This window comes from Notamacropus eugenii, chromosome 4, assembly GCF_028372415.1.
Source record: "Notamacropus eugenii isolate mMacEug1 chromosome 4, mMacEug1.pri_v2, whole genome shotgun sequence".
Lineage (NCBI taxonomy): Eukaryota > Metazoa > Chordata > Mammalia > Diprotodontia > Macropodidae > Notamacropus > Notamacropus eugenii.
The window spans coordinates 108,950,670-109,069,198 of record NC_092875.1 but is presented as its reverse complement, the minus strand read 5'-3'; the positions used below and the strand labels follow the sequence as shown (position 1 = coordinate 109,069,198).

At 40.6% G+C, this 118,529-nt stretch overlaps 2 long non-coding RNA genes and 4 pseudogenes across 2 annotated transcripts; 4 read left to right on the top strand and 2 right to left on the bottom strand.

Annotated features, from left to right (window-relative positions):
• Window positions 1-7,509: 7,509 nt before the first annotated feature.
• Window positions 7,510-40,626, top strand: LOC140500463 (uncharacterized). Its single transcript, XR_011965746.1, has 5 exons — window positions 7,510-8,389; window positions 9,441-9,658; window positions 25,397-25,642; window positions 34,782-35,013; window positions 36,494-40,626. It is a non-coding gene; the product is annotated as an uncharacterized lncRNA (long non-coding RNA).
• On the bottom strand, window positions 15,336-47,484 carry LOC140500464 (uncharacterized). Its single transcript, XR_011965747.1, has 3 exons — window positions 47,397-47,484; window positions 46,898-46,999; window positions 15,336-15,810 (listed from the first exon to the last, which is right to left on the bottom strand). It is a non-coding gene; the product is annotated as an uncharacterized lncRNA (long non-coding RNA).
• Window positions 30,709-31,443, bottom strand: LOC140500457 (pleckstrin homology domain-containing family B member 2 pseudogene; annotated as a pseudogene).
• Window positions 47,485-47,749: 265 nt separating the features above from the next.
• Window positions 47,750-76,511, top strand: LOC140500459 (ferritin heavy chain-like; annotated as a pseudogene).
• Window positions 76,512-79,619: 3,108 nt separating this feature from the next.
• LOC140502304 (protein RCC2 pseudogene) lies at window positions 79,620-116,085 on the top strand (annotated as a pseudogene).
• On the top strand, window positions 86,571-106,471 carry LOC140500458 (ferritin heavy chain-like; annotated as a pseudogene).
• Window positions 116,086-118,529: the final 2,444 nt, after the last annotated feature.

The following is a 118,529-nucleotide window of genomic DNA, read 5'->3' as shown; positions in this document are numbered from 1 at the left end:
GATACTTTTGTGATAGTAAATGGTAAATTACACCATCTTCTGTCTAACATCTTACTAGCTCTTGCCTCAGATCAGTTCAGACCTGGAAAAGACCATAATCTCAAAAGACCAAGGTCATCCATTGCCTCCTTGGTCATCCCTGCTCATCTTGACTTTTGCCTTTGATGACTAAAGGAAGGAGTGAGGGTGACAATTCTGCACAGTTCTACATCATTTAAATACAGTCCCAAGGAGAGGACCAGGAAACTTAGGCTACCCACCTCAGAGGGTTGCTGCAGAAGGGTCTTTTCCAAGCACTACAACCTACAGAGATTGGAGTTACTTCCATCTACCTAGAGGGCTTGCGCATATGATGTTTGACTTAGTGTGCTTATTTCCTGCCAATACACACACTCACATACTCAGAGATAGAGAGGAACCTTCCTTCCATCTGTGCATAGTGGTTAGATTTGAAAGGAGGAGTTGGTTGCCTTCTTTTGGTTCAGGATACTGCAGAGTAAGAGGCCTACAGTTCCTTGGAGCCACATCCACATCGTCAAAGTGTAGTTATAACATGGAACTTAGCACAAGCAAATAAGAACTTAGCAAGTGTTTTATCCATCTCTCTTTTGAGATTCCCCATTCCCCATTAATTACACTCAACTCCCCCCCCCCACACCCCCATCCATCATATCCACACTCAAGACTAGCACATGGATAAAAAATGCTTATCTGAATAGTCTTATTCCAGTGCAGTAGGATGGATGATAATGACTATGAACCAAGTTAAGTCTAAGTGATATATACTGCCTACTTTCAGTATAAGTGATTACCCTTAGACTAACACCCTCTGCTCATTTGTAAACCTGTTCATGCAATGTCAAACATAGTTGGACAGAGGGGACACAGTAATCCAGACTGGAACACTCAGGGCTCTATATTAAGAAGATCACATGCACAGGACATTGGCCAACACCACCCCTGTTCAGATACACTGCGGCTAATTAGATAGCAGTTGATTCCTTCTTGTCTTCCTTTCTTCAAGGCTTTGAACCTTAGAGTTAAGACTCAGGTCAAGCAAGGGAGCAGCTCAGTGTTTAAAGCAGGAGGAAATCCACACAACATGATCCCATTCTTCCTTGACCTGCCTTGTCCACAACTGGCTGCATCTGATATCAATTGTTATTTACCATCTGTTAAAAGTGAAAGAAGATTGGCAGTCATGTATTCTGCCATAAGTCAGTTCTGATTTTGAAAGCTTTAAAAAATGCTAATATTCTTTGTATGATGAAATGTCTTACATGTCTTACATATGAAATGTCTTACTTATGTCTTACATAAAACTTACTACTTAAGAAAATAAATAAAAATCATTTTTTTAGGCTATTAGCACAAGAGCTAGCCCTGTAAAATGTCACTGCTGGAGTCAATAGGAAAGGAAAACTTGCATGAATAGGTGTTTTTAGTTGCAAAGAGCCTCTCTTCATTCTTTTCCCATTTGGGTAAAGGGGATGCTGTTGAAAGAGGGAGACTTTTTTAAAAATGTCATTCTTGGAAGTGTGAATATTTATAAGGATGCTCTTGGAAGGAGGGTTTTTTATATTTTTTTTTGTAGGAATGCTAATTCGTCAACTCAGAGGAAATATTTTAATTAAACATTTGTGGTAGGGGAAGGCAGAAAAGAGATAAAGCGTAGACAAACCCTTTGGCTATCCTTCAGTGAATAGGTAGTAGATGGTGAATTTGCTTATAAATCAGAACCTCAAGAATAGTAAGAAATAGGAGCTTCAGGCCACCTTTTCCTGAATCTGCCTTCTTTTTGTGCAAGTGAGCATTGGCAATGTTGTCTACCTGAAGGGGTCTGAAGACAGACCCACTGGAAGCCTTACTGCCTCTGGCATCAGGATAGGATGAGGGGATTATACTCAGTGAGTTTTGTTCAGTTTTCTCTTTCAGTCTCTCTGTGGTCCCTTGGGATCACCAAGGAGTGTAAGTAGTCTATGGCAACCTGCTATCATCTCCCTTACCCCACTTGTCTCCTTCTCCTCAACCCTTCTGTAGTGCCAGATATCCTTCCCTATCAAACTGAGTGAGCATGTCATTCCCTCAAGCCAAATGTGAAGAGACTAAGCATGCCTTTTCTCCTCTCACATCCTCCCTTTTCTACTCCACCAAAGAAGCTTTTTCTTGCCTCATTTATGGGTAATAATTTACCCCATTCCATTTCTCCCTTTCTCCTCCCAATATATTCTTCTGTCACATGTCAAACTTATTTTATTTTTTTAGGTATCATCCCCTCTTATTTAACTCACCCTTTGTTTTCTGTCTGTCCGTATGTGTGTGTGTGTGTGTGTGTGCGCGTGTGCTTTCCTATAATCTCCCCAACTACCTAAATACTGAGAAAAGTCACAAGACTTACAAATATTATCTTTTCATGTAGGAATGTAAACAGCTCAACTTTAGAAATTATTTTGTGTTTTCTCTTTCCTGTTTACCTTTTCATATGTCTCCTGATTCTTGTGTTTGAAAGTCATGGAGGATTAGAAATATGCACATACCCTACCTCTTCCCCCACAGCACATAAAATACCTATAAGGAAAGACTCTCAACAAATTCTAGAGGCCAGAAGCCACAGAACAAGGAAGTGGAGAGGATTTCCAGCCCAGGGTCTGAAAGGCCTACAGGAAAGGTCTGTCACAATGGACTTACTAAAGTTGAACTGTTTACATTCCTACATGGAAAGACAATATTTGTAACTCTTGAAACTTTTTCAGTATTTGGGTAGTTGGTGGTGTATACACACAAACACCCTAATACACACACACATACACAAACACACACACTCTCAGAGTCCTATATGTTTTCTCTTTCCTGTTTACCTTTTGATGCTTCTCCTGATTCTTGTGTTTCAAAGTCAAATGTTCTATTCAGTTCTGGTCTTTTCATCAAGAATGCTTGAAAGTCCTCTATATCACTGAATTACCATTTTTCTCCCTGAAGTATTGTACTCAGTTTTGCTGGGTAGGTGATTCTTAGTTTTAATCCCAGTTCCTTTGACTTCTAGAATATCATATTCCAAGCCCTTTACTCCCTTAATGTAGAAGCCATTAGATCCTGCGTTATCCTGGTTGTATTTGTACAATACTCAAATTGCTTGTAATATTTTCGCCTTGACATGGGAACTCTGGAATTTGGCTACAATATTCCTGGGAGTTTCTCTTTTCAGATGTCTTTGAGGAGGTGATCAGTGGATTCTTTCAAAATTCATTTTGCCCTCTGCTTCTAGAATCTCAGGGCAGTTTTCCTTGATAATTTCATGAAAGATGATGTCTAGGCTTTTTTTTGATCATGGCTCTCAGGTAGTCCTATAATTTTTTTTCACATTTTTGGAGTTCTTTGATATTATTCATAAGATGATATCGATGTCACTGCAAGTTAATTTTAAAATGCAAATACAAAATTATGAAAGTTATTTTAGCGTTTGAAGAAAGTCTTAAAAATTTTTTTTGAGCTTGTGCTACTGATAGAACCCTCAGTAGATAATAAGCTCTCTTCTCTGTGCTCTGTGGTCTACCATATAACTGTTTTTTTTAAATTTAATTTAATTTTATTATTTTTTTTTAATGTTCTACAATCACTACCATAAAATTAAGATTTTATCCCCCCCCACACCTACCCCCCACTACCCCCTTCCCTCCCTATGACAGCATACAATTCTGTATAGGTTCTACATATACTTTCCTACTGAGTATGTTTTCACTATAGTCATGCTATGAGTCCTATAATTTTTAAGTTGCCTCTCCTGGATTTCTTTTCCTTGTCAGTTATTTTTCCAATGAGATATTTCACATTATCTTCAATTTGTTCATTCTTTTGGTTTTGTTTTGTGAATTCTTTGTTTCTCATAAAGTCATTAGCTTCCATTTGTTTGATCCTAACTTTTAAACAACTGTTTTCTTCAGTGAGCTTTTGAACTTCTTTTTCTATTTGACTAATTTTGCTTTGTAAAGTATTCTTCTCCTCATTGGCTTTTTGGACCTCTTTCACCAACTGAGTTAGCCTCTTTTTAAAGGTGTTATTTTCTTCAGCATTTTTTGGGGTCTCCTTTATCAGGTTGCATTGCCTACTTACACTCCTTGGTGATTCTGAGGGACCACTGAAAAAGAAAATAGAAAAAAACTCACTGACTCTAATCCCAGCATCCTATCCTGATGCCAGAGGCAGCAAGCCTGCCAGCGGGTCTGCCTTTAGGCACTTCCAGGAAGCTGACATTGCCAATGCTCACTGGCACACAAAGAAGGCAGATTCAGGAAAAGGTGGCCCTAGTCCCCTATTTCTTAGTCTTCTTGAGGTTCCAATTTATCACCAAATTCAACATTTACTACCGATTTACTATAGGATCACCAAAGGGTTTGTTGCTCCCTTTCTCTCTTTTCTACCTTCTCCTACCACAAATGTTTAATTAAAATATTTTCTCTTAGTTGATGAGTTAAGACTCCTAAAAAACAAACATAAAAAACCCTGCTTCCAAGAGCATCCATATGAAAATTCCCATTTCCAAGAATGATATTTTTAACAAAATTTCCCTCTTTCAAAAGCATCCTCTTTACCCAAATGGGAAAAGATTCCAGAGAGGCTCTTTAGAACTAAATACACCTATTCATTCAAGTTTTCCTTTCCTATTGACTCCAGCAGTGACATTTTACAGGGCTAACTCTGGTGCTAATAGCCTAACAACTGAACTTCTATTTATTTTCCTTAGTAAGTTTTATCTAGAATTGACATTTCATCATAGAAAGAATATCAGCCTTTTTTAAAGCTTTCAAACCCAGAACCAACTTACGGCAGAATACATGACTGCCAATATCCTGTCACTTTTAAGGGATGCTGAAAGATGTCTCAGCTCGAAAGCCATACTTCTCAGCTAGTTAAAAGATTTCAAACGTTTATCTTTCCAGCGTCGCAGAGTCAATATTGGAAGGAAAACCCAAAATTCTTCCCATCTAAGTCATATAACTCATCAACAAAGAGACTCTTGAACAATACCCCAATCAATGGTTTTCTCAAACATCTGAAGATCACCAGTATGGTGAAAATCAGACATGATGATGTCAGGAATTCCATGGCATTTTGGACAGCGCTCATTAATAGAGAGTCTTTTCTTTGCATGAAGCTGAAAACTTTACAATTTATTCCATGTGAAAGGAGAATTTTGTTTCTGGAAGACTCGGGTTGTATCCAAGCATGTCTGGGGAAGGAGTGGGTACATTAACACTTGGAGCTTACTTGAGTTTCTCTAGTTTCTGGTTGTCCCCTAGGGATACATGGAAGGCTGTGAATGAGACATAGATCTGGTAAATTTTCATGTCATAAGGCTAGGTCAGAGGCAGGGGAAAGGGGAAGAAAAAGGAAGGAAAGAGGACAAATAACATCTACGGATATTGTGAAAATCCACTTACCTTTGGGAAATGACTGCATGGTAGCTAGTTGGCCCAGGCAGTAAGGTTGCTGAGCCTAAAGTCGGGGACACCAGCGTCCAGATCCTACTTCAAACATTTACTAGTTGGGTTACCCTGGACAAATCACATAACTTCAGTTTCCTTGTATGTAAAATAGGGAAAATAATAGCACCTCCATCACAGAACTCTTATGAACCTCTAATGAGATAACGTGTGCAATGTGCTTTGCAAACATTTAATCCCTATATAAATATTAAGGTTTTATTATAAAATGAATTTTCATAAATTAAATTCTCTTTTCTTACTTGCTTATTTGTCTTATTATCATCATACAGATATACATTTTGCTTGGTTCCAGTTTGTGAAAAATTCAAAATTAATATTTTTGTGAGCAAATGCAAGTGTACTAGGGAAGCCACCTGTTTAAAGAAACCCTGCATTGATTCCTCTAGAAAGAAGGAAATTCCCATAAAATGGCAGGTTTGATAAGTCCTAGTTTCCATTACAGTGTAAAAGGATGTTTAGGGATTCTTTGATAGAAAAATGGTGACTGTACATTGAGTCAACCTGCTCTCCTGGCCTTGGCTGCTGTCGACAGAGACTGGTACCAGAAGACCATCCTTACTAAATAACAATTGATATCAGATGCAACCAGTTGTGGACAAGGCAGGTCAAGGAAGAATGGAGTCATGTGTGTGGCTTTCATGCTGATTTAATCACTGAGCTTCTACCTTGCATGACCTGAGTCTACTCTCTAAGGTTCAAAGCCTTGAAGGAAGGCAGACAAGAAGGAATCAATTGCTTTCTAATTAGCCACAGTGTATCTGCACAGGAGTGGTGTTGGCCAATGTCCTATGCACGCCATCTTCCTAATATAGACGCCTGAGTGTTCCAGTCTGTATTACTGTGTCCCCTCCCTCCAATTATGTTTGACATTTCATGAATAGGTTCACAAATGAGCAGAGGGTGTTAGTCAAAGTGGAATCTCTTATACTGGAGGTAGGCAGTATATATCACTTAGACCTAACTTGGTTTATAGCCATTATCATCCATCCTACTGCACTGGAATAAGACTATTCAGATAAGCATGTTTCATCCACGTGCTACTCTTGAGTGTGGGTATGATGGATGGGGGTGTGTGTGGGGCAGAAGTTGAGTGTCATTGATGGGGAATGGGGAATCTCAGTAGAGAGATGGATGAAACACTTGCTAAGTTCTTATATGCTTGTGCTAGGCTCCATGTTATAACTACACTTTGACAATGTGGGTGTGGCTCTAAGGAACTGTAGGCCTCTTATTCTGCAGTACCCTGAACCAACACAAGGAAACCAACTCCTCCTTTCAAATCTAACCACTATGCACAGATGGAAGGAAGGTTCCTCTCTACCTTTTGAGGATGTGTGTGTGTGTGTTGTTTCAGGAAATAAGGACACTAATTCAAACATCATATGTGCAAGCCCTTTAGATAGATGGGAATAACTCAAATATCTGTGGGTTGTAGTGCTTGGGAAGGACCTTTCTGCAGCAACCCTCTGAGGTGGGTAGCCTAAGTTTCCTGGTCCTCTCCTTGGGTCTGCATTTAAATGACGTAGAGCTGTGCAGAATTGTCACCCTCACTCTTTCCTTTAATCATCAAAGGCAAAAGTCAAGATGAGCAGGGATGACTAAGAAGAAAATGGATGACCTTGGTCTTTTGAGATTATAGTCTTTTCCAAGCCTCTGTTGATCTGAGGCAAGAGCTAGGTAAGAAGTAAGACAGAAAATGGCATAATTTACCATTTACTATCACAAAAGTATCAATCTTGAGTTAACTAATTTGCTTGAGGGGAAAGGGAGAGGATATGGAGTAGGTCCTGCCATAGTTAGTGGAAGAAGTGAAAAAGGCTGCAGAAAAATAAAAAAACAACAGGCTGTTCCCTCAATTACAATTGGAGGCAGTTGGCCTGAGTCAGGAGTTTCCTTCCAGCTCTAAGATTCTGATTTGGATTCTTCAGGAATTGGTCAGTTTTCCCCTTATTATGTAAGCATTGTCACTGGATACCATGGGAAGACAAAGAAACCTGAGAGCTCAGAAATGGTCTGCCTGAATTGGAAGAGTACAGGCTTCCAAGGAGCTCTTGGGGTAGGGGGAACAAGAAGAGAAAATGTAGAAAACAAAAAATGTTGAGGAATTAGAGCTAAATAAATTAGAAAAAAAGGAGGAAGAAGAAAAAATAAATGTTGATGGTTCATAAAAGCAGATTTTGAGATTCCAGGAGGAAGAAATGGATTAGCAAAAAGAAAAAAAAAGGAGAAAAAAGAGGAAAAGAAAATGAATAAGAAAAAGCAAATTGAAGAAGAGAAAGACAAAATAAAGAAGGAAAAGAGGAAGTTGAGAAATAAAAAAGATAGACTGATGGGGAAGAGAAAGCAGAAAAGAAAAAATGAAGAGGCACAAAAAGGTCAAAAATGAAGAAAGATATAAGAAGGAAAACAAGACAAAAGGTAAATAAAAGGAAGGAGAAAGCAGGAACTGGAAAGAGAGAAGGAAAGGATGAAAAAGTGGAGGAGGAAAGGGAGAAGATTAAGAAGAGTAATATTTTGAGGAGAAAGGTGAGGGATGGGAAGACAAGGAGGAGGAAAAGCAGGAAGACAGGAGGAGCAGGAGGAGGAGGAAGACAACCACACCAACAACAGGGGAAGAAAAATGCATGGTCAGTCTCCTTCCATCAGAGGGAGGGGTCTTGTGGACTTTCAGAGTCCCTCTCTACTCCTGTTGAGACCAGGAGTTTAACAGTCAAGCAGCAAGACTTATTTTGTTCCTGGAGGTTTCCCCACCTGGCTTGGGACAGCCTTACTTTTGCTCAGGAAGACCTTGCTTGGGAGTGGTAGTGGCAGTCGCCTCTTGTCTCTCATTATATTTGTAGTGACATAGACATCAATGGGGGACACCCTTGATCGTCGTCAAATGGGTGAGTTATTGACCCACCATGAGATCCCCTATAGCTGGGGCTTAGGTCTCAGCTAGAATCACACACAGCTTTCAGTACCTGGGGAGCTAGAGGGAGAAGGTGGGTGATGAGTGTAGGAGGAAGGTTAGAAGGGACAGGGGAGATTGGGAGGGGGATATGAGGGAAATTATGGTGGCCAAGCTTGGCTGACTCATGGGCATTGATCCATTTTTCTCTTTTAAGTAAATGATCCATTTTCACCTCTACAGTGTAATGGTACACAATTGATTACAAAAAATTACTTACATGCTATCCCTCCCTTACCCCAGTTGGCTTGAATGAGGTTACATTTACATGGAACTTTAAGATTATCAAAATCCTTTCCACATATTATTTAATAATACACATGGCTTACTCTTTTGAGGATGAAACTCAAAGGGCTTGGGGGTTCATTAGAATAATTTTCAGTAGAATGTGAATTGATGCTGATTATCTCTGCTGCCAAAAGGCCCACCCTGAGAGAGTAAGCTGAGTTTAGCAACTAAAAATATATGTGAATGAGAGAAAAGAAAGCAGGACATGACATATGCTTTTTGCTAATGCTTTTAAAAGGGCTAGATAGGGCTACAGTGTGAGGGGAAGGGGACAATATGGTCAAGTATCTAATAGAAGAATATCCCATTAAGTAGGGAAAGTTTCTTCTTATTTCAGAATTTCTTATCTTGTGCTTGAACTGGGATCTAGAACTCAAATCCATGCCAATAAATACACCTATTCATGAAAGTTTTCCATTCATATTGACTCCAACAGTGACATTTTACAGGGCAAACTATTGTGCTAATAGCCTAACAACTGAATTTTTATCTCTTTTCCTAATTAGTAAATTTTATCTAGAACTGACATTTAATCATAGAAGGAATATTAGCCTTTTCTAAAACTTTAAACTAAGAACTGACTTAGGGCAGAGTGCTTGGCTGCCTATATCCTATGACTGGAGAGATGCTGAAAGGCCTCTCAAAAGAAAACCCATACTCCTGTCACTCTAAAAGATTTCAACCTTTTGTCTTTCCAGAGTCACAGAATCAATATTGGAAGGAAAAACCAAAGTTTCATCAGCAAAGAGACTATTCAACAATACCTCTCAATGCTTACGTCAAACATGTGAAGATACCTCTGTGGTCAAGATTACCCATGATGCCCTGAGGAACCCATTGCATTTTGGACAGCCCCCATTATTAGAAAGTTTTTCTTTTCATGGAGCTGAAAACTCTCTACAATTTATTCCCTAAGGTAAATTGATTTTGTTTCTCACAAACAAGCATGTCTGGGGAATGGGTGTATACTTTCACACTTGGAGCTTAGTTGAGTATCTCGGGTTTCTAGTTGTCCCTGAGGGGGACAGGGAAGGCTGTGAATGGGACATAGACCTGGTAAATTTGGATGTCATAAGGGAGGTGAGAGGCAGAGAAAAGGGTAAGAAAAAGGGAGGAAAGAGGATAAATAACATCTGAGGATATTGTGAATATCCAGAGCTGCCCTTTGGGAAACAAAGGCATGGTAGCTAGGTGGCTGAGAGGGTGAGGGTGCAGAGCCTAGAACAGGAAGACCTGAGTTCAAATCCTGCCTCAGATATTTACTAGCTGAGTTACCCTGGACAAATCACTTAACTTCTGTTTCCTTCTAAGTATAATAAGGACAATAATGGCACCTACCTCACAGGGCTCTTATGACCATCAAATGAGATAACCTATACAGTGTGCTTTGCAAACCTTTAAGCCCTGCATGCATGGTAACTCATTCTTTTCTTTTTTTTTTTTATTTAACTTTCAACATTTATTTTCACACAATTTTGGGTTACAAATTTTCTCCCCTTTTATCCCCTTCCCCCCTCCCCAGGCCCAAGCTTTCTAATTGCCCCTGTGACCTATCTGCTCTCTCCTCTATCCTCCCTCCCTGCCCTTGTCTCCGTCTTCTCTTTTGTCCTGTAGGGCCAGATAGCTTTCTTGACCCCTTAACCTGTATTTCTTGTTACCCAGTGGTAAGAACATTACATTTGGTCTAACACTTTGAGTTCCAACTTCTTTAGCTCCCTCCCTCTCCACCCCTTCCCCTTGGAAGACAGGCAATTCAATATAGTCCATATCTGTTTAGTTTTGCAAATGATTTCCATACTAGTTGTGTTGTATAGGACTAACTATATTTCCCTCCATCCTATCCTGTCCCCCATTACTTCTATTTTCTTATGGTCCTATCCCTCCCCGTGAGTGTCGACCTCGTATTACATTCTCCTCCCCTACCCTCCCCTCTATCCTCCCCCCACCCTGCTTGTGCCCCTGTCCCCCACTCTCCTGTATTATGAGATAGGTTTTCTTATCAAAATGAGTGTGCATTATATTCTTTCCTTTAGTGGAATGTGATGAGAGTAGACCTCATGTTTTTCTCTTGCCTCCCCTCTTTATCCAACCACTAATAAGTCTTTTGCTTGCCTCTTTTATGAGAAATAATTTGCCCCTTATAACTTCTCCCTTTCTCCTCCCAATATTTCTCTCTCACTGCTTGATTTCATTTTTTTTAAAGATATGATCCCATCCTCTTCAATTCACTCTGTGCACTCTGTCTCTATGTGTGTGTGCGTGTGTGCATGTGTGTGTGTGTTTATTCCCACCCAGTACCCAGATACTGAAATGTTTCAAGAGTTACAAATATTGTCTTTCCATGTAGGAATGTAAACAGTTCAACTTTAGTAAGTCCCTTATGACTTCTCTTTGCTGTTCACCTTTTCATGGTTCTCTTCATTCTTGTGTTAGAAAGTCAAATTTTCTTTCCAGCTCTGGTCTTTTCATCAGGAAAATTTGAAAGTCCTCTATTTCATTGAAAGACCATTTTTTCTCCTGAAGTATTATACTCAGTTTTGCTGGGTAGGTGATTCTTGGCTTCAGTCCTAGTTCCTTTGACTTCTGGAATATCCTATTCCATTCCCTTCTATCCCTCAATGTAGAGGGTGCTAGATCTTGTGCTATCCTGATTGTATTTCCACAATACTTGAATTGTTTCTTTCTAGCTGCTTGCAATATTTTCTCTTTCACCTGGGAATTCTGTAATTTGGCCACAATGCTCCTAGGAGTTTCTCTTTTTGGATTTCTTTCATGCGGTGTTCTGCGGATTCCTTGAATATTTATTTTGCCTTCTGGTTCTAGAATCTCAGGGCAGTTTTCCTTGATAATTTCATGGAAGATGATGTCTAGGCTCTTCTTTTGATCATGGTTTTCAGGTAGTCCCAGAATTTTTACATTGTCTCTCCTGATTCTATTTTCCAGGTCAGTTGTTTTTCCAATAAGATATTTCACATTATCTTCCATTTTTTGAATCTGTGTGGTATGTTCTGAGATATCTGTCTTTCTCATAAAGTCCTTAGCGTCCATCTGTACCATTCCAGTTTTGAAAGATCTATTTTCTTCAGTGAGCTTTTGAATCTCCTTTTCCATTTGGTTAATTCTGCTTTTGAAAGCATTCTTCTCCTCATTGGCCCCTTGCACCTCCCTTGCCAACTGAGTTAGGCTAGTTCTCAAGGTGCCAATTTCTTCAAGATTTTTTTGGTTCTCCTTTAGCAGGGAGCTGATCTGCTTTTCATGCTTCTCCCTCATCCCTCTCATTTCCCTTCCCAGTCTTTCCTCCACCTCTCTAACTTGATTTTCAAAATTCCTCTTGAGCTCTTCCATGGCCTGAGCCCATTGGGTGGGCTGGGACACAGAATCCTCGATTTCTGTGTCTTTGCCTGATGGCAAGCATTGTTCCTACCCATCAGAAAGGAAGGGAGGAAGTGTCTTTTCTCCGAGAAAATACCCTTCAATAGTTTTATTTCTTTTGTCTTTTCTGGGCATTCTCCCCAATCAGTGACCTGACCTCTGAATTTTCTCCTCACACCCACCTTGCCTCCTGGTCCTCCCAGCCAGCATTTCGGGACTGAGATTCAAATGCTGCTTCCCGCCCTAGGGTTTTTGGCGGGGGCAGGGCTGCTAATCAGTGTGAGAATTAAGTTCAGGTAGTCAGGGGCAGGGCCGCCTCTCTGGCTCAATTCCCCCAGGGGGTTTATGCACAGACGTTCCACAATGGATCCAGGCTCCCGCCCATTTGGGGAGCCCCTGTCTGTAGCCGCCTCTCAGCTTCTATCTCCTGGGGGGGCCCGAGCCATGGGGGCACCCCACTCCCCTCTCAACCCGCCAAAGAGACTCTCTCACCTACCCCCGTCAATCACCTGTTGGTGGGGGGGCTTGTGCCGCCGCTGGAGATCCCGTCTCTGGAGCCTTCTCAGATCTGTGCCTCTCAGAGCCGAGGCTGCCGCCACCGCCGCAGGTCTGGGCTGGGCTCCGCGTCTGCAGTGCGACGGACCTTTTGTGAGAGGTTTGCAGGTCCCTCTGTGGGTGGGGGGACCCGCGTGGCCGCTGGAGATCCCGTCCCCGTAGCCCAGTCCACGGCGGGAAGGACCACCCGCGAGAGGTTTGCAGGTCTCTCCGGAACAGAAATCTCCCTCGCTCCAATATTCCGTGGTCTCTGGGTGCAGAATTCGCCCTGGGTTGGTCCCCTCTAGCCATTCTGTGGTTTGTGGGTTCGGAGCTATGTGTATGTGCGTCTTTCTACTTCGCCATCTTGGCTCCCTCAACTCATTATTTTCTGTACATAAAATGAATTATCATAAAGTAAATCATGTTTTCTTATTTGCTTATTTGTCCTTTCAACTACATTCATAAATACTTTCTCCTTGCTTCCACTTTGTGAAGAATTATAAATTAATATCTGTGTGAGCAAATACGAGTGTACTATGGAAGTCCTTCAAGAAACCCTGCACTGGTTCCTTAGAAAGGAGGAAATTACCTCTAAATGACTCGTTTGTTATATCCTAGTTTCCTTTAAATTTTAAAGGGACCTTTAGGGAATCTTTGATAGAAAAATAGTGACTGAACACTAAATCATCCTGCTCTCCAGTCCTTTGCTGCTGTCAACAGAGAGTGGTACCCGACAGTCATTCCTACTAAAAGGCAATTGATATCAAATGCAGCCAGTTGTGTGACTTTCATCCTGCTTTCATCACTGAGCTGCTCCCTTGCTTAAAATGAGTCCTGTCTCTAGGGTTCAAAGCCTTGAGGGAAGGTAGAGAACAAAGAATCAATTGTTTTCTAATTAGCCTCAGGGCATCTGAACAGGGGCCCTGTTGGACAAGGTTCTGTGCTTGTGAACTTATTAATATAGAAACTTGAGTGTTCTAGTCTGGATTACTGTGTCCCATCCCTCCAGTTATGTTTTGACATTTTATGAACAGGTACCCAGATGAGCATAGGCTGTGGGGTAGAGACTTATACTTCAGAGAAGTGATATACATTACTTAGCCCTAATTTTGTTCATAGTCATTTTCTTCCATTCATCTCCACTGTAATAACACTATTCACCTAAGCATTTTTTATCCATGTGCTACTCTAGAATGTGGGTATGAAGGATGGGGGTGGGGCATGGGGAATTCAGGGTCATTGATGGGGAATAGGGACATCTCAATGGAGAGATTGATAAAACGCTAGCTAAGTTCTTGTCTGTTTATGTTAGGCTCCATGCTATAACGAAATTTTATTAATGTGGGTGTGGCTCCATGGAAATGTAGGCACCTAATTCGACAGTACTCTGAGCCAACAAAATCTGACCAAGTCACTCTTTCAAATCTATCCACTTTGCTCAGATTGATGTAAGGTTCTTGCAGTGTGTCCATCTACCTTTCCATCTGTGTCTGTGTATCTTGGCAGGAAAAAAGAACTCCAATTCATACATGCATGGTGCAAATCCTTTAGGTAGGAGGAAAATACTGTAATTTCTTTGGAAATGTCGATGGGGAACAGAAAAAAGATTTTGAGAGTTCCTGGAGGAAGAAAGAGATTAGGAAAAAGAAGGAAAGGAGAAAAAAATAGGAAGACAAAATAAAAAAGGAAACAGCAAATTGAAGAGAAGGAAAAAATGAAGATGAGAAAGAGGAAGCTGAGAAATAGAGAAAAACTGATGAGGAAGAGAAAACAGAAAAGATAAAAGACAGAGGCACAAAAAGGTCAAGAAAAAGAAAAAGGTAAGAAAGAAATGAAGGCAAAAGATAAAGAAATGAGAAAGCAGGAACTGGAAGGAGGAGGAAAGGATGAAAAAGTGGAGGAGCAAAGTGAGAAGAAGAGGAATATGGTGAGGAGGAAAAAGATGAGGGAGGGGAGGACAGTGAGGAGGAAAAGTAGTAAGAGAGGGAGAGGAGGAGGAGGAAGAGGAGGAAGACAACCACACCATCTACAGGGTCAGAAAAAGGCATGGCCCTTCACCACCCAGCAGGGAGAGGGGGTTTGTGGCCTTTGACAGTCCCCCTGCCCTCCTGTTTTGCCCAGAACTTTAGTACTCAAACAGCAAGACTGAGTTGGTTTCTGGAGGTTTCCCTATCTGGCTTGAAGCAGGCAGCCTTTTGTCCAGGAAGACCTTCATCATTCCAGTTGGGAGTGGTAGTGGCAGTTGTCTTTGGTCTCTCATTGTATCTGAGGTGACTCAGACATCAATGTGGGACACCCTTGATGGTCATCAGATGGGTGAGTTTTTGACCCCACCATGAGATCCCCTAGAACTGGGGCCTAGGTCTCAGCTAGAATCACAAACAACTTTCAGTACCTGAGGAGGTGGCGGGGGGGGCAGGGTGGGTGATGAGTGTAGAGGGAAGGTTAGAAGGGATAGGGGAGATTGGGACGGGGATGTGAGGGAAGTTCTGGTGGCCTAGCTTGGCTGACTCATGGGCATTATACTATTTTTCTCTTTTAAATAAATGATCCATTTTCACTTCTGCAGTGTAATGTTATACAATTGATTACAAAATTTACTTGCATACTGTCCCTACCTTACCCCAGTTGGGATGAATAAGCTTACATTTCTATGTAACTATAAGAATTTCAAAATCCTTTCAATATTTTATTAAACAATAAACATGGCTTAATCTTTGAGGAAGAAACTCAAAGGTCTTGGGGGTTCATTAGAATAAGTTTCAGTAGATGTGAACCCTCAACCAAGTTTAAAACCTCGTGAGTTGCTAAGGGGCCACTTCATGGTGAGATTTTTCTCTCTAATATTTTATTTTTCAATTGATAGGCCTGTGTGGAAAGCTCTAGTCAATGGTCAATGAGTTTTGAATAATTTTTTCCACACTGAAAATCTTCCTGATTATACCCGTTGTTCTCTTGTGTGTCAACATGCCAACGTGTATTGCTCATTTCATTTGAATATTGTGCTCCCCTTCCTTGGAGATCCTGTGGTCTTCAGAGAAGTCCAGTGTGGGGCTAGAGAGCTGGATTGTGTAGCAGGTATCCAGTGACTAGAAGGAAGATATGGTTGAGCTAGGCTTGCTGTATATTTTGGGGAGAATGTCAAATACAAGATGAGGCCTGTGAGTGAATAAGAACAGTAGTATTAGTTAAAATTTGTTGAACATTTGGGCTTGTATGCATTCCATCATCTATAATCACTGCTACTAATGAGAATGCTTGGGGACTATGCTAACCTATACTGCAACTAGAAGATAGCAGGAAAATACAACAACATCCTTCTCAGACAAGGACAAATCCCAGGTCACATAAGAGGCCTGCTAATTGAAACAATCTCGCCTTGAGCAGTTTTAGGGGCAGCAGCATGCTTTACAGAGCATAACTCAAGACCTGGTCACATGCAACAAGTGGTGATGGGACGCAACATTTCCACCAAAAAACGTGTAATATGGAACCATATCTATAGGACCATAGTTTTCAAAGGAATAGATCTAGAAATAATAGAAAATGAAACAGATAAAATGAAGAAAAAGAAGACAGACAAATCTTTAGATGGATGGGTGAAGAAGGCCGGAGACTGAATTTGGGGAGGAGAAATTTAGGAGAATTTGAGGAAAAATTGAAGATTGACTTGAGTTTATGGAAGATGAGGTGGACTCCATCTAATGATGCTTCCAGATGGAGAAGGATTAAGGAAAAAATCTCAAAGAAGAAAAACAGAACTCAAGGAAGTGCAGAAGGTATAGCAAAGTACAAAAAGGAAGGTGAAACACTTTGGTAAGGATAGAAGGAATAGAAAAATTGGATGAGTCTACCTATGTGCTGCTTGGAGAAATGAGAGAAAATAGTCAAGTTTTTAAGAGGTTAAAAACTAAAGTGAAACAACCCATAAAGGAAATCAAGAACATGGAAAGAAGAGGTGTTAAGAGAATAAATCTGTAAGGAAAGTCTACCTATAAATGATGGAATGAGGTGAAGCAGTGGATGGGGAGCTAGATTTGGAGTCAGTATGACCTGAGTTCAAATCCTGCCTCAGACAATTATTAGCTATGTGACCACGATCAAGTCACTTCTTTTTTCTCTGTTTAAGAATAACTTTTGAAGAAGAAAGTACAGAATGGAAATGACTAATTAGGAAATGCATACTACTTAGCAAATATATACTCTATACTTATAAATTTATGGAAATTTGTTTCATTAGCCAAATAAGTAAGGAGATCAAAGATGTCTTGATGAATTCAAATTATGGAGCTTAAGAAAATGACATCTCTGGGAAATGACAGAACTGCTAGATGAGATTGCTGAACCACGGTTGGTGATAGTAGTGAGAGTGTTTAGCATATCAAGGCCCTGAGAAGAAGAAATACTGGCCTGAATACTTTTAAAATGCAAAAATGGATGGAAAAGGTCTTTATTGGCTTTGAATATTGTGCTACATCTAATAAGATTAATTTCAGTGTGGTAAGTTCTTACTCCTGGGTTTGAGAAATAAAGTTCTGAGGTTCTATATAATCAGCAGTTTATGTGGAAAAAGATCTGAGAGGATTAGTGAACTTGTAACATCAGGAGAGATAAAGCTTCTGGAATAAGGAGGTGATCGTTCCCTGGTCAAATGCAAAGAATAGTCTAGTGTTCATTTCTGAAACTCACATTGTCAGAAGGATATTGATGGGCAGGACAGTATCCAGACATGGTCAATTTCCATAATAAAGAGTTTAAAGCACATGCCAGCTTGAGGCTGGTTGAACAAGTGGTTACATTGTTTCTCCTGTCAAGATAGGACCAAGGAGTAACAGAATAATTCACTTTAAGTACATGAAAGCCCCAACATATGGAAGAGAAATTAGATTTGTTCTGTTTGACCCCCAAGGACAAACCTGGGAGCAATACATACATTAAGCCTAAATTGAAGTTTGATCTAAAGAAAAATGCTCAAGCAATTAAAGCTATGCAGAAGTGGAATGGCTGCCATTGGGAGTAGTGGAAGGTCTTATTGGAGGTCTTCAAGCAGAGGCTGACAGTTAAGTTGCAATGGTCATGCTTTTTCAAGTAGGTAGTTTGAATTCAACTCTATGATTCTGCCTTGACAATAACTGCTCATGACAATGATCCTATCAACACAATATTTTGAGAAATATTGTTCATTAAGGGAAGTGATAGTACCTTTCCTATCCTACCCAAGGAACCTTTGAGTCTGTTCATATATGTCACTGAAGTAAAAGGAGAGTGAGGTGGGGAAACTTAGCAGGTTAATTTAAATGCTCAGGTGACTAACTTTTGATCTTGCATAATTCCTGAAAATGGAGCTTCACAAAACTGTGATGTTGGAATGCTTGCAGGAGGGAGATAGACAATCTGAGGCTTTTTTTGGAGAATACTCATCCATCTCTGCTTAGTTCATCAGGGCTTTTGTGCATGAGGGAGAAGGTGCTTCTGACTCTGTTGCATGTGAAAAGGTGCTTCAGGAGTTGATAGTCAAAGATGAGTGACTGTATAGGAGACAAATTATTGTTCAAAGGGTTCTCCATTGGTTATCAATGAATGCCATCACATGATTGTGGCAAAAACAGTAGTTTACTTAAAATAGAAAAGTAGTTGAATTGTCATTGAGGGCCTCTTCCCCACTGTTTAGCAGCAGATACTTAAATGGATGCCTCTTTTGGTAAGTCAGAAAAGAGAGCAAAAAATGACAAAACAAACCGTGTACAATTTGGACTCGTTTCTTTTTTATTATCATTATTTTATTTCTTTTCAGTGTTCTACAATCACTTCCATATATCTTATCCTGTCCCTGTTCCTCTTCCCCCCTACCTCCCAACTCCCTACCTGAGACAGATTATAGTTTTATATCAGTTCTGTACATATATTCATATTAAATACATTCTCACCATAGCCATATTACATAGAAGTGGTGAAATGAATAGGAGAACTCATAAAACATAGCAAGACATAATACAAAAGATAATGATCTGCTTCGTTCTGAGATGGAATTCCATAGATCTTTCTCTGTATATGGATGGCATTTTGCTTAACAGCCCACTGGGAATTATTTAATTTCTTGTATTGTAATGAAGCACTAAGTCTACCAGAAAAAAATTGGACACATTTCAAGCAAACATTAGTGGAAAGAAATTTGATGAAATTAGTGGGATCAAATTTGGTCTCCTACGGCTAGGAATGGGGCTCCCAAAGTGCTTTCACTTCAAGGTATGTTCCTCTATGTCTGAGGGCCTGCCTAGAATTAGACCCCCTGCTGACCCCTAGTGGGGTAAATGCTAATAGCAGATAGGAAACATCCTGAAGCCTGCAACTGTCTAATGGTGGGGCTTGGTTCTTTTCCTATATGTAGAAATGATAACAACAGGGACGATAATAATAGCTCACATTTATGTAACAATAAACTATGTGCCAGGCACAATGCTAAGCACTTCATAACAATTTATAATTACTTCATGTGATTCCCACAGCTGTGGGAGGTAGCTGTTGTTATCATCCCCATTTTACAGTTAAGGTAATTAAGGCAAAAATTACTTGTCCAGGGTCACAGAGCTCATAAGGGTCTCAGGCCAGATCTGAACTTGAGTCTCTCTGGGGCTCTATCCATTGCATCACCTAGCTTCCCCTACATAATTTTCCCTTTCTCATTTAAGCCATAGGCTTTCTAACGGCTTCTCTTACCTTCAGTAGAAACTCTAGACCATAAGTCCTTCCCAAGGTCATGGGGCCCAAATTAAAATTAAACTCTAGAGAAGTTCTTGGGTACAGAAATATTTTTGCCTTTCTGCAGACTCAGGATGGTAAAGGAGGATTTTTCAGATCAGCATTTATTCTTTGAGCTCATCTGAGACTAAATCAATCTTAGAAATTCAAGGCTAATAATTTATAAAATGCCAATTAATTTAACAGAACCAGTGTATAAAGAAATATAACTATGTAACTTTAACTTTCACTTTATAACTATACATATTATATATATACACACATATATATGTGTATAGTTCTATGCAGGAGGTCTTCACTGTCTGAACATGATTGGTACCTGGAAAAGTCCACTTCAAGAAACTCAGCTGACAATGGAGAAAAGTACATCTCATTGAAATAGTGAGAAAAGTTTGATTTGGACACTCTATTAAATATTTTGTTATATTAGGACACTGGCTCTGGAGTCAGATCATCTCAGTTCAAATCAGACCTCTGACATTTGCTACTTGGGTGACTTTTGGCATTAATTAACCTATTTCACCCTGCTTTTCCTCATCTTAAAATGAGAATTAAATAACTAAGTTTAGGAGGAGGCTAAATGATTCTTTAAGATCTCTTCCCATTCTACAGTTACAATCCTAAAAACTGAAATTAAAAACTATGACAGCCAGGAATTTGCCTCTGCCCTTACTCTGCTGAGGAGACCTCCTGTAGCCAGACCACCCCTCCTCCACACTTATAGCTCCAGGGCTAATCCAGGGAAACACAAAAGAAGGGAGAACTAAAAGTAGAAGATGTGGGAAAGAGGAAAGAGTGAAAGACACAGATAGTAATCATAACTGTGAATGTGAATGGGATGACATCTCTCAAAACACCGAGAGGGATAGCAGAATGGATTATGAACCAGAATCCAACAATATGTTGTTTCCAAGAAACATATTTGAATTAGGGGAATACACACAGGATGAAGGTAAAAGGTTGGAGTAGAATATATTGTGCTTCAACTGATGTAAAAAAATCAGGGGTAGCAGCCCTAATGTCAGAAAAAGCACAATCAGAAATAGATCCAATCAAAGAGATAAGGAAGGAAACAATATCCTGCTAAAACACACCATGGACAATGAAGCAATATCATTTCTAAACACATATGCTCCAAGTGGTATAGCATCTGAATTCTTAGAGGGAAGTAAAGGGAGTTACCAGAAGAATAGACAGCAAAACTATACTAGTGGAGGACCTCAACCTCTGCCTTTCTGAACTGGGAGAAGTCTACCCTCAGAACAAACAACAAAGCAGTTAAGGAGGTGAATAAAACTCTGGACAAGGTAGATAAGACAGACATCTGGAGAAAATTGAATGGGGATAGAAAGGAATATACTGTTTTCTCAGCAGTACATGGCACATATACAAACATGGACCATGTACTAGATAATAAAATCCTAACAATCCAGTTCCGAAGGCAGAGACACTCAATGCATCCTTCTCAGATCATAATGAAATAAAAATCACATGTAATAAAATCCAATGGAAAGATAGACCAAAAATTAGTGGAAAACTAAATTATCTAATCCTATAGAATGAGTGGGGTAACAACAAATCATACAAACAATCAACAACTTCATTCAAGAGAAAGACAATAATGAGACAACCCACCAATCTTATGGGATACTGCAAAAGCAGTTCTTAGGGGAAGCTTTATATCTTTAAATGCCTACATGAATAAAGTAGAGAAAGAGGATATCTATGAATTGGGCCGGAATAAGCGAGAAATGGAACAGATTGAAAATCCCCAAGTAAATGTGAGATTAGAAATACGGAACACCAAAGAAAGGATTAATAAAATTAAAATTAAGAAAACAATTGAACTAATAAACAAAACTAAGAGCTGGTTTTCTGAAACAAAAACAATAAAATTGATAAACTTTTGGTCAACTTGATTTTAAAAAAAGACAGAAGAAAACCAAAGTAACAATATCAAAAATGAAAAAGGTGAATTCACATCCAGTGACTAGGAAATTAAAAGAATAATTACAAATTACTTTGTCCTACTATATGCCAATAAATTAGACAATCTACAGGAGCTGCATGATTATTTTAAAAAAATATAAATTGCACAGATTAATAGAAGACGAAGTTGAATACTTAAATAACCCCATCGCAGAAAAAGAAATTGAACAAGCCATTAGAGAACTCCTTAGGAAAAATTCTCCAGGGCCAGATGGATTTGCAAGTGAATTATCAAACATTTAAAGAACAGTTAATTCCAGAAGTATGTAGACTATTAGGGAAAATCGGGGAAGGAGGAGTCCTCCCAAATTCTTTTTATGATACAAATATGGTTTTGATACCTAAACAAGGAAGAATCAAAACAGAAAAAGAAAATTATACACCACTTTCTCTAATGAATAGAGATGCAAAAATTTTTTAAACGATTTTAGCAAAAAGAATACAGCAACATCTCATGAGAATAACATGTTGTGATCTGGCAGGCTTTATACTAGGGATGTAGGGCTGCTTCAGTATTAAGAAAACTATTCCCATTATTTGTCATATCAACAACAAACCTAACAGAAACCACATGATTATCTTGACAGATGCAGAGAAAGCTTTTGACAAAATACAACATCCATTTCTACTAAAAACACTGGAAAGCATAGGAATAAAGGGAATTTTCCATAAAACTATAAGTAGTACTTACCTAAAACCTGTACCAAGTATTATGTGCAATCAAGGTACATAGATGCATTCCCAATAAGATCAGAGATGAAATGAGCATGGCCATTGTCACCAATATTAATCAACATGGCACTAGAAATGTTAGCTATAGCAATAAGAGAAGAAAAAGAAATTGAAGGAATTAGAACAGGCAAAGAAGAAACTAAATTAATACTCTTCACAGATGATACAATGATATACTCAGAGAATCCTAGAGATTCAAGTAAAAAATTATTGAAATAATACACAACTTTGGCAAAGATGCAGGTTACAAAATAAACCGACACAAATCTTCTCCATTTTAATCTATTAATAACAAAGCCCAACAGCAAAAGACAGAAAGAGAAATGCCATTTAAAGCTAGGGTAGGCACTATAAAATATTTAGCAGTCTACCTGCCAAAACAAATCCAAGGACTATATGAATACAATTACAAAACACTTTTTGCACAAATAAACTCAGATCTAAGTAAGGGGAAAAACAGCACTTACTCATGGGTAGGCCTAGCTAATATAACAAAAATGACTATTCTACCTAAATTAAATTACTTATTCAGGGACATACCAATCAAACTATCTGATAATCATTTTCTAGAGCTAGAAAAAATAATATCAAAACTCCTCTGGAAGAACAAAAGGTCCAGAATATCAAGGGAACTAATGAAACGAAATGCTAGGGAAGGTGGAATAGCTCTATCCGATCTCAAATTGTGTTATAAAGCAGCAATTACCAAAATATCCTGGTAGTGGATAAGAAATAGAAAGGCAGACTAGTGGAATAGGTTAGATACTCAAGACACAGGAGTCAATGAGTATATCAATCTACTGTTTCATAAACCCAAGGACCCCAACTTCTGGCATAAGAACTTACAGTTTGACAAAAGTTATTGGGAAAACTGGATAACAGTGTGGCAGAAACTAGGCATAGACCAATACCTGACACCATACACAAGAAAAAACTCCAAATGGGTATATGATTTAGGTATAAAGATTGATACTATAAACAAATTAGTGCAGCAAGGAATAGTGTATTTATCAGATTTATGGAGAAAGGAAGAATTTTTGACTAAAGAAGATATTGAAAGCATTATGAGGTACAAAATGGATAATTTTGATTACATTAACCTGAAAAGTTTTTACACAACCAAACCCAATGCAATCAATATTAGGATGGAAGCAGAAAACTGAGAATTTTTGCATAGTATCTGTGATAAAAGTCTCATTTCTAAAATATACAGAGAACTAAATCAAATGTACAAGAATACACATCATTCCCCAACTGAGAAATGGTCAAAGGATATGAATAGGCAGCTTTTACGGTAAGAAATTCAACCTATGTATAGTCATGAGAAAAAATGCTCTAAATCACTATTGATTACAGATATGCAAATCAAAACAACTCTGAAATACCACATCAAACCTATCAGATTGGCTAATGTGACAAAACAGGAAGATGATAAATATTGGAACACTAATTCATTGTTGGTGGAACTGTGAGCTGATCCAAGCATTCTGGAGAGCAATTTGGAACTATGGCCAAAGTGCTAAAAAAAATAAGCATACCTTTTGACTCAGTAATACGACTTCTAGGACTATATTCTCAAGAGATCATAAAAATGGTACAAAAATGTACAAAAGTATTTATAGCAGCACTCTTTGTGGTAATCAAAAACTGGAAATCAAGGGGATGCCCATCAACTGGGGAATGGCTGAATATATTGTGGAATATGAATGAAATGGAATACTATTGCGCTATAAGACATGATGAACAGGAAGACTTCAGAGAGGCCTGGAAAGACTTATATGAACTGATGCTGAGCAAAAGGAACAGAACCAGGAGAACTTTGTACACAACAAGAACCATACTGTGCGAGTAGTTTTTCTGCTAGACTTAGAACTTCATTGCAATGGAAGGACTTTACAAAGTCCCAATGGTCTTTTAAGGCAAAACGCCTTCCACATTTGGAGAAAGAACTACAGAATTCGATCACAGAATGTAGCAAAACGTTTTCTTTTGCATTACATTTTCATTTGTTTTATGATTTCTCCCATTCGTTTTAATTCTGCTTTGCAACATGACTAAGGTGAAAATGTATTTCATAGGAACGTATGAGTAGAACCTCTATAAAATTGTATACTGTGTCAAGAAGAGAGGGGAAAATTAGGGGGGAAGGAGAGGAAGGGAGGGGGAAAATACTCAAATTACGTAAGTGAAGGTAGAACACTGAAAACAAATAAAGTACTAAAAAATAAAGAAGCTTAGCTTGTGGGAAGATCGGTATTATCTTAGCAGCAGATGAGAACACCATCAGCTGGGGCCTCTCCCAACCTTCCATGAATTGGGCTATGGCAATCACAAGTCCAAGTCTTCCAACCATAGCCCAAGAAGTGAAAATCCTGGATGGCACTTACATGGCGTAGGTTGCCATAGGCTCTTCATATTATTTGGTGATCAAGAGACAACAGAACGAGACTGAAAAGAAAAAGTGAAAATAAATTGCCTGAGTATAATCCCTGCATCCTCCCCTGATGCCAGGGGGAAGTAAGGTTGCCAGGGAGCCTGTCTCCAGGCAGCTCCAGGCAGCCAACATTGCCACTGGAACACAAAGAAGGCCAATGAGAAGAGATTATTCAGTGAAAAGGTAGCCCAAAGCTAATATTTGTTCGTCTTTCAGAGGTGATATTTTATAAGCCATTAAAACATTTAATACCTATTTATTGTATCATCTCCAAAGAGTTTCTCCCTCCCTTTCTCCATTTTCTTCCCCATCATACCAAAAATATTTAAATAAAATATTTCCTCTTAGTTGATTAGTTAGCATTCCTAATAAAACTAACATCAAAACCCTCCTTCTTTCAAGAGAATCCTTACAAAAAAACCCTTTCCAAGAATGTCACTGTAAAAAAGACTCCCTCTTTCAAAAGCATCCTCTTCATGCAAATGGAACCATATTCCAGAGGGCCTCTTTGCAACTAAATACACTTATTCACGCAAGTTTTCCTCTCATATTCCCTCCAACAGTGACATTTCACAGGGCTAGCTATTGTGCTAATAGCCTAGCAACTGATTTTTTATATATTTTCCTAAGGAATTTGTTTTACCTAGAACTGACATATAATCATGGAAGGAATATCAACCTTTTCTAAAGCTTTAAGACTAAGAAATGACTTAGGGTAGAATACATGGCTGCCAATATCTTGTGACTTTTCAGAGATACTGAAAGACCTCTCAACTCAAAATCCATACTCCTGTCAGCCAGCTAAAAGGTTCCAAATTTTTATCTTTCCAGAGTCACAGAATCAATATTGGAAGGAAAACCCAAAGTTCCTGCCAACTAATTCACAAAAATTATCTACAAAACGAATCTTCAACAATACTCCCAATCAATGTTCATCTCAATCCTTTAAAGATCAACACTATGGTGAAGATCACCCATGATGCCTTGAGAAATCCCACTGCATTTTGGAAAGCCCTCATGATTAAAATGTCTTTTCTTTGCATGGAATTGGAAACTCTTGACAATATATTCCTTAAGGTAAGTGGATGTTGTTTCTGGAAGATCCTGTTTATATGCAAGCATGTCTGGGGAAGGGTGAAATACATTAAGTGAGCTTAGTTGAGTTTCTCTGGTTTCTGGTTGTCCCTGAAGGGGATAGGGAAGGCTGTCAATGGGACATAGACCTGGTAAATTTTGATGTGATAGGGGTAGATCAGAGGGAGAGTAAAGGGGAAGAAACAAGGAGGAAAGAGGATGAATAACATCTGAGGATATGGTGCACATCCAGCAGTGCTCTTTTGGAAATGAAGGCATTGGAGCTAGGTGACCCAGCAGGTAAGGATGCAGAGCCTAGAGTCGGGAAGACATGAGTTCACAACCTCCTTCAGACATTTCCTAGGTGGGCTGACCTGCAAAAATTGCTTAACTTCAGTTTCTTTGTGTGTAAAATGGGGACAATGATTGCACCTACCTCACAGGGCTCTTATCAAAATCAAATGATGTAGCATGTACAATTCACTTTGCAAACTTTAAGCCCTATGTAAGTGGTTATTATTTTCTGTAGATAAAATGAATTTTCATAAATTAAATTCCCTTTTCATGTTTCCTTATTTGTCTTCTTAATATCATTCAGATGTACCTTATCCTTGGTTTCAGTTTGTGAAAAATTCAAACTTAGTATCTTTGTGAGCAAACACAAGTGCACTAGGGAAGCCACCTGTTTAAAGAAACCCTCCATTGTTACCTTTAGAAAGGAGGAAATTCCAACTAAATGGCTACTTTGATAAGTCCTAGTTTCCTTTACAGTTTAAAGGGATCTTTGGGGGGCCTTTGATGGAAAAATTGTGACTGCACATTGAATCACCCTGCTCTCCAGTCCTTGGCTGCTGTCAACAGAGACTGGTACCCAAAGACCATCCCTACTAAATAACAATAGATATCAGATGCAGTCAGGTGTGGACAAGGCAGGTGAAGGAAGACTGGGGCCATGTTGTGTGGCTTTCATTCTGCTTTAATCACTGAGGTGCCACCTTGCTTAACCTGAGTCCTGTCTGAAGGGTTCAAAGCCTTGAAGGAAGGTAGTCAATAAGGAATCAAAGATTTTCTAATTCTCCTAAGGGTATTTGAACATGGGTCCTGCTGGCCAACGTCGTGTACATGTGCGCTTGTTAGTAGAGAGACCTGAGTGTTCCAGTCTGGATTACCCTGTCCCCTCCCTCCACTTATGTTTTCACATTTTATAAAGAGGTTCCCAAATGAGCACAGGCTGCTGGCTAGAGGCTAATCCCTTATACTGAGGGCAGGGAGTATCTATTAACTACTCCTCACTTTGTTCATAGCCATTATCATCCATCCTACTGTCCTGGAATAAAACTATTCAGACAAACATTTTTTATCCAGGTGCTACCCTTGAGTGTGAGTATGATGGATGGGGGTGAAGGGGTAGTTGAGTGTCATTGATCTGAAGTCTGCAGTACCCTGAACCAACAGAATCCAACCAAGTCCCCCTTTCAAATCTAACCACTGTGCCCAGATGGATGAAAAGTTCTTGCAGTGTGTGTGTCTATCTTTGAGTCTTTTTCTATATATCTTGGTGGGAAATAAGCACACTAATTCAGACATCCATAGTGCAAGCCATTTAGGTAGATGAAAGTGACTCTACTTGCCGTAGGCTTTAAGGTTGGAAAGCACCTTTCTGCCAGCAACCCTCTGAGGTGGGTAGCCTAAGTTTGCTGGTCCTCTTTTGGGTATTGTATTTAAGTGAGGTAAAGCTGTGCAAAATTGTCACCCTCACTCTTCTTTAGTCATCAAAGGCCTGTGGTAAGAACAAAGTCAACATGAGCAGGGATGACTAAGGAAGCAGTGGATGACCTTGGTGTTTCTAAATGAAGATCTTTCCCAGGCCTCAGTTGAACTGAGGCCAGACCTAGGTCAAAAGGCAGACAAAAGATGACCTAATTGACCATTGACTATAACAAAAATATCAATCTGGGAGGGCTTAACTAATTTGCATGGGTCAAAGGGGGAGGATAGGGAGCAGGCCTTCCCATAGTTAGAGCCAGAAGTGAAAAAGACCTCAGAAAAATATAAAATGCCAAACTGTTGTTGCCATGTGTTCAAAGGAAAATACCTTGTGCTCAATTATATTTGGAGGCAGTTGGCCTAAGTCAGGTGGCTACCTCCAGTTCAAAGATTCTGATTCCAAGTCTTCAGGGATTGGTCAGTTTTCCCTTTATTATGTAAGCGTTGTCACTGGATACCATGAGAACACATAGAGACCTGAGAGCTCAGAAAGGGTCTGCCTGAGTTTGAAGAGCACAGTCTTCAAAGGATCTAAGAAGGAGAAGAAGGCTTCCCTTGGGCTAGCCTTCCCCTTGTCCAGGAAGACCTTGGTCTTCCTAGTTGGGAGTGCTCCTGGCAGTTGTGTCTAGACTCTCATTGTGTCTGAGGGGACCCAAATAGCAACGTGGGACACCCTTGGTGGTCATCAGATGGGTGAGTTATCGACCCCACCATGAGTCCCTTAGAGCTGGGTCCTAAGTCTCAGCTAGACTCACAAACAACTTCTAGTACCTGGGGGTTCGGGGGAGGTGAGGGAGGTGAGGGAGAGGCTGTATGATGAGACTAGGGAGAAGGTTAGAAGGGATAGAGGAGACTGTGAGGGAGATGTGAGGGAATTTCTTGTGCCGCAACTTGGCTTACTCATGGGCATTGAAATCTGATTGGTTATTAATGTATTTATACCTTGTTAATTAATTAATTAATTTAATCAGTTAATTCATTAATTTGTTGATGTATTTGTACCCTGTTTTTCTATTTTAAACAAAGGATCCATTTTCATCTCTACAGTGTAATATTATACAATTGATTATAAAAAATAACTCACATGCTGTCCCTCCTTTACCCCACTTGTGTTGGATGAAGTTACATGTATATATAAATTTAAGATTTCCAAAGTCCTTTACACATATTATATAGTACTAAACATAGCTTAATCTGTTTTTGCAACATTCAAAGCTGTTTTATTGAAAATATATCCCTTCAATTCAGAGTGCTTTAGAAGAGTCCCATTAACTACATTGTTTAAATTGTTATTATTTTGATATTCTTATTAAATACAGCTCAAAGCCTTAATGGCAATGACTTTAAAGTATTAAGCGATTATACAATCAGACCTCTTGTGACGTTTCCCTCCTCTGTCAAATACCAAGTAAGATGGCACTCGTACATTTCTTGTCTGCTGAAGCAGACATCTGTAGTTAAAAAAGAAAGAAAGAAAAGGCCTATGGGAACTGCCAAGTATCCAGGAGTTCATTATATAGTTGGTTTGGATTTCAATTTGACATGGAGTGTTAAGTTTCATCAGATATAGAAGTAGTAAACTAGAAGGAATCAATGATAGGTTATCAGTCATCCAAAAAATAAAACAGAATGCATATAACGAAGAATGGACTTAATGGGAATTATCATCACTACATAGGGGACAGGGGAAAATCTCAAACTCTAAAACTGGTTTTAAAAAAAAAAAACCCACATCATAGAAAATAGGGAAAGACATATATAAATTGGGACACAAGGTAGGACTGTAGTTTTGTCTTATGCATGGCAGGCATTCAATAAATATTTCTTTAACAAATGAAGTAATGATCAAATCACTGTATGGTCTTAGTTTTCTGGTGTGTTTTGGGTTTATAGATTTTGATTGTTTTGTTCTTGTACATAATTTCACTGAGTTCCAAAGAAACATACCCACAAATTGTAAGCTTTGGATGGGAATTAATGAGAACAAATGTGCCAGTCTACTTGTTCAAATAGAGGAGCTATCTTTCCACCCATAACCATGTGTATGTTCAATTGCTTCCATTCCTTTAACATAACTCTGGTTAATCATGACAGTGCAGTCATCAGTGTTTTACATCTCTCAGAGAGAGATATCATCATTTTTAAAGTGTAACCTATTATTTCAATATTACAAACATTGCTCTCATCTTATGTCCTTGATACCTTAAGTATAGTTGTTTTAAGTATTAGGTTTTAAGTCAATCTCAATTAAAAGTTTAGGAAGAAACAAAAATGCCTGAACTATGGATAACAGCAAAAACAAAATATATGTGCAATCTACATATGAGGCAATCCCACCATTAAAAATTCTGGAATGACTGCTCACTAACAATGTACGTCTCATTCTTTCCCTGAGCCCCCGTTTCCCTCCTATTGCTTTCTCATCTTCAAATAAGTGTCGATTTGGAACATAAAACATTTTGGGTTTTCAAGTACAGGAAAGCAGATTTTATTAAATGATCCATGAGAAAAGATTATATCAAGGAGGGAAAAGTCATGTCTGTCATCTTTTAAATGCAAAGGTAGTATTGACTTCCAAAAAGAAAACCAAACACCAATCACTTCAGCCTCTAAACTGCTTTTACAACTCTCTGTGCTTCAGAATTATGTCAAAGAACAATAGGTTTCCAGTCCTGTTTACAAGTTTGTCCTGAATGGCAGCTCTTGACAAGAAACCTCTCAGTTCCAATCTCCAGGATTAAATAAATTCCTTCACAACAAAGAAAACAGGCCCACCAGGAGAGCACCACTGGATAATGATAGAGCCAACTGCAGAGGTACTTGGAGTGTTAGCACTGCCTTGGGTACTATTCTTTGGAGTGTGTGGTGCAAAAGGTCAATATTGTTTTATGGTGCATAGTTTACCACCCTGCCATGCCAACAGCAACACCTAGATTGTTCCACAGTTAATTCTTAAGTTGTGAACAAGCAGTTAGATTATTTGAGCTTTTTCCTGCCAGAAATAATCAGATATTCAAGGGTCATTATATGAGCAACATGCTTCTAAGATGGTTCACAAAGCTATCTCTTATGCTCTGTATTTAAAACTGCAGGGATAATGTTCTTCAGAATGAATGAGCTCATGTAAGTCTTTCTTATACAACTAAGTTCTATAAAAGAGTTTGAAATGATCAAGTATCCTTTTAATTCATATTTCAAATGAATAGCACACTTACAATACTACCTTTTGAAATTTATACTGACTAATTATAATTAAGATGTCTTTGAAAGTACTATTGTTAACTGTCATTAAAAATCTTTGTATTAAAAGAGGATATTATTATGGCACACAGGAAATAAAATACAGATTTTGGAAAATACAAATGCAAAGATGTATTAGAAGACCCAGAACAAAGATCCCAAGGCCATGCCAGTGGTGCCCCAGTCAGCATTCCCAGAGCCAGGTCTCCATCGTGATCCCAGTAATGCTTACAGACGATGACATGGTTGACAGGCTGCTGTACATAAGGTCCTGGATATGGATACTGGTATGGTATCGCATAAACCTGCCCATTAGTAGGCATAGATAACTTGAGTTCCTGGAGGCTATTCACCATTATAATGACCATAGCCAAATACCTCTGGAGACTGTGTGGCATAAGCTGTACAAGGAGGACGAGATGGAGCAACAGCAGTCTCATCATACATGACTGCTGAGCCAGCATAAGCTGTATTTATTCTGGCATCCTGGAGTGCAAATTTCCATGCCAAGCAATCATCTTCACTTTGTGCACAAAGATTGATAGTTGTCCCATCAGGGAAAACAATTTGCAGTATGCGGTCTTTTGGCTAACCCTCAGGAGCCTGAAAAATCATAGCACTCATTTTCCATTTGGATGTTGATGCAGTCCACCAGCATGTCAATCTTCTACATTCTACCTAGTCTGGTCGTCACAATAAATTAGCTGGTCATCTGACCACAGATCGAACCAGGTTTTTTTCCACCTCTTCAAGATCGTGCTTTGTCAAAGCAGCCAACCACTCTTCACAAATGCCATCCTTTCACCTTCTGGAGAATTCAGTTGGCCACGAAACTCAATGTGGGAGTCTGGTCAGAAGGACAGAATGACGGATGCACTTGCTCGGGCTCTTCCCTACTGGACACTGGTTTAATCTTTTGAGGAAGAAATTCAAAGGGCCAAGGTATTCATTCCAATAAGTTTCAGTAGATGTGAACACTCAACCAAGTTTAAAAGCTTGTGAGATGTTAAAGGGCCACTTCATGGTGACATTTTTTCTCTAGTATTTTATTTGTCAATTGATTGGCATGTGTGGAAAGATCTAGTCAATAGTCAATTAGTTTTGAATAATTATTTCCACACTGAAATTCATCTGGATTATACCAGTTCTTCTGTTGTGTGTCAACATGCCAATGATGTAGTATTGTGCATTTCATTTGAATATTGGATTCACTTCCTTTGAAGAATCAAGAGAAGCATGAAAAAGTAAACAGGAAAGAGATGTCATTAGGGACTTACCAAAATTGAACTGTTTACTTTCCTACATGGAAAAAAAATTATAACCCTTGAGAGTTTTCTCAGTGTTAAGATAGTTGGAGGGAATATTTTATATATACATACACACATGTGTGTATGTGTGTGTGTTGTGGTGGGTTTATATATATATATGTTTAGGTGAGTACACACATACTCATATATATATGTATATATGTACCAAGGTATATGTATGTAGTCATCAGATAAAGACCCAGCTGAGAGGATGTGACTAGCAACCACCGCAACACAAGGAGAACATGTGGAGCAATGTGTCTAGCAGACTCCATACTGAGCAGGAAACAGGCCAAATGAGAAGACATGAGTTATTCTGCAATATCACGAGTGTCAGCTGCCCCTCCACCTGGAACCCAGCACCACACATGCCCTACAAGGTTGCCCTTTAGTTAGGATCCTCATAGATCCATCCTCTTCCCACTCACACTGTGTCTATTTATGAGAGAATATGGGGGGGGGGGGAGCTACTGTCATTTTTCTTATCATGTGATTGAACTTCATGTCGTTCCCTTGAAATAGCTGTGTCCTCAGGGACAGCACATAACTTGAACATTACAGTCCTACACTACCAAACGTGCAAGGCTCCCTTTCCTTTTCTTCTTCCCTCACTCACCCTCCCTTCTGTGCCCTGTCTCTCTGTTCCCTTATCCCCACACATGCTTCGTTGAGTCTCCTCTGAGTTCCCTCAAAGCCAGTCACCCGTTTTCTCACCAGAGTCTGAAGATACTGCGGTGCCACTGCTGGCTCCTGAATGTGTTTTCAGACAGGAACCTTGTGCAGTAACAACACAGGATGAAATCTAAAGTGACCTGGGCTAGGTCACCTGCACTGGAGGCTTTACAGGCACTGGCTGGTGAGGAGAGTCACCTGAGGGACCTAAGCTCACTTCTGTTTTTAGATAGCACATTCACATTTAGTGTGCTGCCTGGGGTCTCATTAGGGAGTCAGTGTCCTAAACAAATAACTCTCTATTTATGGACCCCAGGGTCATCTCTGCAGAACTGTTCTGTCTAGAGTCTGGAGATCAGGACTCAAACCAGCTCTCATTTACTTGGTTCAAGATTCACTTTTGTGTTTCTTTTATGATTTTTCTTTCCTGTTTTCCTTTACATGCTTCTTTTGATTCTTGTCTTGGGAAGTCAGATTTTTCTATACAGATCTGGTCTTTTCCTCAAAATGAATGATTGAAAGTCATCTATATCATTGAAGGACCCTTTTTTCCCTTGAAGTATTATCCTCAGATTTGAGGGGTAGGTGATTCTTGGTTTCAATCCCAGTTCCTTTGACTTTTGAAATATCCCATTCCCTTCAGTCCCTTAATGCTGAAGCTACCAGATGCTGTGTTATGCTGATTATATTTCCACAGTACTCAAATTGTTTCTCTCTAGCTGCTTGCAGTATTTTCCCCTTGATCTGGAAACTCTGAAATTTGGAATATTCCTAAGAGTATTTTTGAAATATTGAAATTATTGAAATATTGAAATATTCCTACAAGTTTCTCTGTTTGGGTCTCCTTCAGGAGGTGATCACTGGATTCTTTCAATGTATATTTTGCCCTCTGATTATAGACCATCAGGGTAGTTTTCCTTGGTAATTTCATGGAAAATAATATCTAGACTCTTTTGGGATCATGGCTTTCAGGTAGTCCGATCATTTTAAAATTATTTCTCCTGGATCTATTTTCCAGATCAGTTGTTTTTCCAATGAGTTGTTTCACATTATCTTCTATATTTTCAAATTTTTGGTTTTGTCTACTAACTGCTTGGTTTAACTCAAAGTCATTCATTTCCCTGAACTCAATTCTTTCTTTCAACACATTCTTTTATTCAATAAACTTTTAAACCTTCTCTTCCATTTGGCTAATTCTTCTTTTTAAAACCTCCTTCTCCTCAATGGCTTTTTAGATGTCTTTTTCCAATTGGGTTAGCTTCTTTTTAAAACTGTTATTTTCCTCAACATTTTTTGGTTCTCCTTAAGTAAGCTGCTAAATTCTTTTTTAAGGTCTTCTATTGCCTGAGAGCAGTTTAAGTTCCCTTTGGAGGCAGAGGCCTTGACTTCCTCTGACAGTATGCCTTGTTCTTTCTCATCTGAAAGGATGGGGGCAGACACCTGTTCCTCAAGAAAGTAAGCTTTTATGGTCTTATTTTTGTTCCCTTTTTTGGGCATTTTCCCAGCCACTTACTTGACTTCAGAGTATCCTCTCCACTGACTCCTGGCCTCACTACCACCAAGCCAGCACTTGGGGACTGAGATTCAAATGAGCTGCTCCCAAGCCTCAGGGGCTTTGGGCAGGGGCAGGGCTGCTATTCAGTGTGAGATTAAGATCAGCTGCTCAGGTGGGGACAGGGCCACCACAGAGGGCTCATTTCCCTCAGGAGCTTTCTGATGAGACCTTCAACAATGGATGCAGGCTGCTGCTTGCTTTGGGAACGTTTTCTGCTGCTGCCTCTCCTGCTGCCACCTGAGCAGGCCTGAGGTATGGGGAAATCATGTTCCCCGTTCGGCCAATCCAAAGGATCTGCTCACTGATATTTGACACTTGTGGGTTGAGGGATCTGGGGTGCTGTGGGACATTCTGTCCCTGAAGCCTGCTTGGATCTGCTACTTTCAGTGCTGGGTGGCCAAGGCAGGGCTGGGATCTGCTCCATTTTATGTAAAACTGACAATCATAGCCTTTACTAATGCTTTAAAACCAAGAACTAACTGATGGCAGAATACATACATACCAATATCCTGTGACTTTTAAGAGATGCTGAAAGACCTCTCAACTCAAATTCCATACTCCTGTCAGCCAGTTAAAAGATTTCAAACTTTTGTTCTTCCAGAGTCACAGAATCAGTATTGGAAAGAAAACCAAAAGTTCCTCTCAAATAATTGATATAACTCATCAGCCAAGAGACTATTCAACACCATCCTAATCAATGGTTATCTCAAACCTTTGAAGATCATCAGTGTGGTGAAGATTCTGAGAAACCCATTGAATTTTGGTCAGCCCTCGTTGTTAGAAAGTGTTTCCTTTGCATGGAGCTGGAAACGCTCTGCAATTTATTCCCTAAGGTAAGTGGATTTGGTTTCTGGAAGACCATTTTTATATGCAAACATGTCTGGGGAAGGAGGGAATACATTAAGTGAGCTTAGTTGAGTTTCTCTGATTTCTGATTGTCCCTGAGTGGGACAGGGACGTCTGTGATTGGGGCACAGATCTGATAAAGTGTGATGTGAAAAGGTTGGGTCAAAGGAACGGAGAAGGGGAAGAAAAAGGAAGTTAAAAGGATAATTAATATGGGAGGATGCTGTGACAGTCCAGAGCTGCTCTTTTGAAAATGAAGGGATGGCAGCTTGGTGGCCCAGAGGGAAAGGGTGCTGAGCCTAAAGTCAGGAAGACCTGAGTTCAGAGGTTGCCTCAGACATTTCCTAGCTGAGTTACCCTGGACAAATCACTTGACTTCAGTTTCCTTGTATGTAAAATAGGGACAATAATTGCACCTAACTCACAGGGCTGTTACCAAATCATTATGAAATGAGATAACATCTACAATGCACTTTGCAAACCACTAAGCCATATATAATTGTCATTTATTATTTTCTCTACATAAAATGAATTTTCATACATTAACTCCTCTTTTCTTCTTTGTCTTATTAACATCATGCAGAAATACTTTGTCCTTGCTTCCCGTTAGTGAAGAATGATAAATTAACATCTTTGTGAGCAAACACGAGTGACCTCGGGAAGGCACCTGTTTAAAGAAACCCTGCATTGGTTCTTTTACAAAGGAGGAAATTCTCACTAAGTGGCTGGTTTGATAAGGCCTAGTTTCCTTTGAAGTTTATGGGAATCTTTAGGGGGCCTTTGATAGAAAAACCATGACTGAACATTGAGTCACCCTGCTGCTGTCTACAGAGACTGGTACCAGAAGGCACTCCCTACTAAATAACAATTGATACAGATGCAGCCAGTTGTGTACTAGGCAGGTGAAGGAAGAATGGGGCCATGTTGTGTGCCTTTCATCAGGCTTTAATCACTGAGCTGCTCCCTTGCTTACCCTGAGACCTATCTCTAGGGTTCAAAGCCTTGAAGGAAGGGAGAGAACAAAGAATCCATTGTTGTCTAATTAGGCTCAGAGTATCTGAACATTGGTCCTGGGGCCAATCTCCTGTGCAGGTGAGCTTCTTATTATACACCCTTGAGTGTTCCATTCTGGATTACTCTGACGCCTCCCTCCATTTATGTTTGGACATTTTCTGAACAGGTTCTCAAAGGAGGAGATGCTGTTGGCTAGTGGGGAATCACTTATACTGGTGGTAGGGAGTATATACCATTCAGTCCTAACTTTGTTCATAGCCATTATCATTCATCCAAATGCATAGGAATAAGATTATTCAGATAAACAATTTTTATCCATGTGCTGCTTTTGAGTGTGGGTGTGATGGATGGGGCCAAGGTCGTTGGGGAGTTGAGTGTCATTGATTGGGAATGGGGCCATCTCAATAGATATATGGATACAACAATTACTATGTTCTTGTTTATCTGTGATAGGCTCCATGCCATGCCGAAAGACTGGTGGGGAAGAGAAAGGAGAAAAGAAATAAGGAAGAACAAAAGAAAAAAGGAAGGGTCATAAAAAGATCCAGAAAGAAGAAGATAAGGAAAAGAAGGAAAAAGAAAAAGAAATTCAAGGAGAAAGCAGGGACTGGAAAGAGAAGAGGAGAGGATGAAAAAGTGGAGGAGAAAAGGGAAAAGAGGAAGAGGAATATAATGAGAGATAGATGAGGGAGAGGAGGATGGTGAGACGAAAAAGCACGAGGACAGGAGGAGAAGGAAGAGGAGGAGGAGGAGGACAATCACCCCATCTACAGGGGAAGAACAAGGCATGGCCAGTCACCTCCCAGCAGGGGGAGGGGTTTGTGGCCTCCTGTTTGGACCAGCAGTTTAGCACTCAAGCAGCAGGACTGATTTGGTTTCTGGAGGATTCCCCACCTGGCTTGGGACAGCCTTCCTTTTGTCCAGGAAGACCTTAGTCATTCCAGTTGGGAGTGGTTGTGGCAGTCGCCTCTACCCTCTCAGTGTATCTGAGGTGCGTCAGACTTCAACGTGGGACACCCTTGGTGGTCATCAGATGGGTGAGTTATTGATCCCTCCATGAGCTCCCCTAGAGTTGGGGCCTAGGTCTCAGCTAGACTCAGAAAGAAACTTCAATACCTGGGTGGGGGGCAGGTTTGAGGATGAGAGTAGGGGGCAAGGTAGAAGGGATAGAGGAGATTGTAAGGTGGATATGAGAGAAATTCTGGTGCCCTAACTTGGTTGACTTGTGGGTACTGAAACTTGTTTTGGTGTTAATGTATTTATACCCTGTTTTTCTATTTTAAATGAATGATCCATTTTCACCTCTACAATGTCATGTTAAGCAACTGATTATAAAAAATAACTCACATGCTCTTCCTACCTTAATCCTACTTGAGTTGATTGAAGTTACATTTATATATAACTTTGAAAGTTTCAAAATTCTTTACACATATTATTGAATAATAACATTGCTTAGTCTTTTGAGGATGAAATTCAAAGTGCTTGGTGGTTAATTAGAAGAAGTTTCAGTAGATGTGAACCCTCAACCTAGTTTACAAGCTTGTGAGCTGCTAAGGGGCCTCTTCATGGTGAGGTTTTGTCTCTGGGATGTTATTTTTCAATTGATTGGCATCTGTGGAAAGCTCAAGTCCATAGTGAAAACCTTCTCAATACTTTTTTCCACACTAATATTCTTCTTCATCATACCAGTTGTTCTGGGTGTGTCAACAGTCAAATTGCTCCTGTAGTACTGTTCATTTCATTTCAATATTGGGTTTCCTGTGCTTTGGAGATTCTATCATATCGAAAGAGGTCCAGTGTTGGGGCTGGACTGGTGGTGTGTGTAGCAGGTGTCTAGTGACTAGGAGGAAGATATTGTTCAGCAAATCATGCTGTGGGCATTTTGGGGAGAATTTCAAATGTAGAATGAGACATATGAGTAAATATACTATTAGTTAAACTTTATCAAACATTTGGGGATGTTTATCATCTACACGTACATCATCTGCAGTAATTGGTACTAATGAGAATGCTTGAAAACTATTCTACCATTTACTGCAATGAGAAGATGGCAAGGAAATACAATGACATCCATCTGAGAAAAGGAAATATCTGAGATCACATGAGAGGTTTCCTAAGAGAATCAACACTACCTTCACAGCTCCTGATTTAGGAACAGGGATATTATTTAGAGAGCATGACTCAAGAGTTATACCAGATGCAGGAAGTGGTGATGGCAAGCAAAATTTTCACCCAACAATCTGTAATATCATCTCCACCACATTCCCAGGAACCGAGCTTCCAAAGTAGCAGATGAGAAATGAAGAGGAAATGAAAAGAATATATTGAAAAAAAGAAGAGAGAAAAGACTTTAGATGGAGGGATGAAGAAGGCCAGAGATTGAATTTGGGGAGCTGAAATGTAGGAGAGTTTGTGGAAAAATGGAAGGATGATTTGAGATGATGGAAGAAAGCTGGAAACCATCTAATGAGGACTGCAGATTGAGAAGGATCAATGAAAAATTCTCCAGAGGGGAGGAAAAAACTCAAGGAAATGTAGAATGTATAGCAAATAAGAAAAGGAAAGTGAGACACATTGGTAAGGACAGAAGGAATAGAAAAGTTGGATAAATCTGCCTATCTGCTGCTTAGAGAACTCAGAGAAAATACTTAGGTGTGACTGTCAAGTTTTTAAGTGGTGAAAAAGGAATGTGAATCAACCCGTAAAGAAAATAGGGAACATGGAGGGAAGAGTTGTTCAAGGAGGAAATCTGTAAGGAAAGTTAACCTATAAATGTTGGGATTGGGTGATGAAGTGGATGGGGAGCTTGAGCTGGAGTCAGTACGACCTGAGTACAAATCCTACCCCAGAAAATGGTTAGCGATGTGCCCATGATCAAGTCACTTAAACTTTCTTAGTCTCAGTTCGCTCATCTGCAAAAGCTGAATAATAAGTCCCACCTTGCAGAAATGTTGCAAGGATCTAAAAATTTAATATCTTAATGCTTAATATAAATACTAGCTGTAGAGCAGTAGTACTACTAGTAGTACCAGAAGTAGTAGTAGTGGTAGTAACTGTAGGAGTAGTAGTAGCAGCAATAGTAGTAGTAGGAGGAGTAGCAGTAATAGCAGCAGCAGCAGCAGCAGTAGTAGCAGTAGCAGTAGTAGTAGTAATAGGAATAGTAGTAATTGTAGTAGTAGTAGTAACAGTAGTAGTAGAAGTAGTAGTAGTAGTAGGAGTAGTAATAGTAGTAGCATTAGCAGCAATAGTAGTAGTAGGAGTAGTTATAGGAGCAGCAATACTAGTAGTAGCAGTAGTAATAGTAATAAAAGGAATAAACATGTAGAAGGAATACACATAGAAAGCAAGCAAAAAAAGTGCATCTTATAAATAGAGTAAAGTAGTAATTAAATCCAAAAGCATGGAATATTACTTTGGTAACAAGGAAGATCAAAACATATAGCCAGAAGATAACAAAGTAAAAACTCCTACATCCAAAACCTCCAAGAGAAATATGATTGGTCATAGGCCCTGGAAGACCTAACAAAGGATTTGGAAAATCAAGTAAGACAAACAGAAGAAAAATTGGGGAGAGAAATGAGAATGATGGAAGAAAATCATGTAAAATGAGTCAATAGCTTGCTAAAGGAGACACCCCAAAAATGGAAGAAAATAACACCTTAAAACACCCAAATGGCAAAAGAGGTCCAAAAAGCAACTGAAGAGAAGACTGCATGGAAAACCAAAATTGGCCTAATGGAAAAAGAGGTCCAAAAGCTCACTGACGAAAATAATTCCTTAAACATTAGAATGGAAAAGATTAAAGCTAATGACATTATAAAAAATCAAGAAATTGTAAAACAAAACCAAAAGAATGAAAAAATAGAAAACATTGTGAAATATATCACTGAAAAACAAATAACCTGCAAAATAGATTCAGGAGAGACAATTTAAAAATTATTGGACTACCTGAAAGTCGTTGTTAAAAAAAAGAGCCTAGAAATTATCTTTCAGGAAATTATCAAGGGGAACTTCCCTGATATTCTAGAACCAGAGGGTAAAATGAATATTGTAAGAATCTATGCATGACCTCCTGAAAGAGATCCCAGAAAGAAAACTCCCAGGAATATTGTAGTCAAATTCCAGAGTTCCCAGGTAAAGAAAAGAATAATTCAAGCAGTCAGAAACGAAACAATTATAGTGTTGTGGAAATACTGTAAGGATAACACAAGAGTTAGGAGAGATGGTATAATGTACAAGCTACTAGATCTTGTGTTGACCTGATTGTATTTACACAATACTGGAATAGGATATTTCAGAGGTAAGAGAAACTCCAGAATTCAAACCAAGAATCACCTACCCAGCAAAACTGAGTATGCTATTTCAGGGGGAACAATGTATGTTCAATGAAATAGAAGCCTTTCAAACATTCTTGCTGAAAAGACCAAAGCTGAATGGAAAATTTGAGTTTCAAACACAAGAATCAAGAGAAGCATGAAAAGGTAAACAGGAAAGAGAAATCCTAAGGGGCTTTACAAAATTGAACTGTTTAGATTCCTACATGGAAAGATATTTGCAACCCTTGAGTTTTCTCACTATTAGGATAGTTGGAGGAAATATTATATATATATATATATATATATATATATATATATATATATATATATATATATATATATATATATACATAATCACATATATATGTAAATATATATATGTGTGTGGTGTGTGAATATGGATATGTATGTGTGTATACACACATACACAGTATATAGCCATCAGATCAAGACCCAACTCAGAGAAAATGACTAGCATCCATAGCAAGATCAATGGAGAACTTGTGCAACAATGTATCCAACAGACCCCATCCTGAGCAGAAACAGGGACATTGAGAAGACATCAATTTTGCTGGAACATCACAAGGGTGAGCTGCCCCTCCACATGGAATCCAGCCCCACACTTTCCCTACAAGTTTGCCCTTTAGGTGGAATCCTTACACATCCCTCCTCTTCCCACTCATGCTGTATCTATTTATGAGAGAACATGCCCTGGTTTTATTAGGGGGGGGGGGGACAAGTGTGACTTTTCTTACCATGTGATTTAATTTAATGCCTTTCCCTTGAAATATTTGTGTCTTCGGGGAAAGCACACATCCTGAACATTGCAGTCCTGTACTACCAAATATGCAGTACTTTCTTTTTCCTCTCCCCTCCTCCTCCCTCCTCCCCCTGCCTGTCTCTCCATCCCCATAGCCACACACCCCACTTTTGGCATCTCCTCTGAGTTCCGTTAAAGCCAGTCATCCATTTTTCCGTAGTTTCAATTAAGGGGTCACTGGGTTTCCTTTCACCTATGAAATTCTACGATGCTCCCTTGACAATACCTGTTCATGCCAATGAGCCTGTCAACACAATATTTTGAGAAGTAAATTAAGGAGAGAGATGGTCACGGTCTGGGGTCAACCTACCTTACCCAGGAACTTTGAGTCTCTTAGTATATGTCATTGAAGTAAAGCCACATTGACAGAGAACTGAAGTGGAGAAATGTAAGAGGTTAATCTAAATGCTCAGGGACTACTTTTTGATCTTGGATAATTTCTGAAAATGGAGCTTCACAAAATTTTGTTGTTGGAATGCTTGCAGGAGTGAGATGGACAATTAGAGAGCTTTTCTGGAGAATACACAGGAATCTCTGCTTAGTTCATCAGGGCTTTTCTGCATGAGGGAGAAGGTGCTTCTGACTATGTTACATGTGAAAAGGTGCTTCAGGAGGTGGGACTCAAAGATGAGTGACTGTGGAGGAGACAAATGTATTGCCCCAAAGAGGCGCCATTTCATTATCAATGTGTGCCATCACATGGTAGTGGTGAAAAGCACTAGTTTACTTAAAATAGAAAAGCAGTGGAATTGGCATTCAGGGACTCTTCCCCACTTATTAGCAGCAAATGCTACATGGATGGCTCTTTTAGTAAGTCAGAGGGGACTTCAAGCAATGACAAAACCAACCATACACCATACACAAACGGAGAAAGAATGACAATAGTGAGGATAATAATAACTCCCATTTATGTAGCAATTCACTCTGTGCCAGGCACAATGCTGGGCACTTCAGGAGCAGTTTACAATTACTTCATTTGATTCCCACACCTGGGGGAGTAGCTGCTATTATCAGCCCCATTTAACAGTTAAAGCAATAAAGGAAGAATTACTTGTCCAGGATCAAAGACAAGACAGGATGGTCTTGGAAATATGTTAGTGTTAAGTACGAAGGGAGGCAACTAATTTTTTAAGTAAATTTATGAATACATATTCATGGGAAAACTTTGGCTTCCCTCAGGAACTTGCAGGGGAGGCAGTATAGCACAATGGTCTCTGGAGCAAGAAAATCTGAGTTCAGATTCTGCCAGTAAAACACACTAGACAGCTAGCTTCACCTTCCAATTTTCTGGGCAATATTCTATGACCATAAATTGCTGGATAATTGCTGAGCTCCTGATTGGCTGAAATTTTCTCACTGTGTGGTCCCTAATCAGCTACCATGAAAGAAATCCATACTCAAACAAAATGCAGCCTCATAACTTTGAGAACTAATATAATGAATACTCAAATGATGAGAAACACTTATTCTTATGTATTCATATACTTGTACCTTATTCCGATACAAGATTTTTCTGATTAAAACAATAGGAACTTTAAGGCATTTAATATACGTATGTCTACATATGCACACATGTGAAATTCATTGGATTAGTACTTGGAAATGAATTTATCTACCTCTAATGACTTATAGTAAATACGTTTGTGTGTGTGTGTGTGAGAAACCATCATTTTCATTTCCCCACACTTTGGATTAAGCACCACTATGTGCTAGACACTGTGCTAATTTCTTAACCAGTATTTCCTTTGATCCTCACCACAACTGTAGGAGATAGGTTTTATTATTTTCATTTACTGTGCCTTGCCCAGCACACACAAGGAAAGTGCCTGAGGACAGGTTTGAACTCCGTCTTGACTCCAGATCAGCTGCCACCTAGTTGCCCTCATTTAATAGGAAGGTAGTTGAAAGAAATAAGAAGGAAAGATCTCTTTTATTTTCTCCCCCTTTTGCTAGAAATGGGTGGGGAGAAGAATTTCACTCTTAAATCCATCAATAAAGATGGGAAAAGAAAAAAAAAATCTTTCATAAGGAAACCTCTTTGACTAAAGATACATACACAGGAGCACAAACACTGCTTTATACAAGTTAGGATGACAAAATTATATGTTTTAATAAATATCCCTTCTGGGTTCTTACTGAGAAATGGATTCAAATTTTTAAATGGAAGCAACCTCCCCTCCTCCAAGCCATTTTAGGAGTTTTCTTAGGAAAGAAAAGGGATCTTTGCTGATTATCTCTTCGGCCAGAAGGCCTCCCGTGTCTCAGAGAGCTGTGTTTAGCAAATCAAAATTTATGTCAGACAAAAGAATTAGGATACAACATATGGTTTTCACCACAGCTTTTTAAAAGTATAGGTGGGCCTACAGTGTGAGGGGAAGGGGACATTATGACCAAATATCTCATTGAAGAATAACACATTAACAGGGGAAACTTTTGTCATTGCTTCAGAATCTCTTATCTTGTCCTTGAATTGGGATCGAGAATTTAAATCCATGGAGAGAAAATAAGCAGGTACACATACGTGTACAGACATGCATATTTGTGTACTTGTATGTATTTAGGTGTTTATGTGTGGATATAGATAGATACAGATCCAGATATGGATATAGATACAGGCATATATACACATAGGATATTGATAATGGACATGAATATAGATTAGATAAAGATAGGTATAGGTACAGGTACAGATTGGATATATATGTGGAAACGGAAACATATACAGATTAGACAGGCATATAGACAGGGACCCAGATATAGATGTGGATATGAATATAGATATACTGATATAGATGTGAAAATAGATAGAGATACAGATTCAATATAGATATGGACAGGAATATAGATATAGATACAGATAGATATAGGTACAGACACTGATTGAATAGATATAGAAATAAAAACATAAGCAGATTAGATCAGGACATAGATATGTATATGAATATAGATATAGATACACATAGATATAGGTATAGACACAGATCAGATAGATATGGAAAGAGAAACATAAGCAGATTAGATAGGGATATACATATAGACACAGATATAGAAATTTATATGAATATAGATGTAAAAATATAGATATGGAGATAGATATAGATTACAAATAGATAGGGATATATACATATATAGATAGATATAGAAATAATCTAGGTATTGAAAGAGTTAGGTACTAAGGTAAATTCAGGAAAACACATTAACACCGAACCCTTTCAGTGCTCACATCCCAAGGGAAAACACCAAACCTTCTCTCAGTCTGTAGGTACTGAAGGTGATGAGTCTAGCCCCGTCTCAACCCTCAGCTTCAGGGGAACATGGAAGGGTAGTAACTTTCTCCTCTGCTGACCACTAAAGGGGGCTCACCTTGCTGTCTGGCTCACCTTTGTTGATCACCTCAGATACACAGAGGGATTGGGGCTTCTGTCTCCACTACTCCCAACTAGGGTGGCGGGGTGTTCCTGGACAGAAGGAAGGTGGTACAACCATGTCTCAAGTCAGGGGCCTCAGGCATCGGGGACCTCTGGGAACTGAGTCAGTTCAGCTGCCTGGGTGTTATTCTCCTGGCCTCAGCAAGAAGGAAGGAGGATTCTTACAGGCCACAAAATCCTAAAGTCCAAGAGGCCTCTGCTGGGATGTCAAGTGCCATGTCATTTCTTTCCCTCCTTTAATCTCCTCCTCCAAGAATCCCCAGCATCCTTGTAAAACTCCTTCTTGGTCATCATGGAGCCAGAGCACACCAAGGAGAGGATCATGAGTGTGGGGCAGAGGCGGGGGACCCAGGCCCTTTTCCTCTCCCATTATTCCCAACCCCAACCCAGGCTCTAAGTGCAGAGGGTAGCTTTTGATTTTGGGAACAACCAACTTGGACCGCATTGGTCAGAAGGAAGAGACTAAACAGAAAACTGCTTATAGCAATCTGGGGCAGAACTTGTGGGTGTCCCACAGAAACGGCTGTCTGTCAGGGGTCTATGTGGGGATGAATGTCTCTGACCCCTGTGCCACTTGCAGTATCCTCCTCACTTCGGAAGGAAAGCTATGGAGCTGGGGTTGAAATGAGAATTTGACAGGATGATACCAAGATAATGGAAGCCCCTAAAGTTATGGAAGTCCTCAGCAAGGAAGTGATCTTGTCTGTTGGCTGTGGGAGGAACCACACTCTGGCTTTACTGGCTTCATGTATGCATTTGGAGAGAATAAGATGGGGAAACTTGGCCTTGGCAACCACACCAATGTGATCCCCAGCCCTCTCTAAATAATGTACAATGCCCAGCCAAAACCAAAGTGACTTGCGAGATTGAATTCAGCATCATAATGTACTGGAAAGGAAACCTCTACTCCTTTGGGTGCCCTGAATATACTCAGCTGGGATACAATTCTGACAGGTAATTCATTGCCTGGCCTCAGAGGACAGAATATGACTATGAGCTGGTCCTCTGCCAAGTTGCCATCTTCATTGAAAAGACAAAAGATGGACAAATTTTGCCAGTCCCCAATGTCGTTGTCTGAGATGTTGCCTATGGCACCAATCACATGCTGGGTGTAGACTCTCAGAAACGTGTTTTCCCTTAGGGATTTGGAGGGGATGGCCAGCTGGGCCATACAGAGCAGAAGGATGTGATGGTCTCTCAAATGGTGAAGCACTTTGATTTCAAAGGCCAGGGGGTCAGGCAAATCTACGCTAGCTACATCTGTTCCTTCACCTTCGGTGAAGTAGGTGGCCAGTTTTTCTGGGGTGCTACCAACACTTCTCGGGTGTCCACCATGTATCCCAAAGCTGTTACAGGACCTCTGTGGCTGGACCATTAGAAGCTTTGCTTGTGGGAAGAGCTGTATTATCGTGGCTGCAGATGAGAGCACCATCAACTGGGGACTGGCTCCAACCTAAAGTGAATTGCCCAAGTCTTCCACCACAGCCCAAGAAGTGAAAACCCTGGACGGCGTTTACACAGAGGAGGTTGCCATAGGCTACTCACACTCCTTGATGAATGCCAGGGACCAGAACAAGACAGAAAATGAAAAGAAACAAAAAATCCCTGAGTATAATCCCCCACACTGTCCTGATGCTGGAGGCAACAAGGCTGCCAGTAGTCTCTCCAGGCCCCTCCAGGCAGTTGACACTGGCAATGTGCCCCAGAACGCAAAGAAGGCAAGAAGAGATTTCTCAGTGAAAGGTAGCCTGAAGTTCCTATTAGTTAGTCTTCCCAGGTTCCCTTTTGTAGGCAAACTCACAGTAAACTACCTTTTTACTCTAGCATCTTCAAAGCATTTCTTGCCCATTTTCTCTCTTTTCTCCCTTTCCCTAAGCCAAAAGTTCAATTAAAATATTTGCTTTTAGGATTCCTAAAAAAACAAAACGAAGTAAAAGAAAAAAACCTCCTTCTCCCAAGAGCACCCTTTTAAAAATCCCTGCTTTCAAGAATGTCATTATCAAAAAAAAAAAAAAAAAAAAAAAGACTCCCTCTTGCAAAAGCATCCTCCTGCTCCAAGTGGAAACAGATTCCAGAGAGGCTCCTTGCAAGTAAATACATCTGTACACACAAGATTTGCTTTCATATCGACTGCAGCAATGACATCTTGCAGGGCTAGCTGTTGTGCTAGCAGCCTAACAACTGAATTTTGATGTAGTTTCCTAAGTAGTCAGTTTTATCCAGAACAGGTATTATGTCATATGAAGAATGTACTAAGCCTTTTCCAAAGCGTTAAAACCCAGAAATGACTTACGCCAGAATCCATGGCTGCCAATATCCTGAGAGGTTTAAGGGATCTTGAAAGACAGCTGAACTCAAAATCCATCCTCCTCTCCACCAGCTAATCGATTTCAACCTGTTATTTTTCGGGTGTCACAATCAATATTGGAAGGAAAACCCAAATTCCTGCGAACTAATTCATGTAACTCATCAACAAAGAGACTTTTGAACAATACCCTCAATTGGTGAGAAGCGCAGGGAAGGCGAATGGCTGAGGTTCCCTACTAAAACAGCGCTTGAATCGCACTCACTGTTTGATTCTGGGCCAGAGCCACCCTTCCCGACCTCTCCACCTTCATCTCCACTAATCAGCACTTGGTCTGTCCTCCATTCACAAACCAGCCACCTGTCAGACACACCTGGCCGCCCGCCTCCTCCCCCTCCACAGCAGCCCCAACCTCAGCCCCAGCCCCTGCCCAGCCTCCACCTCCATCATGACAACATCGACCCCCTCTCAGGTACAGCATACTTACCACGAGGACACGGAGGCCGCCATCAACGGCCAGATCAACCTGGAGCTCTACGCCTCCTAAGTCTATATGTCCATGTCTTACTACTTTGAAGGTGATGATGGAGCGTTGAAGAACTTTGCCAAGTACTTCCTCCACCAGTTCTAGGAGGAGAGGGAGCACGCTGAGAAGCTGATGAAACTCCAGAACAAGTCCAATGACAGCATCTTCCTGCAAGACATCAAGAAACCATCCCCAGAACAATGGGAAAATGGGCTACATGCAATGGAGTGTGTGTGCTCTGCCTTTGGAAAAAAAATGTTAGTCAGTAGTTACTGGAACTACACAAGCTGGCAAATGACAAGAATGCCCCCATTTATGAGATTTTATTGAAACTCACTACCTGGATGAATAGTTAAAGTCCATCACACAACTGGGAGATCATGTTACCAACCTGGGTGAAATGGGGCCCCCAATTTTGGCCTGACAGAATATCTTTTTGACAACCACACCCTTGGAGACAGTGACTGGGAGAGCTAAGCCACACCTGGCTTCCCCACATCTGGGAACTGTGGGCATGACTCCTACTGCCTTTCAGTGCATACATATTTTGGTTATGTGATCATAATCTGTACCAAAAAATTACTACAATTTACATCCCAATAAACTGACCTGATACTGATGAAAAAAAAAAAAACGAAAAACAAACCAATACTCCCAGTCAATAGTAATCTCGAACGTTTGAAGATCGCCACTATGGTGAAGATCCTCTATGAAGACCTGAGGAATCCCATTACATTTTCCACAGTCCTCGTTATTAGAAAATATTTTCTTTGCATGGACCTGAAAACTCTACAATTTCTTTCCTAAGGTAAGTGGATTTTGTTTCTGGAAGACCCTGGTCATATGCAAGCATGTCTGGGGAAGGGGTGAATACATTTACACTTGGACCTTAGCTGAGTTTCTCTGGTTCTGGCTGTCCCTTAGGGGAAGAGGGAAGGCAGTGAATGGGACATAGGCCTGCAAAATATTGGTATGGTAAGGCTAGGTCAGAGGCAGGGAGAAGGGGAAGGAAAAGGGAAGAAAGAGGATAAATACCCTCTGAGGATATTGTGAAAATTCAGAGCTCTTCTTTTGGAAATGAAAGCATGGTAGCTATGGTCCAGCAGGTAAGGGTGCTGAGCACAGAGTCAGGAAAACCTGAGTTCAAATCCTACTTGACATTTACTAGCTGGGCTACCCTGGACAAATCACTTCACTTCAGTTTCCTTGTGTGTAAAACAGGGACAATAATTGCACCTACCTCCCAGGGCTCTTATGAACATCAAGTGAGACAACATGTAGAGTGAGCTTTCAAACCTTTAAGCCCTATGTAAATGGTGAATTATTTTCTGTCCATAAAAAGAAATTTCTTAAATTAATTCCTCTTTTCTAATTAGCTTATTTGTCATACTAACATCATTCAGAAATACTTTACCCTTGCTTTCACTTCATGAAGAATTCTAAATTAAAATCTTTGGGAGCAAACAGAGTGTAGTAGGGAAACCAACATTGGTTCCTTTAGAAAGGATGAAATTTGTGCTATATGGCTGGTTTGTGAAGTCCTAGTTTCCTTTAGAGTTTACAGGAAAATTTAGGGGGTCTTTGATAAGAAAACGGTAACTGAACAATGAGTCACATGCTCTCCAGTCATTTGCTGCTGTCAGCAGAGGCTATTACCTGAAGGCCATTCCAACTAACAAGTGATATCAGATGCAGCCAGTTCTGGACTGGTAAAATGAAGGAAGAATGGGGCCATGTTGTGTGGCTTTCATCAGGCTTTAATCCCTGAGCTGCTCCCTTTCTTAACCTGAGTCCTATCTCTATGGTTCAAAGGCTTGAAGGAAGGTGGAGACGAAGGAATCAATGGCTTTTTTAATTAGTCTCAGGGTATATTAACAGGGGTCCTGCTGACCAATGTCCTGTACAGGAGAGCTTCTCAATCCAGAGCCCTGAGTTTTCCAGTCTGGATTAATCTGTCTGCTCCCTCCAGTTATGTTTTGATATTTTGTGAAGAGGTTCACAAATGAGCAGAGACTGTTGGCTAGAGGCCAATCACTTATACTGGGGCTAGAGGGTATGTATCACTTAGTCCTAACTTTGGTAATACCCATTCTCATCCATTCAACTGCACTGGAATACGACTACTCAGGTAAGCATTTTTTTATCCATGTGACTAGGTGGGGAGTTGAGTGTTACTGATGGGGAATGGGGACATCTCAATACAGACATGGATAAAACAAAGTTCTTGTTTACCTGTGCTAGGCTCCATGCTGTTACTAAAGACTCATGGGGAAGAGAAAGGAGAAAAGAAAAAAGGACGAGTCAGAAACGAAAAAAGGAGGAGGCACAAAAGAAGAAGATAAGGAAAAGAAGGCAAAAGATAAAGAAAAGGAAGGAGAGAGGCGAAAATGCAAAGAGGAGGAAAGGATGCAAAAGTGGAGGAGAAAAGGGAGAAGAAGAAGAGGAATATGGTGAAGAGAGAAAGATGAGGGAGAGGAGGCCATGGAGGAGTAAAAGCAGGAAGACAGGAGGATAAGGAAGAGGAGGAGGAGGAGGACAACCACACTATCTCCAGGGGAAGAAGAAGGCATGGCCAGTAACCTCCCAGCAGGGGGGAGGGGTTTGTGGCCTTTGAGAGCCCCCTCCTCTCCTGTTGGGACCAGGAGTTTAGCACTCAAGCAGCAGGACTGATTTGGTTTCTGGAGGTTTCCCCACCTGGCTTGGGACAGCCTTCCTTTTGTCCAGGAAGACCTTAGTCATTCCAGTTGGGAGTGGTTGTGACAGTCGCCTCTGCCCTCTCAGTGTATCTGAGGTGCGTCAGACATCAACGTGGGACACCCTTGGTGGTCATCAGATGGGTGAGTTATTGACCCCACCATGAGCTCCCCTAGAGCTGGGGCCTAGGTCTCAGCTAGACTCACAAACAACTTTCAGTACATGGGGGAGGTGGGGAAGCTTGGTGATGAGAGTAGCAGGAAAGTTAGAAGGGATAAGGGAGATATGTGAGGGGGATATGAGGGAAGTTCTGGAGTCCTAGCTTGGTTGACTTATGGGCATTGAAACCTGATTTGGTGTTAATATCTTCATACCTTGTTTTTCTATTTGAAAGAAATGATCCATTATCACCTCTACAGTGCAATGTTATACAAGTGATTAGAAAAACTAACTCACATACTGTCCCTCCCTTACCCTACTTGTGTTGAATGAAGTTACATTTATAAGTACCTTTGAAATGTTCAAAATCTTTTGCAGATATTATTCAATAGTAAACATTGCTTAATCTTTTCAGGAAGAAACTCAAAGGGTCTGGGGGTTCATTAGAATGAATTTCAGTAGATTTGAACCCTCAATCAAGTAGAAGATCTTGTGAGCTGCTAAGTGGCACTTCATGGTGAGGTTTTGTCTCTGGGATTTTATTTCAAAATTGATAAGAATGTGTGAAAAGATCTAGTCCATAGTCAAAATGGTGTGAGTAGTTTTTTTCATACGAATATTCTTCATTATAATAGTTGTTGTACTGTGTGTCAACATGCAAGTTGTTCATATAATATTGTTCATTTCATTTAAATATTGGGCTCCCTGTGCTTTGCAGATCCTGTCTTCTGTAAAGAGGGCCAGTGCTGGGGCTGGTCTGCTGATTTGCATTGCAGGTATCCAATCACTAGGAGGAAGATGGGTTGACCAAGTCATGGTGCAGACATTTGAAGGAGAATGTCAAATGCAAGCTGAGACATATCAGTCAATAAAAATAGTATTAGTTAAACTTTATTAAACATTTGGGGATGTATGCATTCCATCACCTACAATAATTGCTACTAATAAGAATGCTAGGGAGTTATTCTACCCTTTACTGCAATCAGAAGATGGCAAGAAAATACAATGAATCCTTCCAGAAGAAGTAAAAATCCCAGGTCACATGAAAGGTCTGCTAATTGAATCAGAATCACCTTGACAATTCTAGATTTAGGAGCAGCAGCATTCTTTAGAGAGCATAACTGAGGAGTTACTCTAGGTGCAGCAAGTGGTGATGGCAAACAACCTTTCCACCCAACAATCTGGAATATCGTGATCACAACAACACCATGATCCTGAAGGAGCACATCAGAAAAGCCTAGAAAATGAAAAAAAAATTGAATAAAAGGATAGAGAAGACTTTACAAGAATGAGTGAAGAAGGGCAGAGACTGGATTTGGGGTAGAGAAATTTAGGAAAATTTGAGTAACAATTGAAGACTGACTTGAGCTGATGGAAGAAGAAGTGGACTCCATTTTATGAGACCTCTAGATGAAGAAGAATCCAGAAAAAAATCTTGGAAGGGAGGAAGAAAACTCAAGAAAATGCAGAAGTTATAGCAAAGAAGAAAAGGAAAATGAAACATATTGGTAAGGATAGAGGAAAGAGAAAAATTAGATAAGTCTGCCTATCTGCTGCTTAGACAACTCAGAGAAAAGAGTTTGGTAGGCCTATCAAGTTTTTAAGAGGTCAAAACGTAAAGTGAATCAAACCCTAAAGGAAATAGAGAACATGGAGTGAAGACGTGTAAATGAAGTAAATCTGTAAGAAAGAAAGCCTATGAAGGATGGGATGAGGTGATAGAGTGGATAGGGTACTAGATTTGGAGTCAGTAGGACCTGAGTACAAATCCTGCCCCAGCAAATGATTGGTGACCTGCCCATCATCAACTCAGTTAAACTTTCTTTGTCCCAATTTCCTCATTTGAAAAAGCAAAATAATAGCTCCTACCTTACAGAGATGTAGAAAGGATCGAATGATTTAACATATGTAAAGTGCATGCAAATCTTAGTGCTCTATATTAATACTAGCTGTAGTAGTAGGAGTAGTAGTAGTAGTAGTAGTAGTAGTGGTAGTGGTGGTGGTAGTAATAGTAGTAGTAGTAGTAGTGGTAGTAGTAGTAGTAGTAGCAATAGTAGTAGTAGCAGCAGCAGTCAGTAGAAGGTAGAAAGGGAATAAACATGTAAAAGGAATAAGCCTATAAAGTCAGCAAAAAAGTGAACCTTATAACTGGAGTGATGCAGTAATAAAACCCAGAAGGACAGAGTCTCACTCTGTAACAAGGAAGATCAAACACACAACCAGAAGATGACAAAGTCAAAACTCCTACTTCCAAAGCCTGCAAGAAAAACAGGAATTGGTCACAGGTCCTGGACGACCTCAGAAAGGATTTTGAAAATCAAGTAAGAGAAGTAGAGGAAGAATTGGGAAGAGAATTGTTCATGATGTAAGAAAATCATGTAAAATGAGTCAATAGCTTCCTAAAAGAAACCCCACCCAAAAAGATACTGAAGAAAATAACACCTTAAAACACTCAAATGTCAAAAGACATCCAAAAAACAAATGAAGAGAAGACTGCCTGAAAAACCAGTGTTGGCCATGTGGAAAAGGAGGTCCAAAAGCTCCCTCACGAAAATAATTCCTTAAAAATTAGAATGGAGCAGATGGAAGCTAATGACTTTATAAAATGTCATGAAATTGTAAAATAAAATCAAAAGAATGAAAAAGTAGAAAACAATGTGAAATATCTCACTGGAAAAACAAAAAATACATCCAGGAGAGACAATTTGAAATTTTTTAGAGTGCCTGAAAGCCATGATGAGAAAAAGAACCTAGACACCATCTTTCAAGAAATTATCAAGGAGAACTGCCCTGGTATTCTAGAGCCAGAGGGTAAAATAGATATTGAAAGAATCTTCACATCACCTTCTGAACGAGGTTCCAAAAGAAAAACTCCTAGAAATGTTGTAGTCAAATTTCAGACTTCCCAGGTCAAGGAAAAAATACTGCAAGCTGTAAGAAAGAAATAATTTGTGTATTGTGGAAATACAAACAGGAAAACAGAAGAGTCAGCAGAGATGATATAATGTGCAACTTGCCAGATCTTGTGTTGTCCTGATTATATTTCCACAATACTGGAATAGGATATTCCAGAGGTCAAAGGAACTCTAGGCTTCAAACTCACCTACCCAGCAAAACGGAGTATACTATTTCAAGGGGGAGAATATATATTCAATGAAATAGAGGCCTTTCAGAAAATATATACTATATATTCATGAATTCATATAAATTTATTTCATTAGCAAATTAAGTGAGGAGATCAGAGATGTCCTTGATGAATTCCAGTCATGGAGCCTAAGAAAATGACATCCCTGGGCACAGATGGAAGTGCTCGGTGAGATTGATGACCCTCTTCTGGTGATATTCACGAGACTGTTTAGCAAAGGAAGGCCTGGAGAAGAACAAGTACTATCTTGATTTTTTTTAAAAGAAAAAAAGAATGGAAAAGATCTTGAATGACTTCGAATATTGTGCTAAATCTAATAAGATTAAACATTGTAAGTCTAACACTTGTGTGTGAGAAATAAAGTTTTGAGGTCCTCTATAATCAGCAGTTTCCTTGGAAAAAGATCTGAGAGTATTAGTGAACTTGCAATGTCAGGAGAGTTAAAGCTTCTGGAATAAGGAGGTGATCGTCCTGTGGTCAAAGCCCAATCACACTCTAGCGTTCGTTCTGAGCCCCAAATTTCAGAAGGACGTTGATGGGCAGGACAGTATCCAGACATGGTTAATTTCCATAATAAAGAGCTTGGAGCACAGGCCAGCTTGACATTGGTTGAACAAGTGGTTACATTGTTTCTCCTGGCAAGATAGGACCAAGGAGTAACAGAATAACTCTAAGTACTTGAGAGGCCCAACCTATGGAAGAGAAATTAGATTTGTCCTGTTTGACCCCAAGGGCAGATCTGGGAATAATGTATACATTAAGCCTAAATTTGAGGTTGATCTAAAGCAAAATGCTCAAGCATTTAGAGCTCTCCAGAAGTGGAATGGCTGCCACTGGAAGTAGTGGAAGGTCTTATTGAAGGTCTTGAACCAGAGGCTGATAGTTAAGTTGCAATGCTCATCCTTTATCAAGTATGTCGTTTGAATTAAGTGGTCACTGGATTTCTTTTCAACTCTGAAATTCTCTGATGCTCGCTTGACAATAACTGCTCATGACAATCAGCCTGTCAACACAATATGTTGAGAAGTTCATTAAGGGAAGCAAGGGTCACTTTCAGGGATCAACCTGCCTTGTCCCAGGGACTTTTGAGTCTGTTACTCTATGTCATTGAACCAAAAGCACATTGTCAGAGAAGTGAGGTGGAGAAACTTAGGAGGTTAACTTAAATGCTCAGGTGATTAGTTTTTGATTTTCTATAATTCCTGACAATGGAGCATCACAAAATTGTGTTGTTGAAATACTTGCAGGAGTGAGATGGAAAATTTGAGAGTTTTTCTGGAGAATACTGAGGAATCTCTGCTTATTCATCAGTGTTTCTCTGCATGAAGGAGAAGGTGCTTCTGACTGTGTTACATGTCAAAAGGTGCTTCAGGAGGTGGGACTCAAGGATGAGTGACTGTGGAGGAGATAAATATGTTACTCCAAAGAGCCTCCATTTCTTTATCAAAGTGTGCCATCACATGGTAGTGGTGAAAAGCACTCGTTTATTAAAAGAGAAAAACAGCTGAACTGGCATTCAGGGACACTTCCCCACTTATTAGCAACAAATCCTAAATGGATGGCTCTTATAGTAAGTTGGAGGGGACTGCAAAGAAATGACAAACTGACCATACACAAACTGGACACATTTGAAGCCAACTTTACTGGGATGAAATTTGAGGGTTAGCCCTTGGTCTCCTACAGATAAGAACGGGACTCAAAGTGCTTTCAGTTCAGTGTATGTGCCTCTAGGTCTGAGGGTCTTTCTAGCATTAGACCCACTGCTGACCCCTAGTGGCATAAGTGCTAATGGCAGATAGGAAACTCCCTGAAGCTTGCAACAGTCTCATGGTGGGCTTGGTTCTTTTCCTGTATGTAGAAATAATAACAATAGTGATGATAATTATAAGTCCCACTTATGTAGCAATTCACGATGTGCCAGGCACAAGGCTAAGAACTTTATGACCAATTGACAATGACTTCATGTGATTCCCCCAACTGCGGGAGATAACTGCTATTATCATCCCCATTTCACAGTTAAGGTAATTCAGGCAAAAATGACTTGTCTAGGGTCCCAGATGAGACAAAGACAAAAAAGGATGGTCTTCGAAATATGTTAGCGTTAAGTAGGAATGGAGGCATCTATATTAAAAGTGTTGAATTCATGGGTATATATTCATGTTACAATTGTGGCTTCCTTCAGGAACTTCCAGGGGAGGCAGTATAACAGACTGGTCTCTGGAGCAAAAAAATCTGAGTTCAGATTCTGCCAGTAAAACGCACTAGAAAGTTAACTTCACCTTCCAATCCTCTGGGCAATATTCTATGACCATAAATTGCAAGATAATTGCTGATCCGCTGATTGGTAGAAGTTTTCTCACTGGGCATTGCCTAATCAGCTACCATCAAGCAAACCCAGGCTGAAACAAAATGCAGCCTCATGACTTTGAGGCCTCAAATAATGAATAGTCAAATAATGAGTAACATTTTTGTAATATATTCATATACATATACCTTATACTAATACAAGATTTTTCTGACTAAAATAATAGAAATATTAAAGCATTTCAATATATGTATGCATACATACACACATATGGTATTCATTCCTTCAGTACTTGGCAATGAATTTATCTACCTGTAATGAATTCTAGAAAATATTTTTGTGAGTGTGTATGAGAAATCATCCTTTCATTTCCTCACACTTTGGATTAAGCACCACTATGTGTTAGACACTGTGCTAATTTCTTAACTGATATTTGCTTGGATCCTCACAACAACTGTAGGAGACAGGTACTATTATTTTCATTTTACTGTGACTTGCCCAGGACACACCAGTAAAGTGCTAGGGGCCAGGTTTGAACTTAAATAGTCTTGACTCCAGACCAGCTGCCACCTAGTTCCCCTCATTTAATAGAAAAGTAGTTTTATCAGAAAAGAAGGAAAGATCTCTTTTACAAAGCAAACTAAAAAAGCACAGTGATTTTGGTTGTTTTCTCCCCCTTTTGCCAGAAATGGATAGAGAGAAGTATTTATATTCATCTATTAATATGCGGAAAGGGAAAAAAATCTTTAGTCAGGTAAACTCTTGAACTAAAGATGCATACACAGGAACACAAAGACTGCTTTATACAAGTTAGGATGAAAACATTATATGTTTCAATAAATATCCCTTCTTGGTTCGTAACTGAGAACTTAATACAGATTTTTAAATAAAAGCAACCTCCGCTCATGTCACTTTAGGATATTTTTTAAGAATGAAATGGGATCATTTCTGATACTCTCTCCTGGGAGAACCCCACCTGACAGAGTGAGCTGAGTTTAGCAACTGAATATTTATGTGAATGAGAGAAAAGAAACATGATATAATACATGACTTTCACTGCTGCTTTTAAAAAGGCTATGTGGGCCTACAGTGTGAGGGGAAGGGGATATTATGATCAAATATCTAACTGAAGAATAACGCATCAGTTGGGAAAATTTTTGTCATTACTTCAAAATCTCTTGTGTTGTCCTTGAATTAAGGTTAAGAATTTAAATCAATGGAGAGAAAATATGCACATACATGTAGCAGACATACATATTTGTGTATGTATATATGTTAATGTGTGGATATACATTTAGATATAGATAAGGACATGAATATAGCTATACACTTCAGATACAAATTAGATATGCATACGGATATGAATATATGGACATGGATGTAGATACACATAGAAATATAATATAGATAAATGCAGATACAGATATGGATATAGATACGAACATAGATACAGATAGAGATGTGATATAGTTATGGATATGGAAATAGGAACATGTACAGAGTAGACAGGGATATAGATAGGGACTCAGATATAAATATGGATATGAATATACATAACCTAATATACCTCCATAGGTAAAGATAGAGATAAGACATAGATATGGACATGAATATAAGTATAGATAAATATAGGTACTGATACAGATTGGCTATAGATATGGAAATAGAAATATATGGAGATTAGACAGGTATATTGATAAGAACACATAATAGATGTGGATATGAATATAGATATGAAGATAGCGATACAGATATAGATTAGAAGTAGATAGGGATATGGATATAGATATGGATAGGTGTATAAATAATCTAGGAATTGAAAGAGCTAGGTAATAGGGTAAATCCAGGAAAACACATTAACACCAAGACCTTTCAATGCCCATGTCCCAAGGGAAAAGACCAAAGCTTCTCTCAATCTGCAGGTACTGAAGGCTATGAGTCTAGCCCCGTCTCAACCCTCAGCTGCAGGGGAACATGGAAGGGTAATAACTTGCTCCTCTGCTGACCACTAAAGGGGGCTTACCTTGCTGTCTGGCTCACCTTTGTTGATCACCTCATATGCACGGAGGGACTGGGGCTTCTATCTCCACTACTCCCAACTGGGGTGGCGGGGTGTTCCTGGACAGAAGGAAGGTGGTACAACCACGTCTCAAGCTAGGGTCATCAGGCATGGGGGACCTCTGGGAACTGAGTCAGTTCACTGCCTGGGTGTTATTCTCCTGGCCTCAGCAAGAGGAGAGGAGGATTCTCACAGGTCATAAAATCGAGGAGACTTCTGTTGGGATGGCAAACGCCATGTCACTCTCTTCCCCTGCTTTAACCTCCTCCTCCAAGAATCTTCAGCATCCTTGTAAAAATCCTGCTGTGTCACCACAGATCCACATCACAACAAGGAGAGGTTCATGACTGTGGGGCCGGGGCAGAGGTACAGGGGACCAAAGCTTTTTCATCCTCCCCATCATCTCCTCCCCAATTCTGAAGGTTCTAAGTACAGAGGGCAGCTTTTGATTTTGGGGGTGAGCAACTGGGACCACACTGGTCAGAAGGAAGTGACTAAACAGCAAGCTGCTTACAGAACTCTGAGGCAGAACTTGTGGGGGCCACACAGAAATTACTGTCCAGAATCCAGGTTTGGATGGTGGTCTCTGACCCCTGTTCTGGTCACAGTCTCCTCATCACCACAGAAAGAGAGCTGTGGAGCTCGGATCGAAATGAGAAGGGGCAGCTGGGACATGGTGATACCAAGAGAATGGAAGTCCCCAAACTCATGGAAGTCCTCAGCAAGGAAGTGATGGTATCTGCTGGCTGTGGGAAGAACCAAATTCTAACTTTGACAGAAACTGGCTCTGGGTTTGCATTTAGAGAGAACAAGATGTGAAAACTTGGCCTTGGCAATCAGACCAATGCCATCCCCAGCCCTGCACTGATAATGTCCAATGACCAGCCAAATACCAAAAAGACTTGTGGGGTTGAATTCAGCATGAGAATGGATTGCAAAGGAAACCTCTACCCTTTGGGTGCTCTCAGTATGGTCAGCTAGGACACAATTCCAAAGGGAAATTCATGCCTGACCTCAGAGGACAGAATATGACTATGAGCTGGTCCCTTGTTGAGATGCCATTTTCATTGAAAAGACAAAAAAATGGACAGATTTTGCCAGTCACCAATTTCGTTTTCTGAGATGTTGCCTATGGCTCCAATCACACGCTGTTTTGGATTCTCAGACAGGTGCTTTCTCTTGAGGGTTTCGAGGGGATGCCTGGCTGGGCCATGCAGGACAGAAGGATGAGATGATCCCTCAACTGCTGAAGCTCTTTGATTTCCCAGGTCCTGGAGCCAGGCAAATCTGTACCATCTATACCAGCTACACCTGATCCTTCACCTTCAATGAAGTTGGTGGCCTGTTTTTCTGGGGAGCTATCAACACTTCTCAGGAGTGCACCATGTATCCCAAAGCTCTTCAGTACCTCTGTGGCTAGACCATTAGAAGCTTAGCTTGTGGGAAGAGTGGTATTCTCCTGGCTGCAGATGAGAGTACTGTCAGCTGGGGCCAGTCTCCAACCTTCAGTGAATTGGGCTACCAGGATCACAAGTCCAAGTCTTACACTGGGGTCTGAGAAGTGAAAACCCTGGATGGCATTTACACAGAGCAGGTTGCCACAGGCTACTTCCACCCCTCGGTGAAACCGAGGGACTAGAGGGAGACTGAAAATAAGAAGCCAAAACATCTCCCTGAGTATAGTCCCTGCACCCTCTCCTGATGCCAGGAACAGCAAGGTTGCCAGCAGACTCTCCAGGCTCCTCCAGGCAGAGGACATTGCCAATGTGCCTGGAACACAAAGAAGATAGATGAGAAGAGATTACTCAGTGAAAGGTCTCCTGAAGCTCTTATTTGTTAGTGTTTCCGAGGTTCCATTTTATAAGCAAATTCAACGTTTACTACCTTTTTACTATATGATCTCCAAAGTGTTTCTCGCTCCCTTTCTCTCTTTTCTCCCTTCCATTACACCAAATGTTGAATTAAAATATTTTCCCTGAGTTTAGAACTTAGCATTCCTTAAAAAAAAACAAAAAAACAAAAAAAAACCACCAAGAAAAGCACACAAACCAAAAGAAAACCTTCTTCCAAGAGCATCCTTGTAAAAATCCCCACTTCCAGGAACGTCACTGTAAAAAAAGAATCCCTCTTCCAAAGGTATCCTCCTGCTCCAAATGGAAACAGATTCCAGAGAGACTCTTTGCAACTAAATACACCTGTTCATGCAAGTCTTGCTTTCATATTGACTGCAACAATGCTATTTTCCAGGGTTAGCTATTGTGCTAACACCCTAACAACTGAATTTTTATCTGTTTTCCTAAGTATTAAGTTTTATCTAGAACAGGCATTTAATCACAGAAACAATATCAGCCATTTCTAAAGCTTTACACCAAGGATTGGCTTAAGCCTAAATGCATGGCTTCCAATGTCCTGTGAGGTTCAAGACATGCTGCAAGATCCCTCAATTCAAAATCCATGCTCCTGTTGGCCAGCTAAACGATTTCAAGCTTGTCTTTTTCCAGAGTCACACAATCATTATTGGAAGGTAAACCCAAAGTTCCTCCGAAATAGTTCATATAACTCATCAGCAAAGAGACTCTTCAACCATATTCCCAATGGGCCAGAAGGGAAAGGAAGGGGAGTTGCTGAGGTGTACTTCTTCAACAGGGCTTGTACGGAACCCGCTGCTCAGATTCCTGGCCAGAGCGGCCCTTAGGCACCTCTCAACCTTCACCTCCACTAACTAACACTTCCTCTGTCCCCCAGTTCACTCAGCAGACGCAGCTCAAGTCACTACCTACCCCGGCCCCACCTCTGCTGCCCCCAGCACCTCCACAGCCTCAGCCCCAACCTCTGCACACTCTCCACCACTGACATGACCACATCGAACCCCTCTCAGGTGCAGCAGAACTACCGCCAGGACTTAGAGGCCTCCATCAATCGCTACAGCAACCTGTAGCTCTATGCTTCCTATGTCTACATGTCCATGTCTTACTACTTTGACCAAGATAATGTAGCGTTGAAGAACTTTGCCAAGTACTTTCTCCACCAGTCCCACGAGGAGAGGGAGCATGCTGGGAAGCTGATGAAACTCCAGAAGCAAGCCTGCAGCCACATCTTCCTGCAAGAAATCAAGAAACCGGCCCTAGAAGACTGGAAAAATGGGTTGAATGCAATGGAGTGTGTTCTGACCTGGGGAAAAAATGTCAATCAGTCGTTACTGGAATTGGACAAGCTGCAAACTGACAAGAATGGCCCCGTTTATGTGATTTCATCCAAACTCACTACCTGGATGAACAGGTAAAGCCCATCAAACAAGTGGGTGATCACAGTAACCAACGTGTGCAAAATGGGAACACCAAATTCTGGCAAGGAGAAATGTCTTTTTGACAAGCACACTCTTGGAGACAGTGACAGTGAGAGCTAAGCCACACCTGGCTTCCCCCACACCTGGGAACTGTGGGCAAGAGTCCTCCTGTTTTTCAGTGTACGTCTATTTTGGTTATCTGACCGTAATCTGTACGAAAAATGGCACTCTTTGCATCCCAAAAAAGAGACTGGGTACTAATGAAAAAAAAAAAATAAAGACAACTCAATACCCCCAATCAATGCTTATCTCAAATCTTTGAAGATCCCCAGGATGGTGAAGAGCACCCAGAATGAACTGACCAATCCCATTGCATTTTGGACAGCCTTCATTATTGGACATTCCTTTCTTTGTGTGGAGCCGAAAACTCTCTACAATTGATTCCCTAAGGTAAGTGGATTTTGTTTCTGGAAGACCCTGTTAATATGCAAGCTTGTCTGGGGAAGGGGTGAATACATTAACACTTGGAGCTTAGTTGAGTTTCTCTGATTTCTGGTTGTCCCTTAGGGGAATAGGGAAGGATGTGAATGGGACAGAGACCTGGAAAATTTTGATATGATAAGACTAGGTTAGAGCAGGGAGAAGGGTCCGAAAAATGGAGGAAAGAGGATAAATAACATGTGAGGATATTGTCAAAATCCAGAGCTGCTTTTCTGGAACTGAAGGCATGGTAGCAAGGTTGCCCCAAGGGTAAGGGTGCTGAGCCTAGAGCCAGAAAGATCTGAGTTCAAATGCTGCCTCAGACATTTACTAAATGAGTTACCCTAGACAAATCACTTCACTTCAGTTTCTTGGTGTTTAAAACAGAGACAATAACCGCACCTACCTCACAGGGCTCTGATGAACATCAGATGAGATACAGTGTGGTTTGCAAACTTTTAAGTCCTATATCAATGGTAACTTATTTTTGGTAAAGTGAACTTTCATAAATTAAATCCTCTTTTCTTATTTGTTTGTTTGTTGGATTAGCATCATTCAGAAATACTTTGTCCTTGATTCCAGTTTGTGAAGAATGTGAAATTAATATGATTGTGAGCAAACATGAGTGTCCTAGGGAAGCCACCTCTTTAAAGCAAGCCTGCATTGGTTCCTTTAGAAAGGGTGAAATTCAGACTAAATGGCTGGTTTGAGAGGTCCTAGTTTCCTTTGGAGATTACACGAATTTTTAACGAGTCTTTCATAGGAAACTGGTGACTGAACATTGAGTCACCCTGCTCTCCATTCCTTTGCTGCTGTCAACAGAGACTAGTATCCAGAGGCCATCCCTACTAAATAACAATTGATTTCAGATACAGCCAGTTGTGGACAAGGCAGGTGAAGGAAGAATAGGGCCATGTTGTGTGAATTTCATCAGGCTTTAATCACTGAGGTACTCCCTTGCTTAACCTGAGTCCTATCTCTAGAGTTCAAAGACTTGTAGGAAGGTAGAGAACAAAGGATCAATTGTATTCTCTTTAGCATCAGAGTATCTGAACAGAAGTCCTGCTGGCCAATGTCCTGTGCAGGTGAGCTTCTTATTATAGAGTCCTGAGTGTTCCAGTCTGGATTACTCTGTCTCCTCCCTCCAATTCTATTTTGACATTTTGTGAATAGGGTCACAAATGACCAGAGACTGTTGGCTAGAGGCTAGTCACTTATACTGGGGATAGGAGGTATATGTCACTTGGTTCTAACTTTGCTCATAGCCATTATCATGCATTCAAATGAACTTGAATAAGAGTATTCAGATAAGTATTTTTTATCCATGTGCTACTCTTGTATGTGGGTATGATGGATGAAGCCAGGGTTGGTGGGGACTTGAGTGTCATTGATGTGGAATGGGGATATCTCAATAGACATACAGATAAAACACTTACTTAGTCCTTGTTTACCTGTTCTAGGCTCCATGCTATAACTAAAGAATGATGGGGAAGAGAAAGCAAAATCCAAAAAAAGGAAGAGGCAGAAAAGAGAAAAAGAAGAGGCAGAAAAGAAAAAAAGAGGCACAGAAAGGTGAAGAAAGAAGAAAAAGATAAGGAAAGGAAGGCAAAAGAACAAGAAACAAAAGGAGAAAGCAGGAACCGAAAAAAGAGGAGGACAGGATGCAAAAGTGGAGGAAAAAAGGGGGAAGAGGAATATGGTGAGGAGAGAAAGATGAGGGAGAGAAAGATGGCAAGGAGGAAAAACAGGAAGACAGGAGGAGTGGGAAGAGGAGGAGGAGGAGGATAACCACACCATTTACAGGGGAAGAACAAGGCATGGCCAGTCACCTCTCAGCAGGGAGAGGGCTTTTGTGGCCTTAGAGAGTCCCACTCCCCTCCTGTGAGGACCAGGAGTTTAGCACTCAAGCAGCAGGACTGGTTCGGTTTCTGGAGGTTTCCCCACCTGGTTTGGGACAGCCTTCCTTTTGTCCAGGAAGACCTTAGTCATTCCAGTTGGGAGTGGTTGTGACAGTCACCTCCACCCTCTCAGTGTATCTGAGGTGCGTCAGACATCAACGTGGGACACCCTTGGTGGTCATCAGATGGGTGAGTTCTTGACCCCACCATGAGCTCCCCTAGAGCTGGGGCCTAGGTCTCAGCTAGACTCAAATACAACTTCCAGTATGTGGCGGGGTGAGGTGGGGTAGGGTTGGGGATGAGAGTAGGGGGGAAGTTAGAAGGATAGGGGAGACTGTGAGAGGGATGTGAGGGAAGTTCTGGTGCCCTAGCTTGGTTGACTCATGGGTATTAAAACCTGCTTTGGTGTTAATGTATTTAGAGCCTGTTTTTCTATTTTAAATAAATGATCCATTTTTACCTCTACAGTGTAATATTATGCAATAGTTTATAAAAAATTCCTCCTATGGTGTTCCTACCTTACACCACTAGGGTTGATTGAAGTTGCATTTATAGGTCACTTTGACATTTTCAAAATTCTTTAACCATATTATTTAATAATAACATGGCTTAATCTTTTGAGGATGAAATTCAAAGGGCTTGGTGGTTAATTAGAATAAGTTTCAGTAGATGTGAACCCTCTACCAAGTTGAAAAGCTTGTGAACTGAGAAAGGGCCACTTCATGGTGGTTTTGTCTCTGGGATTTTATTTCTCAACTGAGAGGCATGTGTGGAAAGCTCAAGTCCATACCAAAATCTTTTGAATAACTTTTTCCACACTAATATTCTTCATCATTATTCCAGTTGTTCATCTGTGTGTTAATGAGCAAACTGCTATATACTCTATACTACCTCATACTGTTCATTTCATTGAAATATTGGGCTCCCTGTGCTGTCAACATCCTGTCCTCTGTGAACAGGACCAGTGTTGAGGCGGTACAGGTGGTTTGTGTAGCAGGTGTCCAGTTACAAGGAGGAAGATATGGTTGAGCATGTCATGCTGTAGATAATTCTGGGAGAATTTCAAATGCAAGATTTTACACATTAGTAAATAGAAATAGTATTAGTTAAACTTCATTGAACATTTCAGTATGCATGCATTCCATCATCTACAATAATTGCTACTAATGAGAATGCTTGGGAGTTATTCTAACCTTTACTGCAATCAGAAGATGGGAAGAAAATACAATGTCCTCCATCTGAGAGAAGGAAAAATCCCAGGTCATGTGAGAGGTCTGCTAATTGAATCAGGAACACTTTGACAGTTACTGATCTAAGAGCAGCAGCATTTTCTAGAGAGCATGACTCAAGAGTTTCTCCAGATGCAGCAAGTGGTATGGGAAACAATATTTCCAACGAATAAACTGGAATATGGTGACCACAACAACCCCAGGAACCCAGCTTCCAATGGAGCAGGACAGAAAAGACTAGCAAATAAAAAAGATAAAAGGAATAAAAAGAAGACAGGGAAGACTTTAGATAGATGGGTGAAGAAGGCCAGAGACTGAATTTGGGGAGGTTAAATTTAGGAAAATTGGAGGAAAAATTGAAGATTGACTTGAGATGATGGAAGAAGAGGTAGACTCCATCCAATGAGGTCTCCAGCTGGAGAAGCATTCGGGAAAAAGTGTCTAAGGGGAGGAAAAATACTCAGGGAAAGGCAGAAAGTACATCACATAAGAAAAAGAAAGTGAAAGACAATGGTAACAATAGAAGAAAGAGAAAAATTGGATGAGCCTGCTCTCTGCTGCTTGGAGAATTCAGAGAAAATAGTTAGGTGTGACTGTCAAGTTTTTAAAAGCTGAAAAAGTAAAGTGAATCAACCCATAAAGGAAATAGAGAACATGGAGGGAAGAGTGGTTAAAGGAGGAAATCTGTAAGGAAAGTAAACCTATAAATGGTAGCATGAGATGATGCAGTTTATGGGGAGATAGATTTGGAGTCAGTATGACTTGAGTACAAAATCCTTCCCCAGACAATTATTGATGTGACCACAATGAAGGCACTTAAACTTTCTTAGTCTAACGTTGCTCATCTGCAGAAATGAAATAGTATGCCCCAACATACAAAGATGTTGAAAAGATCCATGATTTCACATGCAAAAAGTGCTTCCAAATCTTTATGCTCTATATAAATGCTAGCTGATGTAGCAGCAGCAGCAGCAATAGCCGCAGCAGTAGTAGTAGTAATAGTAGTAGAAGTAGTAATAGTAGAAGTAGTAGTAGTAATAGTAGTAGAAGTCATAGTAGTAGTAGTAATATTAATAGTAGTAGTACTAGTAATAGTAGTAGTAGTAGTAGTATTAGTAGTAGTAGTAGTAGTAGTAGTAGTAGTAGTAGTAAAGGGAATCAGCATGTAAAAAGAATATACCTACAAAGTAAGCAAAAAAGTAAATCTTATAACTGGAGTAATGTAGTAACAAAATCAAAAAGCACAGAATCCTACTTTTGTAACAAAGAAGATCAAAACGTACAACCAGATGAAGACAACAAAGTCAAAACTCCTACGTCCAAAGCCTGCAAGAAAAATATAAATTGGTCACAGGCCCTGCAAGACCTCAAAAAGATTTTGACAATCACGTAAGGGAAGTAGAGGAAAAATTGGGAAGAGTATTGAGAAAAATGGAGGAAAATCATGTAAAATGAGTCAACAGCTTGCCAAAGGAGACCATGCCCCCAATAATACTAAAGAAAATAATACCTAAAAATGCACAAATGGCAAAAGGCATCCAAAAGGAAATGAAGAAAGATTGCCTGAAAAACCAGAATTGATCAAATGGAAAAGGACGTCCAAAATCTCCCTGAAGAAAATAATTCTTGAAAAATTAGAATGGAACAGATGAAAGCTAATAACATTATGAAAAATCAAGAAAATATAAAACAAAACCAAAAGAATGCAAAAATAGTAAATAATGTGAAATATCTCATTGGAAAAACAAACAACCTGTTAAACAGATCCTGGAGAGATAATATAAAAGTGATTGGACTACCTGAAATCCATGATCAAAGGAAGAGTCTAGACATCATCTTTCAAGAAATTATCAAGGAGAACTACCCTGATATTGTAGAACCAGAGGGTAAAATGCATATTGAAAGAATCTACCCATCACCTCCTCAAAGAGATCTCAGAAGGAAAACTTGTTGGAATATTGTGGTCAAATTACAGAGGGCCCAGATCAGGGAAAAAACCACTGCAAGCAGTGAGAAAGAAACAATTCGAGTATTGTGGAAATACAATATTAATAACACCAGAGTTAGCAGAGGTACTATAATGTACAAGCTGCTAGACCTCTTATTGACCTGACTGTATTTCCACAATACTGGAACAGAATAGTCCAGAGGTCAAAGGAACTCTAGAATTCAAACCCAGAATCACTTACCCAGCAAAAGTGAGTATAATATTTCAGGGAGAAAAATACATATTCAGTGAAATAGAAGCCTTTCAAGCATTTTTGATGAAAAGACCAAAGCTGAATAGAAAATGTGACATTTAAATACAAGGATCAAGAGAAGCATGAAAACTTAACAGGAAAGAGAAATAATAGGGGATTTCCTAAAGGTGAACTGTTTCCATTCCTGCATGGAAAGATATTTGTAACCCTTGAGAGTTTTCCCAGTATTAGGATAGATGGAGGAAATATTATATTCATACATACGTTTATGGAGTGTGAATACATATATGTATGTACACACATATGCACATATGTGTATTTATGCCCGTATGTACATGTACATAGCCATCAGGTCAAGACCCAACTCAGAGCAAATGACTATCAGCCAGAGCAAGATCAATGGAGAACTCGTGCAACAATGTATCCAACACACCCCATACATAGCAGGAAACAGGCCCACTGAGAAGATGTCAGTTTTTCTGGAACATCACAAGAGTAAGCTGCCCCTCCACATGGAACCCAGCCCCACACTTTTCCTACAAGATTATCCTTTAAGTGCAGTCCTTACACATCCCTCCTCTTCTCACTCATGCTGTGTCTATTTATGAGAGAATATAGCCTCGTTATATTGGGGGGGAGGGTGGGGCTATTATGATTTTTCTTACCATGTGATTTAATTTAATGCCTTTCCCTTGAAATAGTTGTGTCCTCAGGGAAGGCACACAACCTGAACATTGCAGTCTTGCACTACCAAACATTCAGGCCTCCCTTTTCTTTTCCTCCTTCCTCCTCATTCCTCCTCCCCCAGACTGTCTTTCCATCCCTTTATCCCAAGAACCCCCTCTTTGGGTCTCCTCTGAGTCCCCTTGAAGCCAGTCACCCATTTTTCTGTAATTTGAATTAAATGGTCACTGGGTTTCCTTTCAACTCTGAAATTCTATGAATCAGCCTTGACAATGAGCCTGTCAACACAACACAATATTTTGAGAAGCTCATTAAGAAAAGAGATGGTTACATTCAGGGATCAACCTGCCTTGTCCAAGGGACCTTTGAATCTGTTATTATATGTCATTGAAGTAAAACCACGTTGAGATAGAAGTGAGGTGGAGAAACTTAGGAGGTTATTTTAAATGCTCAGGTGACTAGGTTTTGATTTTGTTTAATTTCTGAAAATGGAGCATCACAAAAATTGTCTTCTTGGAATGCTTGCAGGAGATGGACAATTTGAGGGATTTTTGGAAAATACCCAGGAAACTCTGCTTAGTTCATCAGGGCTTTTGTGCATGAAGGAGAAGGTGCTTCTGATTTTGTGTTGCATGTGAAAAGGTGCTTCAGGAGTTGGTAGTCAAAGATGAGTGACTGTGGAGGAGATAAATATCTTGCTCCAAAGAGTCGCCATTTCATTATCAAAGTATGCCATCTCACTGTAGTGGTGAAAAGCACTAGTTTAATTAAAATAGAAAAACAGTTGAATTGACATTCGGGGACTCTTCTCCACTTATTAGCAGCAAATGGGAAATAGATGTCTCTTTCGGTAAGTCAGGGAGACCTGCAAAGGAATGACAAAACAAACTGTCCACAAATTGGAGACTTTTCAACCAAAATACAGACCGGAACAGGGCTCTCAAAGTGCTTTAAGTTCAGGGTTTGTGGATTCTAAGTCTGAGGGGGTGTGTGGCATTAGACACTCTGCTGATCCCGAGGGGCATAAGTTCTAATGGCACATAGGAAACTCCCTGAAGTTTGCAACAGTCTAATGGTGGGGCTTGGATCCATTACTCTATGTAGAAATAATACCAATAGTGATGATAAGAATAACTCCCATTTATGTAGCAATTAACCCTGTGCCAGGCACAATGCAAAGCACTTCAGGAACAATTTACAATTACTTCACTTGATTCTCACAAATATGGAATGCAGATGATATTATCATCCCCATTTTACAGTTAAGGGAATTCAGGCAAAAAGCATTTGTCCATGGTCACCAGAGCAGAAAAAGACAAAACAGGATGGTCTTGGAAATATGTTAGTGTTAAGTACGAATGGTGGCAACTAATTTTATAAGTGGTAAATTTATGAATTCATGTTAAAACTTTCAATTCCCTCAGCAGCTTCCAGAGGAGGCAGTATAACAGACTGGTCCTGGGAGCAAGAAAATCTGAGTTCAGATACTGCCAGTAAAACACACTAGACAGTTAACTTCACCTTTCAATCGTCTGGGCAATATTCTGTGACCATAAGTTGGAAGATAATTGCTGATCCACTGATCGGTACAAGTTGTCTCACTGCATTCCTAATCACCTACCCTGAAACAAAGTCAAACTCAAACCAAATGCAGCTTCCTAACTTTGAGAACTCAGATAATAAATACTCTAGTAATGGGTTACATGTATTTTTAGGTAATCATATATGTGTAACTTATTCTAATAAACATTTTTCTGACTAAAATAATAGGAAGAATGAGGCATTTAATATATGTATGTATACATACGCACACGTGCAATTCAGTGGTTCAGTACTGGCAAGGAATTGATCTCCCTCTAATTACTTGGAGTCAATATGCTTGTGTGTGTATATGACAAATCATCAATTTTATTTCCCCACACTTTGGATTAAGCACCACCATGTGCTAGACACTGTGCTAATTTTCTTCACCAGTATTTCTTCACCAATATTTCCTTTGGTCCTCACTACAACTGTAGGAGATAGGTATTATTATTTTCGTTTTACTGTGTCTTGCCCAGGACACACCAGGAAAGTGCCAGAGGCCAGGTTTGAACTTACATAGTCTTGACTCCAGCCCAGCTGCCACCTAGTTCCCCTCATTTAATAGAAAGGGAATTTGAACTGAAAAGAAGGAAAGGTCTCTTTTATAAAGCAAACTAAAAAAGCACAGTGATTTTATTGGCTATTTCCTCCCCCTTTTGCCAGACATGGATGGGAAGAGTATTTCACTCTTTTATTCATCAAGAAATATGGGAAAAGAACAAAAAATCTTTAATGACGAAGCCTCTTGGACTAAAGATGCATACGCAGGAGCCCAAAAACTGCTTTATACAACTTAGTATGATAAAATTATATGTTTTCATAAATATCCCTTCTTGGTTCTTAGTGAGAAGTGAACTCACATTTTTCAATGAAAGAAATCTCCACCCCCACGCCATTTTAGGATTTTTCTTACAAAAGAAAAGGGATCATTGCTGATTATCTCTCATGCCAGGAGCCTCCCACCCCGACAGAGAGAGCTGAGTTATTAATGGAAAATTTACGTGAATGAGAGAAAAGGAACAAGATATAACATAAGCTTTTCACTATTGCTTTTAAATAGGTTGGATGGGCCGAGAGTTTGAGGGGAAGGGGACCTTATGAACAAATATCTAATGGAAGAATAACACTTTAACTAGGGAAACTTTTGTCATTGCTTCAAAATCTCTTGTCTTGTCTTTGTATTGGGGTCAAGAATTTAAATCCATGGAGAGAAAATATGCATATGCACATACATGAAGCAGATATGCATATTTGTGTATGTGTATGTGTTTATGTATGGATATAGGTAGATCCATATATAGACACAGATGAGATGCAGATATCAACATGAATATAGATAGAGATTTTAGATTCAGATTATATAAGCAAAGTGTTATGAATATATGCACATGGATATAGATACACATACCGATATGGATATGGATGTAGATACAGACATAGATACAGATGAGATATCAGTGTGGACATGAATATAGCTGTAGATAAAGATAGGTACAGGTACAGATACAGATTGGATATATATGTGGAAATAGAATCATATACAGATTAGACAGGGATATAGATAGGTTCAGAGATATAGATATGGATACGAATATAGATACACTGATGTAGATATGAAGATAGATATAGGTACAGATTAGATATAGATATGGACATGAATATAGATATAGATATATAGAGACACAGACTGGATAGATATGGAAACAGAAACATAAGCAGATGAGACTGGTGTACAGATATGGACATGTATATAAATATAGATATAGATAGATATAGGTATAGAAACAGATGAGATAGATATGGAAAGAGAAACATAAACAGATTAGACAGGGATATAGGTAGAGAAACAGATATAAATGTTTATATGAAAATTGATACACTGAAGTAGTTATGGAGATAGATGTAGATGCAGATAAAGATTTGATATAGACAGGGATATGGATACAGATATGAGTAGATATATAAATAATCTAGAAATTGAAAGAGCTGGGTAATAGGGTGAATTCAGGAAAACTCATTAACACCAAAACCTTTCAATGCCCATGTCCCAAGGGAAAACACCAAACCTTCTCTCAGTCTGTAGGTACTGAAGTTTATGAGTCTAGCCCCATCTCAACCCTCAGCTGCAGGGGAACATGGAAGGGTAATAACTTGCTCCTCTGCTCTCCACTAAGGGTCACTCACCTTGCTGTCTGGCTCACCTTTGTTGATCACCTCAGATACACGGAGGGATTGGGGTTTCTCTCATTACTACTTCCAACTAGGGTGGCAGGGTGTTCCTGGACAGAAGGAAGGTGGTACAACCATGTCTCAAGCCAGAGCCTCAGGCATTGGGGACGTCTGGGAACTGAGTCAGTTCAGCTGCCTGGGTGTTATTCTCCTGGCCTCAGCAAGAGGCGGAGAGGATTCTCACAGGCCATAAAGTCCTCAAACCTTTGCTGGGATGGCAAAAGCCATGCCACTGTCTTCCCCTGCTTTAACCACCTCCTCCAAGAATCACCAGAATCCTTGTAAAACTCCTTCTTCGTCATCACAGAGGCAGAGCACACCAAGGAGAGGATTAGGAGTGTGAGGCAGGGGCAGGGGTGCAGGGGACCGAGGCTCTTTTCCTCTCCCCATTATTCCCTGCTCTCATCCAGGCTCTAAGTGCAGAGGACAGATTTTGATTTTGGGAGCAACCAACTGGGACCTCTTCTTTTGGAAGGAAGTGACTGAACAGCAAACTGCTTACAGAAATCTGGGGCAGAACTTGTGGGGACCTTACAGAAACTCCTGTCTGGGGTCGATGTATGGACTGAGGTCTCTGAACCCCTGTGACACTCACAGTCTCTTCCTCACCACAGAAGGAAAGCTATGGAGCTAGGGTTGAAATGAGAAATTGCAGCTTGGACAGGGTGATAACAAAAGAGTGGAAGCCCCCAAATTCATGGAAGTCCTCAGCAAGAAAATGATCCTGTCTGCTGGTTGTGGAAGGAACCACACTCTAGCTTTAATAGAACCTGGCTCTGTGTTTGCATTTGGAGAGAACAAGATGGGGCAACTTGGCCTTGGCAACCGGACGGATGCCATTCCCAACCCTGCACAGATAATATACAATGGCCAGCCAAATACCACAGTGACTTGTGGGGCTGAATTCAGCATGATAATGGAGTGTAAGGGAAAACTCCATTCCTTTGGTGCCCTGAATGTGGTCAGCTGGGACACAATTCTGACAGGAAATTCATTGCATGGCCTCAGAGTTTAGAATATGACTGTGAGCTGGTCCTCTGCTGAGTTGCCATCTGCACTGAAAATACAAATATTGTACAGATTTTCCCATTCCCCAATGTCATTGTCTGGGATGTTTCCTGTGACACCAATCACACTCCAGTTCTAGACTCTCAGAAACCTGTTTTCCCTTGGGGGTTTGGAGAAGATGGCCAGCTGGGTCTCACAGAGCAAAAATATGAGATGGTCACTCATCTGGTGAAGCTCTTTAATTTCTTACGCCAGGGGCCACGTAAATCTATGCCAGCTACATCTGTTCCTTCACCTTCAGTGAAGTTGGTGGCCAGATTTTCTGGGGTGCTACCAATATTTCTCAGGGGACCACCATGTATCCCAAAACAGTTCAGGACCTCTGTGGCTGGACCATTAGAAGCTTTGTTTGTGGGAAGAACTTTATTACCTTAGCTGCCACAAAGCAGGTTGCCACAGGCTATTCACACTCCTTGTTGAACACCAGGGACTAGAGCCGGAATGAAAAGGAAAAGCAAAACAACCTCCCTGCACATAATCCTGACATCCTCTCCTGATGGCTGCAAGGCTGCCAGCCAGCTCTCCAGGCCCATCTAGACAGTCGAGATTGTCAATGTGCCCAGGAACACAAAGAAGGCAGATGAGAAGAGACTCCTCAGGGAAAAGATCTCAAAGCTCCTGTGTTAGTCTTTCAGGTTCCCTTTTAGAACCAAATTCATCGTCAACTCCCTTTTTGCTGTAGGATCTCCAAAGTGTTTCTCTCCATCTTTCTCTGCTTTCTCCCTTCCCCTACCACAAATGTTTCATTAAAATGTGGCTCTTAGTTGACTACTTAGGATTCTCAGAAAAACAAAAACACAAACAACAGTAAAAAACCTCCTTCTACCAAGACCACACTTGTAAAAACTCCCACTTCCAAAAACCTCATTGTAAGAAAAAAAGGACTTCCTCTTCAAAAGGCATCCTCCTGCTCCAAATGGAAAGAGATTCCAGAGAGGGTCCTTGCAACGAAATACTTCTATTCCTGCAAGGTTTGCTTTCATATTGAATGCAACAATGACATTCTGCGGGGCTTGCTATTGTGCTAACAACTTAACAACTGAATTTTTATCTATTTTCCTAAGTAGTAAGTTTGATATAGAGCATATATAATATCATAGTAAGAATATAACAAGCCTTCCTAAAGCGTTAAAACCAAGAAGTGACATGGAAGAATGCATGGACGCCAATATTCTGTGAGGTTTAAGAGATACTGAAAGACTGTTGAACTCAAATCCACGCTTCTGTCGGCCAGCTAACGGATTTCAACTTTTTATTTTTCAAGAGTCACAAGCCATATTGGAAGGAAAACCCAAAGTTCCTCTGAACAAATTCATGTAACACATCAACTAAGAGACTCTTCAGCACTGCCCCCAATCAGCTGGAAGGAGAATCACTGTGGTTTCCCACTATAATAGTGCTTCAATCTAAACAGCTGCTTGATTCCTGCCCAGAACCACCCTTACCTCCTATCCATCTTCATCTCCACTAATCAACAGTTTGTCCATCCTCCCATTCGCCCACCAGCCAGTTGCATAGTTGCCCCTGCCTGTGATCCTCTCCCTCCACCACGCCAGCCTCAGCCCCAGCCTCTGTACAGCCTACACCTGCATCATGACAACATCGAGCACCTCTCAGGTACAGCAGACTTGTCACCAGGACTCGAAGGCCGCCATCAACCGCCAGATCAAAGAGCTCTAAGCCTCCTGAGTCTACCTGTCCATGTCTTACTACTTTGACCCAGATGACGTACCATTGAAAAACTTTGCCAAGTATTTCCTCCACCTGTCCCACTGGGAGAGGGAGCATGCGGAGAAGCTGATGAAAGGCCAGGACAAGTGCAGCGACTGCATATTCCTGCAAGACATCAAGAAACCCAACCAAGAAGACTGAGAGAGCGAGCTGAATGCAATGGAATGTTCTCTGCCCTTGGAAAAAAATGTCAGTCAGTCATTACTGGAACTGCACAAGCTGTCAAAGGAAAAGAATGACCCCCATTTACATGACTTTATGGAAACCCCACTACCTGGACAAACAGTTAAAGTCCATCACACAACTAAGTGATCACGTAACCAAGCTGCAGAAAATACACCCCACCCCTGCCAATTCTGGCATGGAGGAATATGTTTTTGACAAGCACACCCTTGGAGACACAGCTAAGTCACACCTGGCTTCCCCCATACCTGGGAACTGTGGGTTAGACTCCTACTGTATTTCAGTGCATGCCTACTTTGATTATCTTACCATAATCTGTACCAAAAAACTACCACCATTTACATTCCAATAAAATGACCTGGTTCTTATGAAAGAAAAAACAAAACGTACCAATATCCACATTCAATAGCAATCTCAAATGTTTGAAGACCACCACTATGGTGAAGATCGGCCATGAAGATCTGAGGAATCCCACTGCACTTTGGACAGCCCTCATTCTTAGAAAGTGTTTTCTCTGCATGCAGCTGAATTCTCTACAATTTATTCCCTAAGGTAAGTGGATTTTGATTCTGGAACACCCTGTTTGTATAGAAGCATGCCTGGAGCAAGGGTGAATACACGAACTCATGGAGCTTAGTTGAGTTTTTCTGGTTTCTGGTTGTCCCTTATAGGAGGAGAGAAGGCTGTGAATGGGACATAGAGCTGGAAAATTTTTATGTGATAAGACTGGATCAGAGGCAGGGAGAAGGGTCAGAAAAATGGAGGAAAGAGGATAAATAAGATCTGAGGATATTGGGAAAATCCAGAGCTTCTCTATTGGAAATGAAGGCATGGTAGGAAGGTAGTCCAGATGGTAAGGGTGCTGAATCTGGACTTAGGAAGACCGGAATTCAAATCCTACCTCACCCATTTACTAGCTAGGTTACCCTGGACAAATCACTTTACTTTAGTTTTCTTATGTGAAAAACAGGGACAATAATTGCACCTGCCTCCCAGGGCTCTTATGATCATCAAGTGAGAAAACATATACTTTCCTTTGCAAACCTTTAAGTCCTATATAAATTGTAACTTATTATTTTCTGTACTTACATTGAATTTTCATAAATTAATTCCTCGTCTCTAAATGCTTATTTGTGTTATTAACATCATTCAGAAATACTTTGTCCTTGCTTCGAGTTCATAAGAATTCTAAATTAACATCTTTGTGAGCAAACATGAGTGTACTAGGGAAGCCACCTGCTTAAAAAAGCCCTGCATTGGTTACTTTAGAAAGAAGGAAATTTGCACTAAATGGCTGGTTTGACAAGTTCTAGCTTCCTTTAGAGCTTACAGGAACCTTTAGGGTGTCTTTGACAGGAAACTGGTGACTGAACATTGAGTTGCCCCGCTCTCCACTCCTTTCTTGCTGTCAACAGAGATTGGTACCTGAAGGCCATCCCTATTAAATAACAGCTGCTGTCAAATACAGCCTATTGTGGATGAGGCAAGTGAAGGAAGAATGGGGCCATGATTTGTGGCTTTCATCAGGCTTTAATCACTGAGCTGCTCCCTTCCTTAACCTGAGTCCCATCTCTAGGGTTGAAAGCCTTGAAAGAAGGTGGAGAAGAAGGAATCAATGGGTTTTCTAATTACACTCAGGGTATCTGAACAGGGTTCCTGCTGGCCAATGTCCTGTGCAGGTGAGCTTCTTAATACAGAGCCCTGAGTGTTCCAATCTGGATTACTCTCTCTGCTCCCTCCAGTTATATTTGGACATCTTGTGAATATTTTTACAAGACAGCAGAAGCTGTTAGTTAGAGTCTAATCACTTATACTGGGACTAGAGGGTATTTATCACTTATTATTAACTTTGTTAATACCCATTATCATCCATTCAAGTGCACTGGAATAGTACTACTCAGATAAGAATTTTTTATCCACGAGGCTATTTGGGGGGAGTTGAGTGTCATTGATGGGGAATGGGGACATCTCAATAGAGAGATGGATAAAACACTTCCTACTTTCTTGCTTTCCTGTGCTAGGCTCCATGCTATTACTAAAGACTGAGGGGAAAGAGAAAGCAGAAAAGAAAAAAAGAAGAGGCAGAAAAGAAAAAAGAAGAGGCACAAAAAGGTCAAGAAAGAAGAAGAAAAGGAAAAGAAGGCAAAACACAAAGTAAGGAAGGAGAGAGTAGCAAATGCAAAGAGGAGGAGAGGATGCAAATGTGGAGGTGAAATGGGAGAAGAAGAAGAGGAATATGGTGAGGAGAGAAAGATGAGGGAGAGGAGGAAATGGAGGAGTAAAAGCACGAAGACAGGAGGAGAAGGAAGAGGAGGAGGAGGAGGACAACCACACCATCTACAGGGGAAGAACAAGGCATGGCCAGTCACCTCTCAGCAGGGAGAAGGGTCTTGTAGCCTTAGAGACTCCCCCTCCTTTCCTGTTGGGACCAGGAATTTAGCACTCAAGCAGCAAGACTGATTTGGTTTCTGGAGGTTTCCCCACCTGGCTTGGGACAGCCTTCCTTTTGTCCAGGAAGACCTTAGTCATTCCAGTTGGGAGTAGTTGTGACAGTCGCCTCAGCCCTCTCAGTGTATCTCAGGTGCGTCAGACATCAACGTGGGACACCTTTGGTGGTCATCAGATGGGTGAGTTATTAACCCCACCATGAGCTCCCCTAGAGCTGGGGCCTAGGTCTCAGCTAGACTCAGGTACAACCTTCAGTACGTGGTGGGGCGAGGTGGGGTAGGGTTGGTGATGAGAGTAGGGGGAAGTTAGAAGGGCTAGGGGAGACTGTGAGAAGGATGTGAGGGAAGTTCTGGTGCCCTAGCTTGGTTGACTCTTGGCCACTGAAACCTGCTTTGGTGTTAATGTATTTATAGCCTGTTTTTCTATTTTAACTAAATGATCCATTTTCACCTCTACAGTATAATGTTATGTAATTGAATATAAAATATTACTCACATGCTGTCCCTCACTTACCCTACTTGGGGTGAATGAAGTTACATTTATATGCAGCTCCGAATTTTTAAAAATATTTTACAAATATTATTAGATAGTACATATGACAATCTATTTAGAAAGAAATTCAAAGGGTCTGTGGATTCAGTAGAATAACTTTGAGTAGATGTGAACACTCAACGAAGTTCAAAAACTTGTGAGCCGCTAAGAGGCCACTTCATGGTGAGGTTATGTCTCTGGGATTTTATTTCACAATTGATAGGAATGTGTGGAAATCTCTAGTCCGTAGTTAAAAAGTTGTGAAAAAATTTTTCCACACTAATATTCTTCTTCATTTTAATGGTTGTTCTGTAGTTTGTCAACATGCAAATTGCTCATATGGTATTGTTCATTTCATTTGAACATTGGTCTCCCTGTGCTTTGGAGATCCTGTCATCTGTAAAGAGGGCCAGTGCTGGGGCTGGACAGCGGGTTTGTGTAGCAGGTGTCTACTCAGTAGGAGGAAGACATGGGTGAGCAAGTCATGGTATAGACATTTTGAGGAGAGTGTCAAATGCAAAAGGAGATATATGAGTAAATAAAAATAGTATTAGTTAAACTTTCTTAAACATTTGGGGACAAATTCATTCCATCACCAACAATAATTGCTACTAAGGAGAATGCTAGGGAAATATTCTACTCTTTATTGCAATCAGCAGATGGCAAGGAAATACAATGACATCCTCGTGAAAGAAGAAAAAATCCCAGATCACAGGAGAGGTCTGCTAATTGAATTAGTATCACCTTGACAGTTCTTGATTTAGGAGCAGCAGCATTCTTTAGAGAGCATGACTCAGGAGTGACTCCAGGTGCAGCAAGTGGTGATGGCAAACAACCTTTCCACCCAACAATCTCTCATATCATGACCACAACATCCCCAGGAACCCAGCTTCAAAAAGCGAAGGACAGAAAAGATTAGAAAAAGAAAAAATAAATTCAATAAAAAGAAGACAGAGAAGACTATAGATGGATGGGTGAAGAAGGCCAGAGATTGGAATTGGGGAGAAGAAAGTAAGAAAATTTGAGGCACAATTGAAGATTGACTTGAACTCATGGAAGAAGAGTTGGATTCCATCTAATGAGGACTCCAGATGAAGAAGGATCAAGGAAAAAGTCTCAAAAGGGAGGAAGAATACTCGAGGAAATGCAGAAGGTATAGTAAATAAGAAAAGGAAAGTGAAACACACTGGTAAGGACAGAAGGAACAGAAAAATTGGATGTCTGCCTATCTGCTGCTTAGAGCACTCAGAGAAAATAGGTAAGTGTGACTATCAAGTTTTTAAGAGGTTAAAATATAAAGTGAATCAACCTGTGAAGGAAAAAGAGACCATGGAGGGAAGAGTTGTTATAGGAGTAAATCTGTAAGGAAAGTAAACCTATAAAGGATGGGATGAGTTGATGCAGTGGATAAGGTACTAGATTTGGAGTCAGTATGACCTGCGTACAAATCCTGCCCCAGACAATTACTAATGATGTGCCCATGATCAACTCACTTAAACTTTCTTTATCCCAATTTCCTCATCTGACAAACCAGAATAATAGCTCCCAACATACAGAGGTGTAGAAAGAATCAAGTGATTTAACATGTATAAAGTTCTTACAAATCTTAATGCTCTATATAAATGTTAGCTGTAGTAGTACTAGTAGTAGTAGCAGTAGTAGTAGTAGTAGCAGGAAGTAGTAGTAGGAATAGTAGTAGTGGTAGGAATAGAAATATAAGTACTAGTAGTAGTAGTAGTAGTAGCAGTAGTAGTGGTTGTAGTAGGAATCGTAGTAGAGGTAGGAATAGTAATATAAGTAGTAGTAGTAGTAGTAGTAGTAGTAGTACTAGTAGTAGTAGTAGTAGCAGTAGCAGTAATATTAGTAGTAAAAAAGGGAATAAGCTTGTAAAAGGAATATACCTATAAAGTAAGCAAAAAAGTAAATCTTACCAATGGAGTAATGCAGTAAAAAAATAAAAAGTGCAAGTACGCTCCACAAAACCAAGGCATATTCACTCATAGAGACATAGCATGAATGGGAAGATGACATATTGGAAGGAGTCCCACCTAAAGGGCAAACGTGTGGAGAACACAGATCATTGTTGAGGTCTTCAGCCTATTATGTAGTTGTGGTAAGAAATCTTGATGTGACAGGACCACACATGATCATAGATCCATAGGAAGCCATCGAAGACCAAGAAGATGGAAATCTGTGCAACTTGAGAGTCTACAAGATTGTCCAGGATCCCAGGCAGGTCCCCACATTGACAATAAACACCTTGGAACCACATGTTGCCTACGTACAACGTAGCAGACGTCTTTGCGAAGAGAATCAAAGCAGGAATTGAGAGTGGACCAAGAGAGCTGTCAAGACAAGAGGAGCCCTCATCAGCTGAAGAGAAACGGTCATGGCAAGGGGAAGGATCAGAAGGGAAAGTCTCAGATGAAGATGAAACTAGGGATTGCTGCCCATTACCCAGAGCAGATGAGATAAAACTGGACAAAGGTAGAAAAAAGACAGAGCTGCCCAGTTATTACTCTTTCATTTTTCTCTGCTTGAGAAACCTTTGAAGAAGAAGGGACAGAATCAAGATGGCTCATTAGCAAATTGGTACCAATTAGGAAACATATACTCTATATTCATAAATTTATACAAATTTATTTCATTAGCAAATTAAGTAAAGATGTCAGACATATCCTTGATGAATTAGAATCGTGGAGCCTAAGAAAAGTACATCCCTGGGAACTGATACAGTTGCTAGGTAAGATTGCTGAACCAGTCACTGATATTTGTAAGACTGTTTAGCAAAGGAAGGCTTTCAGAAGAATAAATACTGTCCTGATATTTTTTTAAAAGGAAAAGAAAGAATGGAAGGGATCTTAATTGGCTTTGAATATTGTGCTTATTATAATAAGATTAATTTCAATATTGTAAATCTGACACTTGCATTTCAGAAATAAAATTCTGAGGTACTATATATTGAGCACTTTGCCTGGGAAAAGATCTGAGAGGATTAGTGAATTTGTAATGTAAAGAGAGGTAAAGCTTTTGGAATAAGGAGGTGGTCATCCCTTGGTCAAATCCAAAGAATAGTCTGGTGTTCTTTGCTGAAGCCCACATTTTCAGAAGGATGTTGATGGGCAGGACAGTATCCAGATATGGTTAATTTTCATAATAAAGAGCTTGTAACACATGATACCTTGAGATTGGCTGAACAAGTGGTTAAAGTGTTTATCCTGGCAAGATTGGAGCAGGAAGTAATAGAATAATTCTCTTTAAGTACATGAAAGGCCCAAAATATGCAAGAGAAATTAGATTTGTTTTGTTTGACCCCCAAGGGCAGACCTGAAATCAATGTATACATTAAGCCTAAATTTGAGTTTGAGCTAAAGAAAAATGCTGAAGGAATTGGAGCTATCCAAAAGTGGAATGACTGCCATTGTTGGTAGTGGAAGGTCTTGTTGGAAGTCTTTAACCAGAGGTTGACAGTTAAGTGACAATCATCATATGTTATCAAGTATGTAGTTTGAATTAAGTGGTGACTGGGTTTCTTTTAATTTGGAAATTCTCTGATTCTCCCTTGACAATAACTGCTCATGATAACGAGGCTGTCAACAAAATATTTTGAGAAATTCATTAAGGGAAGCGATGGACACGTTCAGGGGTGAACCTGCCTTGACCAAGGGACCTTTCAGTCTGTGATTATATGTCATTGAAATAAAATCACATTGGCAGAGAACTGAGGTGGAGAAATTTAGGAAGTTAATTCAAATGGTCAAGTGACCAGTTTTTGATCTTCTATAATTCCTGAAAATGGAACATCACAAAGTTGTGTTGTTGGAATACTTGCAGGAGTGAGTTGTACAATTTGAGGGTTTCCTTGGAGAATACTCAGGAACCTCTGCTTAGTTCATCAGTGCTTTTTTGTATGAGGGAGAAGGTGCTTCTGTCTTTGTGTTGCATGTGAAAAGGCTGGTTCACGAGTTGGGACTCAAAGATGAGTGACTGTGGAGGAGATAAACGTATTGCTCCAAAGAGGCGCCATGTCATTATCAATGTTTGCCATCACATGGTAGTGGTGAAAAACACTCGTTTACTTAAAATAGAAAAACCGTTGAATTGGCATTCAGGGACTCTTCCCCATTTATTATCAGCAAATGCTAAATAGATGCCTCTTATGTCCTGGTAAGAGTAAGTTAGAGGGGACTGCAAAGCAATAAGAAAACTAACCATACACAAATGGAACACATTTCAAGCAAACATTAGTGGGACAAAATCTGAGGGTTAGCCCTTGGTCTCCTCCAGTCAGGAATAGGGCTCTCAAAGTGCTTTCAGTTCAAGGGGTGTGGCTCTAGGTCTGAGGGTGTCTGGCATTAGACCCACTGCTGACGCCTAGTGGTATAAGTGCAAGTAGCACATAGGAAACTCCCTGAAGCTTGCAACAGTGTAATGGTGGGGCTTGGTTCTTTTCCTGTATGTAGAAATAATAATAGTGATGATAAGAATAACTCCCATTTACGTAGCAATTAACTCTGTGCCAGGCACAATGCTAAGCCCTTGATGAGCAGTTTACAATTACTTCATGTGATTCCCACAACTGGGAGAGGGAGCTGCTATTATCATCCCCATTTTACAGTTGAGGCAATAAAGGAAAAATGACTTGTCCAGGGTCACCTGATCAGACAAAGACAAAACAGGATGTTGTTGGAAATATGTTAGTGTTAAGTGGGGATGGTAGCACCTAATTTTATAGGTGGTGAATTCGGGAACATATATTCATGTTACAATTGTGGTTTCCTTCAGGAACTTCCAGGGGAGGCAGGATAACAGACTGGACTCTGGAACAAGAAAGTCTGAGTTCAGATTCTGCCAATAAAACACACTAGACAGTTAACTTCACCTTTCAATCCTCTGGGCAATATTCTGTCACTATAAACTTCAAGATAATTGCTGATCCTCTGATTGGTAGAAGTTTTCTCCCTGGGCATTGCCTAATCAGCTACCATCAAACAAAGCCAGGCTCAAGCAACATGGAGCCTTATAATTTTGAGGCCTCAGATAATGAGTACTCAAATAATGAGTAACATATATTTTGTTTTATGTATTCGTATACATATGCTTTATTCTACCAGAAGATTTTTTCTGACTAAAATAATAGAAATCATAAGACATTTAAATATATGACGGTGTACATACATACACATATGAAATTCATTGGTTCAGTCCTTGGCAATGACTTTATCTACCTCTAATTTCTTCTAGTAAATATGTCTGTGTGTGTGTGTGTGTGTGTGTGTGTGTGTGTGTGTGTGAGAAACCATCAATTTCATTTCCGCACACTTTGGATTAAGCACCACTACGAGCAAGACACTGTGCTAATCTCTTAACCAATATTTCCTTTGATCGTCACAACAACTGTAGGATATGGGTATTACTACTTTCATTTTACTGTCTTGCCCAGGACACACCAGTAAACTGCCAGGGGCCAGGTTTGAACTTAGGTAGCCTTGACTCCAGCCCAGCAGCCACCTCATTGCCCTCATTTCATAGAAAAGTAGATTTAGCAGAAAACAAGGAAACATACATTTTACAGAGGATACAAAAAGGAATAGTGATTTTTGGTGTTGTTTTCTCCCATTTCTCCCTGAAATGGATGGGGAGAAGTATTTCACTCCTATATTCATCAATAAATATGGGAAAATGAGAAAGCAAAGGTATTTAATGAGGAAACTTCTTTAACTAAAGAGTCATACACAGGAGCACAAAGACTGCTTTATGTAAGTTAGGATGAAAAAATTATACGTTTTAATAAATATCCCTTCTTGGTTCTTACTGAGAATTTAAAACAGATTTTTAAAAGAAAGCAACCACCCCTCACGTCATTTTAGAAATTTTCTTAGGAAAGAACTGAGATCATTTCTGATTATCTCTCCTGCCAGAAATCTTGAACTCCCCCCCACAGAGTGAGCTGAGTTTAGCAACTGAATATTTATGCAAATGAGAGAAAAAAACATGGTAAAATATATTTTTTTCATTACTGCTTTTAAAAAGCCTAGGTGAATCTACAGTGTGAGGGGAAGGGGATATTATGATCAAATATGTAATGGAAGAAAAACACATTAACCAAGGAAACTTTTGTCATTACTTCACAATCTCTTGTCTTGTCCTTGAACAGGTGTTAAGAATTTAAATCCATGGAAAGAAAATATGTACATACACATACCTGTGGCAGACTTACATACTGGTGCATGTGTATGTTTATGTATGGATATAGGTAGATACAGTCGTAAATAGAGATTAGATATAGATATGGACATGAATATAGATATACATTTGAGATACAAGTTACATATGAATAGGGATATAAAGATATGCACATGGATATAGATACACATACAGATATGATATAGATAGATACAGATAGAGATATGGATATAGATACAAACAAATATAGATATAGATGTGATATTGACGTGAACATGAATATAAATATACGTGAAGATAGGTATAGGTACAGATATAGATTGAATATATATATATATGGAAATAGGAATGTACACAGGTTAGACAGGGAAATAGATAGGGACTCAGATATAAATATGGATATGAATATTGATACCCTGATATAGATATGTAGATACAGATAGAGATTAGCTATAGATATGGACAAGAATGTAGATATAGATAAATATAGGTAAAGATACAGATTGGACAGAGATATGGAAATAGAAACATGGAGATTAGACTGAGATATATAGATAGGGACATAGACATAGATATGGATATGAATATATGTGCATAGATATAGATATGAATATAGAGATGTAGATAGGGATATGGATATAGATGTTGATAGGTATATAAATAATCTAGGAATGGAAAGAGCTAGCTAATAGGGTAAGTTCAGGAAAACTCATTAACACCAAAATCTTTCAGTGCCCATGTCCCAAGGGAAAACACCACACCTTCTCTCAATCTGTAGGTACTGAAGGTTATGAGTCTAGCCCTGTCTCAACCCTCAGCTGCAGGGGAACATGGAAGGGTAGTAACTTGCTCCTCTGCTCTCCACTAAAGGTCGCTCACCTTGCTGTCTGGCTCACCTTTGTTGATCACCTCAGATACACGGAGGGTTTGGAGCTTCTGTCTCCACTGCTCCCAACTTGGGTGGTGGGGTGTTCCTGGACAGAAGGAAGGTGGTACAACTATGTCTCAAGCCAGGGCCTCAGGCACTGGGGACCTCTAGGAACTGAGTCAGTTCAGCTGCCTGGGTGTTATTCTCCTGGCCTCAGCAAGAGGGGAGGAGGATTCTCACAAGCCATAAAATCTTTAAATCCAGGAGGCCTCTGCTGGGATGTCAAACGCCATGTCACTGTCTTCCCCTGCTTCAACCTCCTCCTCCAAGAATCTCCAGCATCCTTGTAAAACTCCTTCTTGGTCATCACAGAGGTGGAGCACACAAAGGAGAGGATCATGACTGGGGGCCAGGAGTGAGAGACACAGGCTTTTTCCCTCTCTCCATTAACTCCCCCACCCCCAAACTAGGCTTTAAATGCAGAGGGCAGCTTTGGATATTGGGGTTGACCAACTGGGTCCTCATTGGTCAGGAGGAAGTGACTAAACAGCAAACTTCTTACAGCAATCTAAGGCAAAACTTATGGGGGCCACACAGAAATGGCTGTCTGTACAGGATCCAGGTTTGGACAATGGTCTCTGACCCCTGTGCTGGTCACAGTCAACTCATCGACACAGAAGGAAAGCTGTGGAGCTGGAATCGAAATGAGAAGTGGCAGATGGGACATGGTGATACCAAGAGAGTGGAAGCCCCCACATTCATGGAAGTGCTCAGCAAGGAAGTGATGGAGTCCACTGACTGTGGTAGGAAACACACTCTGGCTTTGACAGAAACTGACTTCATGTTTCCATTTGGAGAGAACAAGATGGGGCAACTTCGCCTTGGCAACCAAAACAATGCCATTCTCAGGCCTGCCCAGATAATGTACAATGGCCAGCCAAATACCAAAGTGACTTGTGAGGCTGAATTCAGCATGATAACAGACTGCAAAGAAAACTTCTGCTCCTTTGGGTGCCCTGAATGTGGTCAGCTGGGACACAATTCTGAAGGGAAATTCATTGCTACAGGCTTTCCAGGCTCCTCCAGGCAGTAGACATTGCCAGTGTGCCTTGGAACACAAACAAGACAGATGAGAAGAGATTACTCAGTGAAACGTTGCCCGATGCTCTTATGTGTTGGTCTTCCCAAGGTTGCATTTTATACGCAAATTCAACATTGACTACGTTTTTACTGTATGATCTCCAAAGCTTTACTGACTCCCTTTCTCTCTTTTCTCCCTTCTCCCAACCCAAATGTCCAGCTAAAATATTGCTTCTTAGTTGACGACTTAGCATTCCTAAAAAAAGAAAAACAAAAAACACAAAAAACCTTCCAAGAGCATCATTGTAAAAATCCCCACTTCCAAGAATGTCACTGTAAAAAAAGAATCCCTCTTTCAAACGCATCCTCCTGTTCCACATGTAAACAGATTCCTGAGAGGCTCTTTGCAACTAAATACACCTACTCATGCAAGTTTTTCTTTCATATTGACTCCAACAGTGACATTTTCCAGGGCTGGCTATTATGCTAACAGCCTAATAATTGAATTTTTATCTAGTTTCCAAAGTACTAACCTTTGTCTAGAACGGGCATTTAATCATAGAAACAACAGGAGCCTTTTCTAAAGCTTTAAAACAAAGAATTGATCTACAGCTAAATACATGGCCGCCAATATCCTGTGATGTTGAAGGGATGCTGAAAGAATCCTGAACTCACAATCATGTTCCTCTTTGCCACCTGAACGATTTCAGCCTTTTATTTTTCCCAGTCACAGAATCAATATTGGAAGGAAAACCCCAAGTTCCTCTGAAATAATTCATATAACTCATCAACAAAGAGACTCTTCAACAATACCCCCAATGGACCAGAAGAGCAAGGACAGGGAGTCTCTGAGGTTTCCTCCTTCCACAGTGCTTATACAGAACCCACTCCTCGATTGCTCCTCAGAGGTGCCCTTACCTACCTGTCCACCTCCACCTCCACTAACCAATGCTTTGTCCCTCCTCCCTTTGATGCAGCAGAAGAAGCTCAGCCACCCCCACCTCCTGGCCCCTGGCCTCAGCTGCCATTGCGCCGCTACTGCTTCCCCAACTACAGCCCCAGCCACTGCACAGCCTCCACTGCTGCCATGACCATGTCGGCCCCCTCTCAGGTGCAGCAGAACTACCACCAGGACTTGGAAGCTGCCATCAACTGATAGATCAAATGGGAAATCTACGCCTCCTATGTCTAAATCTCCATGTCTTACTACTTACACCAAGATGATGTAGCATTGAAGAAATTTGTGAAGTACTTCCTCTACCAGTCTCAAGAGGAAAGGGAGCATGCTGAGAAGCTGATGAAACTCCAGAACCAGCTTGGTAGCCCATCTTGCTGCAACACATCAAGAAGTCACACCAAGGTGACTGAAAGGGTGGGCTGAATGCAGTGGTATGTGCTTTGCGCTTGGAAAAAAATGTCAATCAGTCATTACTGGAATTGCACAAGCTGACAAATGACAAGAATGACCCCATGTATGTGATTTCATCGAAACCCACTATGGGACGTACAGGTAAAGTCCATCAAACAACTGGGTGATCAAGTGGCCAACCTGGGCAAAATGGGGGCCCCAGATTCTAGCACAGAGGAATATCTTTTGGACAAGCACACCCTTGGGCACAGTGACAATGAGATCTAAGCCAGCCTGGCTTCCCACACACCTGGGAAATGTGGGCATGACTCTTACTGTCTTTCAGTGCATGCATATTTTGGTTATCTGGCCGTAATTCCTACCAAAAAACTACCACCATATACATCTAAATAAAGTGACTAGGCAATAATAAAAAAAAAAGAAAAACAAGCAAAAAAAATGAAAAACAACCCTAATATCCCCAATCAATGCTTATCTCAGACCTTTCAATATCACCAAAATGATGAAGATCACCCAGGATGACCTGAAGAATCCCATTGCATTTTGGACAGCACTCATTACTAGAAAGCCTTCTCTTTGCTTGGAGCTGAAAACTCTACAATTTATTCCCTAAGGTAAGTGGATTTTGATTCTGAAGACCCTGTTCATATTGCAATCATTTCTGGGAAGGGGTTAATACATGAACACTTGGAGCTTAGTTGAGTTTCTCTGGTTTCTGGTTGTCCCTTAGGGGAATAGGGAAGGCTGTGAATGGGACATAGACCTGGCAAATTTTCATATGATAAGGCTATGTTAAAGCAAGGAGTAGGGTATTTTTCAGTAGATAGAGTGTTGAGCCTGGGATCGGAAGACCTGAGTACAAATTCAGCCTCGGACCCTACCAGCTCTATCACCCTGAAAAATTCACTTAATCTTCATTTTCCTTAATCCACTGGGGTTTGGAAATGGCAAACCACTCCATTATTTTTGCCAAGAAAATTCCATGGACTGTATGGTCCACATGCCCATAGTCAGATACAAGTGAGCAGCACCCAGAAGAGTTATAGCAGAGAACACAAAGAGCTGAGAAAATGTGGGCCCGGGCTCAAGTCTGAGATCTTACACTTACTAGCTGGGTGACCTTTCTGGGCCTTGAGTCTCTAATATTGAAAACTGACAGGTTGAATAAGAGAGCTTAAGAACTCTTACACATTTTACAACTCTAAAATTTCTTTAAATTCTTAACTGAGCAATTGAATACTACATTCCTGCTATGGAATTCTCTTGGTTTTAAGTAGATCTAACAAGGGTAGGTGTCCTGTTTTCTCTTTAGTAGAATATTTCCCTTCCCACCTATGTCTGCAGATTCCCTTGATTCCTTTACCTAAGCTCCCTAGCAGAGGACAGCATTGTCAGGGCATCAGGAATCCTATGCTTTCACCTGCTGAACTCACAATAGTTTGTCCTTGGTGATAAGACAGGTGTCATGTCTAAAGAATTTCTTTTCTTTTCAGCCTCAAAAGAGCCAGGGAACAAGTCATTATCAGGTCTGCATCTCTACTGAATATATGAAAATCTTATCTCTGAAGATTTTTCCACATTTTATGTCTGTTGAGGTATTATCGGTACATTGTGTCAGAGTGAAATATTTCCAGGTTCCTGCAATGGTTTATTATTAAAATGAAAATTCCTAGAAGACAGAAGAGACTTTGGGTGAGAGAGTAGATTACACTTGAAAGAATTTAACATGATGTTGTGGTGGAATGGACTTCAGGGGTTATGGAAGTCAACGCTTATTTGAAAAATGAAGAAATTTTCTCCAAAAAACCAAAAATTTTAATATTTGCAAATGTTTTCCTTCTAACAATCATGTTGAGCTGCTAATGACATTGTCTTCATGCTACAGATGAGAAAATTAAACCTGGGTATTTGAGCCCAAATCCAAGTTCTGCAAACCAATTACTAGGGAAGGATGACTCCAAACCTCAAATACCTTTCTGAATGTCATATGGTACTTTAATAGCTGGAATCTAGAATTCAAGGACAAGCTTCTGATATGCAATCAAGTGTTGTCTCCACTGACCTACCAGACTTCCACTGACAAAGGCTTCCTGGCTGCATTTAGTTTTCATAAATAATATTTGTTTAATTGAACTGAATTGAACTGAGTTCAGCAAATATTTTTCATCATGTCTTCCTTCATTCAACAGGCAGCTGATTCATTTCTATTCTGTGGATGAAAGCTATGCTTGCATTTGTTCTGATCAGTATGTTGATGGATAACATTTGTAGATCTGACCAAGGCCTTTGACACTGTTACTGGTGAGGGATTAAGGAAAGTTAAGTCAAAATTTGATTGCCCAAAGAAGTTCATTAATATTGTATGTCAATTTTGTGATGGCATGTTTGCTCTGGTTCTGGACAATGGACAAAGCTCTCGTGACTTCCTAGTCACCAGTGGAGTGAAACAGGGCTGTCTGCTTCTTCCCATGCTTATTAGCATGATGTTTTCCGCCATGTTGACTAATGCTTTCAATGAGGATTAGCACGACCTCAAGGTCTACTACCGTACTGATGGCAAATTCTTCAATTTGAAAAGACTAAAAGCGAAGACCAAAGTGGAGGGAGTTTTGGAGCATTATTTTCTGTTTTCAGATGATTGTGGACTCAGTGCTGCCTCTGAAGATGAGATGCAACAAAGCATGGATCAATTCTCTGTTGCTTGTGCTAATTTTGGCCTATTAATTAATACCAAAGAAACACAGGTGTTCCATCAGGCACCACCACACTATCTGTACATGAAAGCATCAGTTACAACAAATGGAGGAGTTTTGAAAGCTGTGAATAAGTTCGCTTCTCTTGGTACTGTACTTTCCAAGGATGAACACATTGACAATGAGGTTGATGCACACATTTCTAGAGTTCGCTCAGTGTTCGGGAGGCTCTGAAGAAAAGTTTGGGAGAGAAGAGGTATCAGACTGACTACCACGCTGAAAGTCTACAGAGCCATTGTGATGACCTCATTGTTGTGTGCTTCTGAAACAAGGAAAGTCTACCAGTGCCATGCCAAGAAACTGAATCATTTCCATTGGAATTATCTTAGGAAGATTCTGAGGATCACATGGCAGGATAAGGTAGGAGATACTGGAGTCCTTGCTAGAACTGAATTACCAAGTATTCAAACTATGCTTGAGAGGGTGCAACTCTGATGGGGTGGCCTAGATGTTTGAATGCCAAATGTTAGCTTGCCAAAATGATTATTATATGGAGATTTCACATGGGACAGGAGATCACATGGTGGCCACAGGGAATGATATCAGTACACTCTCAAAAACTGTGGATTTATCTATGCAACATTGGAGACACTGGCACAGGACGGCTCAGCATGGTAGGCCCACATCAGAAAGGGTGCCGTACGCTTTGAGCAAAGCAGGATTGAGGCAGCACAAAGCAAATGCAGGAAACAGAAATTTGGAATATTCACCTCAAATATTCACATGGACTCTCTGAGTCCCACCTGTAGCAGAGCATTGTCAGTTCATATTGGTGTATTCAGCCACAGTCAGACACACTAAAATTCCATTTCATCTTGGAAATTGCATCCAAAAAAACAAAAAAAACCAAAAAACCAAAGTCATAAAAACTAAAAAAGAAAAAACCTTCTTCCAAGAGCATCCTTTTAAAATTCCCCACTTTGAAGAATGTCACTATAAAAAAAGAATCCCTCTTCTAAAGGGATCCTCCTGCTCCACATGGAAAAAGATTCTAGAGAGGCTCTTTGCAGCTAAATACACCTACTCATGCAAGTTTTCCTTTCATATTGACTCCAACAGTGACATTTTCCAGGGCTAGCTATTGTGCTAACAGCCTAACGACTGAATTTTCATCTAGTTTCCTACGTACTAAGTTTTGTCTAGAACAGGTATTTAATCATTGAAACAACATGAGACTTTTCTAAAGCTTTAAAACCAAGAATTGACCTACAGCTAAATATATGGCCTCCAATATCCTGTGATGTTGAAGGGATGCTGAAAGAACCATGAACTCACAATCCATGCTCCTCTTGGCCAGGTAAATGATTTCAAACTTTTATTTTTCCAGAGTTGCAGAATCAATATTGGAAGGAAAACCCCAGGTTCCCTTGAAATAATTCATATAACTCATCAACAAAGAGACTCTTCAACAATACTCCCAATGGACCAGAAGAGTAGGGAAAGGGAGTCTCTGAGGTTTCCTACTTCCACAGTGCTTATACAGAACCCACTCCTCCATTTTTCCCCACAGGTGCCCTTACCTACCTGTTCACCTACACCTCCAATAACCAACACTTCCTCCCTCCTCCCTTTGATTCAGCAGAAGCAGCTCACCTGCCCCGAGCTCCTGGATCCTGGCTTCAGCTGCCATAGCTGCCTCTACAACTTCCCCAACTTCAGCCCCAGCCACTGCACAGCCTCCACTGCTGCCATGACAACAATCGGCCTCCTCTCAGGTGCAGTAGAACTACCACCAGGACTTGCAAGCTGCCATCAACTGCTACATCAAACGGGAACTCTATGCCTCCCATGTCTATCTCTCCATGTCTTACTACTTACACCAAGATGATGTATCATTGAAGAACTTTGTGAAGTACTTCCTCTACCAGTCTCAGGAGGAAAGGGAGCATGCTGAGAAGCTGATGAAACTCCAGAACCAGCTTGGCAGCCCCATCTTCCTGCAACACATCAAGAAGTCACACCAAGGTGACTGAAAGAGTAGGCTGAATGCAGTGGAATGTCCTCTGTACTTGGAAAAAAATGTCAGTCAGTCATTACTGGAATTGTACAAGTTAACAAATGACAAGAATGACCCCATTTATGTGATTTCATCTAAACCCACTATTTGGACGAACAGATAATGTCCATCACACAACTGGGTGATCACGTAGCCAACCTGGGCAAAATGACAGCCCCAGATTCTATCACAGAGGAATATCTTTTTGACAAGCACATCCTTGGGGACAGTGACAATGAGAGCTCAGCCAACTTGGCTTCCCCCACATCTGGGAACTGTGTGCATGACCCTTCCTATCTTTCAGTGCACGTATATTTTGGTTATCTAGCCATAAGTTGTACCAAAAAATTACCACATTTACATCTCAATGAAGTGACTAGTTACTCATCCAAAAAAAAAAAAAACCAAATATCAAGCCAATATCCCTAATCGATGCTTATCTGAAACCTTTAAAAATCACCACAATAATGATCACCCAGGATGACCTCAGGAATCTCATTGCATTTTGGACAGCCCTCATTATTAGAAAGTCTTCTCTTTGCATGGAGCTGAAAACTCTACAATTTATTCCCTGAGGTAAGGGGATTTTCTTTCTGAAGACCCTGTTCTTATGCAATCATGTCTGGGGAAGGGGTGAATAGATGAACACTTGGAGCTTAGTTGATTTTCTCTAGTTTCTGGTTGTCCCTTAGGGGAATAGGGAAGGCCATGAATGGGATATATACCTGGTCAATTATCCTATGATAAGGCTGTATCAAATCAGGGAGTAGGGCATCTATCAGTACATAGAGAGTTGAGTCTGGGATCAGAAGACCTGAGTACAAATTCAACCTCAGGCCCTACCAACTCTATCACCCTGGGCAATTCACTTAACCTCCAGTTTCCTTAATCTACTGGGGTTTGGAAATGGCAAACCACTCCATTATTTTTGCCAAGAAAACCCCAAAGACTGTATGGTCCACATGGCCACAGTCAGACACAAGTGAACAATAGCAAGAAGAGGTAGAGCAGAGAACACAAGGAGCTGAGAAAGTGTGGGCCCAGGCTCACGTCTGAGATCTTACACTTACCCTCTAGGTGACCTTTCTGGGCCTTGAGTCTTTAATATTCAAAATTGACAGGTTGAATAAGAGATCTTAAGGATTCTTTCACATTTTACAAGTCTAAAATTTCTTACACTTCTTAACTGAGCAATTAAATACTACAGTTCTGCTGTGGAATTCTCTTGGTTTTAAATAGATCTAACAATGGTAGGTGTCCTGTTTTCTCTTTAGTAGAATATTTCCCATGCCACCTGTGTCTGTAGATTCCCTTGATACCCTTACTTAAGCTACCTACCAGAGGACAGCATTTTCAGGGCATTAGGAATACTATGCTTTCACCTGCTGAACTCATAATAGTTTGTGCTTGGTGACAAGACAAGTATCATGACTTAAGAATTTCTTTTCTTTTCAGCCTCAAAAGAATCAGGGGACATGTCATTATCAGCTCTGAATCTCTGCTGAATATATAAAAATCTTGTCTCTGAAGATTTATCCACATTTTATATCTATTGAGATATTGTTGGTACGTTGTGTCAGAGTGAAATATTTCCAGGTTCCTGCAGAGGTCAATTATGAAAATAAAAATTCCTAGAAGCCAGAAGAGACCTTGGGTGAGAGAACAGATTACACTTGAAAGAAATTTAACACCATAGTGTGGTGGTATGGACATTAAGGGTTATCTCAGTCAACTCTTATTTGAAAAATGAAGAAATTTTCTACAAAAAAAACATAAATTTTAATATTTGCAAACTTTGTCCTCCTAACAATCATGTTGAGCTTCCAATGTCATTGTCTTCATGCTGCAGAAGATGAGAAAATTAAACCTGGGTATTTGAGCCCAAATCTAAATTCTGCAAACCAGCTCCTAGGGAAGAATGACTCCAACCCTCAAAGTGGAGAAATGTCTTTCTGAATGTCACATGGTACTTTAACAGCTGGGATCCAGAATTCAAGGACAGGCTTCAGCTATGCAATCAAATGTTCTCTCCACTGACCTACACAGACTTCCATTGACAAAGGCATCCTGGCTACATTGAGGTTGCATGATTGATATTTCTTAAATTGAACTGAATTGAACTGAGTTGAGCAAATACTCTTCATCATGTCTTGTTTCATTCAACAGGCAGCTGATTCATTTCTATTCTGTTGATGAAAATTATGCTTCCATTTGTTCTGATGAGTATGTTGATGGATACCATTTGTAGATATGACCAATGCCTTTGACACTGTTACTGGCGAGGGATTAAGGAAAGTTATGTCAAAATTTGATTGCCCAAAGAAGTTCATCAATATTTTATATCAATTTCACCATGGCATGTTTTCCTTGCTTCTGGACAATGGGCAAAGCTCTCAGGACTTCCCACTCACCGGTGGAGTGAAACAGGGCTGTATACTTGTTCCCATGCTTATTAGCATGATGTTTTCAACCATGTTGACTAATGTTTTCAATGAGGATGAGCATAACCTCAAGGTCTACAACTGTACTGATGACAAGTTCTTCAATTTGAAAAGGCTACAAGCCAAGAACAAAGTGGAAGGAGTGTTGGAGCATAATTTTCAGTTTGCAGATGATTGTGTACTCGATGCAGCCTCTGAAGGTGAGATGCAACAAAACACGGATCAATTCTCTGTTGCTTGTGCTAATTTTGGCCTAATAATTGATACCAAAAAACACAGGTGCTCCATCAGCCACCTCCACACTATTTGTAAGTGAAACCATTGGTTACAACAATTGGAGAAGTTTTGAAAGCTGTGAGTAAGTTCACTTATCTTGGTAGTGTACTTTCCAGGGATGAACACATTGACAATGAGGTGGATGCGCACATTGACAGAGCTAGCTCAGTGTTTGGAAGGCTCTGAAGAAAAGTTTGGGAAAGAAGAGGTATCAGACTGACGACCAAACTTAAACTCTACAAAGGCATTGTGATGACCTCATTGTTGTGTCCTTGTGAAACAAGGAAAGTCTACCAGTGCCTTGTCAAGAAACTGAATCGCTTCCATTGGAACTATCTTAGGAAGATTCTGAGGATCACCTGGTAGGATAGGTTAGGAGACACTTAAGTCCTTGCTAGAATTCAATTACCAAGTATTCAAACTATGCTTGAGAAGGTGCAACTCTGATGGGCTGGCCAAGATGTTTGAATGCATAACGTTGACTTGCCAAAAAGACTTTTTTATGGAGAATTTGCAAGGGGCAGGAGATCGCATGGTGGCCTGAAGGAATGATGCCAGGACACTCTCAAGAACTTTGGATTTGACTGTGCAACATTGGAGACACTGGAAGAGGACGACTCAGCATGGCATGCCCACATCAGAAAGGGTGCTGTGCACTTTGAGCAAAGCAGGCTAGAGACAGCACAAAGCAAACACAGGATGCGGAAATTTGGAATATTTACCCCAAATATTCACATGGACTCTCTGTGCCCCACCTGTGGTAGAGCATTCTGAGCTCATATTGGTGTGATCAGCACAGTCAGACACATTGAAATTCCACTTTATCTTGGAAATTCCATCCAGAAACAAAAACGAACAAAAACCCCCCAAAAACAAAGAAACATAAATAAAACAAATAAACAAAAACCTTCCAAGAGATCCTTGTAAAAATCCCCACTTCCAAGAATGTCACTCTAAGACAAGAATCCCTCCAAAAGCATCCTCCTGCTCCACACGGAAACAAATTCCAGAGAAGCTCTTTGCAACTAAATACACCTACTCCTGCAAGTTTTGCTTTCATATGAACTCCGACAATGACATTTTCCAAGGCGAGCTCTTGTGCTAACAGCCTAACAACTGAATTTTTATCTAGCTGCCTAAGTACTAAGTTTTGTCTAGAACAGGTATTTAATCATACAAACAACACTGGCCTTTTCTAAAGCTTTAAAACCAAGAATTGACCTACAGCTAAAGACATGGCCACCAATATCCTGTGATGTTGAAGGGATGCTGAAAGAATCCCAAACTCACAATCCATGCTCCTCTTTGCCAGCTAAATGATTTCAACCTTTTATTTTTCCGTAGTCACAGAAGCAATATTGGAAGGAAAACCCCAAGTTCCTCTGAAATACTTCATACAACTCATCAACAAAGAAACTCTTCAACAATACTCCCAACCGACCAGAAGAGCAGGGAAAGGGAGTCTCTGAGGTTTCCTATATCAACAGTGCTTATACAGAACCCACTGCTCCATTTCTATCCAGAGCTGCCATTACCCACTTGTCCACCTACACCTCCACTGACCAACACTTAGTCCATCCTCCCTTCCATGCAGCAGAAGCAGCTCAGCCACCCCCAGCCCCTGGTCCCTGGCTTCAGCTGCCTTTGCTACCTCCACCACCTGCTCAACTTCAGCCCCAGCCACTACACAGCCTCCACCCCTGCCATGACCACATTGGCCCATTCTCAGATGAGGCAGAACTACCACCAGGATTTGGAGGCCACCATCAAACACTATATCAAACAGGAGCTCTACTATTCCTATGTCTAACTCTCCATGTCTTACTACTTTGACCAAGATGATGTAGCGCTGAAGAACTTTGCAAAGTATTTCCTCTACCAGTCCCAGTAGGGGAAACTCCAGAACCAGCTTGGCAGCCCCATCTTTCTGCAAGACATCAAGAAGCCACACCAAGGTGACTGGGAGAGTGGGCTGAAAGTAATGGAGTGTGCTCTGCACTTGGAAAAAAATCTCAGTCAGTCATTACTGAAATTGCACAAGCTAACAACTGACAAGAATGACCCTCATTCATGTGATTTCATTGCAATCCACTACTTGGGAGAACAGGTAAAGTCCATCACACAACTGGGTGATCCCGTAAACAACCCGGGCAAAATGGGGGCCCCAGATTCTGGCATGGAGGAATGTCTTTTTGACAAGCACAGCCCTGGAGACAGTGACAATGAGAGCTAAGTCATACCTGGCTTCCCCCAGACCTGGGAACTGTGGGCATGACTCTTACTGTATTTCAGTTCATGCATGTGTTGGTTATCTGGCCAGAATTTGTACCAAAAAACTACCACCATTTACATCTCAATAAGGTGACTAGTTACTAATGGAACAAGAAAAAAAAAAAAGAAAAAGAAAAAGAAAAACAAGCCAATATCCCCAATCAATGCTTATCACAAATCTTTAAAAATCACCACAATGATAAAGATCACCCAAGATGACCTGGAGAATCTCACTGCATTTTGGACAGCCCTCATTATTAGAAAGACTTCTCTTTGCATGGAGCTGAAAACTCTCCAATTTATTCCTTAAGGTAAGTGGATTTTGTTTCTGGAGCACCCTGTTCATATGCAATCATGTTTGGGGAAGGAGTGAATACATTAACATTTGGAGCTTAATTGATTTCTCTGGTTTCTGCTTGTCCCCTAGGGGGACAGGGAAGGCTGTGAATGGGATATAGACCTGGTCAATTTTCATATGATAAGGCTAAATTAAAGCAGGGAGTAGGGGATCTATCAGGAGATAGAGTGTTGAGCCTGGGATCAGAAGACCTGAGTACAAATTCAGCCTCAGACCCTACCACCTCTATCAACCTGGGCAATTCATTTAACCACCATTTGCCTTAATTCACTGGGGTTAGGAAACAACAAACCACTCCATTGCCTTTGCCAAGAAAACCTCATGGACTGTATGTTCCACATGGCCACAGTCAGACACAAGTGAAAAATACCAAGAAGAGGTATAGCAAAAATTACAAAGAGGTGAGAAGGAGTGGGCTCAGGCTCAAGTTTGGGATCTTACAGTTACTGCCTGGGTGAACTTTCTCGGCCTTGAGCCTTTAATATTCAAAATTGGCAGGTTGAATAAGAGATCTTAAGGACTCTTTCACATTTTACAAGTCTAAAATTTCTTTCACTTCTTAACTGAGCAATTAAATATTACATTCCTGCTATAGAACTCTCGTGGCTTTAAGTAGATCTACAATGGTAGGTGTCACGTTTTCCCTTTAGTAGAATATTTCCCATGCCACCTGTGTCTGCAGATTCCCTTGATTCCCTTATTGAATCTCCCTAGCAGAGGAGAGCATTGTCAGAGCATTAGGAATCCTGTGCTTACACCTGCTAAAATCACAATAGTTTGTCCTTGGTGATAAGGCAGGTATCATATCTTAAGAATTTCTTTTCTTTTCAGACTCTAAAGAGCCAGGGGACATGTCATTATCAAGTCTGAATCTCTGCTGAATACATGAAAATCTTGTCTCTGAAGATTTATCCACATTTTGTATCTATTGAGATATAATCGGTACATTGTGTCAGAGTGAAATATTTCCAGGTTCTTGCAATGGTTGATTGAAAAAATAAAAAATACTAGAAGCCAGAAGAGACCTTGGGTGAGAGAAGAGACTACACATGAAAGAAATTTAACACCACAGTGTGGTGGAATGGACTTTAGTGGTTACCTAAGCCAACCTTATTTCAAAAATGCAGAAATTTTCTCCAAAACACCATAAATTTTAATATTTGAAAATTTGTCCTCTCAACAATCATGTTGAGCTGCTAATGCTGTCGTCTTCATGCTACAGATAAGAAAATTAAAGCTTGGTATGTGAACCCAAATCCAAGTTCTGCAAACTGGCTCCTAGGGAAGGATGACTCCAATCCTCAAAGTGGAGAAATGTCTTTCTGAATGTCACATGGTGCTTTAATAGCAGGGATCCAGAATTCAAGCACAGGCTTCTGATATGCAATCAGATGTTCTCTCCATTGACCTACACAAACTTTCATTGACAAAGGCTTCCTGGCTTCATTTAGTTTGCATAGTTAATATTTGTTTAATTGAACTAAATTGAACTGAGTTCAGCAAATATTCTTCATCATGTCTTGCTTCATTCAAAAGGCACCTGATGCATTTCTATTCTGTGGATGAAAACTATGCTTGCATTTGTTATGATGAGTATGTTGATGGATACCATTTGTAAATCTGAACAAGGCCTTTGACACTGTTACTGGTGAGGCTTATGGAAAGTTATGTCAAAATTTGATTGCCCAAAGAAGTTCATCAATATTGTATGTCAATTTCACGATGGCACATTTGCCCTGGTTCTGGACAATGGACAAAGCTCTCGTGACTTCCCAGTCACTATTGGAGTGAAACAGGGCTGTGTGTTTGTGCCAATGATTATTAACAGGATGTTGTCAGCCATATTGACTAATGCTTTCAGTGAGGATGAGCATGGCATCAAGGTCAACTACCATACTGATGGTAAGTTCTTCAATTTGAAAAGGCTGCAAGACAAGACCAACGTGGAGGGAGTGTTGATGCATGATTTTCTGTTTTCAGATGATTGTGCACACAATGCAGCCTTTGAAGCTGAGATGCAACAAAGCATGGATCAATTCTCTGTTGCCTGTGCTAATTTTGGCCTAATAATTCATACCAAGGAAACACAGGTGCTCCATCAGCCACCACCACACTATCTGTACATGGAACTATAAGTTATAACAAATGGAGAACTTTTGAAAGCTGTGAATAAGTTCACTTATCTTGGTAGTGTACTTTCAGGGATGAACACATTGACAATGAGGTTGATGCACACACTGACAGAGCTTGCTCAGTGTTTGGAAGGCTCTGAAGAAAAATTTGGGAGAGAAGAGGTATCAGACGCACTACCAAATTGAAAGTCTGCAGAGCTATTGCGCTGACCTCATTGTGGCGTGCTTGTGAAACATGAACAGTTTACCAATACTATGCCAAGAAACTGAATTGCTTCCATTGTAACTGTCTTAGGAAGATTCTGAGGATCACCTGGCAGAATAAGGTAGCAGACATTGAAGACCTTCCTTGAGCTGAGCTGCCAAATATTCAAACTATGCTTCCGAGGGTGCAACTGTGAAGAGCTGGCCAAGATGTGTGAATGCAAAATGTTAGCTTCCCAAAAATACTATATTATGGAGAATTCTCATGGGGCAGGAGATCAAATGGTGGCCAGAAGAAATGATACCAGAACACTCTCAAGAACTTTAGATTTGACTGTGCAACATTGGAAACACTGGAAGAGGACCACTCAGCATGGCATGCCCACATCAGAAAGTGTGCTGTGCACTTTGAGCAAAGGAGGTAGAGACAGCACAAACCAAACACAGGATTCAAAAATTTGGAATGTTTACCCCAAATATTCACATGGACTCTCTGTGCCCCACCTGTGGTAGAGCATTTGGAGCTCATATTGGTGTGATCAGCCACAGTCAGACACACTGAAATTTCACTTTATCTGGAAAATTACATCCAGAAACAAAAAAAAACGAAAACAAATACCCAAAAACAAAGACACATAAACAAACAAACAAAAACCTTCCAAGAGATCCTTGTAAAAATCCCCACTTCCAAGAAAGTCACTCTAAGATAAGAATCCCTCCTCCAAAAGCATCCTCCTGCTCCACACGGAAACACATTCCAGAGAAGCTCTTTGCAACTAAATACACCTACTCATGCAAGTTTTGCTGTCATATGAACTCCAACAGTGACATTTTCCAGGTCTAGCTATTGTGCTAACAGCCTAACAATTGAATTTAATCTACTTTCCTAAGTGCTAAGTTTTATCTAGAACAGGCATTTAATCATAGCAACAACAATGGCCTTTTCTAAAGCTTTAAAATCAAGAATTGACCTACACCTACATACATGGCTGCCAATACATGTGATGTTGAAGGGATGCTGAAAGAACCCTGAACTCACAATCATGCTCCTTTTGAACAGCTAAACGATTTCAACCTTTTATTTTTGCCAAGTCACAGAATCAATATTGGAAGGAAAACCCAAAGTTTCTTTGAAATAATTCATATAATTCATCAACAAAGAGACTCTTCAACAATACACCCAATCGACCAGAAGAGCAGGGAAAGGGAGTCTCTGAGGTTTCCTCCTTCCACAGTGCTTATACAGAACCCACTCCTCGATTTCTTCCCAGAGCTGCCCTTACGTACCTGTCCACCTACACCTCCACTAACCAACACTTCGTTCCCTCCTCCCTTTGATGCAGCAGAAGCAGCTCAGCCACCCCCACCTCCTGGCCCCTGGCCTCAGCTGCCATCGCTGCCTCTACCACTTCCCCAACTTCAACCCCACCCACTGCACAGCCTCCACTGCTGCCATGACCACATCAGCCCCCTATCAGGTGCAGCAGAACTACCACCAGGACTTGGAAGCTGCCATCAACTGCTAGATCAAAAGGGAACTCTATGCCTCCCATGTCTAACTCTCCATGTCTTACTACTTACACCAAGATGAAGTAGCATTGAAGAACTTTGGGAACTACTTCCCCTACCAGTCTCAGGAGGAAAGACAGCATGCTGAGAAGCTGATGAAACTCCGGAACCAGCTTGGCAGCCCCATCTTCCTGCAAGATATGAAGAAGCCACACCAAGGTGACTGAAAGAGTGGGTTGAATGCAGTGGAATACGCTCTGCACTTGGAAAAAAATGTCAATCACTCATTACTGGAATTGCACAAGCTGACAAATGACAAGAATGACCCCATTTATGTGATTTCATCTAAACCCACTATTTGGACGAACAGGTAAAGTCCATCAGACAACTGGGTGATCACATAGCCAACCTTTGCAAAATGGGCACCCCAGATTCTAGCACAGAGGATTATCTTTTTGACAAGCACACCCTTGGGCACAGTGACAATGAGAGCTAAGCCAACTTGGCTTCCCCACATCTGGGAACTGTGTGCATGACCATTCCTATCTTTCAGTGCACGTATATTTTGGTTATCTGGCCATAAGTTTTACCCAAAAATTACCACCATTTACATCTCAATAAAGCGACTAGTTACACATCCAAAAAAAAAATGAATATAAAGCCAATATCCCCAATCGATGATTATCTTAAACCTTTGAAGATCACCACCATGATGAAGATCACCTAGGATGACCTGAGGAATCTCATTGCATTTTGGACAGCCCTCATTATTAGAAAATCTTCTCTTTGTATGGAGCTGAAAACTATAAAATTTATTCCCAAGGTAAGGGGATTTTCTTTCTGAAGACCCTGTTCTTATGCAATCATGTGTGGGGAAGATTTGAATACATGAACACTTGGACCTTATTTGATTTTCTCTGGTTTCTAGTTGTCCCTTAGGGGAATTGGGAAGGCTGTGAATGGGATATAGACCTGGTCAATTTTCATATGATAAGGCTATGTCAAAGCAGGGAGTAGTGTATCTATCAGTACATAGAGTGTTGAGCCTGGGATCGGAAGACCTGAGTACAAATTCAGCCCCAGACCCTACCAGCTCTATCACCCTGGGCAATTCACTTAACCTCCATTTTCCTCAATCCACTGGGGTTTGGAAATGGCAAACCAATCCATTATCTTTGCCAAGAAAACCCCATGGATTGTGTGGTCCACATGGCCACAGCCAGATACAAGTGAACAATACCAAGAAGACGTATAGCAGAAACCACAAAGAGCTGAGAAGGAGTGAGCCTTGGCTCAAGTCTGGGATCTTACACTTACTAGCTGGCTGACCTTTCTGGGCCTTGAGTCTTTAATATTCAAAATTGGCAGGTTGAATAAGATATCTTACAGACTCTTTCACATTTTACAAGTCTAAAATTTCTTATAACTCTTAACTAAGCAATTGAATACTCGAGTTCTGGAATGGAATTCTCTTTGCTTTAAGTAGATCTGCAATATTAGGGGTCACATTTTTTCTTTAGCAGAATATTTCCCATGCCACCTGTGTCTGCAGATTCCCTTGATTCCCTTATTGAATCTCCCTAGCAGAGGAGAGCATTGTCAGAACATTAGGAATCCTATGCTTACACCTGCTAAAATCACAATAGTTTGTCCTTGGTGAGAAGACAGGTGTCATGTCTTAAGAATTTGTTTTCTTTTCAGCCTCAGAAGAGGCAGGGAGCACATCATTATCGGATCTGAATTTCTGCTGAATATATGAAAATCTTGTCTCTGAAGATTTATCCACATTTTATGTCTATTGAGGTATTATCGGTACATTGTTTCATAGTGAAATATTTCCAGGTCCCTGAAATGGTTGATTATAAAAATAAAAAAGACTAGAAGCTAGGAGAGACCTTGGGTGAGAAAAGAGATTACACCTGAAAGACATTTAACACCATATTGAGGTGGAATGGACTTTAGGGGTTATCTAAGTCAACCCTTATTTGAAAAATGAAGACATTTTCTCCAAAAAGCCATCAATTTTAATATTTGCAAACTTTTTCCTGCCAGCTATCATGTTGAGCTTCTAATATCATTGTCTTTCATGCTATATATGAGAAAATTAAACCTCAATATTTGAGCCCAAACCCAAGTTGCGCAATCTAGCTCCTAGGGAAGGATGTCTCCAACCCCCAAAGTAGAGAAATACCCTTCTGAGTGTCACATGAGACTTGCCCAGGATCACACAGAGTAACTGGCAGAGCAGGTATTTGAATGAGTCTCTTTAGGTCCCAAGTCCAGTCTTCTTTCTGCTTTAATACTTTTTTGGGGCCTTAGTTTAATCATCTGTAAACTGGAAGTCATAATTTCTGCCTTACATTTTTCACAAGGCAGTTATGAATAAGCCATTTTTATAAACTGTAGAGAGATATATAGCATGTGAACTTTGCTTTTATAGCTTTTAATATTCCTGTGCTGTAGCATCTAATCCCTCTCAATTTTCCCCCTTTCCTAATCCTCGTCTATAACTTCCAAATACCCAGATTCCTGCTTAAGGACTCATCTGAGTGGAAAACATGGAGGACAGAAGCAAAGCTAAAACCTTGAAGGCTATTCAGAAGCCTCATGCTGAAGGGTTATACTTGCTTTGCTTCACCTAAGAAGACAGAACTAAAAACAACTGAAAGAAATTGCAAACAGGCAGATTGAGGAGAAATATTAGGGAAATTTGAGTGGAAATTTAAGTGAAATGAGTAACCTCCTTGGGTTATAACAATTTCCCTGTCAATGGAAGCATTTAAGTAGAAATGGGATGACCACTTACTGGGGAATCTATAGAGGAAACAGAATAGGCTGCTCAGGGGTAGAGTGGTGTAGGCTACCTCTGTGATGACATTCAATGTAAGGGTCTATTGTTCCAAGAATGGAGAGCCCCTGTCCCTAAGTCACTGGTCATATGGCAGAGGAGATACTCAACCAATCAACATTCCTTCCGTACCTATCATGCACTTTACACAGTGCTCAACTCTGAGCATAAAAAGGAAAAAATAGAAAGAGTCCTGCCATCAAGGAGCACACATAGACAAATAAGAATTTACAATACAAAGCATCATATGCCATGGGTCAAATGAGTGGCAAAGACAGTGTTTCCAGCAGGGTAGCAACTTAGCAAAGCCTAGCAGAATTGTTTTCAGGTGATCAAAGAGAGGAGAGATCCCTTTCAGCTGAGATCATCAGAGAAGTCTTCATGGAAGAAGTAAAATTGGAGTTGGATCTGGTATAAAAGTATCATGTTTGTTTCAGTTGAATGACAAGGGTAGAAGCCAGGTAGCAAAAGGTGAAAAGTAAGGATCGGACTTGGAAAGTTTCATTGGGGAAAATCTTCGTGGATGAGATTTGAATTGACTTTTGAAAAATGGATAGGATTTAGAAATGCAAAGATTTGGGGGAACTGGAAAAGAAAGTTTTGCAAGTGAAAAAAATGCAGAGTGGAGAAAGTACAAGACAAAGCTCAGTGAATAAATTTGGCTAAACCAAAGGCTATATGTAAGAGAGAAAGAAGCCTGGAATGGTTCAGAGATGAGAACTGATAATCAGGATCTGATCAAAGAACTCACATATGAAGGGCAGCTTAGGCTACCAGGGGAAATACTTACAATACGATGAATAATTATAGTTTGCATTCCTGTAACTCTTTCAAGAGAGGACAGATAGAGAGATAAACGATACATACATACATCCTGTGCCAAGTGCTAGTGATACAAATACAATTAAAAAGAAAGCGTGTGCCTTCAAGGGGCTTCCATTCCAGCCTGTGAAGAGAATATATAAAAGCAAGCTGGGAAGTGGAGGAGGAGAAAGTACATGCTGGTTGGTGGGGAAGGCTTTATAGTTACAATGTACGTTGGCACTTATCATTTTCATCTGCGCCTAGTAGTAACTGTGAATCTCTATCTGATATACAGGGAAGCCTTGAGACATGACTATGTCCAAATAGGGCAAATGCCAGTCCTATCCCACCTTGAAATTCAATAAATTCAGTTAATTATTTATTCAGTACCTATTGTGTAAAGATAACTATACTTGGTTCTAGCACACATACAAATTGGGAAAGACCAGTATGTTGAGTAAGGGAGGTGTTCATTCTGTCTTCCTCCACACGAGTCATAATACAGCTGGTTGATTGTGCCTAGTTCTCTGCATCGCATAACACAAAGACCTCAGATCAGTTGGGTCATGTCCAGAGAAATGTGACTAGGATGGTAAGGGAACTGAAAGCCTTACTACATGACTGGCTAAAGGAATTGGAGATGTTTAGACTGCAGAAAAGAAGACCAAATTAGATGAAGAAACAGGGATCTTCAAATCTATTAAGGGCTGTCATGCAGAAGAGAAATCAAAGTTTTCTTTTACTTGCCCCTAGAAGGCAAAACTAGGACTACTGAGTAGAATTCATAAGGAAGAATACATTGGAAAAACATAAAAGTTTCCTAAATGTGAGTGTCATGCTTAAGTGGACTAAGCTGCTTTGTGAGTTAGTGTGGGAGTTCTCCATGAGTGGGAGCTTTCAAGCACAGACTGTCTGCTCACCTGTTAAAGTAGCTATAGATGAGAGCTTTGCTTTAGGCAGGGGCTAGACAAGACTATCTCCAAAGTGTCTTCCAACTCCTCAGGGAGTTTGTAATCCAGCAGGGGATTCCATTTCCACACATTATATAATACAAAATTATGCTTAAAGAAGCATTCTAATTAACAAATTTCTTTGTAAGAGTTGATGAAGTAGAAAGAGTGCTCAACTTCAAATCTGAGAAGATCCGAGTTTGAATCCAGGTACTGCCAGTTACTTTCTAGCAACAGGCAAGTCATGTAGCTGTCTGAGATTCAGTTTCCTTATCTTTAAAATGGGGGTGATAATATCATACTCCCTGTGTCCCAAGGCTATTGTAAAGAAAGGCTTGGTAAAAGATAAAGTTTTACTATATACTCAAGAATTATTCTTGGTGACAAGGATCTAACATTTTGACCTGTCCATGGTTTTCCCTTTGCTTCCTTAGGTAGAGGGCAGAATCTGTGTGAGAAGCTTCTGTGCTCCTGTGATCAGTGTATGGCTGCTGAGTGTATGGCTGCTGCAGACTTCAATGAGAGTCACAGGTTCTGGAGTAGATCCAGGTGCCAGGAGAATGGAACACTGTGTGAAGACAGTCACCATGAATGGCCTTTGCCTCCCACTGGTTTAGAAACCAGGAGCTTAAGCTCTGAAGAAAACAGCAATGAAGAGTCTGTTCCTTCCCTCACAGGGAGTTTCAGAAGAAAGAAGAGATTCTTGGGAAAGCCATTTGACAATGCTGTTTCCAGGCCAGCCCACGGACAATTATTTGTTTCTTTCATCAGTGAAAAACACCATAAACAGGTCATCTAGATCTATATTATTCCAAATTTAAACTCTCTAAAGCCTAGGATGGCTCACCTGTTGAATCATAATAATGACTCTTCTACATTTCCCCCCACAGGTGTGATGGGAAAATTGATTGAGAAAGTAAAGAAGATGCTTTGAAAGTTAGAATTCCTACACACACATGAGGCCTCATTATTACCAGACTTCTTAGAATCCAAGATCAGAGGGGTCTGGATGTACCTCTTTGTCTGATTTGTACTGAATGTATTGTATCATGGAAATTAAATAAAAATTCAAATTCATTTCCCCACTTTAGATGACGATGCACCAGTGGTGCTGGGGGTATATATGGGAGAATGGCTGAGGGAATCACTACCTGAACACTTAGTGTTTGAATACTATTCCTAGGAAAGCTGAGCAATGATAAACCTAAAGTTAGCAGTTCAGGTAAAGGAAGTTCTAGTTAAGTTAGGTATCACTTACTTTCAGGCAAGTAGGTAGCACAATGAATAGAGTGTTGGGTCTGAAGTCAGGATCTCATCTTCCTGAGTTCAAATCTGGCCTTAGACACTTATTGTGTGACCCTGACTAAGTCACTTAACCCAGTTTGCCTCAGGTTCCTCATGTGTAAAATGAACTGGAGAAGGAAATGGCACAGCATTCTCACATCTTTGCCAAGAAAACTCTAAATATGGTCATGAAGTGTCAGACACAAATGAAAAACAACTGAACAATAAAAAAAAAACAACCCACTTCTACATTAGCACCCATGTGACTGGGTAACTAGTAATTCCCCAGTCATAGAGATAGAAATGTAATGTGGTGCAATGAGAGGAACTGAGCTGGGAGGCAGAAGACTTACCTCATGGTGCAGTCACTGAGCAAATTGCTTTCCCTTCCTGGTCCCTCATTGCTTCTTCTGGAAAATGAGGGAATTCGACTCTTTTCTAGCTCTAACAATATATAACAAATTCTACTCAATTTGACTTAAATTCACCACCTGCTCTTGAGAGCTTTCTTTTATGGGATTGTATGTGAGGAGCACAGTTCAGTCAGTGCAACAAAAGACACGTCTTAAACAAAGTACATTCTCAACAACACTTTGAAAAGAAATCTGACACTACATATGACTGTTTTTTTGTTTTAGAGACGATTCAGGCTTTCAGAGACTTTGTGTAATTAAAAATATGCTTTTATTTCACAACTTAAAGCCTACAAACTTTAGGTAAGAAAATTTTTAACCTCATATATCTCAGAGTGGAAAAAATATTTATATAATCAGAAAATACAATACTCAGAATTAGAAGAAACTTCAGAGTTCATGTAGTCGAACTCATCCCTACTTTATTCATGGGTCTCTGTATGTTTGGTGTTCATCCAAAATCTGCTCCAACATTCTTCATGATGGAGATCTTGTTACTTCTTAAAGCAACCTTGTTGGACCCTTGTCTTATGATGAACAAAAACGTGCACCTTCCCCTTCAGTGACCCCACTAATTCTCCATTCTAAGCCAAGGCATGCCATGAAGTATAACTTTAAATAACTTCCGGTACAACCCACTCTAAGGCAACCAATCTGAACACTATTATTTTACCGTGCTGTCTCCTCTCCCAAAATACCTCCCCCACCTCAAGAAGTGCAGGACTCAAATACTACATAGAATTCTATTTCATTAGATAAATGCTTTGTCAGTCTACTACATTACAAAAACCCATTGTCCCTTTTCCCTCTAAAGGAGAATAGTTTTTAAATTAGTCCTTTATATTTAATGGAAACATTCTTTCCCAAGAATAGGTTTTGAAAGATATCGAAGGGATGTGTATACAGCATAAGCTTTTCAGGCATCTGATAGTGGTCAGAGAATGACCAAGGCTGGAAAGGATAGGGGAGGCTTGAGGTGTTGAAGATCTATGAGTTGATAATTTATGAAATTATGAAATGGGTGCAAGCATGTCCAGCGTTTTGGGTACTTGCCAGAAAACACCATAAATTGACAGTGAGACAGGATGTGGCAATCACACTTTCGTTAAACAGAATATGGGGGCAAAAAGTCTGTAAAGAAAGAGTCAAATGGTGAAGAGTGATACAGAGACAGATCTCATAGAAATGGAGTGGTGAAGGAAGGCAGATGGTGTGGAGTAAAGGATAGGGAAAGGGAGAGGAAGAGAATATGACTCAAGTAAACATGGACTAGAGGTGGCCAGCATGAACCTGATTCAAATAGAAGAGTACTGGGGTTGGGGACGAGACAAGAGTTTATTTTTTTGTGGAAACAGACCAACTCTCTATGACACTTTGGAGATAGTTCATTGACATATCCACATCATCTCAAAGTCATCAGCTGATCTGGAACTATGGAGGCTGGATTTCGTCTGGAATTCCCATATCACGGGATCACAACCTTGACATCACCACCTAGATGGTTTCCCCTGATCCAGGACATATTACGAAGATATGAATTTTGGTTCACATATGATACAATGTGCAAATCATGCTCCTTTGACCTTTGAGACAGTTTGTACATGGCTTTCAGGCTCCTCTTTGCAATCTCACTTCCTGCTATTGTCCCTTTATAAATTTTGGTTCACATATGATACAATGTGCAAATCATGCTCCTTTGACCTTTGAGACAGTTTGTACATGGCTTTCAGGCTCCTCTTTGCAATCTCACTTCCTGCTATTGTCCCTTTATACCAATTACCTATAAATTTACTGAGCAGACTGATTAGAAAGAGGGGACCAGAATAAAGTACAATTTTAACACAATCTATTTCGTCCACTGCCTAATTTTATCAAAACTCTGCTCGGCTTAAACACATTTCTAGCTGGAGCTTAAGTCATTAGGAATTCAATATTCCCTAGGTGTACATGGCTGAATATCAGTCCTTTAAACAAATACTTTCTATAATTCTATACATAGGTATCTTGGAACAAACAACTTGGTTGCCCTGCCAATGCTCCAATGAAATGGTAATTCTCTCTCTTCCCATCTATTTCCAGGCTTCCAGGTCTTTCTTAGAGTCCCAACCAAAATGCCATGTTCTGCAAGAAGCCTACCTCAATACTGCTTCATGTTAGTGACTTCCCTTTGTTCATTTTCTAACATTTATCTTGATTATATTTTCTTTGCCCATACTTCTTTGCTTGTTGCTTGGCTACACGAATGTAAAAAGGGCACAGAAGGTCACTTACCTTCAGATGAGTATGACATAACTTAGAAAGTGATGGTTTGGGTGGGGAAAGAAGAGAAAGGAGGATGGAGGGTAAGGGGATCAAAAGGGACAGGGTAGGCTCCTGCTTCAGGGGTTGTGGAAATAATAGGATCATACCTTAAGAACTAGAAAATTGATTGGTAGAGAAACACTTCAGTTTTCCTCTTTTGGATATGAAGAAACTGGGGCCCAGAGAAGAAAGTGTCTGAGGTCATGAAGTTAGCATGTGTTTCTTCTAACCCCATGTCTGGTGCTCTTTCACTTGGTAGAGATTTCAGACAAATCAAGTCAACAAGCACTTTTATATATGTTAATGTGAAGGTTGTAAGTTCAATTCCGTGTGGACGGTCTCGGGCGGGTAAAGGTGGGAGCTTCTAAATCTTAGAGTTCTTACGAGGCCCCCCAGGAAAACAGCAGGGAATCGACAAGGTCAGACTGAGCTAGCTCGGCTAGCTCGGGTATTTCCGCCTCTTCCCGGGAGATACGTGATGGGTGGAGCCTCCCTGCTCTTGAGGCTGTCCCGGATTGGACACACCTGTTGTCTCCTAACAGGCTCGATATTGATATGTAAACTACACGACAGAGGGCTTAAGTAGGTCCAGGAAAGCCCGAAAAAGCTCTTGGGCGGAGGGCCACGTGTGAGCTTACTAGGCTCCCCATTTTCCTCTCTCTTCTCTCCCCTCCCCCTCTCTCCTCACTTATACTTCTACTTCCAATCTCTTATTGTAAGATCTTTGCCTCCTTGGGAGGTCCTTCTCTCTCTCCCTCCTAAGGAAGAAGCCCCTGCACTTGTAACCGAGACCCTGAAATAAAGCTCAACCCTTGTTCGACTCTGGAACGTCCTTTCTCTCATATGCGCACCCGGCGTGGCCAGCCAAAGACCTCGGGAGGTGAGGTAAGAAAGACTCGGGTAGCCCACAGGCCTCTAGGCCTGGCAGTTGGCGTCTCCGAACAGAGGACAGACACAGATTCCTGGGTGCTTTGGGAACACCCGGAAGGGGCTGTGAAAGAGGCGAGTCCCGAATCCTAGATTCGGAAGGAGAGAGAGTGAGAGTAGCTTCCCACACCCATGGGAAAAGGGCAGGGATGGGGAATCAATTGCCAGTAATAAAGCCAGAGGAACAGGAGGTCTGGGCTGAGATACTTTACAGGGAATGCAGGGAGGCGGGGGTCACTATAAAGTTAAACGACCTCCGAGAATTTTGTAAAAGGATTTGGAAAGTTTCTCCTTGGCTCAAGCAGACAGGAATATCAAGAGAAAGATGGGGAGCGGTCGGAGAACAAATGACCGCTTATGAGCAACAATGCCCCGGGGAGCTGGAGGATTTAGATTTCCTGATATACGGTGTAATTAAGAGCCTTTTGGAAGGGCCGGAGAGATTATCGGTCAAATATTTTTTCACAGTGTGAGGGGCTATTGACCACCATTAATAACAGAACACATCCTTTTTATGTTTTACATGTGCGCTCACATACCAATGGCACAGGACCAATTTTTGAAGGGAATCAAATAGCTGACAATTCACTATTCCTTGTAGGGCACACTGTGGAACCACAGGAAGGGCCCAAAAGGCTCATGATAGGTTCCACCTAGCCACAGAAGCCCTCTGCAAATTATATGGGATAACTCAGGAACAGGCCAGAAACATTGTTAAGAGCTGTCTCCAATGTATCCCATTCCACCCATCTCTAGACCAGGGTGTCAATCCTCGTGGCTTGGCACCCAATGAAATTTGGCAAATGGATGTCACCCATCTTAAGGGCCAGTGCATACATGTGACAGTTGACACATGGTCCGGATTCCTTATGGTGACTTTACAGCCAGGTGAATCAAGTGCTAAAGTAATTCAACATCTTTGGCACTGTTTTTCTGTTTCAGGTTTACCCTTAGAAATAAAGACAGATAACGGTCCTGCCTATACTTCTCAAACCCTTACACACTTCCTCCGCGATCTAGGGATTCGACATGTTACAGGAATCCCCTACAATCCACAAGGCCAGGCCATAGTGGAAAGGGCCAATCTCACCTTAAAGGCGATTCTCGCTAAACAAAAAAGGGGGAGATTAAGAGGTCGCCTAACACAATCAGAGCTTGATACAGCTGTGTATACACACAATTTTTTGCATATCTCAAAAAACTCACATACTACTCCAGCTATGAGACATTTTGTGACTATTCCAAGACAACCCCGCAAGGAAAGTAATACCCAGGCTGGAAATAAGGACACATGGGCCATGGTAAAGGATATGGCCTCAGGGAAATGGCAAGGTCCGTATAAGATACTAATATGGGGTCCAGGGTATGTTTGTGTCTCCACAGGAAAAGGTAATGCGTGGATTCCCATTAGAAGGATCCGTAGGTGGGAACCGATGTCGGAGACGGTGGAGACGCAGGAGGCAGAGACCCCGGAGAGCCCGGAGACCCCAGAGAAGGATCATGCACCACCTGAGCCTGCTGCTGACAGCTTTAACCTTGCTGCCCAGAGAGGAAGCAGCACTCATCACAACCACTGACATTGCTGCTGACAGCTTCCCATCTAGGCATCTCTTTCCACCGGCTGAAGGAGGATTTTGATATCACAAACCCAGGACATTGGGGGGGAAGGGGTGATCAACTTTTCGCCTGAATACCACAGGCTTGGCCATTCAGGCTTGGCCGTTGAGATCCATTTGCATGACTGAGGGGGTGGTGATGTGTAAGGCGCCAGCACTAGCTGCTTCTCTTAGAAAATGCTTTGGAATTAGTGATTGCCCTTTCTCTTACTGTAACTCAGCCATTTAGTTTCATCTTTGTTTTGTCTGATGCCTCCCTTTGTCAGTTGTGCTAGCTGCAGATTTCTGTGTAAATGAAGTCTTGTTGTGAGGTGCTCATATGCTAAAGGCCTTCCTAACCCACTTAAGCCTCCAACCGCTGTTTACTCTAGAGCCAGGTGCGCTCCGCGCATAACAAAGAAGGGGAGATGTGAAGGTTGTAAGTTCAATTCCGTGTGGACGGTCTCGGGCGGGTAAAGGTGGGAGCTTCTAAATCTTAGAGTTCTTACGAGGCCCCCCAGGAAAACAGCAGGGAATCGACAAGGTCAGACTGAGCTAGCTCGGCTAGCTCGGGTATTTCCGCCTCTTCCCGGGAGATACGTGATGGGTGGAGCCTCCCTGCTCTTGAGGCTGTCCCGGATTGGACACACCTGTTGTCTCCTAACAGGCTCGATATTGATATGTAAACTACGCGACAGAGGGCTTAAGTAGGTCCAGGAAAGCCCGAAAAATCCTCTTGGGCAGAGGGCCACGTGTGAGCTTATTAGGCTCCCCATTTTCCTCTCTCTTCTCTCCCCTCCCCCTCTCTCCACGCTTGTACTTCTACTTCCAATCTCTTATTGTAAGATCTTTGCCTCCTTGGGAGATTCTCTGTCCCTCCTAAGGAAGAATTCCTCTGAATTCTAGACCCTGAAATAAAGCTCAACCCTTGTTCGACTCTGGAACGTCCTTTCTCTCATACAAGCATCCAGTTTGGCCAACCGAAGACCTCGGGAGGTGAGGTAAGAATATTCGGGTAGCCCTCAGGCCTCTAGGCCTGGCAGTTAAGTCTTCATGATATAAAAAAAGGCAAAAATTGGACCTTATAATCTCCCCATCTATGCAAATACTGAGAAAACTCACAAGAATAACAAATATTGTCTTTTCATGTAGGAATGTAAACCATTCAATGTTAGAAACTCCTTTATGTTTTCTCTTTCCTGTTTACCTTTTCATGCTTCTCCTGATTCTTGTGTTGGAAAGTCAAATTTTCTATTCAGTTCTGGTCTTTTCATCAAGAATGCTTGGAAGTGAAGCCAAGACAGCAGATTAGAAATATGCACATACACTAACTCTTCCCCCGCAGTACATAAGATACCTGTAAGGAATGACTCTCAACAAATTCTAGAGAAGCAGAAGCCACAGAACAACAAAGTGGAGAAGGTTTCCAGCAAAGGGTGACCTGAAAGGCCTACAGGAAAGGTCTCTCACAATGGACTTACTAAAGTTGAACTGTTTACATTCCTGCATGAAAAGACAATATTTGTAACTCTTGAAACTTTTTTCAGTATCTGGGTAGTTGGTGGGATTATCCACACACATCCAAACATACACTCACAACCACAAACACACACACATAGAGAGAAAGAGGGTCTTACATGTTTTCTCTTTCCTGTTTATCTTTTCATGCTTCTCTTCATTCTTGAGTTTGAAAGTCAAATGTTCTATTCGGTTCTGGTCTTTTCATCAAGAATGCTTAAAAGTCCTCTACATGATTGAATGACCATTTTTCCCCTGAAGTATTATACTCAGTTTTGGTGGGTAAGTGAATCTTGGTTTTAATCCCAGTTCCTTTGAGTTCTGGAATATCATATTCCAAGCCCTTTGCTCCCTTAATGTAGAAGCTGCCAGATCCTGCATTTTGCTAGTTTTCTTTCTGCAATACTCAAATTGCTTGTAATATTTTCTCCTTGACATGGGAACTCTGGAATTTGGCTACAGTATCCTTGGAAATTTGTTTTTTCAGATATCTTTCAGGAGGTGATGTGTGGATTCTTTCAATATTTATTTTGCCCTCTGCTTCTAGAATATCAGGGCAGTTTTCTTTGATAATTCCATGGAAGATAATGTCTTTGCTCTTCTTTTTTTTTGATCATGGTTCTCAGGTAGTCCTATAATTTTTAAGTTGTCTCTCCTGGAATTATTTTCCAGGTCACTTGTTTTTCCAATGAGAGATTATACATTATCTTCTATATTTTTATTCTTTTGTTTTGTTTTGTGATTTCTTTGTTTATCATAAAGTCGTTAGCTTCCACATGTTCAATCCTAATTTTTAAAGAAGTATTTTCTTCAGTGACCTTTTGAACCTCTTTTGCTATTTGGCTAATTTTGCTTTGTAAAGTATTCTTCTCCTCGTTGGCTTTTTGGAAGTCTTTCACCCATTGAGTTAGACTATTTTTAAAGGTGTTATTTTCTGTAGCATTTTTTTGGATCTCCTTAACAAGCTATTGACTTCCTTTTTGTGATTTTCTTGCAGCATTCTCATTTCCTTCCCAAATTTTCCTCCACCTCTCTTACTTGAATTTCAAAATCATTTGTGAGCTCTTCCATGGCCTAAGACCTTTGCATATTTATTTTGGGGGTTTTGGATGCATAAGCCTTGACTTCCTCTGATGTTATGCTTTGTTCTTCCTCATCTGAAAGATGGAAGAAAATATATGTTCGCCACAAAAGTAACCTTCTATATATTGTGTTACCTTTTCTCCCTTTTTTTTGTTGAATTTTCCCAGCCGGTTTCCTGACCTCTGTTAAGAGAAGGGTATATTCTGGGCACCTGTATATTCTCAGTTCCTCCTGTGGCACAATCAAGGGAAAGGTGTTTACTCCTCTCCTGACCTGAACTCTGGTCTGGGAGCAACCAAAAATTTTTTGCCAAGAATCTGCAATTGAATTTCCTCTCCAGTGCTTCCACCAGGTCCACCACCAGTGCTCCTCTTCACCCCTGGTGGAGCTCAGGGCTGAAGATCAAATTAGTGACTCAATCCCCCAGGGGCTTTAGGCTGACATCTCCCAGGGTTGCCACTCAGGGCTGAGATTCAATCAGCCCTTCAATTCCCACAGGGGCTTTGGGTGGAGGGCTGTCTGTACCAGATTCAGGTGCTGTGCTGCTCACAGTCTCCTCATCACAACAGAAGGAAAGCTGTGCAGCTGGGGTGGAAATGAGAAGGGGCAGATGGGACATGGTGATACCAAGAGAGTGGAAGCCTCCAAACTCAACAAAGTCCTCAGCAAGGAAGTGATCCTTTCTGCTGCCTGTGAGAGGAACCACATTCCAGCTTTGACAGAAACTGGCTCTGTGTTTGCTTTTGGAGAGAATAAGATGGAGCAGCCAAACCGATGCCATAGCCAATACCAAAGTGACTTGTGGGGCTGAATTCAGTATGATAATGGACTGCAAAGGAAACCTCTATTCCTTTGGGTACCCTCAATATTGTCAGCTGGTACACAATACAAACAGGAAATTCACTACCAGGCCTCAGATGATAGAATATGACTGTGAGTTGTTCCATTTAGGTAGCCATTTTCACTGAAAAGAAAACAATGGACAGATTTTGCAAATCCCCAATGTCATTGTCTGAGACATAACCTGTGGCACCAATCACACGCTAGTTCTAGACTTTCAGAAACATGTTTTCTCTTGGGAGGTTGGAGAGGATGTCCCTCTGGGCTACGCAGAGCAGAAAGTCCCTTGCCTGGTGAAGTTCTTTGATTTTACCCCTATGGGGCTACACAAATCTACATTGGCTACACTTGCTCCTTTGCTGTCAGTGAAATTTGTGGCCTGTATTTCTGGGATGCTACCAGCACTTCTCAGAAGTCTGCCATGTATCCAAAAGCTGTGTAGGAACTCTGCGGTTGGACAATTAGAAGCTTAGCATGTGGGAAGAGTGGTATTATCTTGCCTGCCAAAGAGAACACCATCAACTGGGGCCCCATTCCAACCTTCAATGAACTGGGCTCTGGTGACCACAAGTCCAAGTCTTCCAGCACAGCCCAAGAAGTGAAAAGCCTGGATGGCATTTACACAGAGCAGGTTGCATTGCCTACTTGCACTCCTTGGTGATCCTGAGGGACCACTGAAAAAGAAAACAGAAAAAACTTCACTGACTATAATTCCAGCATCCTATCCTAATGCCAGAGGCAGCAAGGCTGCCAGCGGGTCTGTCTTCAGGCACTTCCAGGCAGCTGACATTGCCAATGCTCACTGGCACACAAAGAAGACAGATTCAGGAAAAGGTGGCCCTAAGCTGCTATTTCTTAGTCTTCTTGAGGTTCCAATTTATCAGCAAATTCAATGCTTACTACCAATTTACCGTAGGATCGCCAAAGGTTTTGTCTCTCCCTTTCTCTCTTTTCTGCCTTCTCCTACCACAAATGTTTAATTAAAATATTTCCTCTTAGTTGATGAGTTAGCATTCCTAAAAAACAAACATAAAAAACCCCTCCTTCAAAGAGCATCCATATAAAAATTCCCTCTTCCAAGAATGATATTTTTAACAAAGTCTCCCTCTTTCAAAAGCATCCTCTTTACCCAAATGAGAAAAGATTCCAGAGAGGTTCTTTGCAACTAAATACACTTATTCATGCAAGTTTTCCTTTCCTATTGAATCTAGCAGTGACAATTTACAGGGCTAACTCTTGTGTTAATAACCTAACCACTGAACTTTTATTTATTTTCCTTAGTACGTTTTATCTAGAACTGACATTTCATCATAGAAAGAATATCAGCCTTTTTTAAAGCTTTGAAACCCAGAACCGACTTATGGCAGAATACATGACTGCCAATATCCTGTCACTTTTAAGAGATGCTGAAAGACTTCTCAGCTCAAAAGCCATACTTCTCAGCCAGCTAAAAGATTTCAACCTTCTATCTTTCCAGAGTCACAGAATCAATATTGGAAGGAAAACCCAACATTCTTCCCAGCTAATTCATAGAATTTATCAACAAAGAGACTCTTCAACAATTCCCCAATCAATGATTATCACAAACCTTTGAAGATCACCAGTACGGGGAAAATCAGACATGATGATGTCAGGAATTCCATGGCATTTTGGAGAGCGCTCATTAATAGAGAGTCTTTTCTTTGCATGAAGCTGAAAACTTTACAATTTATCGCATAGGAAAAGTGGGTTTTGTTTCCGGAAGACACTCTTTATATCCAAGCACGTCTGGGGAAGGAGGGAGTACATTAATACTTGGAGCTTAGTTGAGTTTCTCTGGTTTCTGGTTGTCCCCTAGGGATACATGGAAGGCTGTGAATGAGACATAGACCTGATAAATTTTGATGTCATAAGGCTAGGTCAGAGGCAGGGAAAAGGGGAAGAAAAATGGAGAAAGGAGGATAAACAACTGTTGGGGGTGTAAGCTCAGTTCCATGTGGACAGTCTCGGGCGGGTAAAGGTGAGAGCTTCTAAAACTTAGAGTTCTCATGAGGCCCCCCAGGAAACAGCAGGGAATTGAGGAGTGAGATCTCGTGTATTTCCGCCTCTTCCCGTGAGAACGTGATGGAAGAGAGCATCCCCGCCCTCGAGACTGGCCCGGATCTGGGCACACCTATTGTTATCTCACAGGCACGGTATTCAGGTGCAAACGATACGGCAGGAGAGCCTAAGTAGGGTCAGGAAAGCCTGAAGGCGCTCTTAGCGCTAAGGGGCCCTTACAGGACAGAAGGCCCCTTTTCCTCTCTTCGCTCTTCCCTCCCCCCTCTCTCCCCACTTCCACTTCTGCTTTCATTCTCTTACTGTAAGATCTTTGCCTCCTTGGGAGATTTCTCTCTGTCTCCTAAGGAAGAGTTCCCCCTGCACATGTAACCAGGACCCTGAATAAAGCCTAACCCTTGTTCGACTCCGGAAAGTCTCTTGTCTCATACGTTTATCCAGTTTGGCCAGCCGAAGACCTGCGATAGGTAAGGTAAGACTCGGGTAGCCCTCAGGCCTCTAGGCCTGGCAAACAACATCTCAGGATATTGTGAAAATCCAGTTACCTTTGGGAAATGACTGAATGGTAGCTAGTTGGCCCAGGCAGTAAGGTTGCTGAGCCCAAAGTCGGGGACACCAGAGTCCACATCCTACCTCAAACATTTACTAGTTGGGTTACCCTGGACAAATCATATAACTTCAATTTCTTTGTATGTAAAATAGGGAAAATAATAGCACCTCCATCACAGAACTCTTATGAACATCAAATGAGATAACGTGTGCAATGCACTTTGCAAACCATTAATCCCTATATAAATATTAACATTATTATTGTTCTAAAGTGAATTTTCATAAATTAAATTCTCTTTTCTTACTTGCTTTTTTGTCTTATTAGCATCATTCAGATATACATTTTCCTAGGTTCCAGTCTGTGAAAAATTCAAAATTAATATTTTTGTGAGCAAACACAAGTGTACTAGGGAAGTCACCTGTTTAAAGAAACCCTGCATTGGTTCCTTTAGAAAGAAGGAAATTCCCACGAAATGGCTGGTTTGATAAGTTCTAGTTTCCATTACAGTGTAAAAGGATGTTTAGGGATTCTTTGATAGAAAAATGGTGACTGTACCTTGAGCCACCCTGCTCTCCTGGCCTTGGCTG